Source organism: Numenius arquata, chromosome 3 (genome assembly GCF_964106895.1).
Source record: "Numenius arquata chromosome 3, bNumArq3.hap1.1, whole genome shotgun sequence".
NCBI lineage: Eukaryota > Metazoa > Chordata > Aves > Charadriiformes > Scolopacidae > Numenius > Numenius arquata.
Window position 1 is genome coordinate 26073452 of NC_133578.1, and position 102868 is coordinate 26176319.

Sequence of the window (102868 nt, forward strand, 5' to 3'; positions counted from 1 at the left end):
TCAACTTATGGTCCTAAACGGACAGGTCATTTTGAACAGTTCATGAGGAATTTAGTTGGTGTAGTGCAAAATGCAGCCTACAGGTCAATGATATTTGGATAAGCAGCAATTACCAACACTATTACAGAATTACAGAATGTTATGGGGTTGGAAGGGACCTCTGGAGATCATCTAGTCCAACCCCAAATGCCATTCTTTTTGAGTTGTCCAACTGAAATCATTAAAATACTTTCAGGTTGAAGACATTTGCTGTGAAGTAAAGGTCTGATAAAGTTGGCCTTGTACAATGGGTCAAATGTTTTGGTCTTTGTCAGAAAACGGTATCAGAACAAAGGCCCAATTACTAGGGGGACACCCCCTCACCCACCCAAACACCACCATCATCATTTTGGAATGTGTTTTTAAATTTTCTACTATTTTCTAGAAATATTCTACCGTGGTATAGGGCTTGTGTTCCCACTGAAGTCAATATCAAAATTGCCAGTGGCTGATATAAAAAGCCCATGAAAACAGTCTCAAAAGCATTGGTTTCATTTTGGTAAATTTAATTTGTTGGCCAAAAAAATTAGATTTATAATTGTTTGCTTCAGTCTTAGTTATAGAGAGACTGGCGTCTCTTTACATCAATTTCACCACATTTATTCCTTCTAACATGCTCTAAAAAAGATGTATTACCCAAATTTGAAGTCAAAATTGGAAGATAAGCTCTTAGCAATATAGAGAAACAAAATTCAAATTCAATCTGCAAATACAATAACAAAAAGCTCAATGCGAGCTCTTGCTAGTTTGCATTAATATTTTTGTTGTGCTTACAGGCTTGTTTTCTCAAATATCTCACTTGCTTTTCTTTTGACTTTTAACCCTGAGCTGTTCCTCTGTTGGAAAATTCTATGTATAAATAATAGCAATTTTATATTGAAGTTGTTGTTGCTGTTAAATAGGGCAAGAAGAAATGTTTGCTTCTTGTAGTGTGAAGTGGGATGGTTTAGTTTTACATATCTTTTTTGGGAGACAGCTATCAATAAACCGGCGTGGTTTCAGCAAGTTGTTAGATAGGTTCAGGTCTTAATGCTTGGGCAATGCCACAGAACCACTGTGGAGTCTGGCTCAAGTGTAAGCCATTTTTAATTTTTTTTAAAAATACCTTTCAAAAGAAAAAGCTCATACTTCACAGAATGTCAAACCTGGCAACTATTTACAGAACTGCTTTTCTTGTGTACCGCTTGCTAGCATTGTGTTTGCTTCTTACAACAGCACCTACACTTCCTGAGAGCCTTAAAAGCACTCTTGAAGTGCCAAATCACTGTCCTCCTGTGCCAATACTAAATAAAAATTTTTCCACATGAGTCAACTGAGTGAAGATCGGATGTTTTAAAAAGAGTTTGATTTTCATTTGCCCGAAGGCTGCTCTGCTAAAAAATTTTCAGTGACCTCATAGCTGAAAGAGACTGAAAATTTGTCCTTTTAGCTGTTAAATAACTCAACTGTTCTGCTTAACTTTGTGAACTAGAATTATAATTTTTGTATTCTAGTTTTTGTAATTTGATTTTTGATTTATATGAAAATTGCATAGACTTTGAGATATCGCTGTTGGTACACCTCTGGCTAAAATTTGCATAATGCGTTTCTAGGATATGAAAATGCTGTTAAACTAGATCAGCAGTCCCTGGTATGCTAGGGTAGAAGGAAGAGCCTCTCTTTGGGTGCAACTTCATGATGTTTTCTCTCTGAAGTTCTGAAACAAATGTGCTGTGCAGCCTGTCTTTCTTCCTGCAACCTCTGTTTTGTTGGAGCTGGCTCTAGCAGCTCCAGCACAACGCATCTTCTTAGGCTTCACAGAATCACAGAATCTTCTTGGTTGAAAGGGACCTTTGAGATCATTGAGTCCAACCAACAAAACAAAACAAAACAAAACAAAAAAAAGAAAAGAAAAAAAACCCCACCCACACAACACCAAAACAAAAACAAACACCCACAACCACACACCACACCCACCCACAAACAGACCCAAACCAACAATCTCAGGCACTAGAGCATGCCCTGAAGTGCCATGTCTACATGTTTCTTAAATACCTCCAGGGATGGTGACTCCACCACCTCCCTGGGCAGGCTGTTCCAGTGCCTGACCACTCTCTCAGTAAAGTAATTCTTCCTAATATCTAGGAAGAATCTAGACCTCTAATCTAAACCTCCCCTGCCGCAACTTCAGACCATTTCCTCTGGTCCTGTCATTATTCCCTTGGGAGAAGAGGCCAACACCCACTTCTCTACAACCTCCTTTCAGGTAGTGTCATCCTAAAAAGAATAGAGAATTTGCCAAGATGTCCAGGCTATAGGGGCATCTTTTGCTGGTGGAACAGCCAAGTCCTCCCAGTCACCCCTCTGGGATGCTATGTGGGCTCTATGGATATCATGTGGGATCTGTAATTCTATGGGAGACTCCTTGATGGAGGTGGAATCTCATCCATTAGACATGGATGAGATTCATACTTGCAAAAGTGCTGATAACTAATAAAGTGAAGTCATTCTGCTTTCCATGGTACAGCAAGTAGAAAAGGTGTCTGTCACTTGTGAGTCATCACAGGTCTTGGCTCCAGTAGGAAGGTGTTTATTAGGGTGCAGTATTTGAAAGCTGATGGCTGCAAGGCACATTGTAATTAATTATTTAGCTCCCTCTGTGTGAGTATCTGGGTTCAGGATGATATTCTTGTATGAATATCTGTTGAGATTGGAGAAGCTAGAGCTCTGTCTTCAATGTGTCATAATTTCTTGAGCCTGCAGTCATGTATGAGTGTTAGTTAATGCACTTTTGTCCTGATATTATTTGACATGGTCCAGGACAGCACCTTTCTCCACACTCACCTAAAGCTAGCTGTGCTGTGCTGACCCTCGTTGTGCTGTCATCGCAGTGTATGTGGAAGGATGCTATTTCAGAATTAGAGAGAGGGTGGTGGAGAACACAGATGCTAGCTTCAAGCAGACGACATCATTCAGGTGGTGATTTTTTAGACAAAACCAATTTTGTTTAAGGTTAATGGAAGATCAGACATAGTATCTATTGGCTTTGAGACTTGTAACTCTGGTCTGAGCTGTTGTGATGTACTGGTGATGAACTTGCAACATTTTTGGTAGTGTTTGTCTGTTTATTGGCACAAATATCCTCTGTGCTGCTCTAAGTATCTATTTTTCTGTTCTTGGGTGGAAATTAAAAATTTGGGTAGTGAGAAGTAAGTGAGAAAAAGCGTTTGATGCTCACGAAGAGGTAATACACATAGCAGTGGCTGAGTAAACAGCAAAGAGAATGGCCCCTGTAGCTGTAGTGGGTTAACCCTGGCTAGCAGCCAGATGCCTACCCAGCTGCTCATTTTGCCCTGGCTCAGTGGCATGGGGGGAGAAAATAGGATGACAAAAGCTTGTGGGTTGAGATAAAGAGAGGGAGACTGCTTATCAATTACTGTTGCAGTCAAAACTCAGCCTAGGGAAAATTAATTTATTTCCAATTAAAATAGATTTGGGTAGTGAGAAAAGAAAGACATCAAAACACCTCTCCTCCCATTTTTCCCAGGTTCCACTTCAGCCCTTCGTTTCTGACACCTCTAGTCTCCCCCTGCCCCGAGTGGCATGGGGGGTGGTGGTGTTTGTGGTCAGTGCATAGCTTCTGCCTTCATCAATACATTTCTTTTGTACCTGAGATTCAACAAATATGCTGAAGTTTTTGTCCAGATGAAAAGATAAATAACCCCTGGTCACAGTCGTGTGGCTGAAAGCGTTCTCTGGTCAAACCTTTTTGTTTCAGTTGTCTTTGAGAGCAAGACGTGAGTGTGTGGTGAGCTCCGCACCATCTGAAAGGTGCTGATTTGTGAAACTGAGTTGTCCACCCCTTCAGAGAGGCCACCATCTTTGAAAGAGAGACCTGCTTTTAAAAGCAACTTTCAGAGTCCTTAATCTAACTGCAGGATTTTTAAGAAGTACTGATTATAAAAGGGTGGTCAGTGGTATTTGTGTTGTATGGGAAGTCCTAAGGATTTACTTGATAATGTGATATTAAGCAAGATGTGATAATGACCCCTTGTCAGGGATTTGCAAACTTTGCCTGAGAATTGCTGTAAATTCCTTAAGCCTTCCTTTCCTTAGGGGTTTTTGAAATAATGTAATACCACTTTCATCTTCTGTGAGAATGCAGAAAAATTGTATTTGTGTTTGTACTGGGTAATTGTTAGGAAGGGAAGTAAAAAACTGGGAGATCTGTTGGATTAAATAGTGACTGTAAACAGATTTCTTTGCTGCAGAGCTACTTTGGAGAGAGGGTGTATTCATTCACTCTTTCTCTCACATTTTTCTTTATTAAGGTGCAGTTCAGCTGAGATTGAATTCCTTTTTGGCTGTCCATAAACTGTGAAACAGAAGGATGCAGAAGACTATCCCTTGCCTTTTTGTACATGAGTGATAAGAGCACAAGATCATTACTAAGAATTTGCTGCAAAGATGAGTTCAGAGGAGAAGAGTGTATCTCCAGCTCACAAAACGTCCACTCCATCACATAGAAGTGCCTCCTCTTCATCATCGTCTCAGAAGGACAGGAGGCAGGTAAGGAAAAGATCTTGGCATTTGTAACATCTGGTGAAATGATTCATTTATTTCTGTAATGTGGCTGTTAGTTCTCTCTAGCTCTAAATTCATTGCTTATAGCACTGGATGATATCACTATAGCCAAGAGTGATATTTTTTTATAAAGAGTGTTGATTTTTTTAAATTAGTTTTTCCACACTTTCTAAAGTGGGACACCATGTGTAGCGCTGGAGTGGGAAGGATATAATCACATAGACAAGTAGGAAACATGCTCTGACGTCTTTTGGGAAGTGTTTTTTTGGCAGCATGAACCTACAGTTTCTTCAAGTTATTTCATGTCCTCTGTGATCCTCTGTGAATCTTTTTCTTTTTTTTTTTTTTTTAATCTTAACGACAGAGATGTCTTATCTTTTTACAAGGTGATATTTCAATTCTATTTAAATATCATATTGTTCATCCTTTATGGAAGCACCTAACACTTCAAATATTTTTTGGTTTACTAGGAATTTACACTGTTTGTCCCCTGTCATATAGTACTAGTCAAGTTATGTTAGACTTCCATTTTCAAGAGACCCTTGTCTGTGTGGATATAATACATCTTTTCTCCAGGATCTTTTTGAGATGAGGGCTGTATTATTTCCCTTCAAAACAACTTTGGAATTCCGATGTTTTTTTGAGTGCTGAGTGTACAGTCTGGCCCTAGCATCAGTGGGAGCACTTCAGAAAGTATCAGAGCTACCCACTAGATTTCAGAGAGGTTCTTACATGTATATTTACAAATGCAAAGGTTGATACTGAAAATTTGATTAGAACAGAAACATACTTTAAAACTTCTATTCATGGAAACCTTGAACGCTAAATCAGCTTCTGAGTTAGTGTAACATCATCAAGTTTAGAAAAGAAATTTATGAAATGTAAGAATACAACAACTGTATAATTTTAATTATTGTGAAAATATTTTTGTTAATGCAATACTGGCTTCTTTTCAACTTGACAAGGAAAGCTGCTGCTGAAGTAGGTTTTTTCCCCTTACCTGACTTATAAAAATTTTTAAAACAGAGAGTTTTGATGAAAACTGTAACATTTAACATCTTTGAATGCAAATAGTCTCACCATAAGGTATGTTTAAAATGTTAAACCACGAGAAGAATCCTGATTTGTGTTCAATAACAGGCAGGAAATGTGTCTGGAATTTTTTTAATCAGTTCCATTGCTTTTCAGTGAAGCCAAAAATGATGTTCTCAAAGGTGATAAATATTTTCCCTTGCATGCTGTACAGGATTTGGGATAGCTGTACTCAGTTAAGTCCTGGTTAGCACATGATCTCCTCTTAGTTTTTCATTATTTCCCTCTGGAGCATGAATTTTGACATCTTTTGTTTAAAGCATCAGTATATTTTATTTCCCGCATTTAAACCAAATGAAGGTGAATACAAGACTTGTAAGACCTGCTGAGCTCAGCTAAGAGCATATCCTCTGAGTTCTGTCTGCAATTAGGTAGTTTGGTATGATCATGCAAGTGAGAATGAAAAAATTACCTTTTGAGAATACATTTTACCATAAATTTAATAGCTACCGTGTCTGTTACCATAGTAACGGGGTAGAGCAAGGTATACCTGTCACCATAATGAAATGGATGCTTAACTTTAAGTCCGTATTTGGTCACTGAAATGTGAAGCATGATTTTAAAATAATGCTGAAGGGGTCGATGGTGTGATGCATCCAGAGTTCTCTTGGATCCAATAATGTCTGATGATGCTTAACAGATATATTTAGGCATGTAAATATGGATTGGAAAGGCTACTGCTAGCCATTCATTTTTTTGCCTTGGTGCTTTCAGTGTTAAAGGCAGAGAAATATCCAGGAAAATGAATGGATGGGTAATTTCTTCTGCAGTGAAATTGAGCTGCAATGGTACTATATCCAGGGAAATAAACATACAAATATTTCCTTGGTGCATGTAGACACAGTAAATCAACCAGCTTCATCCTACTGTCAATACAATAACAATTGTATTCCTAATTTCTTTCCTTGCTTGTGGCATTATTTGTATATACTTTGGTTTTCACAGGCTTTCCCCCAAATGCAATGATAGCTAGGGGGTAGGGAATTTTGGTTTGGGGGCTGTTGGGTTTTACTTTGAAAAGGCTTGAAAATTCTGTCTTACTGTCTCATTGGACTCTTCATAGTAGCTAGGAGGAAAGCACCCTTCCTGAAAGGTAATATGTATGGCTATGGAAAGTGATGTGACTGGATGAAGTGTCAATGTAGCTTTCATTGTCATATGTGAGGATAACACTTGGTGTTTCTAGATGGTTAATGACTGAAATCTTCTCATCATATAGCTCTTGTCAAAGTCATGCCAGCAATTATGGAACAGTTTCCAAATAAATTATGGCACAGGAGGCTGAATGAGTGTGAACGTGACTATGATAAATCATTTCAGGGAGAGTGGAAAATGTCATGCTGTATGTAATGCTGGCATTTTAATGTAGCTTTCTTATTTGTGCAATATACATCACATAAGAGAATTAGCAGTCAGCAAAAGCTGTGACATTGCCAATTTGCAGGCTCCATGACTAAGTAATTGATAAATGAACAGACCACTGAAGCCAGCAATAACCAAAAAACTGGGTTCAAGTTTTCATTGTTGTAGGAACTTCAACATCATTCATTTTCATCAAAGTCATGATTAATTTGGACTATTTGATAGAAGGCAGCCCAGGACCAACCTGTTTTGTTTAGCCCCTGAGCTTAGCAAGGTGGAAGGGTGCTTGTGGTGTCCTTGGTAAGGGATACTTTAGAATGGAGCAGCAGCAGTTTTTCCAACTGTTGAGCATAGAAGCCCTGTCATCTCTACTGTCAGGGGATCTCCCCAAGAAAACTTAGTCCTCATACAAAAGTAAGCATAAAAACTGTACTTCTGATAGCCTTTTTTGTGGGCCACACTGGGGAAGGAAATTCTTGTTTTTCATTCCCCATGAAACTCTGAAAAGCTTAGTCATATTCTGTTGCACAACAAAAAGGAGGAAAACTAACACTTTTTTTTTGAAAGTACAGCTGAATATGATAAATTTGTATGTTGTGTATTCAGGTGGATGGGTGTAAGTTCTTTATAAATATTCCATATTTTATTTATTGACTAAGTATGCAAGTCATACTGCAGACTGTAATGTTATGTATTCTATGCAATGCATCGGTAGTAATATTGTGCTGAGAAGGCAGAAAGAAGTAAATACATTGTATGGTTAACAATGTGCAGTTTGGTAAATTGGAGCCTGACCCCAGGCTATTAAACAGAGGGAGTGATACAGGAGAGTAATAATAACGAAACTCTGAACAAAGGATAGATCTTGCCTTTTCTGACCACCATCTAAGGGGTAACTAATACATGATGTGAAGTGGGTTTAGCAATATCTACTATTTTAAATGCGAGGATTTATCTTCTAGTGTCTCTTTGGTCTTTTTGAGGGGAGGGATGATCAGGTGTTACCTCTTTCCGTCTCTGTTTCTGTTTCTTTTTGTCAGATTACTGTTTCAACAAATCCTTGGCTCTTTTCCCACACATCAAGCACAAAAGGAGAAAAGCTTTTTAGTCCTATTGCATTCAGCTTTGAGTGGTCATCTTTCTACTAGGAGAGTTTTCATGTTTCAAATGACTATTGTCTTTCAGCCATATGTAAAGAATGAAAGATAGGGTCTTTGAAGGAAAAAGAAAAAAGATTTTCCAGACCAGCAATCATCTGCTTTTCAAATTTTAATGTCTGTTTGGTTGGGGTTTTTTTTGTTTTGTTTTGTGGATTGTTTTTTCTTTTTGTTTGTTTGTTTGGGTTTTTTTGTTTTGGTTTTTTTTTTTGGTTTGTTTTTCAATCAGAGCAATACTGACAAATAGGAGAAGGGTTGTACTCAAAGGATGCAGAAAGGGCCAAGTTTAGGCTGAAGATGTTTACCTGGCCTTGAAATTTAGGAACAGAGAGCTATTTCAAAGTCAAGGCTCTGTTGTTGCCTAGAGGTTTGTACTGGAAAATGCCTAGTTAACTTTTTATAACCACTATATTTTAATTGTCAAAGGTATTCTCCAGAAAGCAGTATTTCCTAAGGTGACTATCACCATTTTGTAGATATAAAGGCTTTAATGATGATGGAAGGATTGAGTCATTTGTCTGCAGCAACCTTAACCAAACCTTAATTTATAGAGTAACCGGAAGACTATAAAGAAGTGAACTGCGGTAGGTGAGGCTGGGGGTGAAATGTATGGTACCTGAAAGAAAGGACTAATAATGGTTATTTGGATATAGTGATGCAGCAGAAATCTAGGCCTCACAGTGCTATGCACTGTATTAAGCATGTAATAAAAGGCAGTCCCTAGCATAAAGTGCTGTTTAGATGAAACAGACAGACTGGGCGCAGAAAAAGAGAGAGGTGACTTGTCTCTTGTCTCTGTCATCAACTAATGATTAAGCATAATGAGAGAAGATGTGCATAATAGGAAAATATCATGGGTTCTGTGTAAATTCTAGAGTTTCATGCTTTCAGCTAACATTAAGCAGAGTAAAAGCAGAATAATGGAGGGAAGTCTTTTGGCTAAGAAAACCGCCATCAAGTTTTCCGCAGGAACTAATGAGCTGTACATTTTTCATAGGTGTACTGCAGGCACCATGAGGTTCTGTAAAGCTGAGTTCATGTGGGCAATCCGCATGCCACAGCAAGCGGGTGGTGCAGGAAGGAGAAGTAAGAAGTGTCAGGAGTGGGGTACTCAGCCATGCAGTGTAGGTACTTGACTTAGTGATATTCTTGGTCAGGAAATAAACAGGTGAAAGAAATGGGTAGGGAAGAGAGAACTGGGTGGCCAAATGTTTTGTGAGGTTGTAGGACATGAAACTGAGAAGCAAGGACTGGTTTGTAGGGAGAACAACTAGCTGAAAAAGTAAGGGCAGTGTAGAGAGAAGGAAAGCAAGGGGAGAGGTGATTTTTTTTTTTTTTTTTTTTTTTTTTTGTGACAAGGAGTATTTGGGAGGGCTGGTTGATGTATAGAATGTGTTCTGTGATTCTGTGATAATTCTAAGATCTTTTTGTGTGGTTATTCTAAAGCAATAGCTGATTCCCTTTCTATCTGTCCCATAAAAAAGTGCTCTAGTATTTGAGACTGAAGCTACTTAATGCAAAATGATGGGGATTAAAATGAGACCTGCTGTTGCTATTGCTTTGGCTCCTGCTGCTGCTACACCTTTCCTGGCAGCTCAATGGGAAGTAGCAGAGCAGTGGCAATGTGGAAGGATCATGGTGGGAGCAGCTGTGGTGGCAGCAGCTATGGGGTTTCAGCCACTAGTGCTTTTCCCTTAGTAGGCTAGGTTGGCAGGGTAAGGTCCATCACAGATCCTTCTTGCCTGCTGGAAATTAAAGTCCTTTGGAAGGGTCTCTCTCTTTTAGTTGTCCTATTTCATTTAGCATTTCTAGTGCTTTTTCTGGGAGGCTGAGAACAATTAGACATGTGAGAATTTGTGAAGGGATAGAAGGAAACTCCTGTAGTTTAGTTTTTTGATTTTAATATATTGAAATACCTCAAACTCAACTTTTTCTTTGTTTATCACCAGTTATGATCAGTGGCACAATATCAAGGATGCATTTGTGGCTTCACTATAGATTTCTGTCTCATAAATAATGACATTACAATCGACTGGCATTTTGACTCTGCCTGCCTATCAGTCCAGTGTGCCTTAGACAGTGTTGCTTGTACGAGATTGCAATAAAATATAATGTAAAATATTCCATGTGGAAGAGAAGTTGGAGTGCATTTATATCCCTTCTTTATTATTAAATTCAGTAGCAACCTACAGGCTCACTCACTGCCGTGAGCCTGATGTGATAGCTGATGAGCTAGCTGTGATAGCTTGGTTGTTATCTGCAAATTTCACTTGTTCCTGTCTCTCTGTGGCTTTAAAAGAAAGGAAGGTTGTTTAAAAGAAATGAACAGTTGGCTAGTAGGTATGGTCCAGACCTGAGAACATGGAGCCTTATTCCTAGCTCTGCTCTGTGGCAAAGCATGGGCTTTTAAGAGCATTTTTACTTCTCTGTAGTTTGTGAGAATTATTTCAATAATAATTATTAATCTCTTTGAGAGTTTCAAACTGAAGATGCTACTAAATGCCAAGTACTATTATTACAGTGATGTAATTCTCTTTTTCTCTCTTTCCTAATTAGCTCTCTTCATATAACACAGTTTAAGCAGCATTAGAGCAGGAAGTGTTAAATAAGGAGTATAAAAGCAACAACTCACTGGAGCAAGCAAATGTTCTGAGGGAGCCAAAGAATTAAGTAGCAAAATTGTTAACAAAAACATGCAATTATTCTTTAAATCAGTTAGCTGCTGCTACTCTGCAAGAGTTTTTTTTTCTGTGCCTTTAATAGAGTTTGAAAATGTTCTTCAGGTACAGGAGGTATTGGGTCTTACTTCAGTATCTGAAAAAATGTCTCAAAGCAATGTAACTTATGAAGCTGTAGAACACCCACATGAATGCTAGTTAAGCTCGATGCCATAGCACTTGCCCCAAATGAAATAGTAATTCTCAGCCCTGTTAGATAACACTGATCTACTTGATGAGTGAACATCTACGTGTGGCACAATCAGACCTTCAGAAGAAGGTAAAGACTTTCAAAATGAATCTGGAGTACAGGATTGTCCGTGGACAGAGTAGGAAGTGAGACTTGGAGGGAACTGCTGCTGATTGACCCCAAGGATGAGGCAGGACACCGCCCAAGCACCAATGTCGATTGGTGTATTGAAAATATGAGGCATTCCTGCTCTGGCATTGGGAATCCTTAGGGACAGGGCTGCCAGCACAGGTTGGCAGCAACACATGTCCAGGAGGCCAGTTTAGATCAGATGCATCAGTCTCGCTGTCTGTATGTTACGAAGCCAGCCTGCAGGCACGCAGCAGATGTCCCACATCTTGTGCCTGTATTTCTGCCTAGAATTTACATGATAGACAAGTGGCAACCAGAAATAGTACATCTGTGTGCATGTGCACTGGATGGGCCCTCTCCAATCAATAGATATTTGGATCACGAGTACCCCTGCCCTTGGTAATATCTACAGTGGTTTGGAGACAAGATCTCCCAGAGTACAATCTTGGATGTTAATAGAAAAAGATGCTGCCTCTTTCTAAGAAAGACTTGTCCTTAAAGCTGTTGAAGTAAAATGGGCTGGAGCAGTCAAGGGGAGACAGAGACTGGTGTATAAGGCAAGCCAGCACCATGTCTGAAAGACCTGTGAGGAAAAAAGAGGCTGTGCAGGAGACTTTGTTCAGTTCCTGACAGTGATAGTGTGCATGTCAAGCTGTCCCACGGGGCTGTGTGTACACTTTCTCTGAGCTTCATAAACATTACTATTTGAGTTATCATACCTCTAGGAGTGCTTAACAGACTGCATGGAGAATGTTGAAGTTCAGATATGTGCTATGAAGAAAGATTTCCTTTTTTAAACTGTGTCAGTTTGATTAGAAATAGTATATGTAGCTATCTTCTATTACAAAACCTGGGAAATTGCTCACATAAAAGCTTAATTACCCATAGAAATTATGACAGATAATTTAAAGAGGTGTTTTTAGGACATGGTCGCTCTTGCGTTCCTCCTGTCTCATTTTTTCCCCTCTACCATGCACACACATCCATACCTACATGAGCATGTCTCATTTTCCTTGAATATAAAATAAAAGGTCAGCTTGTACATTTAAAAAAAAAAGAATATTCATACAATTTAAGTGTCCTCAAACATTGATTCATACTACCCTAATATGCACTCATTTTCTAACTGCAACTTGATCCCAAATGAGCTGTCTGGGATCAGTGGGGAATGTGTGTGTAGAGGGAAGAAGTGCAACTCTTCTGAAGTGCCATTTAGGATTTCTGGGAAACAAATGTGGGAGAAGAAAGAGAAGCATGATTTCATTTTCATTTCCTCAGTGGAGACGAAAGACACAAAAGTGAAAAGAAGAGGGAGGGTGATGGCAGGTATGATATGAAGGCTTCTGTTTTCAAGACAGTCACTCATGACTTGGATTATCCGCATTCAAGACATATAAATGTATTAGGCAGAATAAATGTGTTCCTTAGCAAAGGTATTTGCTGTTCTGACATCTCTCTCTTCCTGTTTTTATTAAATACTTTATCCTGGAATTGAAAATGAAGCTGTTACATCCAAAATTTTTTTCCCCAGTAGAATAAGACTTCATGGGAAAAACAAACAAACAAACAAAAAACCTGATTAAAAATTTTTCAACCCCCCTTTTTTCATAGCTCCTGTATTTTTTTACTACTTCTATTAAAATTTAAAGTATATTGAGAAAGTCTAAGTGGGTAGCTTACACAAGGATGTGAAAGAGAGCCCCAGGAAGATGGGGCTTTCTTTTTTTGAACATATGCACTTTTTTAGGCGAGTGTCGAACTTTTTGGCCTGTGATTTGTGTTAACTTAGACTCCTTTGCAAACATTTATTAAAGTGAAAACTGCATATATTTTCTGAAGAAGGCCATTCAACATGTCTAGAAAGCTTTCATCATTAATTAACAAATTAGCATATCAAGGAATGGTTTTCTTTAGTGTATGCAATTTTATTTTCCTTCCTTTTTTAAAAAACTATCAGCACTAATAAAATGAGTTGCTATCCTGGGACTATTTAGTGAAATATCAATCCTTTTGATTGTGATTATTCAATAGTCATAAAAAAGCTTTGTATCATTAGCAAACATTTGAATTCTGTCTGACGGATATTGCCAATTTATCTGTTTGCTCTGTTTTGAGATAAGCTTGTCAAAATCCAAAGTGTGAAAGGAGAAGATTGTCGTTAAAGGCTCAGGCTGTGACATGGTAGTCATTCCAAACCACTGCTTCGGCAAAGAGAAGATTGCTGTTACAGTGATAGATCTTTTCTGCTTTATCCAGTTGTGCTAATAATTCCCTCCAAGAAGCTTTTCAGAGGAGCAAGACCTTATTTCTCTTCAGAGTTTGTCAAAAAGTACCTTGAGAAGCAAAGGCTTCTTTGCTTCGAGAGCCTAAAAGCACTGACGTGACGTGCTACGTGCTACGAAGCTGGAGTTCCAGAAAGGGCTGACAGAGAGCTCCTGAGCTAACAAATCCTTGACATTTCTGTAACACAAGAAGTGTTTATTTTGCATATCCCAGGAAAGAAGTAGAGTACATACCTGGATATTATTAATATGTTACAGAGCTGCTCCTGAGATATACTTGTCTTTCAGTAAAAAGGTTACGAAGAGAAAATGTTGCTTTTAAGCACATTTCTGTACAAGACGAGCATGTGCTACAAGAAGAAAAAAAGATTAACTACATGTGCTATTCACAAAGTATTGTTAAGTTCCTTTGTCTGTTAGTTGATAGCTGAGATTGTTGAAAACAGCTATGGAGCAGTATCAATAGGAGAGACTGAGGATGAGAATAGGACCATGGCTGCTTCATATAAATTTTAAAAAAAAAAAAAAAAAGTGCTAGAAGAAAGAAAGGAGAATACACTGATGAAGGCATGGCTGTTTTGCTTTGTTCTCACCCTTCTCTCATAATGATATTCAAGACTCTCAGCAACAGAGGAAAAGCCAGAGCTAAACGAGAAGCAGCCTAAGATAAAAGCAGGTTTCAAGGTTATTCGCTTTCCAAGTAACATTGCAGATTAACTCAGCATATATCACAGTTTTCTTTAAGAGGTAGTAAAAAGTTGTATGTCTGCAGTCAAATCTGTGTCTACCTTAATAGTCCCGCTGTATTTCAGATAACCAGAGAGTACATGATTAAGAGAAAGCTGCCTGGAAGAAAGAGACCTGGGGGTTCTAATTGACAAGCGGCTGAATATGAGCTGGCAGTGTGCCCAGGTGGCCAAGAAAGCCAACGGCATCCTGGCTTGTATTAGAAATAGCGTGACCAGCAGAAGTAGGGAGGTGATTTTCCCCCTGCACTCAGCACTGGTGAGGCTACACCTCGAGTATTGTGTCCAGTTTTGGGCATCTCAATACAAGAGAGATATCGAGGTGCTGGAGCGAGTGCAGAGGAGGGTAACGAAGCTGGTGAAGAGCCTGGAAAACAAATCCTATGAAGAGCGGTTGAAGGAGCTGGGACTGTTTGGTATGAGGAAGAGGAGGCTGAGGGGAGACCTCATCACTCTCTACAACTACTTGAAAGGACACTGTAGAGAGGTTGGTGCTGGTCTCTTCACACAGGTAACTAATGACAGAACAAGAGGGAATGGCTTCAAGCTCCAACAGGGTAGGTTTAGACTGAACATTAGGAAAGAATTTTTCACAGAAAGAGTGGTCGGGCATTGGAATATGCTGCCCAAGGAGGTGGTTGAGTCACCATCCCTGGATGTGTTTAAGAGCCGTTTAGATGTGGTGTTGGGGGATATGGTATAGGGGAGAACTTTGTAGTGTAGGGTAGATGGTTGGACTCAATGATCCCAAGGGTCTCTTCCACCCTAGAAGATTCTATGATTCTATGATTAAGTATTGCACTTCATACTAAACAGAATTCAAATAAGAGCACAGGCCTGTGGAGGAGTAGCTAGGTCGCAGAAAGAATGCCAGTGAATAGCAGATAAAAGATGTTCTAGTTAGTGCTTTGGATTGGAAAAAACCAAACCAAACCAAAAAAACCCAAACAACACAAAAAATCCCAAGAGAAAAGGTCTATTTTGAATTACTGTTGTAGAACAGTGTATGTCTAGGCTCCATGGTTATGGGTGTTGAAGACTGCTGAACGCTGCAAGCGAACAAAATGACCCACCAAATCTTTTTTATTGTTACCCATGTGTTGTGCACATTTCTGAACTAAAGAGAGTCTATGTCCAATGTGAGTGATAAATTCCTCACCAGCTTGTCTTTTTCTTGGAAATGAATAAATTATAAATTACAGAGAACTCATTGCATTAAATATCATTCCATTAAGTAATTAAGCAGTGAAGCAGAAAGAGGAGGCATGAGTGCCGGACTTGCCCTTCACTGGATTTCCTGTCTCTACTTAGCCAATATCTCTTTTCTTTCCTTGCCTTCCCTTTGAAAATCAAGGAATGTCTTTTCTTAACGGGAAGTCAGATTCAGTTAAGGAATGTTTGGGTCTTCAGCCTCTGGCTTGTTGGAGACCAGCTGCTCCGTGTGGTAGTATTTGTCCTGGTGGATGAGGTGAATGGGTCACTGAACTCTTAACTGAGAAACGAGGTTGGCAAGACACATAGAAACGTATTGTAAAATACACTTTCCATTCTTGCCCTCCAGAGATGATGAGAATATGAAACAACATCATATTGTTATTCTTTCCATCAGCTTCCTTCTCCCTCACATGTCTTTGGGAAGCAATATGAAAAAAATGCAGGGCGGAATCAGCATTTGTGTTCCCCACGTGTATGTTTGTTAGGGGTGTTTTGGGGCAAATGTGTGCTCACATATATAATGTCTGTTGTGAATAATCTCAAAGCTGAAGGAAGGATTGCAGTTAGGACTAAGATTTAACAATGACATTACAGAGCAATTTCGGTTAAACTTGTAATCTTCTTGAATTAATTTCCAAGAGCACACAGAATTTGATGGTCCTGGCTCTTTTTTCCAGGACAAGCCAGCTATGGAGCACAGGTAAACCTGAAGCATGAGGGAAGTCTGGAATGGAGCAATGCAGAGGTTGATTTTGTCTGCCTATATTCTTGAGATGAGAGGAGTGAGAGTAGCAGGTTAATTAATCATGGTAATACACTGTGATTAATGGATTACTCATTTTTCTGTTTGATTATAAACAAAACCCAGAAGCTATATTGATCTGCCTCTTTCTTCCTTTTCTTCTCATCAGCTTTTTTAAACTGCTTCCCTTACTAACTCTATTTTTCTTGTTAAAGCAAAAAACCCCCCTTGATAACAACTTTAAGATCAAAATAAATTTTATTTCTGTGATGCTAAATAACTAAACTCCTACATTATGAAAATAGCGGCTTTTAAAAATGTCAAATAATTGTGTAATTTCTAGCTGTAATTTTGCAGAAAAATAACATGCATTAATGGAAAACATTTTGACCAAGTTATGTCTCTTAATATTACGCTAGAGACTAGTCATAAATTTAAAGAAGTTATTTTGTGTCAGTGTACTGGTGGTCATGACAGAAAAGCATTGGAAAGCAGATATTTAGACAAGAAGACAGCACTTCTTGAAGTAAGGAATGTAAAGAAGGCAATTTTATTTTAAAAGTGTTCATTTTCTTATTTCCAAACGAAGAGTTGAATAAGTCAGCGTTCACTGAAGTGCTGTTAGCTAATAATGTGTTTCTCAAGTGAAGTGAAACTGTAATGACTGAGGGATGATCCAAAAAAAAAAAAAAAGGCATACCCCTCCCCCTCCAGCCTTAAAAGCATGCAACTGAAAATGCCACTGGAAATCTGGCAAGCCAAGGGCTGTTGGGTTACTCCACTCTAAATATTGTGCAAAATGAAATTGCAGTTATGTAACAACAAACTGCACTGGCTGCTACATATGAGACCTTCAGAACATCTGTGTTGGGCATTGCTCCATCTCAAGATGGAGGGATTCCTGCCTGCCAAACAAAACTGGCAAGAAAGTTGGGAATCGTCCTGATTATGCTAATCTAGCATCTTTTTAATCTTCTTTGGAGGAACAGATTTAGGTTTTCTTGTGTATTGTTTAAATGTGATACTGTGCGCATAAGTAGCATTTCATCTATTCAATGAGAAAACTTTATCATAGTTTACCATTAGTAACTTTGTGGTGCTCAACTCAAACAGGCATACTATATTATTTGACGTGTAATTTAGGAACTTGTGCCTAAATTTAGGAACTGTGCATAAATGCAAGTATTTTTCTTGTCTGATTAGTAATAGACATTGGACTATAAGATTGGTCTTTCTTTGATAAAGCAGATTTCAAAGTATAGATGACAAAGCTTTTGCTGGTTGGCCCTGGGGAATGTGGCAGGTAACATAATACTGCTATTTTTCTACACTCTTCACTGTGAAATAAATTCACTGAAATAAATGCTGATTATTGTTGCATAGTGGCAGGGATGCTTATTAGTTTCCACCGACAACAGAGACAATCCCCATATTTTCCTATTCTCATTCACAGTTGCAAATTGAGAGAGAACAATGGAGGTCAGTGTGCTGCTCTGCAGCAAGGTGCGGTCTGTGTTATATATGTATTTATATGAATAGCTTTGTTTATTTTCGTTTAGTTTGGTTATGATCCTTATGTACGTAGTTATCTGTATAAACAATATTTACTCTTCTGTTTGAATGTGTTTCACACTCCCTGTTTGATTTTTTCTGTAACTGTGTAATCTATTCTTCAGTGAATGTAAAGAAGCTTATTTGTGAACAAAATTTAATTGTCATTTTTCAGTCGAGAAAAACTTACCCTTCTCAGCACCCATTGTGCTACAAGTCCTGGAAACAAAATAGTTATATTTCATGCCAAAGAGATACTACTGACATGTTGTGGTAGAAATCTTAGCAAATAATAATGTGAGATGTAGAAAAATTTTGCCAGAGAACGAAATGCAAATCCAAGCAGGCAGAACGTGGTTATTTTCTCCAGTAGCAAAAATGCTTTTTCTTCTAAAAAATATGAGCAAAACATTTCTGGAAAATAGGAAGACATTTTTAGGTGTCTTTTAAGAACAACATTTTTTTTCAGGATGAGTTGTGACATAATGTATTTCATTTTTGTACCATACTTTGAGAATATAAAATTTTATAGTATTGTCATATGTAAAAACAGCTGTAATGGTTTAAGATCATTGTGTTCCATAAATGTTCACCAGCAAGCCTGTCAGCTGAGGCCCAGTAACTGATCTCGTGAACACCTATAATCTATTAAAAGCACTCATGTAATGAGTTACTTTACCTCAGTTGAGAAGCCAATAACAAAATTCTAAGGTGTGATAATGAGTGTGTTAGAGGCAGTAGTATCTTATGTGCAATGATTTGCTTCAGAAGTGAATGTAGGACAGTGCTGACTGCATGATATATACACTCAGTGTCCTGTATTTGGGCAGAAAACACAATAGGTCCGGCTAGGAGCACTTTGCATCTCTGTAGGCAAGAACTGCGTTACTTGTCTTTCCTGTCTTCTTTTAGTTCCAGTCATTTCTAGGCTGAACAGACTAATTAGTTTAACAATAAAAAGATAAAAAAAAAAAAAAAGAAAGAGAGGAGGGAAAGAGAGGTGTGTTGCCTCAGAAGACAAACTATTTGTGCAGTTATGTCATGCATGGGTAGTACTTGGTACGTTTTGAGCCGTAATCCTGATAGTTTATATAAGGCGTGTAATGATAGGTCATTCATTACTTAATGTGTATTTTTAAAAGTAACATTGAATGATAAGTTGTTATCTTTAACTCTTTAGTTACCTTTTGGTTTTTTTTTTTTAATTTTTTTAGAGCGTTAATATTTTGGAGCGGAAAGCTTCTTCAGGAAGCACAGACCCTTCTTTAAGTAAGCAGTTCCTTGAAAGTGACCCTATCTCTCTATCCAAGGTAAGCAAAAGCATGGGCTGTGATCTGCGTGATGAGTTGCCCTCTGTACTTACAAAGTAGTTTGACTTACAGCTTGGGGATATTGTTTTGTATGATTCTACCACTGAGTATACTGTGAGCCTGACCAATGAGCTTCCTATTCCCCAGGTGAGGTGTCAGAGGGGCCAGTGATCTTTAGTAGATGTTATATTAACAAAATTAAGGATTTGGATGGTGGTGGTGGTTTGGATTTTTTTGCCCATGGATGGATCCCAGGAACAAGTTTTACAATCTGAGAGGATGGAGCTGGAAGGGACTTTGGGAAATAATACAGTCCAATCCTCTTATTAAGGTAGAGCAAATCATATCCAAGTCCAGCAGTGTTGCTAATCAATAATGACATTAATTAAAAATATGTCCTAATGACATTCCTTGTGGATAGTTTCTTAGAGTTTGAAATTTAAAATCACTCGCTGAGACCTTCTATCCTGAGGCAGAGAAATGGATAGAACTGCAGGGGTAACACCACGAGTTCCTGAAAGGTGCAGCCTTGTATATGGTGCTTTGCAGTCAACTTTTTCCTGGCTGAATTCCTCAATTTTGGAATAACTGATTCCAAATAAGCCTAATTCCACATAAAGAAGGCTTCATTTTAAGGTACTTCATGTGGAAAAGTAAGATTTTTACTGAAAAGGTGAGAATGCTGTGATGGAATATTTGGTGGAAAAGAAAAATCTGAAATTAAATGTCAGTAAGTTCTGAAACAGAACTGCTAAAGCAAATTCAAAAGGAAACATTCTATTCATCCAGGAAAAATTAAATGGTTCATTCTGCTTTATTTGGAAAAGAAATGCTTTGCAGTCAAAAAGACTAGGTTCAGAAAACGGTTGGTAGTGGCTCCCTTACTCCCAATGTCTGGGGCACATGCAGATCCCGGAACTGTAAAGTGTGCTTGTGTTCCCCTGGTCCCGCTGCTTCATGTAGAGCTGTTTCTCACGTAATACAGAAGGAATCACAGAAGTCCGAAAGTACTAATGCTGTACTTGAGAACCAGCATTGATGAGGACCCTTCAAGCATATCACTTCCACACTCTTTTTCCCCTGTTTCTGGCTGCTCTTGCATAATGTCCATTGTGTTGGGCATATCTGATCACTCCAAACCTGTGGGATGAGGCACAGTTAGGATTGTTAGGATGGTTTTAAGAACAGTGCTTGTAGCACTGGTGCAGCAGAAGACAAGTATCCACATTGCACTGAAAAATTGCTTGTTTTCTCCTTCTGTATCAAGCCTTTTGTTTAAATGAATAGCTATATGAGATTGTGTGATTTCTAGTTGAGAAAGTAATCAATACTGATGTTATCTAGTAGATAAAAGACTTATGCCTGCAGCTGATCTTCTAAAGGAGAAATCAATATGGTGAAAAATCAGTTGGCAGAGTTGCAGAGAGAGATTCTCTGCTTGCCCCAGGGGACTCATAGTTTAATTTGCCTCCCTCAAGTGCCAAGGACTTCTTTGTAGTGAAAAAATAATGCATATATGCTTCCTTTTACGGTAATAGAAACAGAATATCCAAGCAAAACACAGGGAAGTAAAAAAGGTGGTTTTAAGCATGTCATTTGCAGGCACTGGGATAGTTCCAGTTTATAGTTACCCAGGGAAAACTAAACTGAATAAACAGTTCTATTAAAATTTACTGCAGTAGATTATTTGGGATAGAGCTTTTTACCCTTCTCAAAATAACAAGACCTTATTGAAAAATGTAGATTTGAAATTTGCTGTTACTTCTGAAATAGTATTTTCATAATTAGTAACGTTAACATTATCAGGTCTGTGTAACTTACCTGGAGGTGTTACGAAAGACTGACAGTGCTTGGCTTTGAACAGTTTTGTGGGAAATGGAGGAGACATTTTTTTCCCTTTAAACGTTTGATGCTGTACGACTTCCTTCCTCTCTTGATAACTTTTCATAACATTGCTGGGATTTGTGACAGATCATCTGAGAAAATGCAAGTGTACAACTTTGTAGGATGCAATTAGTAAAACAGAGTCTTAATGAGCAGATAATAGGAGATTTTTAAATTGGTTCAGAATTTTTTTACTTACAGTAGTAGCAAGAGGGTAGAAAGAAAAGCATGGTGTTTTTGTCTTTAAAAATACTGTTTGTTACTATTCACTCTGGTATATTCTAAGTCTGGCTTGAGTTGTACAAGTCATCATGCATAAGAAGTAGTATGTACAAGAAATATACTTTAATTGGCTCCCTAAGAGGCATACAGCTGGTTGTATCTGAATTGATCCAGCCTATTTTTTTCTCTAGAAAGAAAATTGTTTAGCTTTCCTATAAATTTCTCTTAATACAGTGAAACTGAATGCAGAAAAACTTAAACGAAAATTAGTGTCCTTTTGCAGATGTCTAAAAGGCACAATTAGCCTGTGAAACTGTTATAAAATTTCTTTGAAGACAAGAGCTGGCTACATTCAAAACCAAAGCAACCTCTTCTGGTTGTTTTTCTGATTTTAAGGAAAAATTAGAGGATCCAGAAGCAATATAGCTTGTACTTTAAAGATCAGAAAATTTGCAATTTTTTATGATCAGGGAATACCACAAAGGGTACTGTTAATATACACCCATGTATTTAACAGTCTAGTTTCTTCCTCATTCTGTCTCATGATCCTGTCTTTTTTTAGAGAAGGAATACTCTTAGAAAAGGTACATTTTTAATATGCAGATTCTGCCCATAACCTGCTTTCAAAATCTCTTCAGTCCTTTAGTTCTAAGAGTGCAGCAGTGGGGTGCCTTCTGGATACATTTAACAGGTGGTTAGAGCCACCTGCACTTTGACACCATTACCTCCAATAGCAGGTCTGAGCTTTCTTATACTTAGCTGAGCCACAATTTGGTCCTGTTTTCATGTATTTGGATGTATTTATTTCATTGGGATGCAGTCCTTGTTGTGAAGAGCATGTCTAGACCCACCCTCAGATTTTTGTTCAGTTACAGTGTCAGGCTTCTTAATAATTTCATTTTAGTTACCTGGTAAGGGTTAGACTTCCAAAAATATTCATAGTCAGTAGTTTTAAATGAGATACAGAACATAATACAGTGACCATGTAGTTTGGTACCCAAATAAGCTGATTTAAAAGCCTAGCTCTCCTTTACTCTTTGTTTTGAAATGAATCTGTGCTGGATATAATTGCAATTTTTCATCGTGTGTGCACAGTTAATTAATCGATGTGTCTTCATATTTTTTAACCAGGAACCTGACAGCTGGGAAATCATAGAGGGTCTGAAAATAGGCCAGACCAATGTCCAGAAGCCAGACAAACATGAAGGTTTCATGCTGAAAAAGAGAAAATGGCCTTTAAAAGGTTGGCACAAGGTAAATGTCTCATAAAACAGTCAAAAGATTATTACCTCATTTTATGAGTTGTATTTTTTGCCTAGAGGAAATCAGGATGTCAAATAAATGCCCAGAATTTTAGTGTATGACTTTTTCTTCAAATTGTGTAAAGAATTAGTTTGCACACACAGTTCATGGCTTCTAAATTACAGAGCCTGCTGCCTAACGTTGTATTCAAAATCCAGGCAGAAGTTGTAAATAATACAGCAGATGCCTCGTGGTTTAAGAGGTTTAATCAATATCCCTTTCATTCTTTCCAATATATTATAACAAAATGTAGCCATGTACTGTAAGATTGCATTGAGTTTACATTAAAATACACAGGACTTCATGATAACAGGGAAGAGCTGAGGGGCTTTTGCATGCACCCAAGGTGTTTGTATGGGAGATCATTTCCCTTCAGGATTGCTGACTTGGCAATTTTTGCTCAGCTTTGTCCCTGAATTTTGTCTTCTTGATTCAATCGTCTGTGTGGACATGCAGTGGGACTACGCACTTTTGCCACTAGATGTCTCAATTTAAAAAAAGCAAACCACCCCAAAACTCAACTCCAGATCTCCTCTTTCTGTTTCGTTAATTTGGAGGCATTTCTCTATGCATAATTCTACATCTCGTTAGCGCTTAAACCTGGTATTCATAAACTCTTTTGTCCATATTTTATACCATAATAATTACACTTTTCCCTCTTTTTTAGTAACAAGATGTGTGATGCTCACCCATCTTTTTGTAGCTGCGGGTACTTGAAGCAGGATAATTTTCTAGGACAGAATGCATTTTTACTGCAAAAGATAGTGAAGCCATTTGTTATACATGGCTTTTCTTTTTTTCTGGGAAAGCATTAACTTAGGCTTTTTGCTAAACACTGTGGGATTTACTCAGGTGTGAGTCCAAATGCAGTCCATACTAGAATAAATCACACTTGTTGCTAATTTCTCTGTTCTTTCTGAATGTTATACTAACACTTACACCTGCCACTTTTTTTTTGAGCCTGCCTACCTACCTTATGTTTTTTGGTTTTGTTTTACTTAATTAGAGTTTGTAGTTTCAGCAACCAAATACATATGCACTGCTTGAATTTAGCCTGGGTGGATTAAAGGATTTCAAACTGACATACCTGAAACACTGAAAGAACAGAAGAAGAGAGCTTATTTAAAAAAAAAAAAAAAAAACCACACAAACAAGCACACCAAAAAAAAACCACACCAAAACCCTGAACAAACCAACCCCCAACAAACCACATCCACCCCCCAAAAACCCAAAACAATTAATCAGATGTATAAGAATATATTGAATAAGCCACTTATTCCACTCCTTTAAAATACATTACATCGTTTCATGGACAAGTCCCTGTTTTGATAAGGAACTTTAGGAGAGCGAGAGGAGTCCAACCTTCACAGTTCTATGAAGGAGATCACTACCGATGATCTGTTTCTCATGCTGACTTTAGAGCTGTTACCTGTGTAAATAATTTTTAATGTGATTAAGACTTCACAGTTCAGCATCCCCTTCTACTCTGCTCTACATTTCACCTAAGGATCTATGCTGAATTTATGTTATGAAACTCTGGATTGGCTTTGGGTTTTTGTGTTTGTTTTTGTTTCTTCCCCAACTGTTGCCTTGATATCCTGCAGTTTCCCTAGCAATGCTTTGCTGAGAGCCCAGTGAGGAATTCTGGAGACAGTAAATGTAGCTTGTGCCGTGCTAGTATTCAGCTAGCAAAGCCATAGCATCCTCTGTTTATTGAACATTGCATGTTATCTGACAGTTCTGAATGTGCTTTAGTAGCATAACCAGGTAAAATGTACATTTACAAACCAGGTAAAATGTAGTTTATAATTTTCTGAATTATAATTTAGAGTAACTTATAATTTTCTGAAGTGCAGTATGCTTTGGAATGAAATAAGAGGAAAGGTCATTTTCTTTTGTGTGTGGAACTTAGAGAGGCAAAGCAATATGAAAATGAATATCACATTCTTGTGAAGTGCATTGAAGACCGTGCCTAGTCAAAAAAACCCAAACAACAGAACAAACCCCCCTCCTGTTGTTTTGACATCTTATTCAAGAAGTTACATCTCCAGGAAAGCACTGTTTTCTTGCCCTGCGTGAGGTATTGGTACCATCTGTTGTGCAACTGACAGAATTTCCAGAACCATCTTCAGGAGATATTTTCTGCCATCTAACTACTGACCCTCCTCATAGGTAGAGATTTAACAGGTTCATATAATGAAAACATTGTTGTTCCCTTCCATGTCAGACAGCTTAGAGAGTCTAGGACAATACTTTGCTGTGTTCTAGACTCTTAACATAGATTAGTGCATTAAGTTAGACTCTAAAAATATTAATTACTTTCTATTTAATTTGCATGTTTTGAAAGTTAGTGGTGGTAAACACAGCTTAGTGAATCTCATTTCAAGTCTAGGGTTGAATCTTTATGGTGTGTGCCCAAGTCTATGCTAACTTAACCACAATGCAGCTTGAGTGCAACTAGGGCAGCTTGGGCAACTCTAATTGCAGGAGAAACACATTGTGAATAGGGGATCTGCTCTCTGCTGTAAATAAGAGCCACTCACCAAAATAAAGGTGTAGCAATGGCACAGATAGGCATTGTCAGGCTAGCCTAGCCCTGGTAACTTTGTCAATGAAGATATAGTGGCTCACACCGTACCAATGACAAACACCCAAAACATAAGCCCTCCCATGACATGGGTATGTTGCTGGGAATGCTGTGATATTTACACTTGTACTAATACCTGTATTAGCTAGATTACAGCTAGAAAAGGCATAATCAGTACAAGTTACAACCTCATCTTTACCTCACTGTGTAGAGGTCTGCCAAGAGGTACAAAGTTTTGGATGGTAGAGCAGCATCTCACAACCTGCATTTTTACCTAGCTGGAGATCAAGGAGGCCACAAAATATTCATATGTGGGTCTTCCTTTTGGGATGTAGATCTTGCACTAGGAAAAACTTTTCAGTTTCTGGTTAGGGAAGGTAGGTTGTTAATTTGAGATGTGACCAGCTTCTGTGGCAAGAAAAACAGGAAGAAGATGAAGAAATGGACATGACTCTTTCAGCCTACAGTCTATGGTGTCTTTCTAGAGTTTATTAAACTGGCTGGAAAGCTGAAAAAAATATCCTTCATTATCAAGGCTTGTTAATTTAAACCTACAACATAATGTTGAAAAAAAGAGAATCTGTTTTTTCTTGCTTAGAAGATAATTGTTGTCAAAACCAAGCAAGAGTATATTCAATACTGTATTTATTCTCTTTCCAACCCACAAACATTCCTTAATTGCCACAGAGTAATCCTTTTCTTTTGCAGATGAATTATTGTACACAGTTTAAATTGCATCTATTCATTAAGAAAGAAATTTTTTTTTTTTTTTCCTTTCAGAGGTTTTTTGTTCTGGATAATGGAATGTTGAAATATTCAAAGTCACCAATTGATGTAAGTAAAGTTGAAGACAACTTTAAAATTTGTATTGGAATTCAGCCTGTCAGGGTGATTAAATCTCATACTCACTCTAAGGATATTTATGACAGTGCACACATTAAAGCTGTTATTGGATTCAAAGAGAGATTTGTATATGAAAAGCATGTAAGGTTTTGGTTGAGTTGTGTTCTGAAGAACCTTTTCTTACTTATATGAAAATAAGAACTATGTTACTTAAAGCAGTTTATTTAATGAAGATGCTTGAGAGATTAGCCTGACCATGTACTTTTGTTTTTCAATTTTTATGTCAGTCAGAGCTGATTATTCTGAGATATGTTGTTAGGACAGAGAAATGATTACAATGTACTCAAGAGATATGAAGGGTAGTATTAAATTAGTTAGATCTGATACCAATAACTATCAAGCAGTAGCAGCAGGAGCTGAGCACTAATTATCTATGTTAGTCACTTACCTGTAGCTGTGTACTGGTGTGAACCAATACACTTTAACTTTGCAGTTGGCTCTGCGCCAAACACTTTCTGTGAGATGCTTTTCTCTATCTATAAATAGTAAGTGGTTAGTCTGACTACAGGTTTTATGTTTTAATATAGCTTTATATTAAAATGTTTATAAAATGGAAAATCATTTCAGCACCAGATATTTTTCTGTTAAATATAGTGAAGTGCATGATACTACCAATTTCTTACCCTGCTTTTTGATATTAGATACAGAAAGGCAAAGTCCATGGGAGCATTGATGTTGGTTTATCAGTTATGTCTATCAAAAAGAAGGCTCGTAGAATAGATCTCGACACAGAAGAGCACATCTATCATCTGAAGGTAAAAAGTGGCGCAAATAATTATTCTCTTTTCATCCACTGTAAAACTGCAAAAGATGTGCAGAAAAGTAGTATTTTGAATGATTTCTTGATAGTGAATTTGTTTCCAGGTGAAGTCCCAGGATTCATTTGATGCATGGGTTTCAAAATTACGCCACCACCGGTTGTACCGTCAAAATGAGATTGTGAGATCTCCGAGAGATGCCAGCTTTCATATATTCCCTTCAGCCTCTACTACAGAGTCTTCACCAGCTGCTAATGTGTCGGAAGGAAAGGTACATAGTGTTCTTTTGTTGAAAACTCCATACCTGCTGGGTTTGCTCATGGGCAGTTTCAGTGGGGTCTGCTTGTAATGCCAATGGAGAGGAGTTTCCACTGTGGCAACCAATGGCCAGCAAAAAGCTGTTAGTTTGTGCAGCTGAAGGACTGTCTAATCTAGCGTTACTGCAGCCTTCATGAATGGGCCGCTGTAGAGATCTTCCAAAGAATTCACCATCACCAGAAGAATTTGCACTTGCCTTTGTCATCAGGGATTAAAGATGTCTCTTTACTGTTTGATAACGTTCTTCCTCTTAAACAACAGCTTCTCTAACTGCTGGTCAACAAACACAGTTTGCTTGTGAGGTTCTTGGTTTGGTTCTCCAACATGCTGTACAGAAAAGTATGCTTCTTGGGAACTATATAGTCAAATCACAGATGTCACTGAAATCACAATGCATGGGTTTTTTTCTTATTCTGAAGTAGTATGGTGATTACACTGACTAAGCAACATAGCAACAGTAAATTTAAGCATTTTATTATGTCTTAGGTGCAACAAAATAGTTTCCCCTGGCAGTCTCCTATACCTTGCAGTAACAGCCTTCCGGCCACCTGCACTACTGGTCAGAGTAAAGTAGCAGCCTGGTTGCAGGACTCTGAAGAGATGGACAGATGTGCAGAAGGTTAGTCTTTACCTTTTCATGTCTTGTTCTTTCAGAAAAAATTCTTGTTGATATAAAATAAGAAACAGTCAATAAAGTGGTTACAGTAATTAGATGCTTGTAGTGGCAATTTCCCTCTTTGCATTGTTTGGGATGTTGCTTTAAAAATTCATCTTAATAATCTGTATTATCTTAATGGATATCATTGTTAAAATATGATCAGCTTTTGAGGTCCAGACTTGTTGCTGACCACCATAGAAATAATAAGTGCTCAACATCTCTAAAAAGAAATCTTTTACTTAGGTGCCTTACTACTAGGGATTTAGACATTTAACTTTTTTAATGCAATAAAGTGCTAATGATGGAAATCATGGCAAAAAAGTAGTCCAAACTGAAGAACTGAATATATTTTTTTTCTAATATATTTTTGTTTTATATCTGTTAGATCTTGCTCATTGTCAGTCAAACCTTGTGGAACTCAGTAAACTTCTTCAAAATTTAGAAATACTACAGAGAACTCAGTCAGCACCAAATTTCACAGACATGCAGGTAAATGTGCTAGAACATAAATCATCACACTGAAACATTTGTTCTTTGTGTTGAGGGAAATATAGAGATGTTGTCAATGATTTTCTGAAATCATCATAACTCTTGGATGAAAGGTTTATCTTATATGTTTATCTTAATCATGTGTAATAATGTTTCACATGTAAAAAAGTAATTAAGAGGTATTAATTATTTGAGTTAAATTGGACGAATCAAATTATTAAGTCATTTGCAAAGCAAACCTGAGAACTGTTACAATAGAAATACATGCATACATTGAAATTGTATTTAAGGAGTTTTTGTTGTGCTGAGTGAGAGATCATTTTAAGTTTTTAAGGAGCGGAGACCCAAAACCCCTCGAAGATGAAGTTGCATGCTCTAAAAATGAGGGCATAATACAGAGGTCCCAAGGGTTGGACAGTTTCCCAGTTCAGGGTGAGTTTTCCTCTTGACCACAAGAAAGCAACAGCAGATCCTAAGTCTTTCCTTCCCCTTTCGCTCAGCCCCCTTGATTACACAAATCTCCCAGTGGTGTTGCTGCATTGGGAAGTCTAGTCCCAACAAGGTAGCGAGACTTACCATTGATTTTGGGAAGAGGTGAGCTCTATGTTTCCCTGAGTAGTACCAGAATAGAAATCCATGAGGATTTCAAGATCTGGGCCTAAGTATTGTGCACTCATGAAGAAAGTATTCCAGCAGTTTTGCTAAATATACCATGTGCTTAATAACGTGTATGGGTAGCTACAGCTGGTCATTGCTGTAGTTGCAGGCCCTGCAGTGGCATTCTTCTCCTTACTTCCTAACTTTTATATGTCTAATGCTACAATTCTTTACTAACTTGCTGTATTGTCTGTGTTGCTTGCGTCAACTTAATAGTATTTTGTTGCTTTTAACTATTTGTGTAATGTAGGCTAACTGTGTAGATATTTCAAAGAAAGACAAGAGGGTCACGAGACGATGGAGAACAAAAAGTGTCAGCAAAGATGCAAAAATTCAACTTCAGGTACTGAATGCACTATGCTTTACTTTTCACTGTACTTTTAGATTAACTTTCAAGCATGAAATGATGTATTAGCTGAAAGTAGGAAGTCAATATACTGTCTTTTATGCTCCCGGTGAAATAAATTAAATCTCAGTTCGTTGTTTAAAACCTAGAGAAGATAGTGAGAAAAGTATTGATTTTACTTTCATTCATATGAAAACATTGCCATCTAGGGAAAGGAGGGAGATCTGAATACTAGTCAATTAAGGTGCAAAAGAAGCAGCATGCATGTAGCGCACAGGGATATTGATGTTCTGTCTCAAACTTGCCGAGAAGGGCAGTTGAACAGGTGACATCAAGTTAAAAGCAGAAAACATGACTGAAATACTAAACACACCAGTTTTCTTTGTCAAGACAAATACCAGGAATGTTACCAATGAGAAGTATTTTCACAAGCCTTCTCTTATGGAAAAGGCTTAGTATGGGAGCAAACTGAATAAGCCAAAGAATACACAACGTGAAGAAAGAATTGACCCCATCCTGCCTTAGAGCTGAAAAGTAAAAGCACAGAAATAAGCATAATACGCTTGTGTTACTGCTAGAGCCAGGGTGTCTTAGTGTGTTTTGTCAGAAGCAGCTGTGTGTTTAGGGGCCTAATCTGAAACCTAATCTTTTTCATAATTGAGGAACTGATAATGAAGACTATATTCAACTGACTTCAGGAGCTAACAATCACCCCTGTGCTGTCTGCTACAGAATAAGTGTCAGAAACTTCTGATCCATTTAAATTCCTTTAAATTCATGCAAACTTTAAAAGCCTTTAATATATCCCCTAGAGGCACAATAAGGAGTTTTCTGTGATTCATTTAAGAATAATAATCTTAAGGAAAGAAGAAACTTTAGTTGCATCAGATTTCTCGTTGCAGCTCTTGTAGGTGATTTTTCTTTGTACCTATTATACTAGATAAATCACAGCAGGTTGAACAATGAAGCATCTGTTAGGTTTAAAAAGGTTTATTAACAAAGGAATTTTGGTGATTGATGTCATGTCCTATTACCTGCATTTGAAGGATCACTGTATTTCCCTGCTGCTAAATAACACAGGCAAATAAAAATATCAGGAAAACGGATGCAAGTACTTGGTGCCTATGAAGAGACAGTCAACACTGCATGTTCTTCTTTCATGCCACAGTGGTCTCACAGCAATTCCTCTCCACAAAAATGATGAAAAAGATTATGAAAGCAATCAATGTATGACGATCTAGGGTGAGTCATGAGGAATTATGAGCTGTTCCTGTGTTGCCTGCACTTTACCAAAGTGACACTGGTCTGAGCTTCCATCATTTTGGCATCTGACTCTCAAACTGCTGTTTGTGGCTTGACAGGAGCCTCAGCTCCTGAAATTCTCAAATATGGCCAGTTTTCAGGTTTCCCTGAGAGAGTTTGTGTGCATAGTACTGCTCTACATGGGTCTGTCACTTCTGGGTTGATAATGAACTCTGCTTAGCCTGGGTCAGCATTAACTCCTGGCAAGCTTAGTGCTGGAAATGTAAGGCTTATTTTGTTAGAGTGAAACATTAAGTTACTGATGACTTAATGATGATGATTTATAAATTAATCTGCAGTGAAACAGAAACAATAAAATTATTCTAAGTTATATGGAAGATGAAGACTCCTTTTTGGCTGCTCCACCATGATGAGCTTAACACATTGTTTATTCTTCCAAGGGCTGTCCTGTTCCATGAATGGTCTAAAGCTGTGACCTGTGGAAGATAACCTCACTCTGACTCATTGTGTTATTCCTGATTTGCTCATGTTGCCACTCCACTCAAATGTGGATTTCCTCCCATACCTAGATGCTTTTTACATTTACAGTCCCATTTTGTTCTTCTGTTAGCCATTCTTTATAGCTTCATTGGCCTTCCATATAGCTATTTTTTTTCAAGACTACTCCAACTCTTTATAAACTGTTTATCAGGGCATCCACTACTGAGAATCACTTTGTCTAATTTGTGATCTTTGTCTAATTTGTTTTTTCATGGTGCCCACACATGATTTGCTATTAAGTGGTTGACATTTGGTACTAAGAAAACTTCTGTTGTCGTTTTCACAGAATCACAGAATGATAGGGGTTGGAAGGGACCTCTGGAGATCATCTAGTCCAACTCATCTGCCAGAGCAGGTTCACCTAGAGCAGGTTGCACAGGATGGCATCCAGGAGGGTTTTGAATGTCTCCAGAGACAGAGACTCCTCCACCTCTCTGGGCAGCCTGTTCCAGTGCTCTGCCACCCTCAAAGTAAAGAAATTCTTTCTCATGTTTAGATGGAACTTCCTATGTTCAAGTTTGTGCCCGTTACCTCTTGTCCTGTCACTGGGCACCACTGAAAGAAGACTGGCCATATCCTCCTGACACCCATCCTTTAAGTATTTATAAGCATTGGTAAGATGCCCCCTCAGTCTTCTCTTCTCCAGACTGAAAAGATCCAAGTCCCTCAATCTTTCCTCATGCCTCCATAGATCTCCCTAGTTTTAGGGGATAATGCTAATACTAACATACTAACTTTAAGCTAGTTGCACGATTAACTACATATTAAGTACTTGTACCTATTTATTTTAGAATGGTCGGTCATTAACTACCATCAAAAGACCCTCTTGTTAGTATAATATTGAGAACCATCCTTTTGGGGAGCATAAAAATTAGGGAGCCCTCTTTACAGATGTCTTGTTCATGAGTAATGGGGAACAAGGGTGTAATTTTTGCTAGCTCAGCATCTGCTGCGTAAGATGCAAGGAGAGAATTCTCCCATCCAGATTTCGTATTGTACTTGTTACCAGTTTTTTGTTAATAAGATAGCTTTTTTTTGTATTCCTGCAAACATTCTTCAATATGAATGCTAGGTGTATAATGTGTTTAAAACATACTTTTTGTTGTAAGAAAAGCTTCTTGTTTTGTTTCTTAAAAATATATATTTACCAATTAGGTATACCAGTTCTGTATGCAGTTAACTTTGCTCACATAGCTAATCCCAGTGACTAGAGTGGGATTACTCCCTGAAGTAAAATTGATTATAGCATGTGTATATACCTTTGCAGGTTTGGGATTTTAGTATTGCTAAATTGTTTAGAATTAACAGCTTAATTTACAGGCCTTTACTCAAGAGTAATACATGGACTGTCTCTCTGAAGAAAGAGTGCTTTTATGAAGGAAGTTTATTTTGTTTTTAAAAAGCCTATTTAAAGTCTTATGAAAATGGCCTGCAACAACAGGTTAGTTGACCTGTATTCATTAATTTTACAAATGATGTTTTGTACAAAAACTGAATTGTTGGGTTTTTTTTTTCCTTTGGGTAAAAAACCAAATTGTCATTCTCATGACAACATAAAGACCTTCAAAAGAAAAAAAATTACTGAAAAGCAATAAAATGAACTAATGTTGATGATTTCCCTCAAAAGCTCAAAGTTGTGAAGTTCTAAGACTGATTTTTTTTTTTTTTTTGGGGAGGGTGGTGGGGTGGAGTGGGGAGTAGTTTAATAGAGAACTGTGTGGAACAACCTGAAAAGTCATCTTGCTCTACTGAGGCTTTCAGCTCAGAAATGAAACCAGACCCTGAAGACTGGCTTATTACCTTTTCCCTTAAATAAATATTTCTTTATACCCTAACTCGGATTATGACCTCACTTTCTATTGTGTTGAGGGGAGAGTGTGGTTCTGCAGAGCTCATTGTTCCTATTTTAATAATGTATACCTGCATTCATAATCTTGCATATATATATATTTGTACATCTCACTGTATATACTTATATATATATCTGTCCCTATTGGTTAAGCAAGAATATTCTTCCAAACTCTTGTTCACAGGATAGACACACTTCTGTAGAGCACAAAGAGTTTTACATTATACAGATAATGCGTTCTCTGCTTTAACGAAGTTTGTAGTATATATTTTAGCTGTTATATTTGTGTTTATTAATGTGAGAATTTTATAAAATATTACAAAGCAAGGCTTCTCTTACTGTGATCATTGGATAACCCTTCCATTGTCAGTAGCACTGCCACAAGTATCAGCCAGAGGGCCTGGCCATTCTCAGGTGCAGCAACCCTACCAGTGGGAATATTACAGGAGCAAGACACTTCGGCTATTGAACTACAATATCCTGTTCTTCTTCATCATGGTGTCCTGTATCCAATCCTTGATATTTGTATGGTGCCCAGGCTGCTTTCAGGAAAAGTAAAAATGTATATAGATTTAAAAATAATGAAGTGGGTATAGGTGAAGATAGAGGGGAATAAAAAGATAAAGGAGTTTAAAGTTGTTTTCTAAAAGCAGAAAGGTGGCTTTTCTAGTGTTTTAAAGATCTTAAAATGGCTTCAAAATAATGACATTTTGATTAGACATTAAATAGAAGGACTTTGTGATAGGTGTGAAGCTCCTCTGCATTAGACAATTACTTGCTTGACTTTAATGTACCATGATGAATTTTTTTAAAAGTAAAATAAGAGTGAAATTAAGCAGGATGAGGCCACACGCTAGGTATGCAGAAAAGGAAGTAGCTGCTGAAATACTTAGTTTTCATTTGTCCTGCTTTATCTGAGTTTTTGTATTCCTCTGGAAGCCAAGCCTTCAGTAACGTATGGGAGAAGTAATTGGAACTCAGAAAAGTGGTGTGTGGAGAAAATGAACAAATAGGCTCAAGGATGGAAATGCTAGAGCTGTGCATAGGAATATTTACATAAGCAAGCTCACTATAACATACACACTGAAAAGTTTTACCATTGAGATGCATGCATCTTCAATGACCGCAGTTCGTGCACTTCCACTAATGCAAGTGACGTCTTTCAGAATTCATCTTCTAGATGGTCAAGTGACCCCCAGAAGGAGTTTGGGTTTTGTATTTTCTGCCATGCCATAGCATCCTTTTTGTTTTCTTATTCCATAATTGCCTCATGACTCTGAATGGCAATGCTAATAGAATATTTTTTTTGGTAGTCTTAGTGAGTGCACTGCAGTCCAACTCATCTGGAGATAATTTTAGTGAAGTATCTAGCTTTTTTATGTCTCTGGCATACACAACTGAAAACATGTGATATGTCCTCAGAATGTGTAGGCCATAAGAGTTAACAAAATTGAACTCCACTTAAAGATTCTCCCTCTCCCTTCTCTGATCACCTTTCATCTTCCTGTGTCCCATCACCCCTTCCCTTCTCTTTTTCTACTTCCTTCTCTTCTTGCATTCACTGTCAGGAAGGGCCAGCACCGAAGGGCCAGTTCAGCACAACACGACGCCGGCAGAGACTAGCAGCTGCAGTGGCTACAACAGTGAGTGGATTTAAAAATCAAGGGATAGCGCTAAAGATGGGAAGCTGTGTAACTTGAATGTGTAATAAGCTTATGAAAATGTTTCTTGCACTTTTTGGAGGTGTCCATGCTACCCACTTTCAGCTCGAGTTTCTTAGAAGTGGTCAGGCCTTTCACAAATGTATTCCATAAATGTGGGTCTGAGCTTGTTTACATGGTACATATCCCTCCTCCTTTATGCAAGTGCAAGTGATGGTTAGACTCAGGCCCTGCACTATTTGAACATGTCTTTGACGTACTCTGCTGTAATACTATACAAAATGGAAAGCAATGATCACATTCTGTTAAAAGATTCTTGTGACAGTCTGTAGCAAGACAGCAGAACCAAGGAGTTTTGTTACCAACAGCCATGGAATTATAAAATTTCCTGATTTTTTTTTTTTTTAAGTAGTGTAAGGTTAGCCTTTTCATTTGAGACACTTTCTGTTTACATCCCATAATTCCAAAAAGTCATATTACTACCTCTAGCACCTGTATTTAGTTTTGCTAATTTGCTAAGTCTTTGACGCAAAATCTGAAGCTAGTAAATCAACACAGGGACTGGGAATTGGGAGGGGGTAGTGCTGCTTGTGAAATCAAATTAGGGTATCTTCAGCTGCTGCTTTATAAGGAAAGCACTTATTAGGAATGCACGGTATAGACATTAGTACTAATCCATCAACTGATTAGTGTAGTACAACAGCTAGATATAGAAAACTCTGCAGCCAAAGATTGAAGTGAGCTTTAAATGCGTAACCCTTACATATCCCAAGCAGTGAATGTCTTCACCAGGCTAAAGTATTCCAGGGTCTGTTTCTCCAGCCCATTGCTAAAATTCCCTAGATCAGAGATCCCTTCTGCTTAAGCTTTGAGCTCTTGCTACCCGAACCACAAAACTCAGTTACTATTAGGCCTTCATAAAAAGCATGAGAGAAATCAATGATTCCCCAGTTCCCAAATTAACTCATCTAGATTTAATCCCCTGTAATGAGTTAATGCTGAATGCTGTGCTCAATAATTGATTGATATTCTGACCTCATTGGTCTGCCTGCCTAGTGGAGAAATCCACCTGCTTCTCAGCTTACATGGCTGAGCAGCGTCAGTGGGATGCTCTAACCAGGAGGCTCAGCAGTTGCTAAACAGCATTGGCAAGAGCTGTACCAAGGAGTGCTTAAAAGGAGCAAATACAGCTGGACTTAGATTGCAAGGCAGTAGGAGTCCAGGGAATCGCTGAGTTGTTACCTGCAGTTAAAGTGAGTTAAAGACCTGTTGAGGGAGGTCTTGGAGGAGCTGGAAAAAGTGCAGGAGGAAGGAAAACTAGAGGCACCAAAATGACTCTGCAGCTGTTGCAGTGGTTGTGGCAATGGCCCATTCTTCCTGGCTGATGTAGCAAAGTGCTTGTGTCTCCTAGACAGTGAAGCTGTGTGTATAGGCTGAGGGTGCAGAATTACAGCAGTTAAATGCATGGCAGAAAGAGGTTTTCCTTACAACCCGCTCTATTGGGAGCAGTCTGTCCTATATGAACACGCAATTCTGAAGAAGGTGATGGATGAGTTGGTATTACGCCCCCGGCATAAAGCAGAAAGTCAGGACAAGGTACATCTGAGGTCACGTCTAGAAGAGTGTGTGTATGGAGAAAACCAGAGTGATGCATCAAGAAGCTAAATATTTTTTAAAAACCCTCCAAAACAGCAACAAAAAAAACCAACCAACTGAAAAAAGAATGGGTAATAAAATCAGAATCAAGTCACTGTGGTTAAAGAGAGAAACCACAGCAGTGAAAGGAAAAAAGGGGAAGAGAAGTATGTTGTCAATGTTTCTTGGACTGTTGCCTATTCAAGAGAATTAAAGAATTTTTTCAATGTGAATTTTTTCATCCGTTGCGGAAAGTAGCTTGGAAACTTTGCTAAAAGATGCATATGAGGAGAGTTTATGTCAGTCAACAGTTTAGTATTTTCGGTTCTTGTATGTAAAGCAGTCAGCAAAGCAGCTACTTGTCTCTGTCATGTGAATGTATATTTCTTGCAAGCAGTGTGACATTCAATGCTGTTTCTAGGACATACTTTAAAATGTTATTTTTCCAATAAGGCTCACTGCAGAAACATTGCTTTTCAACCGGGCCAGCTGAGGTTTGAAGCAGAGATGATGGATGTAAAGCAGGTCTCTCAGGTTCATCACAGTGACTAAAGAGCCCCCTCTGCATGTGGGCAGCCTGCCTGCAGCTCTGCTGGTCTGTGTGGGGCTGAGGCAGCCTGCCCCATCACCATGGGCACTAGGGGCTGTAGAGACTCTTCCTTAAGCTCTTGCATTATAACTGGGATCAACTTTCTTTCCTGCCTTCTGGATGTGCTTGAGGGTTGGGTACGTGCTCCCTGCACACATAGCTATCACGTAGCCGCCTACTCTGCCCTCCTGAAGCCACTTGGGGCAATTGAACTTTTGCAGTGCTTCCAGTCAGAAAGTTCTGGGAACATGCTACATACAGTCACATTAGTCAATTAACCTAGTTTTGTTGGGCTGTGGAGAGGGGCACTCTGGTACTTGTTAAGAAGATAATGGGATAAATATCCAGTACGAACAGAAGGAATTTATTCTATATCTCCTGTTAAATGAGGTCATCTTGATGAGGCTAAGATGAGGTCCATAAAAAGTACCTACTGTGTTGATATAGCTGGAAATCAAAATGATAGAAGGGAACAAAATTTATACTGGGTAGGTCCATTAGAGCTATTATTTTGGGGGCTATATGTTGGAAATTGAGGAAAAACAAGATGGAAAATGGTATTTGCAGAATGTGCTCATGAGTGGAATGAGATGTGATGAATAGATCCAACAGGATTTTGAGGGTTTCATTAGGGAATCAGAAATCTGAAATATATATTGATGACAACTTTTACAGGAAGGATTTGATAAAATCAAATAACAAGGTACCAATTTCAAATACTGACGGTAGTATAGAACTTATCTGTTGATAAAAATTCTTAGTAATATGACTTTTTATGTTATCTGCTTCTCTTTATCATGCCTCGGAAGACATGTTTTATATTTTGGCACCATTTTTCATATTTGAATAGTTACATTGGGCTGCAGTGTGGAAATTCTTGATTTATGCATTTGATCAATATAATGAAATAAATTAGTTTTAATGTGTTCAATGTGTTTAATAATGCTTAATATTTAAGTAACAAAGTGTAGTTCTGCATGCCTTTCCTTTGCATTTAAATTTGAAAATTGGGTTCTTAGCCTGATTTTTATACAAATGTGTGTAAATGGTAAAATAAAAGTAAAATACAACATACACTCACACGCACATCACATATAACAGGGTAGCCATGCACTGCGTATGTAGCATATAGGTAACTGTTCAGTACATGATATGTGTGTGTATAACTTATAAAGATTTGCATGTATATTTTTATTACTTTACCTGAAAGGTATAAAAGGAGAAAGAGAAGTGGAAGTGATAATACACTAAATTCTTTGCTCCATCTTACTAAACTGTATCTCTGCATTTATTTATGGTTCATGTACTTTAAATGAAGATCAGGTGGTGGTTTGGTTTCTTTTTTTTTGGTTGTTGTTTATTTGTTTAGTTAGAGTATAGAAAGTTTATATGTTTTTCCCTCTTCACAGTTGCAATGAGTTTCAACTCAAGATTTATGACTAGTTTTGAAAAACTTCAATGATATACTTGATTATATAATATCCTATTTCTAGATCTGTGGAGGAACTTGCATACTTCAAATGTTGGTATTGTAACATCAGAGTTCTACTACGTGTAGTCTTAAATGTCCAAATATAAAGCACCATGGTTCAATCTGCCAGTCATCTTTTAAGCATTAGAAAACGGTCCATTTTTGTAAAGGTTAAAATTGAAATGCTCCATCATTAGCTGTTAGCTATGTATTTAAGGCCTTTTTTCTGTCTGTTTCAGTGAATAATTTCAAGAGAATTCTGCATCAGCTGTGCTGAGATTTAAGAAAGTAAAAAGTTACATGTTCACTCTTCCTACATTCTTCACACTGTGAACCAAGTCTTTTGTTTTCAGAAGAAGTTTGTGTTTTCTTCAACAGAGTCAAAAGGTTGGTTGCAGCTTATACAATATTTCGTCACTGTTTCTTGCTGTAGGTCCCTTTCAGTGCTACGATGTCACCCGTTCGACTGCATTCGTCCAATCCCAACCTTTGTGCAGACATTGAGTTTCAGACTCCCCCAAGCCATGTAACAGACCCTCTGGAGTGCTCCACTGAGTACATGAAACTTCAAGAAGAATTCTGCCTGATGGCACAAAAAGGTAACTGGAAATATCAAGCCTTGCCTTTATTGTGCTACTCTCTTGTATTTATTGCACTTCTCGGTTGTATTTCTTTATTGCCTTCACTTAGTTATGGCCAAGGCATTCATCTGCATTAGATGATATTGTATAAGAAATTTTAGCTGGTCAGGTGTCTTACATAAAGATGATATGTATTATCCTTCTTACATTTTCCATAGAAGTCATGAATATAGAGATAGAGAGAGGTAAAATGTCTGATAAGAGATTTTTTTAGGAGTGTTCTGAACTACTTTCTGCATCTTGTAAATACATGTCCGAATTTGCAAACATTTTGTTTCTCAATGAAATGTTTTATTTCTCCCCAAAGATGAATCAGAATGTCACTGCTACATATAATGTTGTGCAATTCATTTTTGACAATGTTTTCCATGTGCATGAAACAACAGAAGAGGAGCTTATTACTAGAATGTACTTTAGAAATGTCATTTTATTGCCAACAAATGAATGATCCTACAGACTGAAAATACTATTTTAAAAGGGTTTGTTATCAGTTTGCTATCTGTTATATGACAAACATAGGAAAACACATGAAATTGATATCTTAAAAATGATAAAAACCTGTTTAAAGGCCAAGTAATCCCCTTTAATAGTGCAATATTAAGTCTCAGCAGAACTGATTTTTTTTGTTACTCTGGAAAGAAAAATTAAAAATCAGAAAGAAAAGACACACGTTGGACACAGGTTTTCCAAATATGCACCTTGCCATACATTCAGCCCCAAGAATATGCTCAAATGACATATGTGTGAACATACAGTATGCACATTACAACCTCAAGATGTGTTTGTACTTAATTTGGCATGGATTACTTGAAGTTCAGCTCTTTACCTCTAATTTTCATAATTGTGGGATGGAAAACTCGCTCTCTGTCTTTATTGCTGAAATATTGTCGTAGATGTCAATGTGCAGTTCTGTAGCTGAGAAAACACTTTTTTTCTTTTTTTCTTTTTGCTTAGTGCATTCTCTTTTGAAGTCTGCCTTTAACAGCATAGCTATAGAGAAGGAGAAGCTTAAGCAGATTGTTTCAGAGCAGGATCTTACAGGCCACAATGCTCAAATAGCACACCTCAGACAGTCCCTCTCTCAGGTATGTTCTTGATTTGGTTTCACACCCATCTAGCTTGCCAGATAGACTATTTCTTTTGTATTTTGGCCATTTCCTGAGGTAGAAGGAGCAAAGAAAAAGCCAAGTTCTTGACCAGAACTATGATATATGTTCTGTTATGACATAGGTCTAACCTCAATGCATGTGGAGCTGAAGGAGATCATTTGTTTGTGTAAGCATGTATCTGTTATGGTTTTCCAAAGTAAAGAAAAAAGATTAAATGTTTTTATACAAATGTTAGATATCTTTCCTGGAGCTGTTTCCAGCACAGCCAAGGATATATTCTTGTTTTCTTAATTTTTTAATTTTGACTGTATACTTTCAGATTAATTTTTTTTTATATATCCATGTCTCTAACTGCAAAAGATATCATGGATTACAGGATAATCATGGGTAAATTAGATTTTCAGATACATATCTGTTACTGTCCAGCGTCTCTCCCCTGAAGCCAAAGGAAAAATTGTCATTGGCTTTAGTGGGGAAGAAGAGGTAAAGCAACAGTAAGTTCTCAGGTTGCTCAAATTTTTTAATTCCATGTCAAGGAAACATAAAAGGTTTTACTCTGAAGAATGGATTGGTGTGGAGTAGTGCATCTGCAAGAAATGTGAGCAGAGTTTTAAAGGCAAACAGAATTTCACCCAAATGTGTGTATAATTTCATACATTGTTACTGGGTTGGAGGTTTTTGCTATGAGACTAAAATTGATGCACATTTCTATAGACAGAGACGCATATCATGTTACGCAGATTGATTACTGTGTATTGTAACAAAGAAAGGTTAAGGACAAGAGATAAGGGTTACCGTTTCTGGTTATTGACACAAATTTAGCCAAGACCTGTGGAGACATATTGGCAACTTGTATGAAATATGTGATCATGTTTGCTTCTTGTTCTTGGCCTCCAGGGTCAATTTAAATGTCCGTGTCACATGTTAGTTCATAGTCTTGATGGGGAACAAGTGGACCTTTGTCAGATGACTGGGTTTGACCAGTCTCATGACCAGGTTTGAGCAGTTTAAGAAGCTACTGCCAGGCTGCTGTTGGTTATCACCGGATTCCCTTCCTGGTAGATGGCAACTGTGAACACGCCCAGACCATTTCAGAACAAAGCAAAATGGGGTAATTTAAACTGTTTAGTGATAGTTTAAACTAACCTATTTTACTTTGGACCTACTTTGTTTCAGTGCATCCATGCAATCTATTCCTGAGTTTGCACTAGGGAGAGGCAGAAGATTCTTGCTCTGTTATAACAGTAATTTTCTACTAAGACAGTTATGTCTGTTGTTCTTTTCTATAATCCTCAGTTCTGGGGATATATTAGGGTTAAGTCAGTTCATGTTCTGTAGGTACGTAACAATATACTTTTTCTGGATTTCAGAATCTTGCATGTGAGTCTTTCTAGATAACAGACAATGTGTATATATGCACCCAAATTTATAATCTAGATTGGGCTTTAAAAAAGGAGAAAAATCAGCAGATACCAGACACCAGTTGAATTCTATTGGTATTTGTGACACTCTAATGAATCAGTAGTTTGAAATGAGTACACACGCATGCAAATATATCAAATTGATCTGGATGGGCAAACACCCAATAACACTAGCAATTATGTTGCTTTTGCTGGAAAGGAAGCTATTTCCTTCTGCAGACTCTGAGTGCTGTTAAACTTGGTTCAGAAAGGGCTGTGTAGTTGTAAACCAAGAATTGCCTCTTTGGGCATTTTGCAGGTGGTTCCTGTTTGTTCTGCAGTTTCATTCTTTTTTGCTGCATCCACTCCCTGTTTCCATAATGTTCATAACCCACCAGTTTACCTGCCAAAGAGCTATCTAAAGAATTAAGGTAGAATGCCGTTGTTACGTTCTGGGAGAATATTTGCCCCCCCGCCCTTGAAAATCACTGAAGGCAAACCAACCAAAACACTAAATCATGTGATCTCTTAGGATATTTTTTTTTCCTGTTTAACGCTTACTTTTTAATTTTAAATGAAATGTGCAATTTTTATTTTAAGGCTCTCAACCAGAATGCTGAACTAAGGAGTCGCTTGAACAGAATACATTCAGAATCTGTTATTTGTGATCAGGTTGTCAGTGTAAATATTATCCCTAGTCCTGATGAGGTAAGACTTTGGCCTTTAATGGATTTAGAGTACAATCAAACCTTGCTAATTCTCACTAGTAGCTGAAATGCACCTGTCAAATTACAGAATTTTTCAGATTGGCAAGTGTTCATTTACAGAAAAAGTAAGATTATATTTTCCCTACATAAAATAAAGTGTCTGTCTTTTATTTTGCATATGTCAGATCTCATGAAAGAGTTCAGTTTGGTCTCTGCAGAGAAACAGATAAGGACTCCAGTTTTGGAATATCAATTGTGGGCTGTGGGAATTAGTGAGGTTTTACTGTATTTGATTGTAGCACACAGTAGCTAACCAATTCTGTATCTTAGTTTCTTGCCAAATCAACAGAACAGTTTAGTATTTAATGGCCTGATCCTGCAAGTTCTTAAAGGGCCTAATATTTAATATCTTGAGTGGCACTGCTGAAATCAAAAGGTGATGCTGAACCAATCACTATACTAATATCATCTTTGCAACATCTAGTCTTTGTTGTTCTGCTTTCCTCAGTAGTCAGCTTCCCTCATGAGAAGGACAAATCTGAATTTGCAAGCTATAATATGTTACAATTAATAGGGTCACTTTGACAACTGTTCTGTTTTCATTTTACCAAAATATTTTTCATTTTTCATTTCCACTACTTTTTTCCTATGCATATGCCATTTCATTTAACATACTCATCTCCTAATTATTTCTTCCAACAAGAAAGGAAGGTGAAAAGGTTTACAATTACTTTTTTTTATTTGCTTTTTGAAAACATCCAAACAATTTTTCTAAGAGTCTAGCATGTTGGAGACTAGCAACAGAAGATAGAGGTGAAGCAGTGCCACAGCACAGCAATCTGCAGTGAAGTTCTGAGCAATGACCATCTCTTCTGTTTTGTATTTTCTTGTGTCTGGGTTCTTTTCATATGTACATTGTTATTTTGGTACAAGTGTGTCTGACTGAAGGAGTTTTTCAAAGAGATTCCCAGATCTCTCATTCATTTCTTCTCTTGATTGCTTTATATATATAATCTTGCAGTGTGTAGATAATGCTTGTGTGAGCATCTTTTTCAGGTAGAGGCATGTGTATTTTTCCAAGTTCCTCTAGCTTATACAAAACCTTAAAATTTTATCATTTAATGTAAAGATAACAGTGAAATGAGCTTTTATTTCCATTATAATTCATCAAACATCATGAACCATCTACGAGCTTATTAGCCCCAGTGAAAAAGGAATGGTGTTTGACCTCTTGGCTTGTTTAGGATTTTTTTTGTTGTTAGTGCATTTTGAGGCGACTACATAAAATAACTCTATAGGATTAAGATGTCAACAAAACCATTTGCAGGACTTCTGTAATAAGATTAATGGGTATGGAGTTGTAATCTGAAGAGTTAACTGTGTTTAGAAGGGTTTCAGTAGTTTCATCTGTGTTATGAAGCAACATGCTGTATAAATTAGGGATTAAGTCAGAAGCCTGTGTCCCTCCATAGCAGCAGCTCCTTTGGTGGAATGGTACAGGGAGAGGATCTTAATTTGTCTTCCCTCCTTCTTAAGGCTACAGCCTGCAGCTTAATACATTGAAACCTGGTGTTCCTCCCATCAATAGCAAGAAGAGAAAGATATGTTCCACTATTTAAATTAGCTTGCCCTCTACTGATAAACACATAATATTATAATTTTGAACCCTTGCCTTTACTGTTAAATTCTCTTTATAATAAACCATGGAGAGTCCATTCCCTTTATTAGTATTGAGTATGGCAAAACTCGAATGAGATTTGGACTACAAACATGGAATAAAAGCACATAAATATATACTATAGCCATCCTCCTGAATATTCAAACATCTGTTACTAAACTGGTTCACAAGTGCATTTATTTTGAAAGTAACTTGTAACTTCCTGACCTTATAAAGCTTTATATTTGAGTTTCAGTTATATCAAAGCTAGCTCCCAGTGATGTAATTTATGAACAGGTGTCTTTTCATGTGAATTTTGTGGTTGAACTGTCTGATGCAATCCAGCTATTGTCCACAAAATCATTCCTCTGGATACAGAACTAGATCTCTGATTATTCGTGCTGCTAAAACTTAGCAGTTGATGCTGAGCAGGCCTCAAATGAAGACATGTATTTCACTTCTCAAAACACACTTTATTTTGTAACTGTCAAAGTCTCATCTGCTAAGTATGCACAAAGCCCTACTGAAATGCTGGTTTTACTATCTGTGCTTATAACTTGGCATAGAAAAATTATTCAGGTGATTTACCCCTTCTATGCATATTTCTTTTATATTAGAAATAATACTTTTGTATTTCTGTGATTTATTTACAGACAGGTGAACAAATTCATGTCAGTTTGCCACTGTCTCAGCAAGTTTCTAATGAGAGCAGGCTCTCTATGTCTGAATCGGTTTCAGAGTTCTTTGATGCACAGGAAGTGCTTCTATCTGCCAGCTCGTCAGAAAACGAGGTAGGCTATGACAGCATGCTGCAGCTTTGCTGTTGGGCAGATTTAGGTATTGCTACCACTAGTGAATGTTTTCGGGTGGTTTGATTTTTTTGGGGTTTTTTTTTGTTGTTGTTGGTTTTTTTTTTTTAATAATACTACTTAGAATAAAAAGGTATCAGATTGTGTAAGATGTAGACAAATGAACCTGAGACTCCTTTGTGATGGGGTGTAGAAGTTCCCTGAAGTGTGAAACTGAGTTGAAAGTTGTTTGTATCAGTAGCTTATGTTCAGTACAAGTACTTGCTAGACTATGGCAGTCTCAGATAAGGATGACATAGGAGCAGTTACGTCTGACTATGCAGTCAACTAATTTAGACTTTAAAATATTCTTAAAAAAACCAGTCTTTTACTATACGTATAAAGTTATTCTCTGTAATCAGACAAGTAGGCAAAAGCCTGAAAAATTGGCTCACGTGGGCTCAAAGTTGAAGCAGTCAGGTACAGTTCAGGCTCCTGAGTCATGTTGCTGTCCACAGCTTTCCTGTGGTATCCTGAATAAATTCTTCAGTTTTAAATATTTATTTTTTAAAATGTCTTTTTATGAAACCACAGTAGTGCTGTGCCCTACCACAACTCTTCTGTAAGAGGAAATAGGAGTGTGCCACCGTTGCTCACATGCCATGAGTTGGCAAAGCCACAGCTAGAGTTCTTCATCTAAAGAATGGAATGGTTCCTTGCCTTATTGCTTGTGGCAGATGTAAAGTACATGTTATCTTAATAGTCTGGATTGTCTATATCAGCATGGAAAATTGGTGTGGCTGTATGGTATAAACAAAGTGGAAACTTTACAAAATCACCCCCAAATGGTATAGGCCTTATAATAAATGCTCTGTCATGAATAAACACTGTAAAATATTTTAAAAGTAATATTTCTGGAAAAAAATATTTTTTGTAAAAAAATTTTATTAAAAATAGTCTTAACACTGATGTATTCTTGTTTTGCAAAATAAATCAATTTCCATATAATTTTTTGCTGAAACACAAGTTGTGTTTTATTGTTTTGTTCTGTATAAAGAGCACAAATCTCTTCTCACCTCCCATCCCCAGTGTTATGCTGTCAATTTTTACTCATCTCTGATCTTATTTGAAGTTACCCTTTTGCAAATGTAATATCTGTGTTTGCCTTCATAATAAGGAATTCAGAAACATAAGGAGACCATACCATTTTTTTTGACACTTTTTGTGCATTGGCAGTATGGGCTGATTGAAACATCCAGTTGATTTTAGCTAAAAGCTCTAATTGGGTAGAAATGATTTTTTTGAATATTTGTGTTTCATTTAATTGCTTTGTCTAATTTTTTAGTATATTTTATATATATTTGTCTTAATTGATATTTTATTTATGTTTTAGGCTTCTGATGATGAGTCTTATATCAGTGATGTGAGTGATAATATATCTGAGGACAACACCAGTGTTGCAGACAACATTTCTCGGCAAAGTATACAGCTGTGTTTTAAACTTTGGGAAATTACATTGGTTATGTTCATGTACCAGATTTACTGCATGTCTGTACAAGACCAGCTCAGCTGAAATCAGTGAAATTGGGCTTGCTTGTTCTGGTGGTGATTTGGTTCAATGGATAAGTCAGTTTTTCTTAATCTCGTGCTCTCTAATAATAATAGTTTTTTCCCTTCCCAGTTCTCAATGGTGAGCTAACAGGAGGCGCATTCAGGAATGGACGGAGAACTTGTCTCCCAGCTCCCAGCCCTGACACCAGTAATATCAATCTGTGGAATATTTTGCGAAATAACATTGGCAAAGATCTTTCCAAAGTATCCATGCCAGTTGAGCTAAATGAACCTCTGAATACCTTGCAACATCTTTGTGAAGAGCTGGAATACAGTGAACTCTTGGACAAGGCTGCTGAAACAGATGATCCTTATGAACGCATGGTAATAAATTGAGTGTAGCACTTCTTATGTCTGTATTAAAAAGGGGAACTGTTGAGTGAAGGTCTATGCAGGCTCTGTAGGACTCTGCCTCCTTTGCTGAAAAGCTTGGAAGGTGGGAATTGAAGAAGTCAGGAGAGTACAGGAAGGAAAAGCGGTGCAACCAAAAGCTTCCTTGGAAACCTGGATTTGATCCCCTTCTCTGGTACAGATATCTCTGAAATGTCTCTGTAGTGTCTTATAGTTAAATTTAAGGAAAAAGGTTTTGGAAGAATGAAGGTTTTTACTGTTGAAGAAATGCTCGTGAAAAGAGTGTAAATTCTGTTGATGCTGCATTTATGAATGACATGAAATAAATAAAGCAGGGAGCACCCATTACACAGTGGGAAAAAAAACAAAACATGTAAAAGCTCATGTGAGTGTCATGTCCTTGCAACCATGAAGAGCATGGTAGCTCCTCATGGAGGAGGTTAAGGTTCACCCCACTCTTAGCAGAACCTTAACTGTGCATTAAGGACATCCTAAGTGAGAACTGTTTACGTTTGACACTAAAATAAAATAGTTCTCTTAGGAAAATGGTATATGATCTTGTCATTAGAATTTATAATATAGTATTTATTCACAGGGGCCATAAACTAGAGCTGGGTCTGTGTTTTAGATCATTAGTGATAAGCCTATTTAAAGGTAGAAAAACAATATCTTGTGCAGACTTATTTTAGGGGACTGTTGAAAGAGACTGACTGAGGCCATGAAGAAAAACAAATTAAATCAACAAAAGAAATACAGTTTATACTGGTTCTGGCTGGGATGTATGGCATCACTCTCAGCCATGCTTCATCAATCCAGATTTCAGTCTTGAGTGGAGCGAGTTGTGTGATACCACATAGTTATGGCATATACACAAAAACCTCTGCCTATTCTCACTTACGTTCTTGTCTGCATTTTCACAGGTTCTCATAGCTGCTTTTGCAGCGTCAGGCTATGCCTCTACATACTTCAGAGCAGGAAGCAAGCCATTTAACCCAGTGCTCGGTGAAACTTATGAATGTATTAGAGAAGATAAAGGATTTCGATTTTTCTCAGAGCAGGTAAAGCTTATTTCTAGATAGACACTCATGTTTAGATTTAGATTTTGGTTTCTTTCTTTTATAAAGTAATATTGTTTTTTCTTTCTATGCTTTCTTACTAGTAAAGAAAGGTTCTTAGTATAACTTCATTAAATGCTAGAAGGTACGTATTTTTATAGTAATCACAAGGCAGTGTTTTAAGTACATAGCATTTTAAGCACAAACTTGAGTTGAATTTGTTTTTATAGCAACATAGGCTAAATAATAGTGTGAGCTATTTAGTATTTTCATATTGCAGTAACAATTATATGGTCTTAGAAATGAAAATGAATTGTTTTTAACTCATCCAAACTGTTTTCCAGGTTAGCCACCATCCTCCCATTTCGGCCTGTCACTGTGAATCGAAGAACTTTGTGTTTTGGCAAGGTATACTTTTTTAATTCAAAAGCATAAACTTTTTTTATTAGAAAGCAAAAACTTTGTACAAGCTGAGCTTTGCATTTGGAACTTACTCAAAATTTATATGCTTATTATTTTTGTAGTAACTTATTAAAAACTGATGCTTTGAATTATTTCACTCCAAATTCTCATTCTTAAGAGTATGCAGACATGTTACAACTTCCCTTGTCACTTGCAATCTGTTTATACTTTTCTGCTAAAAAGCTTTTTACTAAGAATATTATAATTTCTTACAAACACAAGCAGTTCTTTTTACACAGTTGAACAAGCAGCTCTTTATTTCTTTGTATCTACTGGCATATGCATTTAATTTGTATTGAATGTTTTCATGAGAGCTTTGAAAATAATGTAGCACAGGCATGACTCCTAGAAGAAAATAAAACTTATCTTTAGTTTTTCTTAGCTAATGTCATTTTTTAGTATTTTTTTTCTTTTGTATTTTCATGGCAACCTCATACTGTCCTGTTTTAACCAGATGGTCTAGCATAGACCACCTCGCGTGCTATGCAGGTCACTGCAAGACTGGTCTTTTCAGTTTTGTAAATCTTTCGCTATTATATTCAGATATCAGGTGGAAAAACAAATTCTGGGGGAAATCAATGGAAATTCTGCCGGTTGGAACCTTGAATGTGACTCTTCCAAAGTAAGCCACTGTCCTATTTCCTTTTGTTTTCAGTCTTTGCTGCAATCTATCTGTGAATGGATTGGGGGAAGTGTACACAGACAACACATGAATTGTGCTGCTGAGAGTCAGTGCCTAGCTCAAATCTCTCCCTAGTGTACAGGTGGGGATACTGAAGCATTTTGAGCCTGAAGATCCATTTGAGGTTTTGGAGGAAAAATATAAAAACTCTCTAGGAAATGATAGACAGAGGGGGATAGAAACGTTTTAGGGGAGAGAACCCAAGTTTTACATGTACAGTAGTGATCAAATGTTCAGAACAAGGCTAGAATATAGGACTGTCAGCAGCTAGCACTGTCCTTTCTAAGGCTCTCAATACTGCTAAGTGTTCCCTCAGAACAACCACTAGTAACAATGTAACATCATTTTTCAAAACATACATGAGTCAAAACATGTTCTTCAGGTGTTGACAGAGTAGTGAGAAGTTTCACCATGGGTAAGGCTAGTTGCAAGTTGTAAATCCTGGGAATCTGCAAGGAGAGGATACTTGAGACATCTGCTGGTTTTGCAGTATTTGCAATTTTGCAGTACTATTCCTGCTCCTGTACTTTGCAGCCAGCCTTTCTTTCTGCCTCTAACAGTATGGCATCACTCCACTTCACCTCTTTATCCATCCCATGAAATTGAAGTAAGTGCACTCAGGAGGATCTTTGTCTTCTTTCTTCATGCTTGCCCCTCAGCTCTGAAGGAGAATGTGCTTTGTGCAATACAATTCCCTCATTTTATTTCCTTGTTTGACAATAGAGATGCGGTGACTCTGAGTAGTTGTTACAGAGGGAAAAGGATGATGTGCCAGTGAGCTCCTGCTTCCTACTGCCTTCCTGTTATCTCCTTTCCATATTTGTTTTATTCTATTTGTAATTTATATTACATTGTTTTCTTATAGCCTCAGTTCAGCCTTATGTTGATCTTTGATTCACTGTCCTGTCCCTAAAGGATTTGTGGCCAAAGCACTTATTGCTTTGAGGATAGTGAATATGTTCTGCAGGGCTTCAGTGGTTCATAATGTCTTGATTTGTGGTTCATAGCACCATTCTTCAGTTCTCTGTGCTAGAGCTTAGGTGAGAGCCTAAGGAGGCTCTAGTAATGGAGGACTAGTAATGTACCCGGAACCAGTGCTTTATTAAAGTAAGCTATTGTCTCAGAAGTTTTTGAGGAGTATGATCTTGTATTTATCATAATGGAGCTATGTTTTACTTTTTTTGTCCATAGTGATCGTGATTAATATATGTTACCAACTACTTGCTAATCTATTCTTAGGTATGGAGACTACTATGTCTGGAACAAAGTCACTACTTGCATACATAATATTCTTAGTGGCAGACGGTGGATAGAACACTATGGAGAGATAACTATCAGAAACACAAAAAGCAGTGTTTGTATTTGTAAACTCACATTTGTCAAGGTAATATATGTATTGTAATACATATCATATATTCATAAAACTGCATAGTTTAAGCATACATCAAGCCATTTCTTCAGTATTTCTGAAATCTACTTTCCACATTTTGTCTTATCAACATTTGTAAATTATCAAATGAGAGTGCTATGTCAAGTAGTATGACTCTATTCCATCAACCATTTGATATCAGTGTGTTGAATTGCTGTATAGCTGTGTGCTATACTGTTGTTGGGTTTAAGTTAAAAATGAGATGTCAAAATTTCTTTTCTATTACCACAATGAAAATGCAAAGTCACTGTAGACTTCTGTGCCATTTTACTTTTGCCTTTACTAGAATTTGGCAGTCAGTATTTTATCTCTTTAGATTAAATAATGCTACTTTGATTCATAGTATTTGAATATCTAGGCAAAACAGATCACTGTTATTGTTACTGTCAATTATTTTCACTAAAAATAAGTTTGTCTTCATATTGCAACAAAATACATCAATACCATTGCAGCACTAGCAATGGTGCGTTCCTGTAAATATGAAATTCATGTTTTGATGGATATTCTGAGAAGAGGCAACTGCCTCAGTAGGTGAAAGTGTAAGAGAGAAATGTGTCTAAGAAAAGCAAAACAGAGAAGAGAAACAAAAGGCAACAAATAACAAGTAATACTGGCTGAACAGCTTCCCTGCTGCAAGCAGTAGTGTGCAGCACCCATCGAAGGATTCCCTTATGTGCACAGATATATTCAGTTAGCTGACTCTGATCTTGCAACTTTCAAAGTGTCATTTTTGCTGAATTGTGTGGGATTTGGGTTAATGAACAACAATATAGTTCCCAGATGTGACGACAATTTAAATACCTTTTTACCAAAACCACATATCAAATTATTCAGGTTTCTCATATAATAAATCAATTAATATTCAGATCATCTGAATTTCAGATTCTGATATTCTTGGTTCCAGGTGAGCTGTTTTGGTACAAAATTTGGACAGTTAGTGCCACATATTAAGATTCATGCAGTATGTATGGTACAATGGGTAAAGTGAAAACCAGTGTGAACTAGTAATTCTTCGTTAAACTTGCAGGTGAACTACTGGAATTCAAATGTAAATGAGGTCCAGGGTGTTGTGATAGATCAAGAAGGGAAGGTGGTTCATCGCCTTTTTGGAAAGTGGCATGAAGGCCTTTATTGTGGGGTTGCACCTTCAGCCAAATGCATATGGAGGCCAGGTAAGAAACTTGTAAGAAACTCTGGCAGACACAGTAGTGTAACCCTAAACTACGTAAAGCTGTTTTAGCCATCAATTTACATACACAAAATACTACTGGATAAATTAAGTTTCTGGCTAGGCAAATGGACATGAATTTACATGAGTTTGTAATAATGGTAAAGGAAATGTTCTTAGAGGGCACAGTCTTCTACATCTCAGTCTGACTCCTGGTCAAATATTCTGGGGTACTGGGGTCAGTATAAGAATAAAATTAAGAAGAAAATTTGGATGTCTGGGCCTGCCTGTCTTCTCACAGAGAGCAGGGTAGCTTATTTGGGTTCAGCAAATAGGAAGTGCCAGTTTATTGAGTTTGTTTTATTAGCCAAAAGGATTGATCTTCAGAGATGGTGAGCTCCTGTGATTTCAGGAGCTGATTTCAACTTCCTTGCTGCTTCCTTAGAGGCACTGAGGTTGAATTGGTTATCCTTTGTACCTACAGTATCTTTCATGCATGCCAAGTGATTATCCAGGAATTGTCATTGTTGTTTGTATTTTGAAACCTACTCTGTATTGACAGTATTTTGAATCCTACTTTGCACCTTACTGTCTGCAATGTCTGCTCTCACGGCTGCTAACAGTTCTGAATCAGTCTGTGAGAGAGTGTTCCAAAATTAACTCCAAAGATCAGTTAAGGTTAGCTTTTATACAGATATTTGATAAGGCCACTTTCTGGGGAACAGGAAACTATGTTTAGCTTGAAAATCTTGCAAACAGTAATGATTATTTAAAAAGGAAGGAAGATCATAAAAGTTTTGAATCTATTAGCATGTAATTACAACCTCTACAGGATAAGCAGTTGAAATTAGTATTTAGTGAATGTTGTTCCATTTAGACTATAGCTTTTGATGCTTTTTAAATTGTATATAAGAGTAAAATATTTTTGCTGTTGTAATTTAATAAATAAATGAATCTCTTTCATATTTAGAGTAATAGTTTAAAAAGATTTTTTTCTCTCATACATATTCATACAGGCTCCATGCCAACCAATTATGAACGTTATTACGGCTTCACAAGGTTTGCTATTGAGCTCAATGAATTAGATCCTTTACTTAAAGATCTTCTTCCTTCAACAGATGCACGATTCAGGCCAGATCAAAGGCAAGAATGCTTATTTATACACTTAATATTTGGTGGCTTTAAGGTTGTGTTTCGCTGACTATTGCATTTTGTCTGTCTTTGCTACAGTCTGAACTAAGCTTTGGAGGATTCTGGTAGCAGAGAAGGTATTCAGTATTGCAATCGAATTTCTGTTTCAGCCAGTTGAGGGAAAGTAGAAAGTATCTCATTGGTATAGTAGAGCTGTAGTGCGGAGGTAAGATTCCTCATAACAAACTGGGAGGACAAGCTCTGAAGTGTCATGCCCTCCTGCTGTGAATGGAAGCAATGTTAATTCCTTCCTAATTCTCAATTCAAAATAATTCAGTGTTTGTGATAGGCTGAAGTTACTAAAGAAAGCATGTATCTTAAGTTGTAGGTCAGGTACGTGTAACTGGGGAGTCACATCTCGGTTACTCTTATTTTATGAGGTTATGACTAAATCTGAAAGTAGGTACAGGCAACAGGCTTGACTTCTGCTTGGCTTTTGTGGTGATTGGTGCTAGAAAATCCCTTGTTCTAGACACTGCACAATTGCTATAGGACCTGCTGTCATTCATACAGGCTTCTGGAGGAAGGAAATATAGAAGCGGCAGCATCTGAGAAACAAAGGATAGAGGAACTCCAGAGAGGTCGGAGGCGGTACATGGAAGAAAACAGCATTGAATATGTACCCAAATTTTTTAAGTGAGTCTATTCGTTTCAGTAGTAAATCTGTTTTCTATAGTGTGACTGGACAAAGTGTTGCAAGAACTAGCACCAACGTAGTCTGTTAATCGTGAAAGCCTGGAAAATGGCAATTTTAAGAAAAATAATCAGATACCTGATCTCTGCCTGAAGCAATTTTTATATAGTTTAAAGCTTCATACCTGAAAGATCATTTTCTCACAATAAGCAACAGCTATAAAACTCTGCTGCTCCCCTTGGCCAATTTTTTTTGAACTTTGAAGTGGAATAGAAGTATAATATTAGGATCTAAGATTTAACTATGTTATTGTTTTAAGTCATTGCATAAACAAAGTAATAAATAGTGACCTGAACAACAACATCATGTATATATCTATTTTAAACATATACATAAATGTATATATATACATTTAATTTATAATTTATTTATTTTTGAGTGGAGGTTTTGGGGTTTTTTTTGGGTTTTCTTAATTGAGTATTCTTCTGAAACAAGGGATAGTGATACCAAATAGCCTGATGTTTAGGATGAGGAATCAAAAGTGAAAAGACTGAATGTGGTTGATGCAGTTTTGTAGTGGAAGATGAGCAAAATACAGAGGAGGCAAATAACATAAATGGTAAAAGGCTTGCATTCTACAAGCTAGATCTCCTGGTGGATGCCCTGAACATAATCAGAATCTGTAATGGCAAAAGAGGCTTTATGTGGCTCTAAGACCTGCTCACATAGATCAGACAACAGATTTGTGATTTTGGCTGTTTTCTAAAACTTCCACTTTTGACACAGGTAGAGGTTGGTTTTTATTTTTAAATCCTTGACTGTTCTTGTGTCCTTTAGAAATATGAAATCAGATTTAGTATTGGTTTAGACAAGAGGGATATGGAATTTTATTTCATATTGCATAAGCATGGAGATCTATGGTCAGAACTTCTTTCCTCTCTCTTTTTTTTGTTTTGATTTTTTTTTTCCCTTTCTACAGAAAAGTTATCGATGCTAATCAAAGAGAAGCCTGGGTTACCAATGACACCTACTGGGAACTGCGAAAGGATCCTGGCTTTAGTAAAGTAGAAATTCCCGTACTCTGGTAAACTGAGAATGTAGATCTAGTAAACATATCACTCTGAAGAAAAAAATAACTATGCACAATATGTTTCTTATAGCTGAGCGTGGTTTGTGGGTCTACGGAAAAACCTATCATTCGCATTTATATTCATCTTTATAACGGACTTTTGAAAGTGCATTAGACCAGGCCCCTGACCACTTCTGGATCTTTTTAATTTTGCAGCAGCCATTAAAAGATTAAAAAAAAAAAAGAAAAAAAAAAAGAAAAAGAAATGTTTTAAAGTTTCATACACTGAAAATTCAGAACAAAAGAAGCAGATGAGTTATCCAAAGTCACTCGGAAGAGGTGGTAAATGCAAAACTGCAACCGGTGCTTTAAAAAGACATTAAGAGTAATGTAATTTAAATTAAAAAAAAAAAAAAAAAGGAAGAAAAAGAGAAAAAAAATCCATTTTGTTTCAACTATTTTTGTTAAAAACTCTTGGGTCACAACACTGTCATTTCTGGCTTCAGGTTAGTCCTTTGGTTTGATGTGCTTGGACTGACTTTTGTCAAAAAGATACGCTTTTCCGGAAGCTGTTCCCATTCACATGCCATTGTTCATGCCTTAAACAAAATATGAAGTTGTACAGTAAGCAATTTTAAAATATGTATGCTTAGGCTTGTGTGAAGGGCAGATTTTTAAAGCACTAGAATTTTATCATGATATAAATATTGGAGAACCTCCATTATTTAAAATCAAAAGACAACCAAACATCTAACTGTATTTCAGAGGAATGAGATCTACTGTACATGCTTTAGCTTTGGGAAGCTGACTGTATAATCAGACTGAAAAGAAACTGCTAACTGGTTGAATTTGAGGCAATTTTGGTAAATGCATATGAATTGCTAGTCAGAAGGTTCATATTCTACATGACTGATGATGAGATGCAATCGTCACTTTTAGCACTGGCTGGACATAGTCTCACAGTGAATCTCATTTCCCTGTAACTGTTTATACGATTATAATTCCCTGAAGCTTTGCAACAGCGTTAAAAGCACAGAAAGATTTCATTGGAAGGTCTCTGGCTTCTTTCCAGAAGCTGGATAGTACTGTAAATGCAACTATTTTCTGCCACACACACTGTTTACTTTACTGGCTGTGTTTTTTCCCCATACACTTTTCTTATCTAAGTTTATATTTGAAAATATGGCAGAGGCTCCCATGCGTTGTAGCTAATGACTACTACTTGTGTTGCCAAAATAGCTTTTGTGCAAAATTATATTTTAGTTTTTCATAAAGTGATTCTATATTTTTTGATTAAGAACCAAATCTCTTATGTGTTGCTAAGCCTGAGTTAAAGTACCTGGGAGAAGGCTTGGCACTTTCTATTTGAAAATATCTGAAACATTAGAAGCAAGAGGGGGCAGATTTTAATAAAAGGAAAAAAAGTAATTTTATTAGGTAAAAACTGCATTCCATATGGTGTGATCTATGATGCATGTATCTATGCATGTATTATACATCCAGCCACTGATGATAGATTAGATTTCATGCATATACACTGTATTTCTTTCTACACATACACAGCGTACCCTTCATTTTTTTCTATTTAATATTGATTTCAGTACTGAGACCTAAAAAAAAATTATTAGAAAGGTATGTGATCCTGCCAGCAGAGCTGCTTGAACAGTTCTCAGTAGATTACCATGCATACCCAGCTCTCCACCTGCTTTTTCCTTTTGCAGAGTCAGGTCCCTAAAGAACTGAGATCACTTTGATTATTTAATATGCATTTACTTCCCCCCCCTTGTTTTTATGGCAAAGCAACTGGCTACTAATGAATTCCAATTTCTTCACATGGTTCTGTTATAAGGAAGAACTATGAAAAACCTAAAAAAAATATTAAGTAGACTTCTTAAGAATTGTGAATGCTCATGAATTGCTTATGTATATTTGGTATAAAAAAACCCCTGTGTGCAGATTAACAGGATTTCTTCCAAAGAAAATTCTGAAGTTTTCAAAGAACGATATCTTTTTCTTTCCTAGTTGAACATAGTCTGATTTTTTTTTATTTTTAATTTTTTAGTTCAACAATTGTTATTATAAGAAAATGAAAATATATCAAAGTTTGGGTTTTTTAATCGTACTTGGTTAACTTCATCCTACTTGCTTTCATGACTTTACACTATAAATCAAATTGGCACCTTGTGTGCAAAATAGCAATTAATTATCCTGTGTCACTTTCCTTAAAAACAACATTGAGGGACAGAAACTGCACGTCCTCAGTTGTTTTTTTTCAAAGTCAGTTTTTAATTTAATTACAGAAATAAGGTCTTTAGTTTTACAGTGTTCTGCTGGTGCTTTGTGAATGCCATTATTTGCAATGCAAACTGAAACTTGGTGAACACTAAAGATGCTATCACTGATTTGCTTTTTTTTTTTTGCAATTGTATATTTGACACTCCTTGAAAGAAAAATAACATTTTTAGAATTAAAAAAATCAGTAATAGGCTAAATCTTTCTCTTGAAGGCACTTTTCAAGCCTACTAAATATTAAATTTGTTAATTACTGAGTAGAGGAAACACGGAACAATGCATTACAAAATATTTGCAGTCTTTATCAGAAATTGAAAAGTGCTAGTAGATGTACTGTAAGGCAATTTCTCATAGTGCAGAATTCTCTGGATTCTGTGCAATATCTTTTATTAATTTTTTTCCTGTAGCCTGGGGGGACATCATCATTTTGTGCTGTTTCTGAAGAGAATGGGTTAACAGAGGAAAGGTCAGAGAGCTTCTGTCCAAATTACAATTTTCAGACAACCTGTGAAATGTCACCAGCACTGAGTAGCAGGTGATAGTGGGCTTTTCACATCCCCTGCCACCGTAGCACAGAATGAGGTTTCCCAAGTTGCAATGAGAACGTGCTGTTGGCACCCACTGTAAGTACCTGCTGCTTTTCAGCAGGGCTGCTGCTCGGCTGTCCCTTCCCAGCACACGGGACTTTTCTGCCCCAGGTGCTGACCTTTCCACTTGAACCTCATGAAGTGTTTTCTGGCTCAGTCCTCAAGCCAAGCAGCGTCCTTCTGATTGAAGCTCAGCCATTTGGTGTGCCATCTCACCCTCCTAATTTAATGTCGTCACAAACTTGTTAGCATGTAGTCTCTATGTGCTCGCCCAGGTCTCTGCTGAGATGTTGATTGACATGGGCCACAAAATTGACGCCTGCAGGGCTGTCCTTGTTGCTGGCTGCCAGCGGGGTGTAAGACACTGATCAATGCCCTTCAGGTCTGGGGATTCAGGCAGTTTTCATCCCACCTCACTCCACTCATCCAGGCAGTATTTCCTTCTGAAAGGCATGAAAAATACTTACCAACTCAGTAGATATAAATGCTATAGGTTTGGTATGTGATGAAAATTAGTGCAAATCATTTGACATTTAAAACCTTTTAAACAATTTAAGAAGTTCTAACTTTCACTACAATGACATATCCTTTGCTTTTTCCTGTGTTTCCTCAAAACACTTATTTCTGTATAAAATAGACAACCCTTACGCTTTAGTTTCACAATAGTAAACTGCACTTTCAATTAATATTTTAAAAGTATACCTTAATTTGTTCCCTGTTCTGGTACTGCAGATATGATATGGTAATAGTAGCCATTTTCATCAAATGTAATATCGTATAAAGATTTAAATAGCTTCATTCCTATTTTAGATCTATATTAACAAAATGGTAGATTTTTCAGCATATTAGAAATTGTTATCTCACTGTGAGATACAATTTGAGTTGATTTTCATACAGTATCACTGTGTTTAACAAGTCATCTAGGCACCCGTTCTAATTTTAGACAGGTGTAAATTGCATGAAATAAACGTTTTTGTATTTGGCTTTAAAAGTGAACTCCTACTATAATACTTTTTTCATCTTACAAATAGTGTTACCCTTTTTTTTTTTTTCCTCGTTTTGAACTTCTGACTCGAGCTTGTACGGCATTTATGGGTTTTACTTGAATAGCACATGCTAGGCATATGTCAAATATTGCAGTATGTATAAATGACACGGTTTTGAAAGATATTGCCCTTAATTCCCTACTGAACACTCTCAGAGCTTTATGAAAAGAAATTACACGAACCTTAAGGCACACTAGGAGCCAGTGCTGGCCTCACCCTCGTGGGTGCCTGGGGAGAAGCTTGCATATGGGCTGTGCGCTGTGTTTCCCATGGAGGTGACATGGGATTTTCTCACCCTCAAACCAGGCAGAGTGGAGGCCAGTGCAATGCAGTCTTGCTCACAGAGTTTCTGTCAAAAAATAGGAATTTTTAGAAATACCCTGGAAGGGAGGGGAGATTCAGTTGCACTTGCACAATAACCAAGAGGGCTGAAGACGCCAATTCTCTGTGAATTTTGCAAAACTTGCTTTCACTAGCAAAGCTCTGTTAGTATAGGGAAGGTTTGTGTGGTCTCCTTGTTTTATAGGATTTTAAATATTGTCTGGTGCAGAGATAAAGACTTGCTGTTTAACATGCCATTAGCTGCAGTTGTAATCTGAGGAATTAACTCTATTTTAGATGTCATTACTAATGCTGGAGCTGCATAAGGAAAGTAAAGGAGAATTTTCAGATTAAATCCACATGAAAGGAAAGGGTATTTGCATTCATATGCTAAAATGACAGGAGGGGTTAAGTTAGAGAGTTTGGCCCAGCTGGGGGAAAAGGATTAAAGATTAATATTGACAGAAGTGTGCAAGAAATGTTGGAATGGCCTCACGGGTCACCCTGTGCTCTACACAGACCTTGGAGAAAGCTGACAAAGCTTACTGGGTCATAACCACTTACCTTGGCAGCTGCTGGGGCTGAAAATACTACCTTGGGTTTTCTTCCTGTCTGTCATTAAGTGACAGTCATCAAAATTGTATAAAACTTGAATTTGCTCTTTCAAGCAAATAAATTGATAAAACATATATATTGATAAAATTTGAGGTAGACAGGGATACAGTGACAACTAAGGTTTGTTTGGTTTTTTTTTTTTTGTTTATGTGCTCAAAACTGTGAATGTATATTTAGTATAAAACGTAGTATCATTTTCTATTTTACCATCCCTTGTTACTTTTATTATAATTCTGGTGTAATTCAGAAGTAGTTTCATGGAGAAAGGACTTTTTTTTGGTTTTGATTTTTTTGTTTGGTTGGTTTTAACAGAAGAATCTAGACTAAGAACAGTGAATGGCACCCGCAAGAATGCTGCAAATCTCAGTTATCTCAGAGAAATGGCTTGTTTACAGCATTTTTTTTTTTTATTATTATATATTGTAAGGAGTAGGTTTACAAAAGCAAAAACATTATTTGCTCTTTAAACTAGAGAATGTAAACCACCTTCGTTAATTAGCTTTGGTGTAAGCTATGTCTGTCTTCTACTAAACTGAAAATCCTGTTTATAAAAGGATTTTTATATGGTATCTCGCAGGTTTAAAAAGCGATAATAATGTACTTGTAGGTGTTTTATATACCCATCTCCTTTGTCAAGTTTTGTGGTATTATAAACCCATCATATCTTTTTTTTTTAAATTGGTTTTTTTTCCTTCCTTGCAACCTTTGACAAACCTCAGAAAAGGGAGGGAGAGACTCCAATGTAGAACAGTGAAACTAGTTACAGCAGCTCTGTCAGTGACACAGCTGTAACAAAATAGAAAGTTTTCTAACTTTTATGAATTAAAGTGTCAGCAGAGCTGCTGAATCAGTTTCAGGCAGGTTATCTTAATACCATTTTTCTTTCCACTGATCCATGACAACATGAAAAATGGGAAGATTGGTGACATTTGCGCAGAATTAATTCTGAAGGTGAAGGGAAGTTTTTATTCCTGTTTTAAATAAAAATCACTGTAGCCAGCATTTGGCTGAAGGTAATGTGGACAAACAGACTTACATATTTTATAAATAAGAAAACCATGAAGTTGTGATATAGAATCAGCAGTGTGTGATATATTCTGTCTTGATGTATGAATAATTTGTTGAAGTATAGTAAAGCTACTTATTGCTCCAGGAGTAAAAATGATCCAGATGTTGTCTCCTATGAAACACTGAAATATATTTCCATATAGACTGCTACTTTTAATGGTCTGCATTAATGAAAAAGGGATATTTCATGCTAGCGTATAATGTTGCTGGCCCAGAATATTAGGAATATGAAAAGAGAAGAGGTAAGGAGATTCCTTCAAAAAGTCAGAAGTGGGTAACCTATCTTTTACACCCTGAGCATCAAAATGATGTAAGTGCTATACAAGAGCAGTACACAGTGATAAGTATTCAACCAGAACTATTCTTTTTCACTGAGGTACTCGCTCCTTGTGCCAGTCTGTGTAGCCACACTTGCAACATCTTTTTCTGAAGTTGTGTTACTATTTATGATTGTGCTTGTGGCCCAGGGGTTGATTTGTCAGGTAAATTGAAGGCAGGCTGTAACAAGGAATATTACAGTAACATTAAAAAAATTAATGTAAGTTTAATCCTCAGTATTCTCCAGGCAAAGGAAAATTCAGGATAGCTTCTTTACCCCTGTTGAAGAAACGCAGACAAGATCTTCAATTATCTTTGTGTTTACTTAATGTTTTATAAAATATTTTGAGGTTGGATCAGCAATACTAACATTATAAATAAATATCTTAAGCTTGCTTTGTCACCTATCTTGAAGTCAGCATTGAATATTATCTTTCCAATTTGAGGTTAGAAATCGGGTCTATTTAGTTCTTGAAAAAAGTGTTATCGATATTCTTTAGTGGTTGAAATGTAGTCTAACAAATTCAGATCACAATAAATTTTATTTTCAACTGAGGCTCAAACAAGACCTGACTATTAGCTGAGAAATAAATGCTGATGAGTGTATTTTGGTACACAGGCATAAGTGCAAAGATGGCAACTTTTACCTTAGTTAAGCTTTCTCTCTAATTAGCAACAGCATTGTTCTTTTTCCTTTGTAATTATTTCTAAACTAATTATTTTCAAACATTGATTCCTCACTAAGAATTAATTACATTTGAAATCTGAGTTTTAAAAATTAAACAATGTTTGGAACTCCACAGAGATGAAGAGTAGTGCTTCTGTCTTGCACCTAATGCTCAGATCTTGCTAAATCTCCACCGCTTGGAACAGGGTGGACCAATAGTACTTACTCACTAAAATTTCATCCTTGGACCTGAAAGAAATTTCAGTGGGCTTTTCTGGATGGGATTCTTCTTTGTATATTGATTTGTGTCTATGTTATTTACTATAAAATGAGTAAGAAGTCAAGCTGCTAGCATCTGATGTCTGAAATCTTTTCCTTCACCAAAATGCATAGCAAAGTTCTTGTTCCTTATCTGTTAGATATCTGCTAGATTGTCTGAAGTGGATACTTTATTTAGTATGTAAAAAGCCTTTATAAAATTAAACTACTGTGTTATCCAGAAAGATCATTATGATAGTTCTGTATTAGAATAATAGGTATATTTTCTTTGCTGTAACCAGTACCAAGACTCTTCTTTGGTTCTTTATCTACTTTCCTTTGTATAATTAACTGTTTGGTGAATTATGATTTCTCCATATTTCAACAGCAAAAAATTCTGTATTTTCTCTCATTGTTGCACAAAGTTAATATGAATTAGGAATAATGTCACAATTTTTTTGAGATTATGTCCCATACGCACATGTATGAAACGTAGTAAATTTTAGTATTTATACCTTGCTCAGACTCTGAGAATGCCGTTAGATGAGTAGAGGTTTAGATTAGATGTCAATTTTACATTGCCTTACTGAGCTTCGCTACTTTTAACAGCCTTTAATTTCAGATGGGGAAACAGCCCTGCACCAATTTTTTAGCAAGCCAAAATGTCAACACCTAAATAGCTAAAAGAGCATTCTTTGCTGATTGCCCATATCCCTGTGCTCATTCTACAAAAAAAAAAGAAACCAAAACCCAAATTCCAAATCTGTTAATTTCTTGTACACCTCTTGGTGTAGCATACTTGTAAAAGGAGGTCCTCAGAGTCTTTCCACTGTGATTATGCTATTATGTCAGCTTACTTTGCTATTTTTAAGGTTAATTTTAAAGGCAAATAGTTGCTTTCTAGAAGCCTAACACATAAAGCCAGTGCTACTTTTGAGTACTGGGTAGACAGTGTCTCTTTTAGAGGGAAATAATGGACTTGGACTGTAACTAGAAAGGGTCTATGTTCTTAGATGCACCAGGCAATTTTTTTTCTGTTGTTTGAAAGCAGTAGAAAAGTGTTACTTAAGGGAAAGAAAGAAAGAAAGAAAGAAAGAAAGAAAGAAAGAAAGAAAATATGAAGCATTTATGTACCCAGCTACCCAAATGTTGCAGAAGGCATTATTTTTGAGCGCTGTAATATTAATCATCACCAGCAGCACCCTTAATTTTATGCTCAGAAGTTCACTGTGGATTTCCATAATGAGATGATGAAGAAAAGGATACAGGAAAAAAAAGTCAGTAGCATAATTTCTAAATAACTCAATAAAAAATTGATTTGCAAATATTTGTTTTGAAAATTGTATAAGCTACTTAAAGTATCGCAATTATTAAAATCGTAAGTTTGGTCCTTCATAGTACATTCAGTGATTTAACATTTTAAAAAGTAATCTTGATTACTTTCCTGCAAATGCATTCATTTGTGCTTGACTATTCACAAGTTTGGGATACCTTTCAAAATGATTCATCTTTACATTTTATTAATTCTGACTCCAAATACTGGCTGTAATCATGCCTGTAAAAACAGTTCTATTGCTTACAGTTACTAAGCATCAACAGCTGAGGAATAACATAGGTAGGATATTATTTGTATATTCCAAATCTATAAACTTTTATTTCACATGTTAATTGGCAGTGCACATCTCAGATGTTTTTTTTTCATGCTTCATCTGCTTGGACTCTGATCTTGCAAGGGCATCAATACGTACTTAGCGTAAACATTGCAGTGTCATTGAATTCAGTTTAAAAGTTGTAGATACTAAAGTCCAAATGAGAAGGCTCAATAGTGACTTTCCTAAGAAATCAAAACGATGTACCTGGTTACACCAGGCTTTGTAGTACTTGATTCCTACATGACTAAACAAATGAGCACCTGTGCAGATGAGCTGAGCTGCCGTTGGTACTCCATTGAACTCAGTGAGCTTCCAGGTGAGTGGATGATCTAGCTGCCCAAATCTCCTTCAACTGTAGGCCTCATGTACAGTCAGTTCTAGGTATTCAACTAGTTACACTTCAGCTAAATTTTGAACATGTGCTCTCTCTTGTGGAAGATAAATGTGTGAAATACAGCTGGTTTGACTGCTTGCCAGTCAAAGCAATATATTTGACTTTCCTTTGACTCTCTGGAATTTTGGGACCTTATTCTGGGACTTGTAGTATTTAAAAACCAGTTAACTTCATATCACTGCAAAGCTCAATTATGTATGACATTTGGAAGAAAGAACAGGAGATTAAATCAATGACAATTCGTCATATTATGTCTCACTCTGGCAAGCTTAATTGTAAGAATATTTGCAGTTCCTATCCCTGTTTCCTGGTACTTTCCCCAGGATGGTGCCAGCCCAGAGTGAGGGTTGCTAATGCTGTATGCCAATCAAAAAAGGAGACATCTTTCTGATTTGTGATGAAGGGGATGGCTAACTAAAAGCATGCTCCTAATTTCAGCCTCGAAAAGCATGAATGTGAGAAAGTGCCTCCCCTCTCTCCTTCTAGGCTTTAGCACATAAATAGAATTGCTTTTTTTCAGCATATCAAATTCTCTGGGTACTTCAGAGATAGAACCTAGCCAGGAAGGAGCAGAAAACCAACAGTTTTCAGTTCCCACATAAGGCAGCTGGAATGCTTATTCTGTGTCTTTGCACTCATGAGTTGGTTTTGAACGTACTGTTGTAGTTATCAAGAATGCAGGCGAGGCCTCATGCCGATTACCTCTCATGCAATAAAAACCAAGCTCATACAGTAGTTCATGTTGATTACAGTCGAGCATATTTTGGCCACAGGTTTCAGAGAGGTGGTAGTGGAGGGAATAGTAAACAAAAGAAATTAATTTAATTAAGACTTCATTCCAGTGACGTATGTGGTATACACAATACCCATAACACCAACTCCAAGTGAGGGAGGTCCTACAGCTTCTTGTAGGAAATAAAGATGAACTTGGCTATGCTATAGTTTATATTGTGCTCTACAATGTAACAAAAGACATCATATGTTTCCTTCAGGCTGCGCCGGATTTACCAGGATATTGTGTCCAAAAACCACACACACAATTCTAATTTTTGAGGAAACATGATGCTCTTTTACCTGTTGCAATGTAATTGGATAATGCATGTACAAATGACTTGTTTAGCCTGCCAATGAATGTTGCTAATGCCTTACCAAAAAAAAAAAAGCATATTTTTTGTATTTTTTTCCTCAGAGGCAAATCCAAACAATGCTAGACTTGGGAAACTGTTTACTGAAAAGCATTTTCTAATAGATCTCTGAAGAAGTGCAATTGTATAATTATTATTGTTCAGTGCATACAGTACATTGTCTCCATCACTCTGTACACTGCTGCTATTAGTGCTTGTTCTAATAAATCTCAATGTACACTGTTTAAACTGCTGTCATCTGTGTTCTGATTTATTAACATAAGAAACACTTTAGAATATGGTTCTTGAATGAACTGTTTGTTACTAGTTAAGTGAATTGACTATTAATTATAAAATTGTAATATATATTGTACAGATTGATTTTGGAGAGGTGGGCGATAGTGGCAGCAATAGCACTGAAACAAAGGCTTTTCACTATCATCATCCTGTTCCTTTCTAACCTTTTTTCACTGCAGGATTATTTTTATAAAACTTTTCCCATGTGATTCTCTGTGCAGTTCCTTTAAATCTGGCAGGAGCTACCAACTGCAGTCTCAAAGAAGATAATTTTCTTTTTGGCAGTTCCTGGTTTTATCTTCATGCTACAGCTGGTAAGAGCCTTCTGCTTTTTTTTTTTTTTTTTCACTTCAGCTTGCTCTTTATGATTAAAGGGAGCTCGCAGTATGTTTCTCAAGTTTTGTGAGAGGGTGTAGGGAAAATGGTTCCTGATGTTCTCTAATAAAATTGAAAAAAGAGGTGTGGGGGGAAAAAAAAAATAAAAAAATACATGACACCCACCCCTTCTGGCATCTTGGAAAAATAACAGTATGTGGGATTTTTTCATTATGTGTTCTTGTCAGTTGTTCAGCCCTTAAGTCAATTACATTCTATTTAAAATGAAAACATAATAGAAAACAAGAATTTGTTTTTTGTTGTTTCTTGGCATTGTAAAAAGAACAAGTGTTCAAACAGTCTGGAATGCTGCCTGAGTGGGAGCAACAGCAAAGGAAGGGAAAACACTTTTTTTGGTGAATGGCAATGCTTTTTCTTGTGTCAGAGTACACATCTGATCTTGTCCAAACCGATGCTCTGAGCCAGGTTGTACACTGGGAGCTTATTCTCTGTTAAACAATTCTACAAATGAATTTAGCTCTGGTTTCACATTTGCGTAGTTGCCTCTGAATGCTTTGCAAAACAAATCAAGCACTTTTTGATGTCTGTTGCTCAGCAAAATTACTGTGTGTAAGTGAAGTGAAGTGTGAAAAGCTACATGTCATTACTTAGTTGATTAAAAGAACCGACACAACAAACCTTTGGGAATAGATTAGAGTGCAAGAGGCCTGTGAGGCAGCATTACCAATCTGACATCTAATTTAGCATAAAGACTATTACTTAAGTATGGAAGTAAATTTTATTTTTAAATCTAGTCTAACCAAGAGACAGATGATACTTCTTCTTAACCACAAACATGTAGGCACTGTGGTGTGGTGAAGTGAGACAGTGTGGGAAGCTATTGACAAGATTTCATCCTGACTCAGCTAAAGGAGTTGCCCACAGAAAGCTGTTCCAAGTTTCACTGCCAGTACAAAAATCTGTTCTGATGTGATGATACACAGCACTTTTGCCCAGCCAATGTATCAAGCCACATGGTTCTCCAAGTCCTTATTAGCTTATTAAATGTTTAAGTTGGTCTAAATGTTAAAAACCACAAGTATGCAATATTGACTGTTTCTGCAACTGAATATGCAAAATTATTTTTTGAGTAAGTAATCGTTACTAAATCAAATTAAAAGAAACCAATCTGAAACAACCAGTGAGGTACTGGAGTGTAGCTGAGGAGGTACTCTTTAGTTTATTTCAACTAAGCAGCAAGTCTAATTTTGCTTAAGGTCAGTAAACGCAATGTCTTATAGTTAGACTGCTTTTAATTTCTGAAAGCTACATCTAAGATGTAACTATTAGGCAGAGTAGCTAAGAGGCAGGCTAGGTTGTTTATCCCATATCTATATCCCAAGTGTGTATTAGTAATTTAAAAAGAATTCAGAACAACTTAATGTAGTATGCATGAATGCATGTTACAGACATGAATTTGGTGTGAAGACCTTTTTTACCTGTAATTAGATTACATTAGATTATATTTATAGTCACATGGAAAAGTTCCAAAGTAAAATCAAATATGTAGTTACTTTTCTCACTGATGACTGTCTGGCTATATTTTCTTCAGCAAAGAAATGAAACTTATAGGTAGGTCAACTTTCACAACTATCCCAAGTTTCTTGAGCACATTTTTTTCACAAGTCAGTGGAGGAAAAAAGTGTAATTAAACATTTCCAAAAGGTTACACTTGTTGGACTGCAAGTGAACTACAAGTTCTGATAAGGACATTGAGGTTTTTTTGTTTTTAACTGACAAAATTTAAGGTGTAGATTAAGTTCCTCTTTAAGTGGGCTATTTTTGAGGGCCTAGCATTGTATTTAGCAATCAAAGAAATTAAGGTGATATAGCAGAAGGGCACATCCATTCTTCAGTGCTGGTTCAAGAACTGATTTCACTTAAATGTTGATCAGCCAACCTAGTACAGCAATATTAGTCAGGTTGCTTTTCATGTCTGGTGAGAGGAATTTTTTTTGTCACCTGTCTGTTACAATGTTTAGTATTTGGAAACTGCTCAAGTATCTTCTTATTTTATGCCTACACATGTGAAAAAAAAATAAATTAGGAAACTAGATGAGGAAGTATCCTCTTAGCATGAAAAGGAACAGCCTGAATAAGCAAAGAAGTGATTATGAAAGAGGATACTGAATTCTTGCATGCCCTACAAACACCTACTTCATTTTGTCTATTTATAAATACTCTGTATCCAAAGATCTGAGAGTATTTTATAATGGTAGTAATTTCTTGCAGTATCCTGCTCAGGGAAGTGATATATTACCACAGCCACATACAGTAGGTTTCATAGACTGAGGTTAATTGTCTGGTATCACAGAGCAGCTAGTGGTAATGCCAAAAATAAATCCAGTTCAAGCCTGCTGCTCAGATTAAAACATAAGGAGAAGCAGCAAGGAACAAGATATGTCTACTACTGAAGGAAGTATTGTGTAGAGATAACTGTACCAGTGCCCATCAGGAAGATTAGCATGGACAATGTGAATTATACCACAGTAGACAAATCCTTTGTTTTGTAATCTTTCTTCAGACATAGTGGCACAGCAGCAGCAGCAGCTACAGTTCTCATACAGGTGGATGCACAAGCCCACAGAGCTGTCCTCCAGCACAGACACACCCACTCACAGCTGCTGGAAAAAAAGGATTTAGCCATTTGGACAGCATCCTTTAAAGCAAAGGCAGCATTAAACCTACTTTAGGTAACACTGGCTTGTTTGTTTCCAGATTTGCCTTCACAAGCTAATAACGCTAGATGATGAAAGCAGCTTCATTGTACGCAGTAATGTTTATGTAACAAATGACCACTTCTGGCTGAGAGATGTGCCCGCTTCTCAGAGGTAGAAGGTTTAAAGGCAAACATACCATCTCAGCAAATCTCTCCCTGGTGTACTACTTTTGCATTTCTTTTATTAGTAAATGCTTCACAGAGAACACATGCACCTGCCCATTAACAATACTGCCAATAATATTAGGGCAATTACAAAGAAGCAAAATCTGGGATATTTCATACACTTTACCCAGTGATAGTCATTTAATATCGTATTGTTTAAAGGTGGACATATGAAACACAGATTAAGTAGTCTGCACATCCGTGAACAAAGGTCTGAAATCTGAAAGGTAAATCTGTAGGAGAGCATATAAAACTATTACCAGAATTTATGCTCCTTAATCTCTTTTGTGCTTCCTTTTCATCATTAACATGGCTCTAGTGAGGAGGCCGTGAAGTGGTACAAAGGAGCCAACTGTGCAACATATTCCCTTTTCAACAAGTGAACAGATGTTACTTGTATAGAGGTGAAAGGGGGATGATGTCAAGCAAAAGCCGTAGAGAAGCCAGTTGAACTCCACATCTTGTAGCCTTTCATGGATGTAGCGTTTACAGTACAGTGCAGCTTTTAGTACTTTGATTGCTGGGCAAGTGTCACACCATAATACAGCACCTCCTGGCAGGACATCTACCTTTTATGTGTACTGCAGCACAGACTATGAATATGTATAATCACAGCATGCTCTGTGGCAGAGAATCGAAAGAGGTTCCAACAGAGTTTACTTGAGCTGTAAACCTGGAGTATTTTATAGGAAACATAATAATAGTGAGTGTATGTGTTTTCCAAATGGACTGCTAAAAGTGACCTTGAAAATAAATTAGAACAGCCCTAATGGTATCTGTATAGAAAAGGAGAGCAGTGTTTCCTGCATCTTTTAAATTTTTTTTCAAATCCATTATAATTGGTGAAGAAACTGTTCACACGCAACAGCCCCACATAAATAAAACATGAAAGTCCATTAAAATACTTCTAGAAGCTTCTTTTTAAAATTTTCTCCTGAGACTACAGGTAGTAGTGGAATATTCAAAAGGATCTGGCTCCACAAGAAGTAAAACATACCTTTAATGTGGGGAACTTAAATTGTTTTAGGACTAGGCTTCTGATGAATTGCCTCCTTGAATTTCTGAGTTCTCTAATTTTGATATGGTCTATTTGTCCTGCTGCCCGGAGAGGTTTCCATAAGGAACAAATTGTTTCGTATACACAAGAATTGACTGCATTTTTTCACTGCTTTACCAAATTGAGAGCTTAATAAAGTAACTCTACACAAAATTAAGATATTGCCATAGCAATAGCATCCCCTATACTGCATAATTAAATAACATTTGTGAACTGATTTAAAATTTTCACTGCACTTGAACTATATAATAAAGAAATTCAACACGGAAGTATCTCTGCTGAAGCTGTGTCTGCTGAAAACATTCATCTTGCTTTAACTTATGTTTCTTCCCACAATGATCTCAAAGTGCCATAATGCTTTGTGAGCAGGAATCACTGCCAGCATTAGGCCAGGTGACCCCAGTACCACAGCAAACTGCTAGGCCAGGCGTTCAGCATGACAGTGGTGCTGTCTTCATACTCAGGAACTCTGAAGCCATGCAAGTCATGGTATTAAACTGGCTGGTTTTGCTTATACAAGAGTATCTCTAGACAACAACAGATTTGCAACAACTTTGCAACACTTTGCAACAACAACAACAAAAACCCTCAAGTGCTGATAAAACCAATTAGGTATTAAAAAAAAAAAAAGTATGTGTAATAAGGACCATATTTGGCCCCATAAATTGTGATTTTTGTTACCTCCTGAAATATAACAGGATCTGTATTACACAGATCCTTGCTTTCTAAGTGAATACTCATGCCATCTGCTGGAAAGTTATGGAATTTAGCAAGTTTTTTTTTTCAGTAATATTTTATTTTTCTGATTTTTAGGTGTTAAATTCTTGCACTTGTTCTTTTGTAAAGATCTATAGGTAAATCTAATATAGTTAAAAGGCACTTAATTCGGGTGGTCTGGTAACTGACAGCACCTTTTTGTACGCTAAGAAGATATTAAATTGCCATCATAGTTTGGTACTGATTATGTGGGTTTAACTCTTTCAAGTGAAACGCCAACTCAGTTTATCCAGTCAGTTAACACTTAAGACTTATTTTCTTCCCTCAACTGACTGGATAATCATACTGATTCTACAATATGGTTGACTGTGGCAAGAAAAAAATTAAAATCTGTTCAGTTCATGTGGATTGCAAAAACATCAAAATCATCTGCAGATGACTCTAGATTTCTGGATTGAAATTAGTGAGATAATTCCACATTTTCAGTTCCTTGGACAAGCCTCTAGCTTGCATGCATCTTAGGTCAGCCTATAAATGCTTTAGTGACCCCATAATTACAAATATCCAACATTCCTGCAGGGATAATGTAGAATAACTATCTAATAATACAACAAAAATTATTATGGAGTTAACTAATAACTACAAAAAGCATTCTGCATCCTCAAAGGTTATGCAGAAAGCAGAACTGTACTCCAGATTTTACTATTAACTAATGTCCAGGTTCATATCAATATGATGTAAGGAAAAAATGCAGTATAAGGCATCAAAATTCTCAGCTATATGTAGCTAATATTTGGCTGTACTGTTACTACTCTGTGGCTAAGACCCATTCTGAAGAAACAGAGCTGATCTTGTATATGAAGTAAACTATCTTGCTATTCACTCCGGGTGAAGATATAGCAAAGAAACTGCAGCACACAGAAACCGCTCCACGTATTGAGGCTTGTGATGTCCTTAGGCAAACTTACAGACACCTGCAGTCTGCTGGGGATGGACAACTCAGAAGCAGAAGAGAGCATGGTAGGTAGGAGCAGAGAGTTAAGCTGGAGTTATAGGGCCAGGAAAATCAATTTAAAAGACCATATATGTAGAGCTGTATATCTTTACATCACTTCATATTTTTTCTTGCACAGAATTCCACCTTCCAACTATAGATGAACCTGCTCTGCAGACAAATTAGCAAATGAGGCTTCTGCCAGTAAGAGCATTGATTTGTTTCTTTACTTACAAGGGTCAGAGGGTATATAATTAGAGAGAAAAGGACTAACACAAAGAGTGTTCTCATGATCGAGAAAATGGGAAAACTGGAGAAATAATTTTGTCTCTGACACCAACAATGAGTGTGTATATGATTCTGGAGGGCTGTTCACTTAAAACAAAGGTCATCACAGATGGATATTAGGCAATCTGTGTGTGGGGATTTTTTGGGTTGTATTTTTTAATTTGTTTTTTAAAAAGGTGCCTGGGTCATGGTGAGTGTTCAAGTCTGACCTCGTTCCAGTAATGTATAAAGGTGGGCTAAGATTGGGTTAGGAAAGTTCTTTTGTTCTTCTAGGGAGCATCCTGCATGGAGAAGGCAGATGGGATGCCTTCTCACTATTGTTACGTGGCTCTGTGCTAGGGGGTAGGGAAGGTTACAGCCCTGGGACTCCCCAGAGGTAGCCTTGAACCCTCATGTGAGCAAGGATTTTCATCTGCACAACTTGGTGAGACAAGGCAAGATTTTTTTATTCAGGTGTTAACTTAAGCATAATATATTTTAATTTATTGCATAATATTTTAATTTATTGGTTGAAATGAGAGGATGCCAGGGCAGCAGAAATGCTGAAAGTTCATAAGTACACTCATGTGCCATTTACAAAAGTCCTTAAAGCCGGAGGCGCGGGGGAAATTTCTTAGATGTCTTCACTTGTCTGGTCAAAATTAGTGAATGTTTTATGAACATGGCAATGTTAATGTACTTGCACTCCTATTCTCTGACCTGTGGCATGAGGATGATACAAAGAGCTGCTGAAGCATTTAGGGTGGATTATAAGGTGTTAGAGTAGCAGAAGCACCATGTAGAAATATCAAATGAAACTATTTGTTATCAAAATTAGTGCTAGGACCATATTGAGTATGATCTATGACCACATACTAAGCAAGAGAAATACAAATAGATGTTGAATAAACAGTGCCAGCTGAGCTTAATAACCTGTAGAAAAAACAGGATCCTGTCAAACAGTTAAAAGACACATACAGAATAAATTTAAATCAAGACTGAATGGGCAATTTTAATTTAAGAATTTCCTTAGCTATTCTTTCCTTTTAAAACCTTTTATGTTGCATTAATGTGTTTTGATTCAGTAAATATGTACAGTTTTTTTGTAAGTACAGTGAAATATGAATTACAGTAAAACTGAATTGCAACATTTCACATGATTTCAGTTCAAAGTCTATATATAACCAGCTTCGACTTTTCAGCACCCTCTAGAGTAAGCAGAAAGGTCCAGCAACCTTTCCTTTCATCTTAGATAGCTGAGGTCATATACTCCTCTTTTTGCCTTTTTACCGGACTTCCTGATACTCTGAACGTTTTAAAAATAGTTACAGAAGTATTGAAAAGAACTAAATTGAAACATGTTAAATTATTAAATAAGTGATCGTATTATAAAAACAGTCCTTAAAATGCTTTCATATGAAAACCCTACTTCAGAAAAAAAGCCAACCAAACAGAAAGTTTTACCCGGCAACCAGGGATAATATTCATATTGAAGTGTAGATTTACAAGCCTGTGGCTGATGTTCTATCTTCTGTAAGTGTCTCTGGAAGATGGGCTACAAGCTTTAGCATCTTCACGGTGCTGTCTACTGATTATTTTCCCTTTACAATTTTATATCTTTTTACACTGGTGTTTTCCCTCTCAGATCATTGAGATGCTCCTTAATCCTATATCAATAAGCTCCCTTCTGTCTGCAATTTTGCTTTTTTTATTTTGCATAATTCTCACGATTTAGTAAATTTCTCAGTATGCTGATCCAAATACATGCAGCTGGCCTGTCTCAAAACTAGCCTGTGGGTCACAGACACCTGAGTCCATAGGAGAAGGATAACATATAATGAAAGCCCACCGCTGCTTCCCCCTCTGTCCCCAGCCATCTCTAATCTTATGCTTTGGCCCAGGTGTTTCCGAAGACCTCCACACCACTTAACTGCCCAGCTGAGCTTTCACAGGCAGGTTACACAAGTGCTGGTGAAAGGCAATACCGTCTCAGCAACCTACCGGCTTTCACAAATGTGTAATTCAGGCAGTCTCCTGGAGCACGTCTGGGCTGCTTTGTTGGTAAAACACTAGAATTCAGCTGCAGCAAGGACCCAATAGACAGTGATATGCCAATAACTCCTAATGGAAAACTAAGGGTTGCAGAAGTTCCTGTCTTCTGTTTCTAAGATTGTAAATTTTGTTTTCATACAGTGGCATTAAACTTCCAAGGAAAGGGCAACTGTTTCCCTATCAGTTTACACTGGTAATTCATTATTCATCAGACAGAATTAGAGAGCTGTTAACTGAAGGTCTTTGAGAGACGTCTCAAGCAATACACCAGAGAAGCTTGGTAGCTAAGATGTTGTTTACTCTTTCCAAGCAAAATATAACTCAATCAGTTTGACAGCTTTTTATTTATTTTGTTTAAAAAAAAAAAACAAACATGTTAATTTGTTTGAAAGAACATTGTAAAAAGAATTGGACATGGTCTTGATGTTACACGTGGATGTAACACTTGGATGCTACACTTGGATGTTACTGGAAGTTACTCTTGATACAGAACTTTTTATTATTATCATTACTAATGTCATAATATGTTTGCTGCTGCAACTAAAAACTTTGTTAAACAGGTTGGTGATGGAGGAAGACTAGTTCCAGTGCCTAGTCTCAGTGAAGCTGATAAATACCAACCTCTAAGCCTTGTGATTAAGAAAAGAAAATGTTTGCTTTCAAAAAAATCTAAATTTTCTTCAACACCTTTCACGTTAAAAGACATTCTTCAAGGGGAGAAAGAAATTTCTGCAGGTAAGATTTCTACCTTTCTTCAAAGCAGGGAAATGGATGTTTTCTAGTAAACACAGAACAGTAGGCATAGTTTAAACTGTGCAGGTAGTATGATGGTTCTTTAGTACAGGGGTAATCAAATTTGTCTTGTTTAGTCATGCAATAAGTATTTAAGAAAAAATATGTCAAACTGGTAAAAAAAAAAAAAAAAAAAGGACTTTATGGAAAAGAGTAAAAAAAAAAGTCAGTTATACTAAAAAGCCTTGATATTTTCTGAACTAATATGGAACAAATTCAGTTGTCTTGTGTTTTTTTCACAAATAGTAACAGATTCACGATAGATGTATTGATGTATGTTGATTAATTGCTACTTAAAATTTGTTTTTAATGTTCACCTTTCTCTGTATACTCACTTTTAAGTATGTGAGAGTGGCCTCAGTTCTGCAGCTGTTCATGCTAATACTCTCTCGTGTTGAACTGGGCTCTGCACAAGCAGGAGCATTTGAAAACAGCTGTCTGACTGAAGTAATTGGACTTCCATAGGACTTTTTTCCATGTTTGTTATCATTTTTGTGTATTTAAAGAGCTTAACCGTGCTTAAAGTGCCTTTGCTATGGAATAGCAGATATTTCTGAGGAGATTCTATGAGAATTAAGAAGTGCAAAATTGAACTATACTGCCTATATTTTCCCGTACTCTCCTTTGAAAAGTCTGTGTAATACTTGTCTACATGTTACGTTGTCTTGCAACAATTTCATTGCTATATTTTCTTTTGAAAAAAGGTCCATTTTGACAAAAGTATTGATCACATTAATTGCACAAGAATTGCATTAATTAAAAACTCTCCTGAGACAAACCAGTATGAGCACAAGAAGACAGAAATATCAGTTGACCTCGCAAAGGGGTGATTCCAGGACACAAGCATGATGAAAAAAAAATGGAATCCCACTAATCCTACTAGTCTTACATTCAGGACAAGTCAGCTTAAAAAAAAATTGAAAAATCTCATTAAAAAGTCTGAGAAAAAGGTTGCAAAATCTCATTAAAAAGTCTCACAAAACCTTTCTAGTCTTTTCTGTAAAGGTTAGATGTCGTGTGTAGAAAGTATTGTCCTCTAATGTAAGCAAAGAACTTTGTAATTGAATTTCCTTTTTATGTGACAAACGCCAGCATTTGCAATCTTTTTAGAATTATGAAAGATATATGAACCTTTCTTTTTGTTAAAAAATAAAGATAAACAGGATTCATACCAGGTGACTTCATGTCAGTTTATCCTAAAAGCTTCAAAGGATTAAAAAAATAGAGTAAACCCAGACTCTCAAATGTATTTGGATGCCTAATCCCTGTGTTCTACCTGCTGTATTAATTTGAATTTGGCAACCAGTGCATTCTAATATTTTCCTGTTACTGTGACAGAAATGTATTTAAGGTTATAAGGAAAGCATTATAGAAAAGTTTTGGTACATACCCTTTGATTGTACAATAAATCAATGCAAAGTTTAAAGTAAATCAGAATTAATCTGGTTTTTTCCTTCAAAATAAACTGACATAGTCCCTGGAATAATCAGGCATACATGGAAAGTGTGGGAAGTCTCTCTAATTGTGATATCAGGTAAAAGGGAAAGTTGGTATTACTGGCACACCCATGTCTCATTCACGTATTGCAAAAATGAAGAAATGTTAGGTTTATTTATACTGCATCTAAACAAAATTCAGAATTACTTTACACACAGTAGCTTTCATTTTGTTCATAGTTTTATTATTCTGTGTGGCCTCCACTAAATCGTTTTGTGTTTCAGAGCCTCTGTCATTAAACCCAGAACACACTACATGTCCAGTTTATACAAGTACCTTGTATATATACAGCAAACTTACGGGTAAAACTACTTTAGGGGAATAATGATAACCACAGAAGTGTAGAAATAGCCCTAATCACCATTCTGAGCTCAAGACACATCACATGCAGGAGCACGGGCGCAGCTCTGCCAGAGAGGGGCATGGAAGTCCCTCAGACCTCTATGCTGTCTGTTTCCGTTAGTCATTAGTAGCAACACTGATCAGTAAGTGCTCAGTGTAGGTTTGAATTTTACATCAAAATGGTTAAGCACAGTAAGAACAGTGCCATTTATTCTTTTCTTGCTGTGTAAAAGCAACTGCATTCAGACTTCTCATCACACAATGGTTATCTTCTTTCGCTCAGGTGTCTCGTCTTACCAGTTGCTCAACTACGAAGACAAATCAGATGTTTCGCTTAATGGTAGAAGAGGAAATCAGATAATGAATGACGTTGGTTTTGATATTGCTGGATCAGATTCTGTTGCCTTTAAAGCTTCATTTGGCATAGTGACCAAACATGAGGTTGAAGTACCAACATTACTTAAAGAACTTACTACAAGGTTATATTATATATTTTGTTTACTGGTTCCATAACTATTTCATACGGTTAGGTTGAACCTCTGCAATGGTTAGGTTTTGATTATTTTTAGCCTATTAATAGCAGTCACAATCTGATATTTTCCAAGAGTCTCAGGTTGGATTGCTGGGATTAGACACATGACCATATATAGAGAATATAAGTATATTCTGTATAACACAGACGGTAGAATTTTTCTGAATTAATTCTTGTTTGAATTACTGCACTTCTTTCAGGAAAAAAAGAAAGAAATCCAGAAAGGTCCTATCTATGTTATTCCATACTATTGAAAATTTGAAATTTACTTTGAATGACATTACCCAACTTCAGGTTTTAGAAATAGGATTTCTTTGTCTTTCTCTGATGAACTAGAGCACCATATGTATCATTGCCAATATAGGTACTTCAAGGTTTTATGAGCTTATTACACAGCCTTTCCTTTGAAAAGCAAAGTAGGTTTATCCACTTGAATTTTTCATAACCTTCTGTGGCTCTTCTCTAAATGCAGTCTCCATTTTTCCAACATCCTTGTTGAGCTGTGGACTCTGAAACCAAACTTTATGTTCCCGTAGTGCTAGCACAAATGTCAAACATATAGAAATATGATGTGACTAATTCTAGGCGTAAACATTTAGTTTATATTTCAAAGATTATCCCTTGGCCACAATGGCATCCCAGTGAATTCCAGTGGTGTATCCCAGCAAATTATTTACCATCCATGACGTGACATATGGTATTTTCAAATATATATTGTTTCCTTGTAGTTATTTACTAAGAAGTGCATGTACTTTAGCATCCATAACCTCTCTTGTTCTGTGCCTACCTTTTCCTGGTTTATTTGTAACCTTCAAATATTATCATTAATAATTGAGGGTGGGGTGGGGGAAGGGGTCCTAGTCTCCTGATAAAAATATTCAATATTATGGGACTAAGAGCCAACGCCTGTAGAAATTTTCCTACAAACACTTGTTTTATGAATGTTCCATGTTTACGAGTGTTAATGTTCTTTTCAGTTATAGTTGACCCATATCAGTTAACCAGTTTTTAATCAACTGAGTGTATGCCAGCTTGTATAGGCACATTAAGGCTTCTAACCAAAACATTGCATGATCATAAGCTTTATAGAAGCCCAAAGATAGAGCATTACAGCTGTTGCTTTTGCTGTTTTCCATAAATTCTTACTGACATTAATTATATCACTTTAAAAAAAATTGTTATTAACTAGAGTGTGCTAACAGTTCCTTGCTGTTACTAAGAACAGTGTCAGATGAAGATACTTGGAATTTTCTAGGATGTCCCACATATCCTCTCTAACATTTGTACATTACTGTCTTTTCTTGAATTTTTTAGTGTTTCTGTTCCCAAACACTGAAAATCAATATTACGTTTCCAGAGACCTCCCCAGTCAGTTGTTTTACTGCTATGAGGCAGATGTTATGGTGATTTACTTACTGGTTTAAAGTTACTAATTCTATTAGCTGCTTTGTAAATTGGTAACCATCTCTGAATTTCCTTCCTGCCTCCCTCTTGATTTTAGAAAAATAAACTTTGATCATTGTCTAGTCCATCAATCAAGAAAAAGTAGGATGGAAATTTTGTGCGTGGTCATGGAAAGTATTAGAACTACAAGGCAGTGCTCATTAACTGTCCATACTGGAATGCGCGGAGAGACAATGAGGGTAAATATGTTTGACAAAATTCTGTAACTCAGTTGAACAAACATAAAAAGCTCATTTTTATAATTTTATGGTTGGATTTAGTTGCATTTTTACTGATGTAAGCTCAGAAAAAAATCTGAATTAAATCAGTATTATTGCACTGATGTAAACTGAATTAAAAGTTGGCCTTTTGTTAGTATTGCTTATGTGAGTGAGGGATGGGAAATGCATGTAAGGATGGCTACACAATGAGCCCTTGCTTTGGGTGAAGCCTCAGCAAAAATGTGGAATTTACCTCTTAGTTTGAATCTCCAATAAACGTATTACTTATCTGTCACTATTATATTCATCTTCTATAACACTTTGGAACTTCAGGCTGTTATTATTTCAAGGGTTGACATCTTATTCTCTGTCTTATATTCTTCCTCTGTCACCCTCTCTCTCTTCAGCATGTTTGAATAACTGAACCTACAAATCTTCTGAGGTTTGCCTATTTCTAGTATTTAAAATCATTCACATAAATTTCACTGATACATGTTAAATTACTGTCTCTGTATCAAACTTTAATAAAATGCAAAGTTGTTAATATAAAATTCTTTAGTTGTGAAATTAGATCTTCAGTTTCAAAATGTCCTCTGGCATTATAATTCTCAATATATACAGTTATTATTTTGTTTATTTTTTCAATTTGTAACTTTTTTTCTTTTGATGCTTTTCTAAATTATAGTTTCACATTATAGAAGATCAGAATTCTAAAGGGCGGGACAAAGCCATTGTTTTTCCTGCGCATACAACTATTGCTTTTAGTGTATTTGAACTTTATATTCACTTGGATGGTAATTTCGGTAAGTGATGTGCATTACTATCATTACTGATATTATTTATAATGATCTGAGTTTTTAAAACAGTTTTCTTCCTCTTGATTTACATAAACCCTGATCCCATAGAATGGTACGCTTTAATTTTATGCATGTAAGTAGTCTGAGTTTCTAAGGGTAACAATTATTGGAAAAAATAAACAAGGCAGGTGCTAGAAAATAGTGTTTCATGGAAACACTTTTTTTTTAAAGTTAAGTATGATTTTGTGATTTTTAAAAAAATCCCCCAGTCTCATGGAGCAAAAAATCACTTCCTTGTATTTGTAGCCTGCAAAGAACAGGCTTATATGACCATCTGATCAGTTTTGCATAACATAGGCAAGTAAAAAAAAAACAATTAAAGAAGACAGTGTGCAGAACTTCTAAACTAAGCTAACTTTTTTTTCTGTTGGGGCTTTAATTTCAGTTGGATACTTCATTACCATTTATGTATATCTGAAAATATTTAGGAAGAAATAATCACAATCCTGGAAACTAATAAAAAAATTTGCATAGCTCTTATAAGTTTTTCTCCTTTTGGGGAAAGGATAGTGCTTATGCACTTACATTGTTTGCACTAATTGAAGTGGAGCCTATAACATTATCAATGTTATCAATATTGTTTGTAATAAACCAGAAAGCCAATTCAGGATTTGATCTAGTACCTGATAATATCTAAACCAAAACTCCCTACCGACTAGAGTAATGTTAGATAAAGTTTTAACCACCAGATTCACACGTACTTAAATACAGGAACCTCTGTGAGAGTCACTCAACTGTTTCAGGAATTGCTCGACTCTATAACATTGTGGCTTTCTGTAGACAGCAAGATAAAAGACCTGGCGAGGGAGGTAACCTCTGCCTCTGCAGATCTGTACAGCACTATGTTTTAAAAGTTTCAAATAGCTCCGTACCCTTTTGCATACACAGTATACAACTTCCATGACAGGTACTCTGCATTGTAAAGCACCTTTTTACTGAACTGTGAGAGACCTTTACCCTTCTGTAAAAACTTTAAATATACTCCAAACCAGGCATAATTACTGGATTAAAAATAAAAGAGATAATACAGTATGGTAGTTCTTTACATTCATTTCCATAATGCTCAACATTAATTTCAGTTTTGGAAATGTTTTCATTTTATTTTACCTTTCTGTAATGGTAGGTACATGCACAGCGTTTTTCCTCAAGTCATTATCAGTGAAATAATCAATGAAGCTGATATGTGTATTTCCATAATTAAAGCAAATTCTCAATTGAGAAAGTTTAAAACGTTTTTTTCAGTTTCTTGCAATTGATTATCCTTATATATAAATTTAAAGTTTTTCTTTCAAGTTATGGATAGGAACTTAGGTGATACTTCTTTTTATTTAAAAACAAAAGTTTTAGTAGTTGATTCAATGTTGGAAGAGATGACTACAGAACTCACAGCCTTGCTTATTATTTTTCATTTTTAGTTTCACATGAGATCATAGAAATGTTTCTTCTTCAGATGCAGGGCTTTCACTTATATGATACTGACTGTCTTAGTCCCGTAACATGGCCATAAATAGTGTATAAAACAAATCGTACTCTGATGAGGTATGCTGAAAGCCACCAACATTTTAAAATACCCGCTGAATCTGTGTTACCTGATTCTATGGGCTATTCTACTGTGTGCAGACTTGCATTAAAAAGTGGTACTAGCCATTAAAAACATTAGCAAAGCTGAATTTAATCACTGCTAGCTTTATAGATTAGAAAGCATATTAAACTCTGTTGTGAATTTATTGCTTTTATACTGTGTTCTTCTAAAAAATTAATTTTTACAGAACTCTGTGTGACTCCAATTTCAAAAGGAGGATTTGAAAAAGAGAAATCAGGATCATCTTCACTGACCAAATTAAGGAGGTTAAAGAGTAATCTGTTTCATCGAAGTATGACTTTTGATACTTATATCCAAATGTCTTAGTTAATGCATGAAGAGTGTATTTTTCTTTAATGTGTGTGCAGGATGAGCGCTCAAATAAGAAAATGTCAATAGAAAATGTACCTCTTTTAATTTCTTGTGTATTAAAATAATTGTAAAGTTATTAACATTTATATTTGAGAAACTGACTTTCACAAATAACAAAAATATGGTATTGCTGTTCGTCAAATCTCTAAAGATCTTAAAATAAAAAAACGATGGCTGATGATAAACTGGTATGGAGTAATTATACAACTTCAGTTAACATTAAGCCTGTTTCATACACTTACCATTTACAGCTAGTGTTATGCAATACAATTTATAATCTGTAAATAATATTTCAGGGCAAACTCTTTAAATATCAAACAATCAATATTTGAATGTGCTCTTTAGGCTCTGTGTTCACATGGCAGGGACATGGGCAAGATGCCATCATAGTTCTTTTCTCTCATTCTGATACGAACACAAGATCCAACAAAACTGTCACTGTATGTAGTTGTATTTTCTTCAGAACAAGATCCTACACTTTTAACGCTCCTTGGTCTAAATATTTTGGAAATCTGCAAATCTGAGTGTGAAGATAAATGCTGAGCAATAAATGCATCCTTCTAAAGCCTGCTCTGGATAGGTGTCCTTGCTCCATTGTATCCCCTTTTTGATCAAAGGGCTTTTATGGACCAAGCCTTTGGTGCTGCTCCTGCCCACACTAAGGGAATAAATCTTCAGTGGGTGTGAGACATCTCAGTAGCTGAAGCTGCCTAAAAAGCTTGTCATCCAATCTAAACTATCAATCCCTGAAGAGAGAGGAAAACGGTAGGTAGTTCCAAAAGTGATTTCTTCCGGGGGTGTATTAATGCTCAGCAATCTGCTAGGAGGTCAACACGGAGTCCTCCAAATTTTCTAAACCTTTTCAGTAGTGGGTTTTTTGTAAATACTAGGGGGAAAACAGTGAACTTACAATTTTTAGAAAATAAAACTAGAAATGCAAAAATGAAAGTGGTTAAACAGGAAATTACACAGCTGTGATTTGATTTGGCACCATTTTTTCAAAAGCTTGCCTCATGCCTTTTAGGTGTGTTTCTAAAAATATAATTATATAGGGCATACAAAAAAATAATCTGGCTTTTGTCAGTATCTTTTGTGAAATTAAAGAAAAATTTTCATCATACAGGGCTTTTGATGGGAGGTAATCTAAAATGTGGCATGTTTAGAATGGTTTCATGAATCAGTTGTTATTTCCGTAATTAAATTGACAGGTCGTTTTGTAAATAGTTCATAACATAATGACAAATCACTGCTTTTTTTGTGTGTGTGCATTCTTTTCCAGATAAAAGAGCAGTGGCTATCGTTGCTAACTCTGATGCTTACTTGGAGGACCTTTTTACAGATTATTATGAAAAAGCTGCGAGCATGACTGATCTCTCTACAAGCTATCTCAGAGAAGGGTCTCATATCCGAATTAATTTACTTAATAACAACATCCCCAAAGGTCCCTGTGTCCTTTGTGGAATGGGAAGTTCTAAAAGGGAGACAGTCTACGGGTGCCTGGAGTGCTCTTTTAATGGACAAAAGTACGTACGATTGCACGCTGTGCCCTGTTTTGACCTCTGGCATAAGAGAGTGAAGTAACTGAGTTAGGTAAGTGCCCGTTTTTGCAGACATGGGCTTAACTGTGCCACAAATTTTTCAGAATTAGTAACTATGACTCAAATTGTTGAAATGCAAAATAGCAAAAGTGCAAAACATTTTATTACACTATTATCTTCAAATTATTTGCTTCACAGTCAGTGACCTTTCACTTGAAAATGCCCATGTGCATTCCCAGACATTGTTTTTCTTCTTTCCTGAACACCCTCCTTTCATTATCATGATAATGAAAAATGCACTTTTAAACTGAATTTTCATAATGTCAAAATATATGCTAGAACTTACTTTAAGTTGTTTACACAAACTTGTTAAATCCCAATATGTTGCCTTTATCTACACTGGCATATGATGGTAAAATGAGAATATTTGTTAATAATTTAGTGTTCTCATGAATGTTTAATTGAAGTATCAGATTAAAAAACATGCTAAAGCTTAGCTCAGTCTAATGTTTCATTTACAAAAGGGAACAACTAAAACTAAGGATAGGTATTTTATATTAGGATGCTATTACCATATGTCAACAGTTTCTTTAGATTACTAAAAAGTACCAGCCAGTCCACCTTCTGCATTTGGATTTTAGGTAACAGCTGATCTTGACTTTTTTTTATGCGTTTAGAAAAAAATTGCTTAGCAGAAAATGTTTTGGAAGCTTATGAGAACAACAGAACTTGCATCCTTCCAACAAGACTTCAGGGGGGTGAAGGTCTTCAACCGGTGGATCTCAACCACAGAGAATTGAGTCTGTTGAGCACATAAACACCAGAGGGCACTACAGAATTGCGTCCAATACTGAGATTAGCTAGTACACTGCTGAAGCTCTCCCCACACTATCTTCAACTACGAAAACAATTAAAAAATGTTTTTCTACCTTTTAGAACGATTTTAAGGTTAACCCAGATATAGAAGCTTTTTTTTCTTCACTTGTGCTGCCACTTTCACTGTGTACACCTGATTATTACATGTTGAAATAAAATACAGCTTCTGCTTTTCACATGAGAAGAGTAAAGTATGTTACACAAGTATTATGACATCTGCACAAGCAGAACAGTTAACGAGCCTAAGTACTATCTATTAACTGTTGCTATTTCTTTGCATTTTTCCAAAGTGAGGGAAAACAGAATAATGCCCAAATAATTACTTATGTTTATATACAGTATCTCCCATCGTTTTCCATCTCATCCAAGTAAATCATGATAGTGTAGATTTTTAACTTGGTGCTGCTGAATAATCCAGCTAATTTAGTAACTTTACTAAGTCAAAGTTTAAAAATCCACTTAAAATACTGCTTGTTCATGAACACCAAATTATTCATGTTAATATTACATCAAAGAGGTTACTTTAAGTTGCTTTAAGAACATTTGTGGTTTTGTTTTGACATTCCATGGCCAGTGTTTATTTATTTTAAGGCCTTTTATAGTTAAATTTGCTGCAAACAGCAATTTCTCAAAAAGCCAGCCTAGTAGCCTGCAGAGGTTTTGTGGAATTACCTTCCTGGGATTCCGTTCTCCCATTCTATTTTACAGAGGATTGAGAAGTTATGTTTTATCTATGTCAAAAGGTACTGGAACTATTTTTGTGAGCTTGATAGGACAAAGATAATTGTTTTCATCAGTATTTTACACAATGAGAAAGACTACTAAGCAATACTGTAGATTAGGACATGGTGCAGATTAGGACTAATACTAGACGATGGTGTTTTCCAATTGTATTTCTTTCTTTTGAAATATCTAATACATTTTATTAGTTGAATGTTAAAAATAAGATTTTTACAGTCACATATAAAAAGATGTCACTATAAAAAAAGTACAAAAATTTCCGTGACAAAAGTATTTTTGTTTAAAATTCAGTGTCCAGAAAACAGCCAAACGTTTTTTAAGTACTTAGAGTTCATCATGCTGGTAGACATTGTACTCCTTTGCTGATATGAAACCATCTCCATCATGGTCATTCTTCTTAAATATATCAGCTAAGATTTCATCATGGACTGAGGGATGACGTTTTTTGCCATCTCTTGCAAATTCTTCTTTCAAATACTGGCTTATCTAGAAGAAAAGAAAAAAGTGGCTTTTTTGGCCAACGATTGTGGCTTTTACACCAGTACTCAACGGCTATCGTCAAGGACTCTTGGGGTATATACATAAGTTATTGTCACTCCGGTGTAGACAAGTTGAAAGACTGTTTCCCAGGAAGTCTGAGACATACTAATGTATTAATCAAAGCAAATTTCAACATTGTGCAGTGTAGTTTGTGTCAGCATACAGAAGCTTTACATGATGAACTGCAGCAGAGGCAGCTCATGTAAAGATAACACTGATGCAATTATACCTATAGTTTTATAAATTACTTTTTCCAAATTAGTTACATCATATTACCTCAAGTTCAGAGAGTTTCTTGTCACTGTCCTTGTCTATTTGATTAAATGCTTCAACACTGCGAGGTCCCTTATTTACTGCATAAAGTTCAATCTCAAAAATCAATGTTGCATTGGGTGGAATCTTGCCCTGTGCTATGAATAAAAGGAGAAAAAAAAGCATTTAAGAAATCAGACACTGTGGTCACAGATCACACATATGATAAAAAAATAAGATGCTTTACATGTGAATTTATTACAAAAGGCTGTGTTAATATTCAGACTAAGCTCTGAATTTAAATATTATACAGCTAGACAGAAAGATTGTTCAGATCGTGTTAGATAAATGATTTTGAGAGATTCGCAAACACATACTTCCCTGAAACAAAATTATATTGCTCATACCAATTCAGGAATCTTTAGTTTTTAAAAGGTGGCTTTGTGCTATCATGGAAAACAAGTATTTCTGAAGTTCTTACACTTTCACATATTGTCATATGACGGGGCTTTTTCAGATACTGATTCTAAGACATATGCCTTTATTAAATATCTGCAATCTGATTTAAAAACTTGCCATAATAGACCAATGCTCATATGTATTTTCTGCCTGAAGAAACAAACAGGCAAGATCAAGTTTTACCAACTTACTGTGAATTATACCTATGGTTAAAGGACTTGATGTAAAATAGTGTTTAAAATATACATCTCATTAGAAAGAAGCAATATCATCTGATTCACACACAAAAAATCTAAACCCCCAAACTATTGGAATATTTTTCTGGTCTCTGAAGAAAAAAAAACAGTTAGACTTCATTATTCCTGTGTCAAAGCATTTTCTGATATCTGATGTAAAACCACCACTGCCTATCAACACAGGTCACTGTATCATGCATCTGGCAATAAAAGGGAACTGAAGAAAGTAACAAACTAATGAAGTCTAAAAGTAGCGCCAAAACAGCATCAAGAAATCATGCAGTGTAAAATTAAAATGTAAACATGCAAGTTTCTTCTATTCATAGCCAAAGCCAGTGAGCATGACATTCTAACCTCGGAATTTTGACAGAATTTTGACAGAATTTTAAGCTTGTGCCCCTCCTTCATAAACTGAGGAAAAATTAAAGAATCTACTTTGTTATACAGAAGGTAAAAAAACCTGTTACTCACGCTACCCATCTAAAATATCCATAGTAAAAATGACAGGTTTCAGTTCAAAAGACCTTAATCTTACAAGCTTTAAAAATGTAGAAATTTTAAATATATCTGAATATAAATCACAATTTATATACTACTTATGTAAGAAAGAGACAATACTAGAATTCAGTGCCAGTAGTTTACAAATATACATACCAACAAAGGAAAGGTATATAAAGATTTAGAAAGCCACATGCATCTTTTCTAATTCAAGATTAGGCAGGCATCTTCCCCAGCATGCAGGAATACGCTGAGACAGAGGACAGGTATGCTGCAGGAAAAGAATACTTTCTTGAAGGGCTACCTAGAACAAACAGTTAACACTAGTATTAGAGTTTAAGTACATACTTTTATTTGTGTCAGTGTTCTTCCTTGTTGTTATGAGACTTACTTATTAAACATTGTGCTCAAAGGGAAAACTTTAGTCCTAGTAAACTTCACTGGCTACAACAGAACTGTTTGAAAGACAAAACTGGTGCATGGAATTCTGATATAATATCACTACCAAACAATTATTATAGAGCAGGAGCTACTTTTTCACAGAAAGCACTACACCCAAATAGGAGCTGAATTAAAGTTATCTACAATTAAGAGTGCTGAAACACTGCATAAAACTCTGACTGGAACTTTTTTGTTTCAAGTAGACTGCACACTTAAGCATCATAAATTCAAATCAGATCTAATGCATTGTACTGTTGTAATTATTATGTAATGTGATGATACTGTCCATTAACTATTCAGAAGGTAAGCAATTTTTAAACAATTATTACTACTTAGATTAATTCTGTGGCATGCACTGGATTACATTCCATTTTGCTCAAAAGATGCAGAACGTCATTAAAAGGCTAAGCAGATAGAAGCCAAATAACAGAAACATGAAAAGAATATAATAGATTAAGAAAAAAAATGCTGATATGAATCATTAAGATCTTCCTTTTGCTGTCAACTTTTCATATTATGGCAATACTTGGAAGAAAACATCAGTTGCCATGTACTGAATTCAAATGCAAACTGCAAGGCCTGGGTGTGGGTCTATGACGAGGACTACTTAAACTGCATCGGAATGAGCAGGATTAGACTGCACAGCTGCAGCCATCACCTTCAGTGCCTCTAGAAATAACAGGAACATCAATTCTTAGTCTTTCGCAATACTGTATGTTTGATAGGGTAAAACAGAGGAAAGACAGAGTTTATTAGTAAAGCTTCTTTTTTACCGTATCCTTGCTGTCCGTATGCTAATGACGGAGGAATGATCACTTTCCGTTTTTCTCCAGGACACATATTCATCATAGCAATATCTAATCCTTTTATGACTTGTCCAACACCCAGAACGAACCATTTTGGATGACCTTCATTTTGCGTCCGACTATTAAAAAGAATTGTGAGTGGATAACAGTGAGTTTAGTATTTATTTTTTTTTAATATAAAAATAACTTTAGATTAGCAGTCAGTAAAAATGTAGATTAGATTATTAGAACACAAGAATGTTTAGAGTGCAAGAATAAGAAGTAATGACTCTGTTTTTCTGCTACATTTATTATTAATCTAGGGTCAAATCTTGAGATGTGCAAGGGGCAACCTCCTTTTGAAAAAAAAAAAAACACCACCAAGTAAAAAAGCTAACTTCTTACAAAAACATCCAATCTTTGTGATCGTATATACTGCATGCCAGAAACAAGGTGCCGCTGCAGGAAGTCCGCAAGAGGAGGAGCGCTGGGAGCAATTCACTGCTAGGAAGCGAAAATGTCTTCAGCAGTTCACATCACTGTAGGATGGGATGGGACAGAGCACACACAGGTGTGTTGGGGGAACCTGGCAATCTTGGCTACAGTACTGTGTGCTCACCCGCTGCTCTGTTCAGTTTAGATATTTGGTGCCTGAGCCAGTTTCTGGTCATATGAGGTGTCCCCAGGGTGGGAGCTACACTGAACAGCGACTGAGCAGCATGTAGCTCAAAAGCCAAGAGGGAAACACCGCATGTGCCAAAATCAGTCACTTCAACAGGCAAAAAAATGCAAGTACATGGTACTGTTAAATGTAGAATTATCCTATATTTATTTTTTTCTTGCATGATACAAGTGGGAAGAACCAATCAAGATTTTGTAATAAACTAGGCTACACTGTAATTTGCCCAAAGATGGGTAAGGAATGAGCCAGGTACCTGAAAGAAAAAGAAGACTCTCCTCCACAGTTCCGCACAGGTTGAGTCCTGCCTCACTAGTAGGATGCACAACCATTAAAAGCAAGGCACTGTAAAAATAAAGCTTTTGCACAAGGGTTTCTGTGCAAAGCCAGCTGAACCAAGCTGAGACAGCCTAAAGATAGATGGATATGACAAAGCGAAAAAGCAAAAGGCTAATTGCTAACCCTGGGCAAAGAGGAAGGCAGCACAAATTGAGGAGGGAAGGAGTGACAAGGAATGGGCATAAAGACTGCAAACCACTAGAGTAATGTGGCTGCCCCACACGATGCCAACTATGTAGAACTGCATTCAGTACTCAAGTTTCTGTCTAAAATAGCCACTCTGTGTCCCTGCCAGAAGCTCCTCCTCCAAACCCCAGTTTTTCCGCACAGATCACTGCACAGAACATAGCAGGCGACAATATGGTGTGTGTGGGGTTTATTTTCGCCCTGCCAAAAGGGCTCTCCATGTGAGGTGTCTCGCTCTCAGCAACTCTCCCCGTTGGTCCCCATAGCACGGCTTTGGCTTCCAGCTTACCTCAGCATTGGTCCCTCTTGACCCTCGGTAAAATCCTACATCCTTCAACACTTGGCTGAAGAAAAAGAAAGGCTGAGATGGGGGGAATTACTAAATCGAACGTGCTTAGCGTGGACCCCAAGCTGGGAGAGCAGCAGGACCGTTGCTCCTGAAGGCGGGCAGGCTGTGCCACGTCCGCCGCCGGCTTAGGGCCTACCTTCCTCTCCACCCTCCCCGCTGCCCCGGGGGTCCCACCTGCAGTAAAACTTGGATCCGTCGCTGGCCAGGAAGCCGTCGTAGTGGGCGTTCAGCAGATCCCCCTTCTTGCTCTTCGGGCTGCACGCCTCGGGGAGGTGCAGCACCTCGATTTTAACCTCCGCCGCCGCCCTGCCGCTTTCGGCCTGCGCCGGGGCCGCCAACAGGGCCAGCGGCAGCAGGAGCAGGGTCAGCCCGCGGCTCATGTTGCTTGGAGGAGGCCGCTGGCGTGGCACTGTCCCGCCGCTAAGACGAGGAGAAGGGGCTGAGCCTGCGCTGACGCCGCCGCCTCAAGCCTCCCCGGACGCGGGTACAGGCCCAGCCCTGGCAGCCGGCGGGGCGGGCGGTTCTGCGTGCCCGGCCCCCTCCGCTCAGGAAGTGACAGGGACGGCAGGAAACAACGGCGGGGCGGGGGGGTGTGTCGGCGGAGGCGCGGCCGGGCGGCGCATGGGAGATGCGGAGCGGCCCGCCGGGCGGGTGGCGCCGCCGGGGCCGCCGCCGCCGGGGCCGCCGTGCCGGAGCTGAGCGGCTCCGCCTCCGCGCTCGCGGGGAGTAGTAGCGGCGGGGACGGGAGGTGAGCGCCCATCCCCGCGGCGGCGGCCGCCCTTTCCCCGCGGCAGAAGCAGGAGGATGCGGCCCGGCGTCGGGCTGTGAGCGATGGAGGGGGTCTTGTACAAGTGGACCAACTACCTTGCGGGTAGGCGGTGGGTAGCGGGGCCTGGGGTGGGCGGCGGATGGGGCTGGGGTGGCCGGGCCTGCGGGGCTAGGGGAACGTTGGCCTCGTCCGTGGGGCGCTGCTTGCTGCGTCGGTGGGTCCCGGCCTCCCAAGGGCGGCCGGCCGGGGGCTGCTTTTAGCGGGCTGGCTGAGAAATTGTTCGCCGTTTGTGGTTAGAGCCGATCCCGCCGGGGAGCGGAGGCTGCCGGCGCCCCTGAGGCGGCGGGGCGGCCTGGAGCCGGCTGCGGGGCCTGGGCCGGGCCGGGCCGGGCCGGGGGAGGGCGAGTGGCGGAGGTCGCCAGCGTTCCCTGAGCACTACCGTGTGTGTGTGGCGTGGGGTGGCGGCAGGCCTCTCGGCCCGGTCGAGACCCTTCAACCTTCCCTGGCAGCCCGGCGGCGTGGGCACCAAGGCGGCCTCGTAGGCAAGATGATCCTACCCCCTGTAGTTTTCCACTGGGAGCTGGGTGGCCTAGCGCCTCTCCAGAACTCCCGTGCCGAGTTCGTCAGGGACTGGTAACGGGACAGGCTGCAGGGAAGTGCCTTATTCTAACGGCCCAGCTATGGGATTTTCGCCGCCTCCTCTGTTTCCTCTCAGTATATAGCTTTAATTTGCAGCATACAAGCTTGCAGGCTTTCCTCATTTGCAGTGGAGGAATAATTTAAGATTACATCTTTAAATCTTCAGTGCTAAAAGTGAAAGTTTGAATTCTCTTTTAATTTGCTCTTAGATGGTAATTTTTTGGCGTATGTGCCTAACCTGTGTATGTGTATCCTAACCTGTAAAACATATAAAAAACTTCAGTTCTGGGTGAAGTATTAACGAAATGTATTTTTAGAAGTGCTGCAGACAGAAATCCACCAAATACCTGCATTTGCCCTCAAAGCTCTGGTTTTGTTCGCCTCGTTCTCTGTTGTAATAGAGATACTACCTACCTCTGGAGAGAGCAGTGGATCGAGGGTACTGTCAAGGTGAAACAGATTTCTCTTCTGGTACTGTAACAGGACTAATTGTGCCTCCAGAGCAGATCAGTGTTGGATCATACACCGTGCTTAATCAGGCCTCGTGTTTGACTGCTTTGACAGTATCTCCTTTGCCCTCTCATTCTTCAGGACTTTACCTGTGCTGTTCTGCTTCAGCATGTTCCAATTTTGAATGTGGAGCGGTTTATAAACTCAATTCTGAGAGTTTATAAAAGGGTTTATAATGTGGGCCACATTGCAAGGATTGTGCACGCTTGCTGTGAATTAAATGTACAGAGCATAGTCTTGCATTTTTCAGAGCAAATATGGTATATTGGACTTCTGGTGAAACAGAACAGTTATTCTGTAATTAAATAGGTATTTGATAAGATATTTTTGTAACTTCTTCACCATGTGTGGTGGGAACACATATAGGAAAAACTGGGTATGAAAGAAATAATGAGTACAAGTTTCTTTCCAAAATAGAATGGAAATTGTTGCTTTCACTTAAGTGACCAGAAATGTTACTGTAGCAAAAAGTAAACCGTCACAGGTAATGAGCCCGTGTAGTGTTTGGTATAAACTTCCCATTTGAAGTCTGTTATTTAATAAGTAAATATTCAACAGTAATTGTGAATGCTGTACACACAATAGACTGTTATATCAATATGCAGCTAATTTATGCTAAAAGTCAGTAGCCCTCTAAAATAACAAACTGCAGAACCCTTCCTTCCGTGTGTGCTGGCCAACTGAGAGCATCTGCTCCTGCATTTCAAAATTACAGTGTGTGAGGAATTCCCAATTACCAAAATATAGGAGGGCAGCAAATTTTTTTAAAAAATTAAAAAAAAAATCTAATCATATTAGTGAAATTTTTAAACGTTATTACCAACTTTGTTACTCTGCTCTTTATTTTTGTAGCCAGAAATAGACTGTGGTACTTGTTGTCATTAACGGTAGAAGCCAAGCAGCAAAAGAACTTTTTATTGTTGCTGAAGCATTGTGAAAAACATTTAGTTTCCTCCTTCACTGAAAGCAAACCGCAAATACAGCTTTATTTTTTTTTTTCTCCTTAAATAATGTGTGCATCTAGGAATTTGTGAAGTACAAATTTGTTAAATATTTTTTCAAGCATAAGACACTGCCCAATTTCAAGTCAGAAGAGGTGTTTTTGTTCTTCAGCTTGGTTCTGTGAGGCACTTGGAGTCTTTTAAATCCTTTGCTTCTGTTTTTTCCAATGCCAACATGATGTGAAGCTGAAATAATCATCCATGTAGGGTCCCTTTTTATCAAAAATCAGACTGTTGAGACTGGTATTGACCTGTGCATGCACTTAGGAGATGAGGGCAACACAGAGTCAAGGTTTTGCAACAAAGTGTAGCAGGAAAAAACCCCACATTTTACAGGATAGGGTCTTCAGTACAGTCATTTTATGACTGCATATTGTTTGAGTATGTGATGTACACATAAAATTTGATGTATTTCCTGTGGGAGTTGGTATCCCTCAATGTTTATGCTTTTTTTATTCTGTTTTTATATTTGAGTGTGGATCTGTTTATTAGTTATTACTCTGCATTTTGAAAGATACACATGCTTACCATTATAGCTAATAAATTAAAAAAATACTTACATGTTATTGTTTCCTTATAATGGAATTGTGACATGATGTAATTAGTGTTAAAACTTGTAATGACTTGATGTGAGTAGTATGATTTTCAAGAGTCTGCTACCTGATTAAGACTCTTGTGTTATAATACATGGCTGTAGCTTGCTCTTTGGAATGGCAACTGGTAAGTGCCATGGACCACACCGTCATATTGCCAAATACATTGAGTTCTTGGCCATGCAGTTATTGCCATTCCAAACCCGAAGCCAAGCAGGAAGTTAATGTTTGGTGTCGAGTTGTAAAATAGAGGGATAATCTGCTCCTAGCGTACAACTGACCTAGACTGTAATGGGCCAGTGTAATTGTTATGCTCTACTGGAATATTTCAGTTTTATGTTATTTTTAGAAACAAAGGTGATATACTAGGCAAAATGGTTTGCATTTAGTGGTATTAGAAATTAAGGCATCTATTCTGATGAGTGTTGAGTTTTATGAAACAGCTGTTAAAAGAAAAAGGAGGAAAAGAAAAAAGGGGATGCTAATGTACTTTAATCCAGGAGAGCCCATGACAATAATTTACTATGTGGTGTAACACTGCATAGAGTTCTTACAGGTATTTGTGTCTATGCATAAACTGCTTTGTTTTGTAGATGTAGTGAAGTCAGAGATCATTATGTAATTTTGCTAATGTAAAGCTGGTGGAAACCTTAGTAGAGGTGGTAGGGTATGCTGTCCTCACAAATGGGCCTAGGAGCATAAGCCATGTCTCAGTTCCCCGCACAGTGCCTGATGTTACATTGTGGTTGAGCAATGGAGCTGGGCTGCTTTCAAAGAAAATGGTGTGTCAATAGTTAAGTGTGAAATATACAAGTTTACACTGAAATACAGTAGGCAGAGGAGGCCATAGCATAGCAGTCTGTGATGAGTAATTTATTTGTGTCTTACAAATAAGATCCTACAATCTTAGGAAAGTCTACCTGAAAAGTATACTTGAATGAGAATGGTTCTTCAGAGGTATGTAATTTCTCAACCTTCAAAACAGGATTCCTCGGCGGCTAAATTAAAATTTATTTTTGCTGTAGAATGGAATATAGTGAAAACTGAAATACTACTGATCTTACATCCAAAAAGAATGGGAGTGAAATATCCACATAATACTAATTTGGTTACAGAGTGGTTCTGGTCTTCAGATTGTGCAGATTGTTTACTTCCTAGTGTGTTACATGTATAGTTTAATGTTTGCATTGTTAATAAAAGTTTTAACAGCCAAAGAGCTGAATTTGATTTGCAATTTAACAATTAGACTAAACTTTCCTTTTTATGTTTTTGATCTTGCTAGGTTGGCAGCCTCGGTGGTTTGTTTTAGACAATGGGATATTGTCATACTATGATTCACAGGATGATGTTTGCAAAGGCAGCAAAGGAAGTATAAAGATGGCTGTGTGTGAAATAAAGGGTAAGAGTTAATAGATTTCTACTTGAGGAAATTTTAGCTGCCAGGGAAATAGAAAAGATCTCCCAACATATATTTTGCATCACAAGCTTTTCCTCCTCTATTTTTGTTTATCCATAGTACAATGTGACTGCTTTATAGTTCACAAATAATAATGAATGTGAATTATGAAATGGTGACAAAGAAAAATGCTTTTGACAGATAGAGCTCTGTTTTGAGATTTAGAACCCACCATGCATTCCTTTTTGTTTTGAATTGTTGTGTGCGTGTGGCTTATGCAAGTTACCTTGGCTAGTTATTTAGTTCTACCTCTTATCCCTGTTACGACCAGGGGCAAAAGATTGATTCATAAATGTGAGTTTTTCAGAAGAGCAGCAACAGTGACCCAAAAGAGGGGATTCTTATAAACAGAGAAGTTTAGTCTTTTGTTTTCCTGAGTCACTTTTACTTTTGTTGCTGTTAGCATCTGCCCACATGCATAAGTGATGGATGTATTAGAGTTAGTATGTGAACTGTTTGTGTCACTCCGTGACTTTAGCCTTTAGTGTATTCTAAGTTGTAGGTCAACCTCCTTGGCTAATAGCGAGGCATTGCCAAAGTCTGCCTTGCTTTCAACTTGTGGCCTCTTTCCAGATACCCGTGGATGGCTGGGCTTGTGATGTGGGTACTTGTATATTAAAAAGTGGGACTTCTTATTTTATGTGGTAACTCCTTTTTGTTACTGTTTCCTTGGTGTAGATGAAATCAGTGATGTAAAGTGGAAGATCCCACTTTTTGGCTATTCCAGTTGTCTGTTTTCTTGTCAACTTGTTTATTTGGTGAAGGAAAGATAATAGTCGAAGTCTGGATTTGGTGCAGTCTCTGGCTAGTACGGAGTGGGTCTGGAGGAACTGTGGTCGATAACATGAAAACCAATAGAGTATTCAGTTAAAGATAGTGAACTGTAAAAAAGTTGACCTCGGGTCTTGGTTCTAGGACTCTGCAGCCTGAAGCCAGATTTTGTCTAGAAGAGAGATTGTTTCAGTTTTTAGCCTAGCTCTCTATAAATACTATTGCTTGCAACAGAACCCTCCAGTTTGCCATGTTTAGGCCAGGTTTGGAGTACAACAGTTACTACAGGTTCATACGCAGTTATGCAGAAAGGGAACCCCATTGTACTGGAGTCTGGTCACTGTTTGGTGTCTCATGTTCTTATCCGTTGACTTGAAGGCATGCTGGGGAGAGGGGCTGAGCAGCTTTGGGCTTTTTGTTGTTTAGCAGTAGTACACTGTGACTTACTGTATTACTATGGGATTGTAATAAACATTTTAAAATACTTTGATCATCATTTAATAAATAATTGTTACTGACGAGGTTTTTTTTTTTAAATTGTTTTTTTTCTCCTCTATCATAAGTTCATGCAACAGACAACACAAGAATGGAGCTAATCATCCCAGGGGAACAGCATTTCTATATGAAAGCAGTTAATGCAGCTGAAAGGCAAAGGTGGCTGGTTGCACTGGGGAGTGCAAAAGCCTGTTTAGCAGATACTAGAACAAAAAAAGAAAAAGGTATGTGTGTTCCTTAGAGCATATACAATCTTACCACTTTTTCAAATGCTTGTTTTCAGTTAATGATAATGCAAATATTGTGGTAGAAAGTCTATATTGTTGTCTTGATATAATTACGATTTATGTTTATAGTCATCTATATTCTCCCTTGGTGCTTGAATTAGAGGTCACCTTCATTGACCTCTTCTGTCTTAAGAAGCTGAAATACCAGCAACTTATTGTTGTTACAAAAACAAACATACTGTTTATAGCTGTTGTGAAGCCATTTTGTTTCTGCTGGTTTGATTCCTTCTAGTTACTATTGGTTTTTTCCATAGTTTTTCTTGGATGGCTTAATGTAACTATTTCCAGCCACTCGGGTGGGCGTAGACATGATGCACTAAATGTTTTCTCCATTACATTGCAGCTAAGAAAGATTTCAACTTTTATCTTTCCTCTTTCTTGATGCTCATTAAATTAGCCACAAACTAATTAGTACAAACCATTGTATGCTTCAAGGACAGTTCTTGACTGTTTGCAAAATCGAATTTTCCTCAAAATTAAGTGAAAGTTTAAGTGAATTTTTAAATTGATATTTAAATTTAATGAAAAGTGCTTAAAATGTAAAATCTATACATACATTGTGTGCAATAAATTGCTATTTCCTTTATTTTTTATAGAAATAAGTGAGACCAATGAATCTCTTAAAACCAAAATGTCCGAACTTCGACTCTACTGTGATCTTTTAATGCAGCAAGTTCATACAATACAAGAATTTGTTCACCATGATGAGACTCACTCTCCTCCCAGCATTGAGGTACAGAGTTTCTAGAATACCACTGGAGAACCTGATTATATAATATACCTCAAGTTTCTGCAGACATCTTACGCCTTTTTCATCTCTCTAATTTTGGGACATTTAACTGAAGGTCAATTTTTGAGTGCTTATGTGTATATAATACTAACAGTGATTATATATGCATAAAGTACCTGGATGGTTTAACTGTAATTGTAACATGCATTAGGAAGCAATTGTGCTATTGAGTCATTTGGTTAAAAGTCCAGAAGAACTGCCATATGAGTTATGCAATAATGTGTCTTGTTTTGCATCTCTGTTACAGGCAGAGTAGTTGAAACAATCTTGTTTGTCCATTCTTTACTTCCTTGTGTAGGAGGGTATTCCATTTTGTTATCAGTGAAAGCTAGTGTTACAGGTATTGGAAACCTGCAGGGTAGATAAGTCTCTGAATATGCAGAAGTAAAATTACTCTAGTATTTCTGCTTTTGAATGAAAGTTAGTACTGGAAATTATGAATGGCTTCATTCTTTACACTCTTGAACAGCGTGTGGACAATGTTGTTGTCCACATAGGGCAAAGCAAGGAGTTGATGCTTGGTCACAACACAGCAAATGGTTGTCAATTTACAGCAAGGCGAAACTGACCTGCAGGCTTCTTGCGCCAGAGCGATAAAGCTGTGTGCACGTCCTGCTACATTAATTTTTTTTCACTGAATGATCTTCTGATGCCAGTTAATCACTCCGAGGCAAGCTTTGCATTAAAAACGTTACAGTTTTGTTGGCTGATACCCTAAAGAAATTCAGATGTCAGGAAGAAATTACAATGCTGCGACATTTGTTTGCTTAAATTAACCTCATAGGAAGGTGTACCTTTGATTAAATAAAATGAGAAATGGAATTTCTTAGTGTTATGGAGGGAAATCAACATGTGTCTATGTGGGTGGTAGTAGTGTGAGAGTTGTATTTGCATCTTTTCATTAATTTTCTTGTTTATGCTTGTGCTTTCATTTATTTTCAGAACATGAATGAAGCCTCTTCCTTGCTTAGTGCCACATGTAATACATTCATCACAACACTTGAAGAATGTGTGAAGATTGCTAATGCCAAGTTTAAGCCAGAAATGTTCCAGCTGCCTCACCCTGATCCCTTAGTTTCTCCTGTGTCACCATCACCTGTTCAAATGGTTTAGACATTTTGAAATACTGTCTTTTCTAAGTGTTATATTGTTGGTTGGATGGGGGGGCGGAGAATAGCAGAAGACTATGCTCTTGCTATGTGCTATGATGTCAACAGTTGAAATCTTGACTCTGTTATGATCAGTACTGGTGCTAAATATAAATCAACAATTTTCCATTCCTAGTCTTTTTTTGCTAGTTTTTACATAATCAGAGTGGTTTATCGTACATGTCAAGACCCTGTATAAATGAATGAGGTTTAACCTTTCCTCAGTTCAACTGTTTGTTTTTTAGAATGCTAGCTGTACACTAACCTTAAAAATTTCATAAGCTTGCCTCCTGTTTAAACAGATAAGTGCCTTGTGGCTTGAAGCACTTCAGCAAGATGGCATATCTTTCAGTGTATGTAATTCAAAAAGTTTGTAGTAATCTAACATGCCCTTATTTAACAAAAAGGTAAATAGTGGTAAAAATATTACTTGCGTAACTCTTCACTACTGATTATTTCCCTTAGAACGACAGCATGTGTGGAATCATCTTAAATGTTGTCTTGATCATTCCAAGATGAGCTCTTTTGTGGGATTTTGTTGTGGGAATCCTTTTCTTTGCACTTGGATCTCTTGTCTCTTTATCTTCAATCAGTTTACTTACAGAGCTGATCATTATTATCTAAATTAGTAATTTTCTTTGATAAGCATAGAGGTTTGACGATGATATCAGAAGAACCGCAAGGAATCAAGAGGCAGGATTTGGCTTTATTGTATAATGGGGAATGCAAGCAGGCATTCGGTAGAGGAAAAATGTCTTGATATTTCTGTATATCACAGCAATTAACAAACGGCTCTATGAGTAACATTGGAGCCAGAGAGAATAAACTCCATTGAAACTAGGTAGTATTTTTTGTAGCAAACTATTGCCTGTGTGAATGCTTTAAAACTTTTTATATTGATGGCAATCCATCTGTTTTCATACTAAGATTTTAAACAATGGTTGCTTTTAGTTAAAAAAAAAAAAAATTGCCCTCTTTGTAAAAACTGTAAATAAAATAAAAATTAATGTAGGTATGCGTATTATTCTTGTAAGTAGCTTGTGACATGGTTTGTTGTTTGCTTACTTAATTTTTTTCCCCTAGATGAAGCGTTCCATTAGCCACCCTGGTCCTTGCTATTCAGAAAGGTAATTTTCTATTTTCTTAAACTTTTTTCTTATGTCTCAAAAAACCTCCTTGAACCTGTTAGCATTAAAATCAAAATGTGAGAAGAATTGTCCACCTGGGGGCAAGAAAAATTAAACGCATAAATTGATCTAAATTCGTAAGTTTAAGGGTGCAGATTATCAGGATTATCAGTGTCAGTGGCAAGTAATGCAGCTGCTGTCTCAAATACACTATAAAAATTTCCTCATGGTAGAAACTTTATGCAAATTATTTATTCTGACAAGTTCATGAAATTAGACATAGAGCTTGAAATGCTAACATTCTTTTTGAGTCAGTGTTTCAGATTGTTGAGTTATTTTTTCTGCATGCAAGAATTGTTACATTTTTATTTCCATTTTCAGGCTTTATAATTGTGAAAATTAAAAATGTTCTGTTGACTGTGCTGTTTTTAGTTTACTATAGTGAAAACCATTAATACTAACAGTTTAATCTGAGCACCAAAATTGTTTTAAATTTAAAGTTTGTGAGAGTTGTTACAGATTTTGCTTACTTATAGATCTCATTTCTTTTGTAGGAATAATCACTCTGTAAAAGAGCCAGTTTCATCCTTTCACCGATTTTCACAGCGGCGCAGAAGAACGTACTCAGATGCAGAATCTTATAGTGATACTCCCCTTGAAGATTCTCAGAGTAAGTTGGGAAGAGGGATGGTTTTCTTTTGTATCTTTCTGCACAATTCATTACCCTGTTTACAGCAGCTGTTCTAGTGCTGATATCAACATGAAGAAAAAAAGTTTTCTTAGTTATGCGAAGTTTTGGTTGTAAGATTCCTATATCATAAACGAAAGCACTTGTGTAGTTCATTATGATGCTGACTTTTGCTGGCTTTCATTCATGCTGAAAAGGACCTTACACCTGGAATAGTTATATTGAAATCAGTGAGACTACTGGCAAGATAAAATAGAGTCATAACCAGAAAAGGGATGTTTGTACTAATAGAATCTTACATGAATGATATTCTGGTAAGTGGTGTGGAATAATGTTGTTTGCAACCTGCTGTTGTCACAAAACTAACTTACCTTTCTGTGACCCCTGTGAGTGGTAGGGTGTAATTTCTACCCAATGCGTTGCAGGAAGATGGTTCATTTCAGTGGCTGCTTGCCCTTTGTAGAGAACAGCACGGTTCTGAAAGAGTGCAGTCTTGCCAATAATAAAGAAAAGCAACCCAAAAATTATGAAATGATGTCATGGTCAGCATATTATTCCCTCACAATTAGATGGGCCTATTGAATTATAAGCCAGTTCTTCTGTGGTTTTTCCTTTTGAATCTTGCTGTCATTTTGACTCCATCCAAATTCCTCTCTGGGAGACTTTAACTTGACTAGTTCATCTTGACTACTTTTGGTTTATTCTTGCTTCCTTTTGGAGGGCTTAGTGCCTCACTTGCATAGAAAAAACCTGAGGCCTCTGCCTTGCTGAAAGCCCATGTGATCACAAAGATGTACTAATGCTTTACATTCTATCATGAAGCAAGTGTTCGCACTTTTGCACCATTTTCTTGGTTCTGTGATGCTCACGTGTTGCAGGGTGGCCACCTGTTTCACTTCATGCGTGCTGGCATACCCTGTGCTCGTGGCAGATGAATCCCAAGCTAATAAACTTAGTTTAGATCCTATTCTGTGACTCATGTAGGTCACGTAGGTCACGTAGGTCATGTAGGTTAGATTCTATTCTATGTCTCATTGGTCATGTAGGTGCTCATCAGTCCGGCTTCCTACAACGCAAGGCTTTTGTTGTTACCATCTGGAGCTTCTGGTGTTGGTTACACAGTTTGACTCTTTTCAGGACTGCTCAAAGGAGTCTGTCTTGTGTATTTCTGCTAATACCAGGCTTTTATGGTTCCTTACTATGTAGCTCTAGTTTCTAGCTCAGTTTCTCTGAGTTTTTTTGTTTTCTTTTACTGTGTTAGAAGCTTCCTCTGATACCTTCCAATTATCTTCGCTCTTTCTCTTTCCTGTCAGGTAGCCTGATAATACCCAACTTGCAGTTAAGTCATCCATTTCATTTTAATAACAGAAAATGTCTTAATTAAATGCTTATTGAGGCATTGGTTCTTTAAGAAAAAATGTTTGTGTGTTCCTCATACAGAATATGTCTGCATCTCACAGATTACTGTCCTTCCTAATGCACTGTGTATTTACAACAAAAAAAAAAAAAAAAAAGAGAAAAATGACTGGATTTATACTAGCTGAACATTCTTCGTATCTGTCATCCTTGGGCATGATATTGATTGAAATACTTCATGAACAGTCCAGAGTAATTACGCTTCTGATTGCTAACTATTTCCTATACATAAGCAAAGAGAATAATTGACAGATCGGATGAGGTTTTTTGGGCTGAAATTAAAACTTATTGATATCTTCATAGGATCTGCTCACTGTTCTAGAAGTGCTGTCAATGGAGATCTGGTATCATCAACCATTCCTGAAGAAAACAGATCAGTATCAAAGGAAGGATCTGAACTGGAAGAGACTCTTTGATCCCTTTCTTCCTGAATAAACTGAAAGTATTCAATTTTCTAGAAATAAGGCTATGCAAAGCTGCTGTAATTATACTGTTATAGGAAGTAGTCATTTCCCTTTTTAGAAGGATTTCTCTGCACTTTATAGAATAACATAAAGAATATCTTTGAAGTGTATTTTATCTTTATATAGTTTATTTGCAAGAGTATTTTCCTAATATTTCACAGTTTGAATGTGCATTTTTTGGAACAAATGATGGCTTAACAGATAAGCATTCACATTTGTAAATGTAGCTCTTTTTAAAAAGTGTGAAGGTCTGACTGATACATTAGTAAACCTGCAGGTTATAAACTTCAGCAAAAAGGTTTAATTTTTTTTGAAAAAATGCAACTTGTGCCATGGGCCTCTTGGTCATTTGTACCGGTCCTCCACCAGGAGCTGTGATTAGCCCTGCAATGGCTTTTTTGCCTCTGTAAGGGCTGTAGGAGTGGGCACTAATGGGTCTGCTCTAGCAGCTTGATGGTAATTGACATTGCCTTCTTTAAAAACACAAGGATATACATAATCCGGTCCTTATTTTTAGCCAATGAAAGTAGAAATATTTAGTGTATTTTTCTAAACAAATGTATAAAAGTAACTTAATATGAAGCATTTGTACCAAACATTGGATATTTAATAATTTTTATTTATTTATTCTTTTTTGCATCAAAAATTTCTACCTACTTTCACTACTAAAGATCTACTAAAGGCTTCAAAATGTGCATAAATTGCTTCTGGGGTGTGTAGCATCACAAGTAGCTAATGCAGCACTGTTACGATTTACTCTGCTCACTTAAGATGTGTTTTTAGCAAAGTATTATAGAAGCAAGAGCTGAAATATTAGACCATTAAGCTGCTGTTGTAATGAATATTTGTATCTACGCGTATTTTATTTATGATGTATTTATACAAAAGGGAACTTCTGTTTTTGCAACTCCTTTATATCGTTTGAGGACAGTAGATACCAGGAGAGGGATTCTGCTCTCAGTTACATCAGTGTAAATATGCATTAACTGTAAGTGAGATCGGAGTCTGACTCTCTTAATTAATGAGTAATATAGTATAACAGTGCCTACTAGCACCTTGGTCCATAAGGCTGTTAGTGTTAGCATTGTAAGCTTTGGGGGATTTTTTGGGTATTCATTTAGGGATAAACTTTGTCTGTTAGGTCTTAGCTGTAGAGCACTTTAAGCAAGCCATTTACTGTTTTTGATTTACACAATTGTTAAATAAATGTACAGGGTTTTTTGCACTCAAGCACATACCAAAATATGTTTTTATAAGCAAATCTTCTTTAATTTGGTTTAACCAGTCTTCCTTTTGTGTATATGATGATTTGGTGTTTTTGAAGCAGGCTGGAGAGATCAGAATGGAATGGAAGCTTTCCTTATAAATTTCTGGAATATTGATTTATCTAAATCAAAATAGGTCCAAATGTTGAGGAAAAACATATGAGCTGTTGCACATATATAAAATACTTGTTTATAAACGGTTATGTCAGGGTCGAATGGAATGGAATGGTTTGTACAAGTGAAGTTATTTGTGGATACCAGGTCAGAGCTGTCATTTGTGCTCAGTTCTGTCAGTTTTCATGCATTTGCATATGCATATCAGCCACACATGCTTGTACATTTTTTTCTGAATGTTTGCTTTAATGTATTCTGTATGACACTTATGACAATTGTAAAAATAAGTATTAAAAAGATATTCAGAGAAGTAAACTACATATTGCAATGAGAGTGTTGTCTTGGATCATATGCTGTCTTAGAGCTGCTTTTTGAAATCTCACCGCAGTTTCTGCCAGCTTGTGCCATTTTAAATAATTGTCGCATTAACAAATCATAGAATCATAGAATGGTTTGGGTTGGAAGGAAACTTAAAGATCATCGAGTTCCAACCCCCCTACCATGGGGAGGGACACTTCCCACCAGACCAGGCTGCTCAAAGCCCCATCCACCCTGGTCTTGAACACTTCCAGGGATAGGGCATCCACAGCTTCTCTAGGCAACCTGTTC

At 37.1% G+C, this 102868-nt stretch overlaps 4 protein-coding genes across 7 annotated transcripts; 3 read left to right on the top strand and 1 right to left on the bottom strand.

Annotated features, from left to right (window-relative positions):
* The first annotated feature begins 4349 nt into the window (after window positions 1-4349).
* OSBPL6 (oxysterol binding protein like 6) lies at window positions 4350-54586 on the top strand. Of its 4 annotated transcripts, XM_074144703.1 has the most exons (24): window positions 4486-4587; window positions 19003-19098; window positions 22336-22458; window positions 25874-25927; window positions 26638-26751; window positions 26861-27025; window positions 27559-27691; window positions 28116-28219; window positions 29127-29219; window positions 34443-34517; window positions 38664-38829; window positions 39826-39956; window positions 41981-42088; window positions 44398-44535; window positions 45926-46013; window positions 46214-46467; window positions 47415-47552; window positions 47894-47957; window positions 48555-48633; window positions 49933-50077; window positions 51150-51294; window positions 52307-52433; window positions 52995-53117; window positions 54095-54416. In XM_074144703.1, exons 1-24 carry the CDS (start codon window positions 4486-4488, stop codon window positions 54201-54203), a joined length of 2874 nt encoding a protein of 957 aa, XP_074000804.1. In that variant the 3' UTR covers window positions 54204-54416. The 4 variants fall into 4 exon arrangements, with proteins under 4 accessions (XP_074000806.1, XP_074000804.1, XP_074000805.1 ...); XM_074144704.1 differs by lacking the exon at window positions 34443-34517; XM_074144705.1 differs by lacking the exons at window positions 29127-29219; window positions 34443-34517 and having other exon boundaries at window positions 4350-4587; window positions 54095-54586.
* Window positions 54587-73693: 19107 nt separating this feature from the next.
* Window positions 73694-82388, top strand: PJVK (pejvakin). Its single transcript, XM_074145162.1, has 6 exons — window positions 73694-73904; window positions 76084-76279; window positions 77834-77975; window positions 78682-78799; window positions 80623-80727; window positions 82087-82388. Exons 1-6 carry the CDS (start codon window positions 73694-73696, stop codon window positions 82386-82388), a joined length of 1074 nt encoding a protein of 357 aa, XP_074001263.1.
* On the bottom strand, window positions 80851-89225 carry FKBP7 (FKBP prolyl isomerase 7). Its single transcript, XM_074145163.1, has 4 exons — window positions 88901-89225; window positions 87162-87313; window positions 84779-84912; window positions 80851-84448 (listed from the first exon to the last, which is right to left on the bottom strand). Exons 1-4 carry the CDS (start codon window positions 89104-89106, stop codon window positions 84287-84289), a joined length of 654 nt encoding a protein of 217 aa, XP_074001264.1. The 5' UTR covers window positions 89107-89225; the 3' UTR covers window positions 80851-84286.
* A 214-nt stretch (window positions 89226-89439) lies between these two features.
* PLEKHA3 (pleckstrin homology domain containing A3) lies at window positions 89440-102591 on the top strand. The gene is made up of 8 exons (XM_074145327.1): window positions 89440-89597; window positions 93521-93637; window positions 95029-95184; window positions 95844-95980; window positions 96980-97144; window positions 98269-98312; window positions 98867-98982; window positions 100720-102591. Exons 1-8 carry the CDS (start codon window positions 89558-89560, stop codon window positions 100830-100832), a joined length of 888 nt encoding a protein of 295 aa, XP_074001428.1. The 5' UTR covers window positions 89440-89557; the 3' UTR covers window positions 100833-102591.
* The last annotated feature ends 277 nt before the right edge of the window (window positions 102592-102868 follow it).

Excerpts from the sequence above, each read along its gene's own strand:
- OSBPL6 (XM_074144703.1), top strand. The coding sequence starts at position 4,486 with ATGAGTTCAGAGGAGAAGAGTGTATCTCCAGCTCACAAAACGTCCACT. Across the intron at positions 47,553-47,893 it reads TTCGATTTTTCTCAGAGCAG|GTTAGCCACCATCCTCCCAT; the intron begins GTAAAGCTTATT and ends ACTGTTTTCCAG. Across the intron at positions 52,434-52,994 it reads CGATTCAGGCCAGATCAAAG|GCTTCTGGAGGAAGGAAATA; the intron begins GCAAGAATGCTT and ends TCATTCATACAG.
- PJVK (XM_074145162.1), top strand. The coding sequence starts at position 73,694 with ATGTTTGCTGCTGCAACTAAAAACTTTGTTAAACAGGTTGGTGATGGA. Across the intron at positions 78,800-80,622 it reads TCACTTGGATGGTAATTTCG|AACTCTGTGTGACTCCAATT; the intron begins GTAAGTGATGTG and ends TAATTTTTACAG. Across the intron at positions 80,728-82,086 it reads GAGTAATCTGTTTCATCGAA|ATAAAAGAGCAGTGGCTATC; the intron begins GTATGACTTTTG and ends ATTCTTTTCCAG.
- FKBP7 (XM_074145163.1), bottom strand. The coding sequence starts at position 89,106 with ATGAGCCGCGGGCTGACCCTGCTCCTGCTGCCGCTGGCCCTGTTGGCG. Across the intron at positions 87,314-88,900 it reads GGATCCAAGTTTTACTGCAG|TCGGACGCAAAATGAAGGTC; the intron begins GTGGGACCCCCG and ends TCTTTTTAATAG. Across the intron at positions 84,913-87,161 it reads ATACGGACAGCAAGGATACG|CACAGGGCAAGATTCCACCC; the intron begins GTAAAAAAGAAG and ends TTTTATTCATAG.
- PLEKHA3 (XM_074145327.1), top strand. The coding sequence starts at position 89,558 with ATGGAGGGGGTCTTGTACAAGTGGACCAACTACCTTGCGG. Across the intron at positions 89,598-93,520 it reads GTGGACCAACTACCTTGCGG|GTTGGCAGCCTCGGTGGTTT; the intron begins GTAGGCGGTGGG and ends TGATCTTGCTAG. Across the intron at positions 98,983-100,719 it reads TCCCCTTGAAGATTCTCAGA|GATCTGCTCACTGTTCTAGA; the intron begins GTAAGTTGGGAA and ends ATATCTTCATAG.